This window comes from Phocoena sinus, chromosome 14 (genome assembly GCF_008692025.1).
Source record: "Phocoena sinus isolate mPhoSin1 chromosome 14, mPhoSin1.pri, whole genome shotgun sequence".
NCBI lineage: Eukaryota > Metazoa > Chordata > Mammalia > Artiodactyla > Phocoenidae > Phocoena > Phocoena sinus.
The window spans coordinates 12,985,078-13,129,256 of NC_045776.1; the positions used below are offsets into that span (position 1 = coordinate 12,985,078).

General features: G+C 43.4%; 1 protein-coding gene across 3 annotated transcripts; it reads right to left on the reverse strand.

The window, feature by feature from the left end:
- Positions 1–31,694: 31,694 nt before the first annotated feature.
- On the reverse strand, positions 31,695–87,197 carry ZCCHC2 (zinc finger CCHC-type containing 2). Of its 3 annotated transcripts, none has more exons than XM_032603076.1 (15): positions 85,857–86,801; positions 73,485–73,596; positions 70,818–70,894; positions 68,473–68,544; positions 65,375–65,487; positions 59,489–59,583; positions 56,606–56,689; positions 54,617–54,674; positions 52,398–52,533; positions 50,869–50,933; positions 50,386–50,480; positions 46,747–46,875; positions 40,721–42,205; positions 39,726–39,798; positions 31,695–34,530 (listed from the first exon to the last, which is right to left on the reverse strand). In XM_032603076.1, exons 1-14 carry the CDS (start codon positions 86,799–86,801, stop codon positions 39,731–39,733), a joined length of 3,534 nt encoding a protein of 1,177 aa, XP_032458967.1. In that variant the 3' UTR covers positions 31,695–34,530; positions 39,726–39,730. The 3 variants fall into 3 exon arrangements, with proteins under 3 accessions (XP_032458967.1, XP_032458968.1, XP_032458966.1); XM_032603077.1 differs by lacking the exon at positions 31,695–34,530 and adding an exon at positions 34,750–35,474; XM_032603075.1 differs by lacking the exon at positions 31,695–34,530 and having other exon boundaries at positions 37,720–39,798; positions 85,857–87,197.
- Between the last annotated feature and the right edge of the window lie 56,982 nt (positions 87,198–144,179).

The following is a 144,179-nucleotide window of genomic DNA, read 5'->3' on the forward strand; positions in this document are numbered from 1 at the left end:
CTGAGGCTCAGAGAATGATCCTTGCCTAAGGTCCCACTAAGTGGAATGTTGGCACTTGGAACTGAGCTTCCCATGTTCTAAATAGCATGACTCCTTATTGACAGAAATACTCACAGTGGATCCAAATATTAAAAAATGAATGCAAAAAATGATTAAAATATAATAAAAAAGCAATCAAAGCAAAAAACGCAAAAATAAGGGGGGGAAGTCTTAACAAAATAATAATGCATATGGCATTTGCTGCCCAGACCAGGTAATCATTCTGCTTAACACACTTATGCATCCATAAGATAAAGCACTCTCAAGCTGTCTATACATGTAGACCTCAAAAGGCACATTATATTCCCTTTTTCTCTGCAAAAATGACAAGCAGTTATAATCTTTTTCTCAGCAAGTGATGACCCTCCCTAGCACCCAGCATCATGAAAACTCAGGTAGATAAGTTTCACCTTTCACCTCTGTTTTTATCCCCAGAACAAAGGAAAATTATAAGGCATTGCACTAACAATGGAAACGTAACCTCTTCTTTTTTTTTTTTTTTCCTGTTTTTTTTGTTGCTAGGGTATAAGATCACGTGTGCCATAAAACTCTCTCCCGTCTGGCTGGTTTTGCAAACTTCTCTGGGACCTGGTTTTTACAGTTGAGCAATTAATTCTCTCTAACACTTGGGAGCTGCTGAAATAAAGATTTCAGAGAGAGCAGTTTATGACCTTATGCCTTTACGAGTTGTACTGAAAACTGACTTCCTGCATTACTGGGAGAGAAAAATCTATTTAAATCTCTTGGGTGAATACTTCAACAGCCTGATTTCATTTTGAAACTAATCATTTGTTATAGTTTAGAAGGCATGATGAATGATGCCACTTCAAATATTAATATTGTTATAACCCTAGATAACATGCTTTTTCCTCGATTCAGAGCTTTTTTACAACATGTCAACAATTCCATAAAGCCCCTCCTACAACATTTGAGGTCTGGTCCAATACAAGAAAACAAAATACCCCGTTGTTTGATACTGTTGAAAAAGCATGAAAAACTGTTAAATATCTATAAACCTAACCCCCCCAAATCACATGAAGTTATGGAAAAAACTTAAAACTCTAATAAAGGATATAAAAGACCACCTAAACAAGCTGACATATGTAGCATATTTATGAGTGGGCCGCAGAAGAGCACAGAATAGACGATCATTTTCCTTAAATTAATCTCTAAATTAATGCAATTTAAATCAAAATCTCAAGATGATTTTTTCCAGCTTTATTGAGATACAATTGACACATAATAGTATTTAAGCTTAAGGTGTGCAGTGTGATGACTTGATACACATATGTATATACTGTGAAATGATTATTGCTCTAAAAAATGAAGGTTATTAAAACAGAAAGACATTCTACAGCTCCTCCCATCAGGAGGTAGGTGGAGTCTTTTTTGCCACTTCTTGAATCTGGGCTTGGTCCTATGACTTGCTTTGGCCCACTGGGTACTAAAAATTTGAAGAAGCAGAGGCTTGAAAAGCATGTGTACGTGGGGGTGTGCCCCGCCCCCAGCTGCTGGAGGCCCCGAGACCATCACGTGAAGAGGCCTGGGCTATCCTCCTGGAGGATGAGAGGTCCAGCCACCCCAGCTGAGGTCCCCATGATGTGAGACCATACCTCGACCATCCATCCCCAGGAAGCAGGCCCAGTCCAGAAGGATCACCCTGCCAGCCCATCGTAATTCATCACTGTTGGATTAAGCCGCTATGCTTTGGATTGGGTCTGTTATTACAGCAAAAGGTAGCTGATTCAAGCAGGGGCACAAAAAGTAGAAACTGCAAAGGAAAAAAAAAGAAAACGATGAATTTAATGACATCAAAAGTAAAACTTTTTCTTCAAAATAAGACAACCCTAGACAAAGGTAACAGAGAGGAGATGTGCTGGAAGAAGATATTTTGCAAAACTAGGACAAAGGATTAAAATCCAGAACATCTAAGGAACTCCTGCAGTTTAGCAAGAAAAAAACAGAAAAATGGGCAAAAATATGAAAAAGGAATTCACAGAAGTAAATGCAGAATGGCCAATAAATAGATGAGGAGACTCTCAAACTCACTGGTAATCAGAGAAATGCAGATTGTGTTAAAAATGAGATACTACACGGAGGTGTCTCAAAAAACTAAAAACAGGACTACCATATGATCTAACAACTCCACTCCTGGGTATCTATCCAGAAAAACAAAAACGCTAATTCAAAAAGATACATGCACCCCAGTGTTTACAGCAGCACTATTCACAACAGCCAAGAAGACAAGGAAACAACCTAAATGTCCATCGACAGATGAATGGATAAAGAAGATGTGGTACATATATACAATCGAATATTACTCAGCCCTAAAAAGAGTGAAATAATGCCATTTGCAGCTACATGGATGGACTTGGAAGGTATTATGCTAAGTGAAATAACTCAGACAGAGAAAGACAAATGTTGTATGATATCACTTGTATGTGGAATCTAAAAAATATAACAAACTAGTGATTATAAAAAAAAAAGAAGCAGACTCACGGATACAGAGAACCAACTAGTGGTTACCAGTGGGGAAAGGGAAAGGGGAGGGTCATTATAGGGGTAAGGGATTCAGCGGTACAAACTGTTATGTATAAAATAAGCTACAAGGATATAACATACAACACAGGGAAAATAGCCAATATTTTACAATAACCATAAATGGAGTATAACCTTTAAAAATTGTGGATCATTATATTGTACACTTGTAACTTACATAATATTGTACATCAACTAAACTTCAATAAAAAATGAGATACTACCTTATAACCATTAGACTGGTAAAAAATATAATGTTGTGTAACAGCAAGTGCTGACAAGGATGTGGGGAAATGGAAGTCCTTATTGCACTACAGATGGGCGGGAGTCCCTTGCTGCTGCCATTTTTGGAGGTCAGTTGGGCAATATTAGTGAAAACATGTATATGTATATTCTCCATGTGACCCAGAAATACTGTTCCTGGGTGACAGCCCAGAGGAACTGAGACGTGCCGAAAGAGACTCATGTCAGTGTGTCTGCACTAGCGTTGTCAATGTAAATGGCTGTAAACAGTCTAACTGTCCTTCAGTGAAAGAGTGGACATGTCATCTGTGGTACATGCACAGGGTGGAAAAACTAGACAACAGTCATAAGCAGTAAATAAATTTGACTTATACCAACATGGTTACATCTCAGAAACATCATGACGAGTGAAAAAATAAGTACAATGAGACGTATGACACAAAACTGGTTATGTGAAGGAAAGTCTACTTTATATATATGAAGCTATGCAAGGTGAGTTAGAAGAACACGTGATAAAACCCAGAATGGATGTTTATAAGAGGAGAATAGTATGAGCGATTAAGGGACTATAACAAAATAAAATGAGAAATTTAGTTTTATACGTGTACCTACTGCTATGACAACATGAGTTTTACTGACAACGTTGTGATTTGGAAGACCAAGTAAAAATATATTTCTAAACCAAAAAAGAGCTTCGTTTATGTAAGTAGAAAAAAATGCAGAGTGATCTCCCCAACTTTGGCAACATTTTGCTGGTCCCACTAGCATCACTATTAGCCTATAACTCTAAATGGATGCCCAGTGGAAAACAAAACAGGACAAAAGGCATCTTTCCTCTTGTTAAAGGAAGAATCCATGTAGCTAACTCCCAGGTTTGTTGCTGAAATCATATATTAAAGGGCTAGTGGTCCCCTTCCCTCTCACCACAGACTGGCCTCCACAGTGCATTCTGTTCTACGGCTGTGCTTTGTAACAACTATTTCTTTAAATATGAATTCAGTATCTATGCAGGGCCTCCTACGCTATACCTCTCTTGAGTATAATTTCATTGAATTTACATCCAAAGGTGAAACCAAAATTATTTTATATTCCTACCTGAGAACAGCCACTCATGTAAAGAAATAAGGTGTTGTTTCTTGGGTTAGTTAAGAATTTGTCCTGGCTCTGGTCTTATTACTTTGGTTATACCTGGTTGAGATTTTCACAGCCATTTGAATTTGTGAAATACGCCCTCCTTTGCCTTCTTCCCCAGAGAGCAGTCCATGATGAGATCATAGGTGTTCGTGTAGTGGGTTGGGTGGGGTTAGGATGGGGGAGAGCGCTAAGCATGAGGAACAGACAAAAACCAATGTAATGACACATAATTAATATTATGTGTCAACGTGGCTGGGCCATGGTGCCCAGATATTTGGTAAAACATTATTCTTGATGTTTTGTGAGTGATTTTAGAGGAGATTAACATTTAAATCGGTGGCCTTTCATTGAACTGCCCTCCACACTGTGGGTGGGTCTCATCCAATCAGTCACAGGCCTGAATAGCATGGAGACTGACCTCTCTCCAGCCTGACGGCCTTTGGATATGAGCCTGACAGCTCATCCTACAGATTTTGGACTTGCCAGACAATTCTTTAAAATAATCTCTCTCTCTCTCTCTCTCTCTCTCTCCATATGTACATATCCTACTGTTCTGTTTCCCCGAAGAACTCTAATATACCAAGGAACTCCTGTAAGGAGCTGATCAAAAGAAGACAGAGTGTGTGCCATCAGCTTCTGACCTCAGGATTGGTGGTTTGGGATCAGTGATAAGGAACAATTTCAGAACAGCAGAGTGGAAAGATGCTCAGATTTTGTGTAGGTAGTGCTCAATTTCCAACAAACAGAACTGTTTACATAAGAGGGGGAAACATCCCTAAAACAACAAGCACCCACCACCCCCAACACCCTATCCATTTTAACCACAACGATTCACCAGATGCCTCAGCTTGATTTCCCAGAATGTGAAACAATTCTATGAAGGAAAATGAGCCGATTTTAAAAACTGGAAATAACATAGGATTTTTTTTTCATTTGTTTTGTTTTGCTTTTTACTCTCATCACTCAATACGATCCAGTTGCCGTAATGTACGAGTCCTATGTGGGTCAGGTTGGATGCCAGGTTAAACATGAAGAAGTCAGAGGGAAATGTCAGGCCACTGAGCGGAAAGGGAAGGTGGGTCACTCAGCCTGTCGGAGAAATAGGATCACAGGGAATTTTTCCCTGTTGTAAATCTCTAATATTGCCATCATGAAATTGTTTGACCAATAAATAACCTTGTCTAGATTTAAGCATTCCTTAGGAGAAACAAACAAACATGCTAACCTTTCCTCTCCATTGTGCTTTGGAGAAGCTCGACTGACTTCCCCACGAGACCACAATCACATCACTTTTTCCTGGTCATCGTTACGTTTAACTATGGGCAAAAGAGGACACGAATACTAATCAGAGTCATAATAGACGTGTGGACGGAAACAGAATCCTAGGGTCAGAAGGAAACTTGGAAAAGTGTTTGGTCTATCCCCACGGCTCTTAGGCTGCACCTAAACCCCCCCCCCCTTTTTTTTTTTTTAACATCTTCATTGGAGTATAACTACTTTACAATGGTGTGTTAATTTCTGCTTCATAACAAAGTGAATCAGTTATACATATACATACATCCCCATATCTCTTCTCTCTTGCGTCTCCCTCCCTCCCACCCTCCCTATCCCACCCCTCTAGGTGGTCACAAAGCACCGAGCTGATCTCCCTGTGCTATGCGGCTGCTTCCCATTAGCTATCTATTTTACGTTTGGTAGTGTATATATGTCCGTGCCTCTCTCTCGCTTTGTCACAGATTACCCTTCCCCCTCCCCATATCCTCAAGTCCATTCTCTAGTAGGTCTGCGTCTTTATTCCCGTCTTGCTCCTAGGTTCTTCATGACCATTTTTTTGTTGTTGTTTTTTAGATTCCATATATATGTGTTAACACACGGTATTTGTTTTTCTCTTTCTGACTTACTTCACTCTGTATGACAGACTCCAGGTCCATCCACCTCACTACAAATAACTCAATTTCGTTTCTTCTTATGGCTGAGTAATATTCCATTGTACATATGTGCCACATCTTCTTTATCCATTCATCTGTTGATGGGCACTTAAGTTGCTTCCATGTCCTGGCTATTGTAAATAGAGCTGCAGTGAACATTGTGGTACATGACTCTCTTTGAATTATGGTTTTCTCGGGGTATCTGCCCAGTAGTGGGATTGCTGGGTCATATGGTAGTTCTACTTTTAGTTTTTTAAGGAACCTCCATACTGTTTTTTCTCCATAGGGGCTCTATCAATTTATATTCCCACCAACAGTGCAAGAGGGCTCCCTTTTCTCCATACCCTCTCCAGCATTTATTGTTTCTAGATTTTTTGATGATGGCCATTCTGACTGGTGTGAGATGATATCTCATTGTAGTTTTGATTTGCATTTCTCTAATGATTAATGATGTTGAGCATTCTTTCGTGTATTTTTGGCAATCTGTATTATCTTCTTTGGAGAAATGTCTGTTTAGGTATTCTCCCCATTTCTGGATTGGGTTATTTTTTTCATATTGAGCTGCATCAGCTGCTTGTAAATTTTGGAGATTAATCCTTTGTCAGTTGCTTCATTTGCAAATATTTTCTCCCATTCTGAGGGCTGTCCTTTCGTCTTGTTTATGGTTTCCTTTGCTGTGCAAAAGCTTTTAAGTTTCATTAGGTCCCATTTGTTTATTTTTGTTTTTATTTCCATTTCTCTAGGAGATGGGTCAAAAAGGATCTTGCTGTGATTTAGGTCATAGAGTGTTCTGCCTATGTTTTCCTCTAAGAGTTTGATAGTTTCTGGCCTTTAGGTCTTTAATCCATTTTGAGCTTATTTTTGTGTATGGTGTTAGGGAGTGTTCTAATTTCATTCTTTTACATGTAGCTGTCCAGTTTTCCCAGCACCACTTATTGAAGAGGCTGTCTTTTCTCCACTGTATATTCTTGCCTCCTTTATCAAAGATAAGGTGAGCATATGGTGCCGCACATAAACTCTTAAAGCCCTCAGGAATTTACTGTGCTGAAGACCTCCAAGGACAATACCTCACGTGTCTTTGAAACTCATTCTAGTGTCTAAGAATACGTACTGTCAGGAAGTTCGGTGTTGTGAGTAAGTTTGGGCTCCGCTCACACCCACTTCCTCCAGCTCTGAGCTCCGGTGGAGATGGACAGCAGCTGTGCACACAGTCCAGCCCAGGACACATGTGACGGTCGTCACCGAAACAGCCCCTGCCCACCCCCGCCCCTAGCCTTCTCTTCTCTGGGTTAAATGACTGCAGCCCCTTTAATATCTTCTCATTGGTTTCATTCTCTGGATTTAGGCCTACCTGTGCTTAACCTTGGACAAGCTGTCCAGTGGAGCGTTGGTCACTATTGGCTCTCCGGTGACCAACTGTCCCAGTTTGCCAGGGCCTTCCAAGGACATGGGACTTTCAGAGCTGAAACCAGGACACGCTGGCTGAGTTGGCTCTGTAAGGGGGAGAAATGTCTCACCCCCAAATTTCAAGGACACTGCAAACATCACAGATTTGTACCTGTGCCTTGGCTCAAATCCTCAGAGTGTGTAGAAAGCCTGACTTCTCTCGCTCAAATTCATTGCCCAAAAGGTGTCCCTCTTCTTGGAAGGGTTACGGGCAATGAGCCGTCCTCCGGTGCTAAAACAGAACATCTCAATTAATGACGTGTCACTGTCTGGACACGGAAAGACCAGTCTTAAGGTTCTCTTTTGTTGTTCTGTCCTCAGCACAGACCTCCGTCTGGAGGGGACACGGCAGAGTGCTTGCCCTGCAGGGCACAGCACCTGGGTGTCCTCCACCAGTCACCTGGGGGAATGGACACGTGGGGATGCAGCACATGTGACTAGAAAAAAGAATCAGGAGCAAAAACAGGAACAGAAATGAAGTGTGTGAGGGGGAGGAGAAACAGAGCAGGGGGAATGAAAGAAAACAAAACAAAACATGGGGCATGGAAGGGGGAGAAAAGGGCCAAAAGTGTACAGAAGAGGAAACACTTAACTTTGTTTCCCTCTCCCCTCCTAGGTTCATTGGCTGGGGCCCTGTGAATTAGACTAACAAAAGACAGATTAAGGAGAAAAACAAACAAGTTTATTAACATGTGCATGGCACGTGCACAAGGGGGCACTCAGAGATGAGTGATTAACGGGGTGGTCAGAACTTGGGCTTGTATGGCGTCTTAACGAAAGTAAAATAAACGTCTAAGGAAGTGTCAAGACAAAGGAAAAGGCCTTTGAGTTTCTAGGGTGGCAAATCGTGTGAAGGTTAAGTATATGGGGAAATAACGGAAGATAAGGGTTCGTTTGGAAGTTTGTAACGTAGGTTACTAAGAGTATAGAGTTGTCACCAGTGCTGAACTTCTGTCCTTCGTGGCAAAGAGGGGAGGGGAGACATCTTTACAAATTTATGTCCTGCTTTTAGGTGAATACGGGGAGGGTGGAGTGCTCTTCTTGTATCTGCTTCTTCTCAATTGCCTTCAGCTCAAAATAATCCTTCTGCCAAAGTGGCATGTTCTGGGACGGCATATTCCGCTACCCTCCCAGGGTGGGAGCAAAAGCAATGGAGAAACTAAGGCTAGAAATATACTCAAAGGCAGGGAGAAATTGGCCAAGGACACAAAATGAATAAACAAGGAGGAAGAACCTGAGAAGCCTGTGTTGGTAGGAGAAGTGAGAGCCTCCCCCGACCCTCTCTGTGTTTACCTTACCTTTTAGAAGAATGGTTCCCATTCTTGGAATTTCATAGACCAGAAAAAAAAAAAAAAAAATCAAGGCTGCAAAGAACATGAAACTATAAGTACCTCCTACTATGCTCGTTATTTTCAAAAGCAAAGGGCTGTACATTCTGAGTAGAGGAAAAAAAACTGTCATCAGCAACCAAGTGCCAACATGCACACATAGGACACTGTCCTTATCCCTCCCACTTTGCCAAGGGATGCTGAAAACTCTGTCACAGGCTGGTGCCAGTCAGGTGTCAGCCCGGCATTTGGGAGGCCCTGCTTCAGTGAATCCGAGTTCAGCCCTGCACTTGTTTAGAAAAGTGCTAAGAGCTAAGGTTTATCGAGCACTTACGTGCCGGCCCCTGCCCTCAGTCATTGTCATCTCGTGAAATCGCATCAATGATCCAGTTCTCTTTACGGTCCTCATATTCCAAATAAGAAAACTGCGGCCTGGAAGTGTTAAGATACTTGTCCACAGTCAAGTGGTAGAGGAGGGATTTAACCCAAGTCACCTGACTCCACGGCCAGTGTTTTAAACCATGATGCTGCCCTTCGTAAACGTGCTCCTTGACTGAGGGAGCCTTCTGGACTTTCTGGACACCTCTGGAGGGTTTTCAGAAGCCCGACATCAGTTTTGCTTATGCCTCCAAGTGAAAAAATACGAGGGTCTCCCTACGGCTATCCTTCCTGGAGCACAACTACTTAAGAGACTTGAAAGCATCAACTGCAGCCTCTCCTTTGGTCCCACGTCCCTGCTCTGGCTGGACGTCAGCGCCTCACTTTCCTCCCAGGGTGGAGCCTGTCCTCGCCAGTCGCTATTCATATCTATGTTTGTTCAGGGCCTTCCTTCCTGCCTCCCTTTTTGCCTTAAGATCTTCCCTTTTCAGCTGTGCTGGCCTTGATGCCCAACTCCAGCTGCACCTCAAAATCAGGACCACAGAAAGATACCGTCAGGTAGAAGTTTCTTACTTTTCTGCATTGGAGACTTGGTGCCCACGGAATGAGTGCTCGGACAAAAGCTGTGGGTGCACAGGGGATTAAGTGACAGGACAACAAGAAACTGGACTATCCTCCTATTCAAACCCAGTCTTGTAAGTGCAGGAATATTTTATCTGTCCACCATTTGCTGACTGTTTTATTAACAATCTAATAATGAGGGGAGCTTTCATTATGGCTCTTCTGGAAGCTTGAGGGCAACAGTCTGTATTAGTTTACTATCCTGTTGTGTAAATCAGAACATCAGCAATGGGGCTGGAAGAGAGTTTAAACTATTCCCAACATGGTTCCAAACAGATGAGAAGTCCTCCTAGCTTTAGAAATTTCTGGAGAAGAATCTTCCAGGATCGTCTCTTTTAGCCCATCCCAATGTTTAATAATCCTCTTTGCTAAGAAATTTTTCTTCCTTTAATCCAAATCCTTTCTGCTGTAAACTTGCGTCTTATGGGTGCCCTTAGAGGTAAAAGTACCACCATCCCTACTACTTTTTAATGTAAATTTCTTATCTGAAGGAGAGAATTCTTTAATTTTTTCTCATTTTCCAACCTTTAGAAGTTAACTTCTCTATCCTCTTTTGTACAATTGGAAAGGGACAGCATTAGGTCTGGTTTAGCAATTCTCAGACCTAGAACTCCCAATTAACCTGCAATGCCAGAGTCCCACCTCAGCGATGCCAAACCACAAGGTTTGTGAGGGGACTCCAGAATGTAAACAACCCCAGGCCATTCTGATACTGACACTGTTCAGACAGGCACCTGGGAACCCCTGACCCAGTCTAGTTCATTCTTAGATTTCCTCACGGCATCCGGATGGAACACCTTCAGTGAGACTGCAATCACTGCATCCCAAGAAAACCCTTCCCAGAGGACGGCCAGAGCCCTCCAACCAGAAGAATGTTTTTCCTTTTACCAAGCCAAAACTTGCCTCCTTGAAGTTTCTATGAATCATGCTACATGCGGCCTTGGATGCCAGAGTATTTCTAATTCTCTTCATTAACTTTTCCAACCCTGGTAGTATACAGATCACATCTCCAGGTCAACATTAAAATAAATAAAAATAAACAGTCCCGTTTTCCAGGAATTGGTTACATGCACCGGGAAACTACGTATCCGATTGTCCAAGAGCCCTGGTTTCGTCATCAGCACATCAATGAAAAAGAAGCTGTCGAAAGATCTAGCTCACTGGTTCTGAGGTGTTAGTGTGAAGCATCCCAAGGGCTCCAGCAGATTGCTGGGCCCTACCCAGCTGTATCTGACTCGGCAGGTCTGGGGCCCGGCCTGAGAATGGGTTCTCTAACCAGTGCCCAGGTCTGCTGCTGCTGGCCCACAGGCCACACTTTGAGAACCACTGGGCTAATTCCTGCATTTACCACGCCATGGAATGAAAACCGACTGCATCAGAATCAGCTGGGGAAGCTTCAAAACATACACATATCTATATGGCTCAGGACTCTGGAAGTGCAACCAACATTCCACGGAAATCTTCTTGCGAAAATCTGAGAATCCCTGGTCTGTGGTTTTGACACTTTAAAGAGCTTTGGGTTTGAGGCCTGTGGTTCTCAAAATGTGTGGTCGCTGAATCAGCGGTGTCAGCATGACCTGGGAACTTGTTAGAGATGCAAACGTCATCTTGTTTTAACAAGCCCTCCAAGGGATTCTGAGGCACAAAACGTTTGAGCCATGCGCACAGGCTAAGCTCTCAGACAGGGTCAGTCTCTCGCTACTTCCCCTGCTTCTGCTTCTTCCCAGTCTTGTTTTGTTTTGTTCCGCTTCACTAGAGAACATGTTAGTTTATTCTTTGGGAGGTTCCCAAACGTCAAGGAGTTGACAGGCCAGGTGGGGAAGGTGGCCTGGGAAAGAATTTTGAGTTTGAAGGAAGCTTTACCTACTCTATTATGGGTTTTAAAAAATTTTTTTATTGTAAAATATACATAACATAAAGTTCACCATTCTGACCATTTTTAAGTGTTCAGTTCAGTGGCTTTAATTACATTCACATGGTTGTGTAACCATCACCACCACCCATCTCCAGAACTCTTTCAACCCCCTAAACTGAAACTTGGTCCCCATTAAGCACCAATTTTCCACTTGCCCTTTCCCCCAGCCCCTGGCAACCACCATCTTACTTCCTGTTTCTATGAATCTGACTGTTCCGGTTACTTCATATGAATGGAATCACACCGTACCCCTCCTTTTGTGGCTGATTTCAATCAGCGTAATGTCCTCAGGGTTCATTCATGCCGCCGCGTGTGTCAGAATTTCCTTCCTCTTTCAGGCTAATATTCCGTTGTATGTATAGGACACATTTTGTTTAGCCCTTCCTCCCCCCATCAGCGTGCAGTTGGGTTGTTTCCACCTGTGGCCACTGTGAATCGTGCCGCCATGAACACAGCTGTGCAGAATCCACCGGAGACGTCTGCCCAGTTTCCCCAGCTGGGTCCAAAGACGTTCTCCCACCTAGACAATCCCATCTTGTTCTGGAGCCAAATATGGTGAAGGCAGGAACTGATTAAGAATCTGGCAGGTTGAGAATGAAGTCACTAGCTTAGGTGGCGGTTCCGGGGCCCAGTTATAGCTGTTAAATTTTGCAGTGGAGCCCAACTCTCCCTCCTGAAAATCCTCCTTCACAGAACGTTTCTTCCACAAGGCCAGGAGCTGTGCCTTTCTTACTCACTGCTGTGTTCCCAGCTCCCAGGACACGGACCTGCCGTGGGAGGAGCTCAGAATAGATGCTGAATGAGTGAACCATACTAGGGCCAGTGTCTCCAATAGGGATTGCTGGGTCACAGAATCTCTCTCCTCTGCTGACGCTGATTGGCCATGCAGCCCAGCCCAGAAGCCGGTTCTCTCCAGAAGCCCTTCCTGCTCGAGGCCCACTCTTTTCTTGCTAATGTTAGACCCCTTCCCTGGTCCTGATGGCCAGCTGGGGTTCTGTGTGGACGGCTGCCCTGTGGGTGCTCTTGGGACTTCTGAGTGCACATCCCCCCCTCATCCTTTGACACTGGTGGGGTTCCTGACTTGCCATCTCTTCAGCCCCTGGGAGCAGTGACTCAGAGCCAACACGGCTGAGTCCCCCACCTGCTCCATCCTGCTAGGTGTAAGGTCTGGAGCTCAGGTCATGTAGAAAGTTGGGAGAAAAAAAAACAGATACTACTTGCCGGCTGACCTGAAGCTCCTTGGCCTTAGTGCAGGCAAGCCACAGTGGTCCAAGCATGACTTCTGAGCAGCAGAAGACAGCCGCGACATATAAAGCTGTCTGGACTTAGAAGGTCGCACCTGGGGCTGGTGCAGTAGAGTCAGGGGACGGGGGAAGATGTTTTGTACGACCCTAGATTCACTTCAGTCACTTAAGCTGATGTCTGAGGAGCCTACAAATGGGACAGATGATGTCTATCTTCCAAAGGATGCTTCTTCATTTGTCTTGAATTTGTGATTCAAGTTCTTTGGTGGGGAATTAAAAATTCTAGTGGACAGTGGAAGACAATTCCTGCCAGTTCAAGTTTACCATTTTATAAATGCTAAGCTACCTTCTTCACCCCTATTCACCCAACCCTTTAGATGTTTCTGTCCATTAGCAAAAGCTTGATTTTGAGCTGTAGGTTGGAGGATGGCCATGGTCTCCTGACATATTGAAGACTCTGCTAATTCAACCAGACTGCCTCCTGGAGACTTATACTAGGAGGAGGAATCCGGGAGAAAATGTTAAGTGCTGGGGTCTGTAATAAAGTCAGTGGAATGCAAAGCATTTAGACTCAAAGCATTTGCCAGAATTCTTCCCCTGATACCTTAGATGATTTGCGGTATGGGTATATGCTGCACTAGTACATAATTTCTAAGAGTGTTTATCATTTTCATCTTTACAATATTTATTGAAAGCTATGAATTAATAGCACTGCACTGAAAGCTCTTTATATGATTGACACCTATAGCGAATATCTTTCGCTGGCCATGCCAACTTTAATTTGTATACTAAGCAAAAGCAGTGAAATCTGTGACTTTCAAGTACCACTCAGTTGCCAACAGCACCGTCAAGTATTCAGAAGAATTAATTTGATAGGCAGTGCTTACTGGTTACATTATTGCCTTTAGCTTCTATGGTGCCGCATACAAAACGTTAAGGAAAATTACATCTTCTGAACCCATTTTGACACGCACAGCCCTTGGAAGAGAGAGAAGAGACCGATGCTATTTTAGGATCTGTATTTTCAAAGAACAGCAGCTCCCTAAGTGACGAGAGAGCAAGTAGAACCAATTTTAGAATGAAAGGATGGGTAGGTAGGAGGAAACGGATGATACAGGTTTGGAATGATGAATCAGACACAGTCTTTGCTCTTAATAGGCTCGCGTTCTAGTGGAGTGGGTGAGCCAGATATACCAAAATAGTAGTAACCATACCTTCCAAATTCAACTTGGGGACACATGATCTGAAAAGAGGGGTGCCCTTTATGGGGACAACTGGACCAAATGTTTGAAATGTTAGCAGATTTAGGACACGTGGTTGCCAGACTTAGAATGGAAGACAGGGGAAGGAAAGCTCTTTAGGAGCCCATATAGAGCCTACGTAGCTTCGGGCTGGAAAGGCCCAGGACACCGCACTCTCCTTACTCCTCCCACCTCCTGACTGGCTACCCTTTGCCATGTCCTGAATTAAGGGCTGTGGTGGACGCACCCTGGGTCAGCCATACACGTCCCTTCTAACCGGTCACATGCGTTCCTGAGCACGCCTGGGCTTGGGTCTTGAAGAGACTTCACTCTTTGGTTCAACACATGTATGCCATGAGGCTGTCAGGATGGAGAGGTGGCAACAGAAGCGCAGGCTATACCCTCATTTCAACTTCAGAAATACTAAAACAATTCTTTAATGTAATATTGCATATCTATTAAACAAAAAAGGAAAGGAAGAGGCAGAAGAAAGAAGTGGGGGTTGGACAGGGACAAAAAGAGAAAGAAAGAGAAAACTCTGTTAGGTCTGAAGAGAAACTGGTAATTTATAAATTGCTAGTGGTACCAAGAATAGGTTTATTCTTGCAGATGAGGAATCTGACAATATGTGATGCAGTGTCAAAGGCTTTACACACTTTTTCACCCAGTAGTTTCACTTTGGGAAACGGTACATCAAAATGGAAACAATTCTAGTAAAAAATCCATTGCAGCCCTATTTATAAAACAATAATGGGAAACAGCCCATACTCAGTAATAGGAAAATGTTAATCAATAAAATATTTTTAGCCACTAGATACTGTGAGAATATACCAATAAATGGAAATGTGTAAATGAAATATTTAGTGAAGAAAAGCAGAACCTGAAATTATAGTACATGTTGATTATAGCTTTGTAAGCTGATGTGTATATCACTATGTAGCCAAAGAGAATTTTTATGAAACAAATAGCTGTTTTGTTTTATCATGTTTTTCTGTAAATCGCCTGCATTAATTTTTTTTTTAAGGGAAGAGTGAGTACGCAAGGGAACTGGCTGAACTGTCACAGTTCTCGGCCTCACTAGGATTCTTACAGGTTCATGTACTGAGAGGGCTGTTGCAGGTAGTTTGTTACTAATAGTTAAAGTATCAGTCTTTGGTTTATTCCAATAGTTTAATAATAAGTTTAGAGGTGATTCAACCCTGTTGTCTGTATAGTAAAGTCACTACCACATGTGACTGTTTTGAGATGTGTATGTTTTGAGATGCTTTCTTTAGCGCGGACAGAAGGGACAGAGTCACATGTCACTCCCCAGCTAAGAGTTGGCTCCTGGATGTGTGTCACACATGTGAATGTCAGCTGTCACACGAGGGAGGTTGGAACTGATGAACTGTCGTGATATGTATGACAGCCCTGTTCCCAAAATACTAATATCTAGTGCCTCCTGATCGCTTCAGTCTTAAAAAAATTACATTTCCTCCTTCCTTGTCATTCAAATGCCTTCACTGGGTTCCCCCTGCTCCCATCTGCCTACGTCACACCTTCTTGGCCAAGATCCCCAAAGGAGCCGTGGCCAGCTGTCCTCTGCAGTCTCCGTCTCGGGGACTTCCTAGTTATGAGATGTGGTAAGTGCTCCCCTGAGCTCTCTGCAACGTTGAACGCTGGCGACCACTGGTCTCCCTGAAACCTTCCCCAGCTCAGGGTTCTGCCTGACTTGCTGGCACTGGGGAGAAGCTAGTCCAGAGGACCAGCCAGCCCAAGGCTCCCTGGAGGGGCTTCACCGGGCGAGGCCGCAGAGCCACCCCCATGGCTGGCTGAGAACAGAGGAGCGACTCAGTCCCCTGGGGGCTGCTTCCCTGCCAGCCCACCCCGGGACCCCACCCCCATCCCTGCTGGGCCATAGGCAGGTGACAGCGGTTCAGGAGACTTCTGACACCAGGAGGACCCAAGGGCAGGGAGCCTGTGGAAGCGTCAGCCCCGGCCACGGGTTTCCCTGCCACCTTCCTGCTCCTTTTTCCCTCCGAGATGATGGGATTGAGAGCTGGGCCTCAGAACAGTGCTCTGTGTACCTGCCGAGTAGCCAGGACTTTCTGAAGGAAGCGCTAGAAATTCCCCCTGGAATTGCTCAGCTTCTATCAGCTGTGTGTGACACGGATGGAAAGGCTTCCTACAACCCACCTCTCACCCCCCCAACTCCTGCAGAGTCGCAAGTGGCTGCCAGGAAGGGATGCAGCCAGGACAGCGGCGGGGACTCCGGACCCTGGGAGCCACGGGAGGGCGGCAGGCTCTCAGCTCACAGTCTGCAGGGAGGATGCAGCTGACCCCGACTGGCTCAGGGCCTCCCCAGCAACGAACACACCCGGGCTGTGGTTCTGCTCTGCGGTCAGAGGCTTGTTCCCAGCTGCCCTGGCTTAGTGGGAAAATCTGGGTTTGAACCGGCAAGCCCCGGCAGCTGTGGGCAGGAGGCCAAGGAGGGTGCCTCCTTCCTGATGTCCTGTGGCCGATGGCCCAGGCACACACCTTGGAGGGTGTCCACTCCTGCACCCGTGTCTGGCTCTACTTGCATGTAATAAAGGCTCCTCTCTGCATGTAATAAAGCAGACACCTGTCTCTGGGATTCCTGTTTTGACCCTTGAACCCCAGGCATGGAGCTAGGCCAGATTTCCCTGCACAGCCCTGGTCTCCGTGGGCCTTAGAGTAGGACTTGCTGCTGGTGGTGACAAGGACCACCCAGCACAGGAACCCGGAAACAGAAGGAGGGAGAGGGGAGGAGCGGGCTGTGGGGCGGGAGGGCCCTGAGCGGATCCCGGTGCCAGGTGGCCCCAGGCACCGACAGTCTCTAGGGAACGGCAACATCGTAGCCTTTCTGACCATTCGCCGGCTGCCTTGGGACCCTGAGAAAGAGCTAGAGAGTCACTTCTGCCATGTTTAGAGGTTGAGGATACCAGACGGGCAGCCCGCAGAGCAGGTCAGCTGGCGAATGGCTTCCTGCTTCTCACCTTCACTTGCTGATGGGAGCCTGGCCCGGCCGCTATGAGGGCGGGTGGTCGGCAGCAGGTGGGCCCTGTCCGCAGCCTCAAGGACAGCCTTGAGCCCTAAAGCCTCCCCTCTCCCTGTGCCAAGGCTGTTGTTGCCCCGTGATGCTGATCAGCACAAACGGCTGGAGAGCCGCCGGATCTTGGGAAAGAGCCTGCTCTGCACTGAATGCTTCTGTCCTCCTGAAATTCACACAGTGAGATCCTACCCACCAAGGTGATGCTATTAAGGGGTGGGGCCTTTGGGAGATGCTTAGTCCTGACGGTGGAGCCCGCGTGGATGGGATCAGCTGCCTCATTATGGACGCCCCACAGAGTTCCCTCCTTCCTCCCTGCGAGGACACAGCCAGGAGCCTGCTGTCCGTGGCAGAGGGCCTTCACCGGAAACCGACCAGGCTGGCCCCCTGACCTTGGACTTCCAGCCCCCAGAATGGTGAGAAATAAACTTCTCTTGTTTACACACCACCCAGTCTGTGGAGGTTTATTACAAATGGACCAGGACAAAGCCCACCTCCGGCAATCAGCCCCTCCACGCACCCAGCTCCCCGTTACCCACCCCCGTGTCTTCCCCTTCCTCCCCCCCCCGCCCCCCCGACCCCCTCACTCCGACTCCGCCTTTGGGGTGGTCTCTGCTGCTCTCCTCTCCTCTCGTCCCCCGTCTCTCGGCTCTTTCTCCTTCCCTCTTCCCTGGTGCTGGGAACTCCTGGTTCTAACGAGACAGAGCACACTGCTGTGGCCTAATGATATCCAGCCCGGGGAATTTGGCAACACACGAAACAGAGACAACTGCACACACACACTCCCACCCGCCAAACCCCATCCCAGCCACCCACAGCTGCGCCCAGGGGCAACCGCCGTGCAGACCAGCTGCTGCCCATCTGCTGTCATTCCCCCTCTTTTCCAAATGACATCTTCCAATATCAAAGACACTGCCAGCTGTCAAAATCAGGTTCACATTTTCATATATGGGACAATGACTGCCGAAGAGAGACTGATGCAAACACATAAACAAACGGAGGGGAGGAAGGGGAGGCCGCTGGGTTGCCTCCCTCCAGACTCATCGTTTCTACAGAAGCAGGGACTGAAATGACCTCTGAGTTGTTAAAACAGCAACTGACAAGCACAGCCTCGCAGCCATCGAGGCTCGCATCAAAGGAAACTAGAAAAAGGCATAAAAGAGTTTGATCTCTGGAGGAAAAAGGCTGGGAGGATGCAGAGTGCTGGGAACAAAGGGAGGCCAAGCCTGGGAGTGGATTATTCGTTTCTGCCGCCAACATAACGAACATGTGTCATGAGCATGGAAGAAAGCAAAGTGAATTTCTAACCAAGATAATGAGGAAGCCAAGACTGGGGAGCAGAGCCATTCAGGAGGGGGGTGACCTTCTTAATTAAGCATCTAAGGATGTCATCCTTTCTTTCTTGAGAACCAGCCCTCGTGGACACATCTCCCTGCTAAAAGTGTAAAGAGTTGCTCTCGCCAAGCTAAAGGTCCAGAATAGGGTTAGAAGTTAGGAAGTTAAAGTCCTTATTCGTGCCCTGTTACCTTGAACAAATCACTTAAATGTTCTCTGCCTCCGTTTCCCCATCTATAAGATGCAGAATCCTAAACGTAGACTCGAGGATGGTTTGGGGCACGGCTGGGGAAGCAGAGCGTACAACTCCAGGGGCCCTCAGAAGGGGCGGGGGGGTGGTACCGTGGATGGAAATGGCACCCCACTGACCGCTTGCCAAAGGGACATGTTTATTTTTAAAGGGCGTTCAAGTTCATAGAACATGATGACAGTCTGCAGTGTGTGTTCCCAGTGCCTGCCCCACTCACAGCTTCTATGATGAGGCTGTCCAGCCTACAATCATGCAACAAGGTCAAAGTCAGATCCAGGAGGAAAAGCACTTCAACTGATAGGCTCTTATGCCCTTCCCCACCTCCACTAAAATGGGGAGGCCAGCCCAGGTTGTTGGTAAGCAACAAAGGCCTTAGGGCAGTGGTCTTTTGGACCTAGTTGTGGCTATGACAGCTAGTGACTCCAAAGGGTGTGGTGATCCAAACGCCTGGAGAAGCAAAATCATTCATCTATAAGCCAAGAGATTCCAGAATGGGAACTGATGGGCAGCCCCCAGGGATTCTGCAGGGGCTGTAGCATCATAAAAGTCCTCAGCCTAATAAAAAGGGGTAGGTCTCACTCAAACATTGCAGGGAATCTTGGTCCCTCAATTTATCCTGAGACCTCAGAACAGAGCTGGAAAGCCAGGTAGCTCTCCCTGTGATGTAGTGGCACAACCCTGTCAACAGGAAGAAGCTCCGGAAGTCCCACTGAGCAACTGCAACTCACTGCAGTACAGAGAAGTGAGTTCACGTGGGGTCTCCCAAATTCTCCCACCACCCACAGGTGCTCAATCTGACAGCGGAGATCCCACACCATGAGGCTAGGATGGCGCCTGCAGGGCTCAGGGCAGTCTGGGGACAAGTCACAATGATGGTGCTGTCCCTGCCATCACTGGAATTTGTGGGTCCAGGAGCCAAGCGGAGGAGGTGGCTCCCTTTCTGCCCATGCAATGGCTTCATTTCTGTGCCACTGTCATATGGGATCTATATTGGCTGTGGTTACGTGAGCTCTTTAGTACATGGATTACAGAATGGAGAGGGATATCTAGAAGGGATCGCAACATAACCCAGGATGAAACTGACTCTGCTGAGCAGGTCGTTTCTGAAATGGCCCTGCCTAGTGATTCTAAGGCAATAACTAGATGCGGCTTTCGATGAGGTGTGTCTTGACAGCTGGATCACATTAGAAGGGAATATATTGAAACTACATAGTGGAAGGCGTGTCATGGGGCCTCAGATCCACACCTTTCCTGGGAGCAGCAAGCTGTCCCCACTTCTCACCATGCTGTATCACATAAGCCACACTTCTGCACAGCTGACTGGAACAGAAGTGGCCTGCGCCAAGGGCAGCCCCAGAAAACTATCACATGGGCCAGTCCACCTGCCTCTCTCTTTGGAACTGGAGCTAAGAGGCCGTTGGCCATGGAAGGGGAATCTGAGGTGTGATGCTGGGAGGTCGGGAGGGAGCGTGATGGGCCACCTCCTGAGGAAGTGGCTCTGAGGACGTTGAGGCAGTGGGGCGGAGGAGAGAGGAACACCCAGCAGAGGGAGAAGCAGAGGCTCACAGCAGGAGAGCAGGGTCCTGCCGGCCACCACGCAGAGCCCTCACAACCCCCGACAGTGACCCAAGCCAGTTCTCGCTGGTCATGGGTATCCTTAAAATAAACCCCTTTTTATAAAAATAAATAAGTAAATAAATATTTTATTTCATTTTTAGTAACTTAAGACTCTTGCTATGAAAAGAGCCTAACTAGAGCACATTTCCTACTGGACTAGGAAATGATCTATTCTACATGGGTGCTAGGAATCTGGTGACATAGTAACTGCCTAGAAATCAGGCTTTGGTTTTCTCATCAGAACACGAGCCCTGGTTTCTCAGCATATCCAGCCTGAGGACATCTTCACACCCTAAGGACCTGCTTTACTTTGGCATTCCTTATTCTTGTCATCATTGATAAGATTAAGGGCTGCTTTCACTGTAGTTACTCTATGGAGAGCTTTTACATTTTCTTAGGTGAAAAGGGGGGATAGGAGGGGACGGGGAGAAAGAAAAAGGATTGTTTCCTTTCCAGAGAAAGAATCCAGAGTGAGAAACAATGGCTGGGTCTCTCCAACATTAAATGAAAAGACAGAGAAATCCAGGGACTCCTGTGGGATCTCGAAGAACGAGGCACTTTTGGCCAGCAGGCTAATTCAAGGTTCTGCTAATTCCCGAGGGTATCTGCTGCAAACCTCTTCAGAAGCCTCAGACAGGCTGCCCTTCCTGCTGCCCTCACAGGTGTTAAGTAGTGGTTTCCAGGTGCAGATGGCTGTTACTTTGGAGACTAGACAAGGGCATAAGGCATCCTTGGAGGACCTCTGCCCTGGGGTTCAGGGAACAAAGAAATCCTAGCCACCCCCCAGCCAGGCCTAGCTTCTTGGAGTTGTGTCCACAGAGAGGGGTCCCTGGAAGCTTCCCAGACAGGGCTGGTCTGATGAGTGCTGACGCAGCCCCGAAGGGTTCGTGGGCAGGCCAGGGGACCTGCTCAGCACCTCTCGGGTGCAGCAGGACACACCGTGAAGAGCCCCGAGATGCGGCGGGTGGCAGTGGCACACCGCTGGCTCCCACTTCCATCCACTGTCTCCTCCTTTGTCCCGGTGTCCAGGCAACTGCAGGGAGATCCCGACAGGGCAGCAGGGTGCCCAAGTGGCAGCTTAGCCACCTGGCCTTAGTAACTGGGTGCTGGTCGCGGTCACATCAGGGCGGCTGGACCGTTTCGTTTCAGGATCGACGTCCAGCTCACCTCAGCTCCGCCTCCTGACAGAGGCCACAGGGCAGGATGTGTCAACCTGAGGGCTCTGGATGGGTCCTGAAGGGTCCACGACCCCTACAATGCACAGCCTTTGTGCACTGCACACTTTTCTGGGGAAAAGCCACAGACTTTATCCAGCATCTTGAAGAGATCTGGGAGCCCAGAGAGCAACATGGGCTCTCCATAGTAGAAAAGGAAAGGTGATTGGAGTCCTGGGGTTTTCTGGAACAGGAGGCAGACAAGCGATTTCTGTGTTTCTCACAGAAAAGTCTGGACTCAGAGGAAAGAGTCCAGGCTTTGGCATCAGGACCGCTTCCCTGTCACTGAGTAGTCTGGTGACCCTGGGTGAGTTTCTTATCCTCCCTGAGGAAGGACACTGCATTCATTAAACATCTACGATCCAAACCTCTTCCCCACTGCACGGAGCCTTCCGTGGGCCCTGCGACCCCAACTCCACCCTCCCCAATTCCCCAGCTCCTACATCTGCAACCTCTTCTCTGAATGTTCTCTTCACCTGCACACGCGAACCTCAGCCTGGCTCTGTCCAGCAGGTGCTGCGGCTCCGGAGCCTCTCAAGTGACACTCGTCCTCCCGCCTCCTTGCTCCTGCTTGGCGCCCAGGACTTTCCCCTCCTCCCTAAGCCGGCCACACACGCCCCCCCCCCATCACCTCCCCCAATACGCCTTGGATTAGTCAGTGTTCTCCAGGAAACAGAACGAAGAGGATGGATGCAGATATACACAAAGAGATCCATTATGAGGGCCTGGCTCATGCAATGGTGGAGGCTGAGAAGCCCCACGATCTGCCCTCCGCAAGCTGGGGGCCCAGGGAAGCCGGCGTGTAGTTCCAGTCCAAACCTAAGGCCTGAGAACCAGGGGAGCCGACGGCGGCAAAACCCCCAAACGCGGTTAAATCCAGCTCTGCGCGCTCCACGACCATGCCCACGAGGCTGCGCTCTGCCGAGGAGGCACAGCCACGACCGGGACGGGCCGGGGGCGTCCCTCCTTGAATGCATGACCACGGCCGCCAGGGGGGCCTTCCTGATGCTCGGCGCCACAGGTCCCGAGGCCACCCGCGCCCCGCTCTCCCGCCACTCCTGCGCGGCAGTTCCCTCTCTCCTCGGACACCCAAGACGCCTCTCCATGCTCACTCTCAGCTGCTGCCCAGGCTCTACTTTCACTCCGCACATTTCACTTGCCCGGGCTCTCGCTGCCCGGGCTCTCGCTGCCCCGTCTCCCGGCAGCTCCGGCCACATCCTCTGCCCCGTCTCAGGGCGGTTACCAGGGGCGAAGCGTCCCTGCTGCCCTTGCCCACCAGACCCCTGCCCACGTCCCCGCTCCCCTTCACAGCAAGACCACCCTGTCCGCAGTCACGTCCACTCATGTTCCCCTCCTGCTGTCGGCTGAGCCCACTTCAGTGGGACCGTCACTCCAGCGCTCCACAGGAACAGCTCTCGCCCAGGTCACCGACGACCACCTCAGGTGTCCACCCTCAGTCCTCACCCTACTGATCCCTCAGCACCACTGGGTTAGTTGAGGACACCCTCCTCCCTGAGACGTGTTCTTCTTTCTTAATTCTGAGACACCACACTCTTCTGGATTTTTACTTACCTCCCAGGCCGTCCTTTTCATCTCCCGGCTTGTGGCACGCACCCCTCGTCCCCACCTCTGGCCACTGGAGGGACCCAGGCTGAGTCTTTGGACCTCTTCTCTTCTGACTACATGTGCCAGCCTCCTGATAAATGCCAGCCAGATGGTGATGGCTCCCCACGTATCTCTCCAGCCTGGACTCCTCCCCGATGCCAGGCTCCTACATCCAGCTAGTCTACATCTGTGCAGGGATTTCCGGTCGGCATCTCAAATCTACCCTTCCCAGAGTTTTCCCTATTTCACTCAGCCCACTACCTTTCTGAGAAGATTATTGCCAGAGAGATCACAAAGTCACCCTGAAAATGTCTTTGACTATGCATATAGTAGACTTAAAACATCCCTTTGGGTTCCATGAGCAGGAAGAACGCTCCAAGAACCAGGTGAGGGAGCCAAGGAGAAGGGCTTACGCCCCAAGGAGAATTTCAGGTGTAGTCAGGGAAGATAATGAAATAGGAGAAACTCCTTTGAGATGAAGCTGGGGTGCCCTTTGGAGGCCAGATCAGAAACCTAAGGGAACGTTCCCCTTGTCAGGGCTGGGAACCCTCACAAAACCTGTCTCTCAGGAAAGAATCTGTCACTTCTGTGAACCAGGGGCTACTGCGCCCTCCCTTTGCTCAATGGGAATCTGTCACTTCTACTTCAGCTCTGTACGTTGGGTGTCAGGGCGGCAGGCAGACAACTCATCTCCCCTTAGTTCACTGGTCACCAGAACACAGGATCGGAACCTAGTCCTGCTGGAGAAGAATGTGTGACCCGGAGATCCTGGATGTAACTTTGGGTTGTCTCCTGAGAGAAGGGGATGAGACTGTGTGTGGAGGGGAAGAATGAGATGGCTGGTCACCAAAAGGATGTACTGGGGCAGAGACAACGCAATTTCCTTTCCTTCTGGGCACCCAGGAAGAGGATGTTTCCCAGTCTCCTCTGTAGTGGGTGAGGCTGAATCACAACTTTCGGTTGATGCGATACAGGCAAAGACTGGTCCCTAAAACGATGCCCTTGTGTAATCCTCCCTTTTATCCCATCCTTTGGTGACCTTGGAGGCCACGTGCTGAGGATGTCAAGTGCCACAGGATGGATGCAGCCGAGGTCCCTGAATGACTATGTCACTCAGAGTCCCCAAAGGACATAGTGTCCCTCCATAAGTCCTGCCCTTCCCTCACCTCCGCCTCAGACCACCATGGACTTGAAGTAAGCGAGCAACGTTTTTATTGTACTAGGTCACTTTTAGGGTTGTATGTTACAGTAGTTCCCTTACCCCAACGTATACAGCAGGCACTCAATAATTACGGTGACTGAGCATTCTAATTCCAGAGCCCAAAGCTTTTAACCACCACACTCTCTGTTAACTGGCTTTCTATATGCATTTTCCCCTTTTCTTCATAAAATAAAATTCTTTCCTGATTTTATAAGTAATATGTGCCCAGAACCCAACACCAACAACAGAAGCAAACAAGCTGATGAAAAATGGACACAGGCCTTGACTAGACATTTCTCCAAAGAAAATATACAAATAGCCAACAAACACATGCAAAGATGCTGTCGACATCATTTTTCATTAGGGAAATACAAATTAAAACCACAAAAAGATACCACCTCACATCCATAGGATATGGTTGCAATCAAAAAACCAAAAAATGTCAAGTGCTGGCGAGAATGTGGAGAAACTGGAACACTGGCGCACTGCTGCTGGGAATGTAAAATGATGCAGATGCTGTGGAAAACAGCATGGCAGTTCCTCAAAAAATTAAACAGAATTATCATATGATCCAACAATTCCACTTCTGGTTATTACCCAAAAGAACTGAAAGCAGGTTCTCAAACGTATACCTACATACCCATGTTCACAGCAGCATTATTTACAATAGCCAAAGGTTGCAAGCAACTCAAGTGTCCATCGACGGATGAATGGATAAACAAAATGTGGTTTAACATACAGTGGACTATTACTCAGCCAGAAAAAGGAAGGAAGTTCTCACACGTGCTATAACATGAATGAACCTTGAACACATTATGCTAAGTGAAATAAACCAGTCACTAGGACAAATACTGTATTACAGATTCTACTTACAGAAGGTTCCATAGTAGTCAAATTCATAGAGACATAAAGTAGAATGATGGTTGCCAAGGACGGGGAGAGAGGGGGACTTGTTTAATGGCTACAGAGTTTCAGTTTTGCAAGCTGAAAAGAGTTCTGGAGATGGGCTACGCAACAATGCGAAGGTACTTAGAACCACTAAACCGTATGTACACTTAAAATAATTTGTTAAGATGGTAAATTGCATGTTATGTGTATTTTATCACAATTAAAAAATTTTTTTAAGTATTATGTGCTCATTTTTAAAACATGACAAAATATACAGGAAGTTTTAAAAACATCATCCTCTATCACTCCAACAGAGTCTACCACTGTTGAGAGAGTCCTTTTATGTAGCCAAAGTGGAGTTGTTTTATAAAACATTGATTCAAAACTATAAAGCGAAAGCCCAGTCTTGGTGGAGAAGGCAATCCTGTTATAGAGGGGGAGATTTAGCCCACTTTTTGCTTCCAGGCAGACTGGAACAACTCCAGTATTTCTTTCTAAATCTTCACATTTGAATTGGGTGAATATTGCCTTTGTAACTAACAGCGCAGAGGCCTCTGGCGTGTTTGGATGACTATAATTAGCTTTGGATTCAGGACCATACAAACTGATACCTGGGGCATTTCTTCCCTTCATTCACACATGTATGCATTCATTGAATAAATATTTGTTGATTGTCTACATATGCTAGACGATGGGCTAGGGGTTCAGGAGACAGCAGTGAACAGGAGAGTTCAGGTAAGAGTTGGGGAGACAAACAGCAAACAAGTAAACAAATTGCAAACCCTGAAGGGCTCTGTAGGAAAGGCACAGGATACCGCTATGGATACCGCTATCGAAAAGAACAGGAGAGGAGATGACATCTGAGCTGAGACCTGGAGGATGGGAATGAGCTCCCAAAGAAAGTGCTGGAGACTCCGAAGGACGTTAGGACATTTATAGGAACAGACAAAAGGAATCTGCCGCGATGGAGGTCGGAACAGTGCTTACCTCTGGGGAGGGTACTGACTTTGGGAGGTACCGGGGCAGGTTTCGTGTGCTGGAGATGGTCTGCATCTGAATCTGGGTGAATATATATGCATAAAAGTATGTAAAAATTCATCCAGCTGCACACTTTAAGGTTTGTGCACTTATCCTACAAATAAAATTAAATACCCCTTCCCCCAAAAAAGGGAAACGAAAGTGGGGGTGGCTTTCCAGGTGGAGGGAATAATAAGTAAGAGCAAGAGCCTTGCAGGTGTACTGTCCCTCGTGGAGAACAGCCAGAAACCCGCAGCTGGAGCTGCACAGAGGTCAAGGAGTGCCGTGGGGTGAGGTTACACCTGGGGAGGGAATTAAGACTGGGGCTCTGGGGCCAGGGATTTTAACTGTTTACACTTTTCAGAAATACATTCTTTTTGAACATATCTTCATGTTTTACGTGTATCATTTTTAAAAGTAAATAAGGCCATTTGCTTTTGTTTTCAAAGCGTTGCTTTCCGCCTTTCCTATCTGCTTGTTCTAAGGAGGTTAACGGCTTTGAACATCCTTTTCTCGTCTCAAGGCGGCGGGGGGGGGAACCCCAGGAGTATAAAGTCCTCATAATTCTTTCTCATTAGGGCTGCGGTCCTAGAATGCCCACTCAGAATACACTCGTCATTTTCTGGTTCGTGGAAGAACAAAGGGAACCGTGCCGGCTGGGGGACAGTTCCTCACTTCATTCATTCCTGTAACATTTACCGAGAGTCTGTTAGATACAGACACCGCTTGTCTTCCAGGTATTCCCAGGTCCAAATCTCTCCCTGCTCATTTCAGGATAGAACCAAAGGCTGTGACGCTAAGTCTGAGGCATTAGGATCCGGGCTGCGGGCGGGCCGCGTGCACAGAGGGACAAACCCATCCAAGGGGAATGTGTCCTGGCCTCGCGGTCAGGACAGTTCCAGTTGCGGCGCCGGGAACCAGTTGAAGGGACGGGGAGCACTTTCTAGACCAACCCTGGGGAAACTGTGCTGAGCCTCTTGGAAAGGCCCCTTTCTCACCGTCTGCGAGACCCGCACACACTGATGCTCCGAAGGTCAGGTGGTGCCGGGTTGGGGCCCACCTGGTTGGGTCCCATCTCCCGAGCTCTTCGGCTCTTCCGGGCCGCTGCGCAGGCCGAGGGGGCGCGAGAGGGCGGGGCGAGGCGAGGCCTCCACGTGGACGCCGCGCGCGGGTGGGAGGGGCGAGGCCTACACTTGGACCCTGAGCGCCGGCGGGCGGGGCGAGGCCTCCTCCGGGGCCCGATCGCCTTTCCGGAGGGACCGTCCTTGGTGGTGCGGGCCTCTGTCAGGGCATTTAGCATCCTCAGCTCCGGCAGGACAACACCCCTGGGGGCGGCGCGCCAGGGGAAGATCCCCTGGGCGGCTCTCTCGGTCCTAAAATGGGTTAGGAGAAGCGCAGAGGGGCATCCACGCGGCCGGGGGGAGGGGGGCAGAGGCCGCGGGGGTCGCTGAGAAGGCCCCTCCTCGCCCGCCCTGCCGCCGCCCCCAGCCCTGCAGCCGGTCAGTCCCTGGGCGCCCGAGGTCAGCCGGCTGCACCTGCCGCGGCACCTTTGTCAAAAATCAGTTTTGGGCATATGTGTGGGCCTACATCCGGACTCTCTAGTCTCTTCCAGGGATCTATTGACTTAAATAACTATCTGTGGCTACTGGCTACCAGATTGGACAGCTCGGGTTTAGACTGAGCATCTCAGAAAGGATACTGTTTGTAAGGCTCGTCAGAGAAAACATTGTTCTGCCTTGGGCTCCACAATAATAATTATTTGAACATTCCATGCTTACCATGTGGTTGCTGAAGAGGAGTTAAACTTCCACTGTTTCCCAGGAAGTGGACTTCCATTTTTCTCTATCAGTTTACTGTCAGGTCTTTAAGGGCTAGAGGCCCAAGAAGAGAGCTCCAGGCTCCAGGTCCTGCATTCAAATGCGGACTTCGAAACTGAGTGGGCAAGTTCCTTAACCTGTCCTTGACTCGATTTCTCCATCTATAAAGTGGGTATCATAATTATACCTATTTTATAGGCTTGAGGGTTAATAATACGTGGAAGTGCTCAGGATAATGCCTGGTGCATGGTATGGACTCAAATAACAGCTAGTCATTATTACTTGGTGTAAAACAAACAAAACCCCACAGTAGAGGAGGGGGACAGCCTACACTTTCTGAAGCCCCCTTTCTTGTCTTCTGAGGACCTCTTGGGTGTATCAGTACATGTTTCAAGCACTTTAGCTTTGGTAGCTGTGCAGGCACTGGGGGGGTCTCCACGACCCCATTGCTATTATTCCCATTTTGCAGATAAGAGCGAAGCCATTTAAATATTTGTCCAAAGTCACACGGCTACTGGGTGACAGAGTCAAGATCTAAAGCCAGCTTTTTAGGCTTCTGAAGTTTGTGCTTTTAACTTAATGATTTTCAAAATTCTGTGCATCGGAATGGAGAGCTTGTGAAGGGCTCGCTCTTGCGCCCCCCGCCAGGCACCCTGTGCAGGGGGGGCCGGGGGGCGGTGGTGGTGGTGCTGGAGTCTGTATTTCACAGGCCTCCCAAGGGGCTCCCCAGGCGGCACTGGGAGAAACAATGCGCTCCACCAATTTCCCTCCACGTGACGGGCCTTTTCCAACTGTTTTCATTCAAGAGACCATCTTTGCTAGAGTAAACACACCTCCACTTTCCATTAGGTGGAAAGTCTGGCTTAAGAGGAAACTGGGATTCAGAACGAGCTGGGCACAATGATTTATTTCCGCTTGGATCACACGCACTCTAGAGTAGTTCACTTCCTCCTCACCAGGGTTTTCAATGTAGCCAGAAATATGCCTATTTCGATACTGAACTCCAGAGAAGATACTCAGCTATGTGGAAGCATTAAGGCATTGCATCAATTTATCACGAGATGGGTGGGTGGGAGGGGAGATCTGAAGACCCACAGGCAAAGCCCCTCTGTGGAGCTGAACTTCCCGTCTGCTGCGGGGTGACGACTTTCCATCCTGGGGGAAGCACTATTGTCTCTTGTTCCGCCGAGGCCCCACCAAGGTCTGTTTGCGTCTGGCAGAAAGGAAGCTCATCCACACCGAGGCGCACAGGCAACGCCGGCAGCCCTGCTTGAAGCCCGGCGTGGAAACGGCTTGCTTCCTTTGCCGTGCACGTCTCTGTAAACACACTGGGGAGGAACTCGGTCCTCTGTGTCCCAAGTAAGGTTGAAGAAGTTACGAAGGGATGTCGCTGTAGACCCACAATTTCTGTTCTCTGGGCAAGTAATAAAAGGGCCAGCGGTGGCCCAGCCGCTTAATCTTGCCGGTTGTCCCTTCAGAGGAGGTACTTGGAAGCCTCCAGGGTCCCACCCCAGTTGCCAAGTGCACCCCCAGCTCTGCATTGAGGACCTGGCAACCACTACAGGATCCCGCTTCTGACATGTTGCCGGACGCCCGCTGGAGATGTCTGGCGCTGCGTCTGAGAAGAGTAAAGACGCAGGGGGACCCTCTGGGCTCTGTCCCTTGGTGGCCTCACATTCCCGTTTCATCCCAATAAAAAGAAAAAAGCGTTAAAAGAATGCTTTTAAGGAGAAAATATTTGCAAAGCACAAAGGATTGGTGTCCAAAATATACAAAGAATGCTTAAAACTCAATAATAAGGAAATAAACAGCCCAATTTAAAAACATCAGCAAAAGATCTGGACACCTCACCAAAAATGACAAACACGTGAAAAATGCTCCACATCTTATGTCATTAGAGAATTGCAAGTTCACACAATAAGGTGCTACTACGTACTTATAACGGCTAAAATCCAAACAAGGACAACACCAAGTGTTGGTAAGGATGCAGAGCAACAAGGACTCCTGTTCACCGCCGATGGGAACGGAAACGGGGCACCACTTTGGAAGACAGTTTGGCAGGTTCTTACAAAACTAAACATAGCTTACCATATGATCCAGCAATCGCACTCTTTGGTATTTACCCAAGTAAGATGAACACTTACATCCACACAAAAACCTGCACAGGGATGTTTAGAGCAGCTTTATTTATAATTGCCAAAACCTGGAAGCAGACAAGATGTCCTTCGGTAGGTGAGTGGATAAACAAACTGGCACATCCAGACAGTGGATTATTCAGAGGAAAAAAAAAAAAAAAAGAGCTATTGAGCCATGAAAAGAGATAGAGGAAACTTACAAACTTACATGCATATTACTAAGTGAAAGAAGCCAATTTGAAAAGGCTACATACTGTGTGATTCCAACTATATGACCACCTGGAAAAGGCAGAACTATAGAGACAGTAGAAAGATCAGTGGATGCCAGGGGTGGGAGGGAGGGGTAAAAAGGCAGAGCATGGGATGTTTTGGGCAGTGAAACTATTCTGTATGATACTACAATGCTGGATACACGTCATCATACATTTGTCAAAACCCACCGAATGTTCAAGACCAAGAGTGAACCTTGATGTAAACTGTGGACTTTAGTTAGTAATAAAGTGTCGATATTGGCTTATCAGCTGTAAACAAACAAACAAAAAAGATATAAAATGCGTGTATAGGATGACTGCAATTATGTAAAACAAAAAGAGCTAACAGGAAAGAACAAAGCCCAGTCATAATCCAAAGGGAGGCATTCCTAATTCTGACAGGCCCTAAAATAGGAAGGCAGGTTCTGAATAAGAAAGTATTTTTAAAGGAAATATAATGTTGTGTTAGTGCTCCCTGTATGCCTGGCACCACGTTGGAACGTTTTAACCCTCACAAAAACCCCAGAAGGTTGACACTCTTGTAATCTTTGTTTACAGGTAAGGGAACTTGCTCAGAGGCCCCAGCTCAAGTGACAGCCTTGGGATTCAAAGCACTACATTATACTGCCTTTAAAAATAAGTAGCAACTAGAGTGAGGTTAGTTGTCCATCCTCACATCCTTCTGTCTTCCTCTGGCTCTCCTCTCAATCCCCCGCAACTGTCGTCTTAAAGTTACCAGTGACCTCGTGACTGTCAAGCTCGTGGCCATACCTCCTGACCTCTACTGTATGTGGCAATGACGACCATTTCATTCTCAAAGTTTATCTTCCGGTCTTCAGGGGACATTCTCCACTATCTGGATCCTCCTTCTCAGCCTTCTTTGACGGATCGGCTTTGCTCTCCCCTGCACCCACCAAAATAGACATTGCGAACTTCCATTCTCTAGGTGTGTGTTTGCAGGGAGGGAGAGTTGAGGAGTGTGTGTTTTAGTGACGCCCTTCAGGTGACTCTACTGCAGGTGACCCAGGGCCACGCTGTGAGACAAACACTGGATGACCAGGTGTCACTCAAGCACCACAAATTCAGCAAGAGTAAAATAATGCATGTTTTTTCCTTCCAAACCCTTGCCCGTCTGGCTCCCTCCCGTCTTCATACCCTGCTGCCCCGCACCTGCCCTTACCTGTTCCTCCCACCCTCTCACCTCCCTACCCAGCATTCCTGAAGTCGATGACATTTTCTTTGCCATCTCTTTACCTCTTCACTAAGAATATCTCACTTCTCCCTTTCTGGCCCAGCGGAAATGTTGTCCTTTGAAAACCCTTTCCCAGTTCTCAGCAGGCAGAGTTCACCTGTCCACCCACTGGGACCCCACGGCTTGTGACCAGGCTGTAGCTGGTTATGCCCCTCGTGACACTCAGCTCCCAGCCAAGAGATATTTGCTAAACAGCTGATGGAATGTGTGCACCAGAGGTGATCTCATTTTGCTAAGAAGACCCAGCAGCAAAAAGGAGAGTGAAATTCCTGCACTCGCACGTAGGACCTGAAAGACACCGGAGAGCGCACCTTTACTTAGAGAAGGTTGCTGTGTGTCAGGGGTCAGCAAGCTTTTTCCATAAAGGTACAGACAGTACCTCAGGCTCTGAGGGCCACATGGTCTCTGTCGTAACTGCTCAACTTGACCATTTCTGACGAAAGCAGCCACAACGAGACAAACGAGTGGCCGTGTTCCAAGAAACTTTATTTGTGCATACTGAAATGTGAATTTCATATAATTCTTTTATGCGTCATGAAAACGTATTCTTTTCAACCATTTAAAGATGTAAAAACCATTCTTAGCTGTGGACCGTAGTTTGTCCATCTCTACGTGTTGCTGACCTGTGAGCTATGGCTAACCCTGTGTCCTTCAGCACAGGACTCGGTACGCGAGCTTCGTTTTTTGACTGGAAGGCCCCCCCAGGTGAAAACTGTATCAGTACAAGTAGAGGAGAACCTAGAATCTTGAGGACAGGACAGAGCACCTGCTCCTCCGCTGGACCAGACACAGTCAGAAGCCGGTGCTGCCACCTAGTGCCCAGCCAGCCCCAATTGGGGTCTTTTCTCTTGCCGCTCCCTAAGGACCTGGAAACATTTCCTGTCCTGTTAGCACATGGTGACAGCTGGGGTTTGTGCTCCTGGCCACACCCAAAAAGGACTTCAAATCAGTTAAACAAAAGTGTAGAGGTAAAGAATTATAAAAACTTGATAAATCACTTAAAGTGAAAAAGTAAGCTTCAAGCCACAGAATTCTAAGGTCATTTAGCTCAGTTTCTACCACTCTTTTCCAAGCAACACTCAGCTTTCGGGTAAGAAAAATGAAGGTCCAGGAGGGCCAGGTGTTCAAGACGACAGAGTTTACGGCGGAGCTGGCCTGAGTGCTGCCTACCTTACCCCAGTGCGGGGTGCCCTGCACTGTCACACCATGCCTGTAGCATCCTGTGACCCAGGCACAAAGAATTGGAGGAGCCTGGGGGCTAAGAGCGGCAGGTTCCAGCCCCAGCCTTGCCACTGACCCGCTCTGTGCCCTCAGACACTTGGGCGGCCTTCATGCCTCAACCTCCCCAACGGTAAGATGGAGCGGAGTACCCACCTCATATGGCTGCGGTGAGGCTGACACGTGCCTGCCCCCCGCTGGGCATGAAGGCGTTCGCCACCATCACCAATGTCCTGAGCACCTACTGTGTGCCAGACACTGAGTGCTTTATGTATTTTGCCAGATTCAATCCTTATAACTATTCTAACAAAGTGGATGTTATCCCCATTCTGTAAATGAGCCTGAGAAAAGTCAGGCGTACTGTGGGTGGGTGCTGAAAATAAGGCTTTACCAGCGCCACCTCTTTGTACAAGTTCACCTGATGGAGGCTTCCAATGCAAAAGTGAGTTACCATGTCACAAATACCCAACCCTGATACGCTAGCAAGAATGAGCACCGAGTACTAGGTGACCGACCTGGTGGCATTCTTAACATCCAGAAAGGCTTTTGGGGCGGGTGTGACTGTCACCGTTCCTGCTTGAAGGTGACTTTGCCTCTGTCATTTTTGGTCTTTGGAGTGTCTTTGAGTAGCGGTGGCGGGTAGAGGGAGTGCTTGGGACAATCTATATATAACGGTCAGAGCTTTTCAAATAGCAGCAGTGAAGTATCTTTCCTGTGTGCCCTGCTACTGCACTTCTTAACTTCTGAAGTCTTAAAATTATGGACTAGCCACCAAATGCTCAAGAGTCACTGAGACATGTGGGGACAATAAAAACCTTTGCAGAGCAAGATTCAGTGTTCCAACAGAGCACATTGCTGCATGTTTCAAACCTTGGATGTAGGCAACAGCTGCTGCTCCTTGAATTCATCTGAGACAGGCAAACGCTGAAAGCCTAGTTCTAAAAGTACTGAGGTCTCCCAGCTCTGCAAACTTTCCCTCACCCCTTCAACAGAGATACAGAAAAGAGACATTCTGACTGACCAGGACCCAGCCCACTCCTCTCTCGGGAATCCAGAGGCCCCATGGTTCTTAAGACATGGGTGCCTATCGCTGTATACGGTTTAAAAGGTCACTGCCCTGCGGTCAGAGAAGAAGCAGTTGCAGGCCAGGAAGTGGGGCAGGAGGTAAGCACTAATCTGAAGTTGGGGCCTGGCCTTCATCACTGGTGGCATGTCTGTGGCACTTAACTCCTCCGAACCCTGAGTTCCTAATCTGTAAAACAGGGAGGAGGGAGACCCCATACCCTTCACAGTTGTGCAGGCCAATGAGCACAGAGAAAAGTGCAAAGGAAACTCTAAAGGACCATCAATGCGTTTAAGATGAGATTGCAATGTCTGAAAGAGGAGACCGCTCAGATTACTTTTATGGCCAGTTGCCTGCATTCTTTAAGGTTTTGAGCACAGGTTTACAATCTCAAATGTTTTCTGCCTTACGCTCAATTTTCTCTACATCAGGTCAAGTGGGCAATGACGTCCGCTTGCTTGCATTGTCCTCGTCCCCCACCAGGCGGCGCTGCTTCCCAATTAGCAATTTCTTTTGGTGAGAGGCTGGCCGAGCGAGACCTTTTACAGTGGATCAAGTCGGAGCTGCAAGAGGAAAAAGACAGACAATGAAGAACCACCCAGCCCCCCACCTCGCCCCACCCCCAAAGTTCAAGTAGCAAATCAGGATCTTAGAATTAAGAGCTCTGGAGACTTGAGGCCAACAGTCACTGAAGAAGAGGTGTGACTGCAGGCAGGCAGGATTTTTGATGCCTACACTTGTGATGTACCCCACTTTCCAGAGCAGGAACGAGGGAGCCTAAAGCCATCTTGCTTCCAAGATGGACAGACATTTGCATACACACAGAGTTCACGTCATATGTACCCATGCTCCAATGTAGGGGCTCACAGTTTTCAAAAGAGGACAGCATTTAAGAATTAGGTCAATTTTTCCTGAAACGTGGAAAAGTTATTTTTGCACATATGAGTACAACAGCTGTGATTCATAAGCAGTGGTATACTAAAATACTGATGTTCGATTGACCTTAGGTATACAAACCGTGCAAGCGGACGGGCGTGCTCTGGGAAAGGATGGTGCTGCCCTCTGCAGGCGGTCTAGGGCACTGCAGTGAGAACACGCCCTCATCTGAGTTTACACCTTGCCTCTCAAATCTGGGGCCCCAGAGCCCTTCATTCTCATAATAGAACCCAACTGCAGACTGTCTTCCATCCCCGAGGAAAGGTCCAGAGGTGCAGCCACCATGTTTATGGTCAGGGCACCTCTTTCGTCTTTCATCCCCCAGACCTCAACTCATTTCTCTGGACAGAAACGGGCCCTTTCTATGGGTGGGGTAGGCGGAGGGAGTCAGCATTTTTCTTTATCCTTTGAGAGGAAAGATGGAAGGGTTATCGGGTTAACTACTGTCACAGCTTGCCTCCATTTGGTTTCACTGCCTTAACCTTAAATGTTTTTGTAATCAGTATGTAGAACTGAAAAAAGGTGTCCTCCAAGCTCAAATGGATGGTGGTGCTCAAGTACTAGATGCTACCTGTTAAAAAAAAAAGAGAGAGAGAAATTATTTTACACTGTGCTTTAACCTTTTTGGAAACTTCTCAGAAAAATTAGATGTTTAGCACTTACATAAAAAATTAAATGTGGATTTGCCTTGTAAGACCTTGTTCTACTTTGGTACTGCAAGACTCAGCCCATGGATATAGAGCCCATAGCTACCTCCACATAGATTTAATTTTTGAGCACAAGAAATATTTTGTCTTTTATAAGTGGACAGAGCTGAAACAACTAAGCTTAATATAATGAAGAACTACAGTTACCAGGCTCCTTGCCACCCAGAGAACCACTGCCTTCACACAGACTTAACTCTCATCCACATTTTCCTCGTCTCTGAAAACAGAATCACAATTCTCCTGTGCGTTGAAACGGAATTCAACTAACATTTGGGTGCCTCCTTGGTGCTACTTCATCATGCTGGACCTTTCCCATGTATTATGTAATCCTCACAGCCGTAACTTAGACCAGCTCATCTTCTATCTGGGGAAAACATGGCTCTGAAGCCCGGCGTTCCTTCCATCCTCTTCCTTCCTGTCGCCTCATCCTAACCGGTCTCTCAACTTCCAAGCCTTCTTTCAAAAACTATCATCAATGTATTTTTTCTCTACTTAAAACTTGGCAACTTCCAATTTTTCACTCAATCAACTCCAAATTCTCCAGTCTGGCTCTATTTTACCTACTGAACCACAAATCTCATAACTCTTTCAAGATGTTCCCTCTATGACAGCTGCCTGTGTCACCTCCCGACCTCACAACCCATCACCTCGGGTCCTGTGCCTTTCCACACACCTTCTGCCTAGAGCGCGCCCCCTGGTCCACACTGGTCCAAACCTCGCCCGTGCTGTCATGTCAGGCTCTCCTCCACACTCACCTCCTCCATGAAGCCTCACACAAATCCCTCCAAGCCTACACTTATTTCTCCCTCCCCAAGCCGCCGCGGGCACTATCACAGCATTGGGATATGGACTGAGGGGCATGCATGCTGCTGGTGAGAGTGTAAACCACTTGGAAAACCACATGGCGAATCTGGGAAAACTGAATACTTGGCATGTCCTACAACCCAGCACTTGCATTCCTAGATGTATATCCCTGGGAACTCTCGCACATACAAGCCAGGAGACTGGTACAAAACTGCTCCTGTTACAAGAGCAAACGAGTGAAAACCACCCAACTGTCTGTTGACAGAACGGATAAGTGTGTGTGTGTGTGTGTGTGTATTGTTCTCCCCCAATGCAACATCAGGACTGTAAAACCAGATGAGTAGAGATAGTCACAGAAGACGAGGTAAAGGGTACCCTTTCTAAAAAGCTCAAGAAAAGTAGAAATACACTATATTTGGGGAAGGAGGATGTAAAATGTGAGGGGAAAAGAGGATAGTGAAATTGAGAGTAGTGGTGACGTTGCGCAGTGGGGGCAGGAAGGAGAAGGGTCGGTTAAGGGACACAGGTGATGACACTGGAGGTGTGTGAGTTAACTGGAGGCGGGTCCATAACTGCCGTGTGTTACGTGTAGGTGCCTGTTTGCTGGCTAACAGAAAAGCCATCAGGGGTCCTGTGATCTTTTCAAACCTACGGCCCAACTGGGTACAGAGGGAACGTGCGTTAGGTGGCTCAGGACAATCATTCTTAGTGTCCGTCACTGCACGGAACGTTGGGAACAACCGGAGGGGCTGGGCCGAGTGACATCCGTCGTCACCAGAGGACATGACTGATGCATGGATATGTGGAAAGCACCTCCCCACAATCTCTTATAAAATTACTGATTGTGTAAAGACTGACTTGAGACTGGGTTACACAAGATAGAACCAATGTAATTCAAAGGTACTGTATTGGGAGAGTTTCCTGGAAAACAAAATAGTATTAATAAATTTGAGGAAGTAAGTTAGGTCCTCTACGCTTTCGGTGAGGGAGGGCCTGAACCAGAAACACCGCTCTTGGGTGATAAGAACTCTGTCTGAGCCGCCACGGTGCCTCTGGCACACAGTGTGTGCTCAGGAAGCACAGAAGTGCAGACTCTTCTTTCAGCGGTCACACAGGTGCCCCATATATATAGTAAGGCTGCTTGTGGGAAACATTTCCAGATGGTAAGTAACTTGGGGATTCACTGCCCACATTGCAGGAAAATAACGGGTTGATTCTTTAAAAAGGGAAAAAACCCCAAACCCACGAGGTATGATGTCCTCCTATCTTTCACTTTTACAAAATTTGCAATAAAGCACAATTCTTAAGCCATTTTTCATTTTTTTATTGCTGTTAATTCAAGGAAAAAAGGTTGCATAAAATCCAATCTGTTCTAGAAATATAAGTGGCCTTTCCAGTACATAACATTTCAAATATCAAAGTATATGGTAAACATACAAATAAGGAGAAGGTAACATACCTCCTATGTACAGTACAGTCTTTTAAATCATAAAATAAGCTCCGTAAAGTACAACTGGCAATGGTTCACAATGCGGTCCAGATGGGGCTTATCAAAACTCTCACTTGAACAACTCAACTGCAGCTCAACAATTAATTTAATAATGTGGTCCAAAAATACCCAGATCAAACAAAATACATTTAATCAAAATAATTTCCTTTACTCGGACTTCTTCTCTTTTTAAATTAAAGCTTTCGCCTACCCCCCCTTCACACCCTCCCCTTCCTTCCCCTTTAACTCCCACCCCAGAAAGAAGGTTTCAAAATGTACATTGGTGCTATAAATATAAATTCTATCTGTGAAGCATTACACGAAGCTTCTTTCTTCAAGTGTTTCCTTTTGTCTGGCAATCTGTTAGGCTTCCGAACCGAGACCAGATATTCAAGTTCCTCTGCTGCACACCAACGTGACCCCACACAACAAACATCTGTCGATTCTGCCCTGTACTGAGGATGGGGAAACAAACCCAACCCCAAGCCCTCAACCTGCGACTCTACAGTGGTAGCTGCTCACTGCTGTTGAATGCAGCGGTCCAAACCTGCACCCCGTTCTTCCAGATAACCTCAGTGCACTTTAGGAAATCAAAAATTACCTGGAAGCAATTTAGTACATAGATTGGCTTTAAAAAAACTTTTGTTTTTAAACAGCAGCATTAAACTTAGTGATGTGACACTGACATGATTCATACCATCTTAACACACGCAGAATTCAGTCTTTCACATTATAATCAAGCATAGTGGTAAACTGTTATAAAAGTGACTTTGCTACGAGACAAGTTAGGGAACAAATACCTGACTTTTGTAGAAACGCAGAGCTTCTGTTCAGATTGCAATAAAGCATACACATTTTAAACACAATGGAACACTGTAACAGTTGGTGTAGGAAAAGAAATCTTGACTCAAGTGTCTCTTTTACATGACACAGTGGTAGACTACAGGTAAAATTGGCTGTTGATTTTCATGACAAACAAACACACAGAAGAACCACACTCACACTAGTTTGTTCACTTTATGTCTCTCTGAAGCAACAGGCTAAAAAAGTATGATGAAGTAAAAAGGTTTTGTTTTTTTTTTAAAGAAAAAGCTCTTTGTCCACTTCATATGTCATATTTTCTCAGTTTCATATGATTTTACTTCCTCCTCTCTCTTCCACTTGTTTTAATTTTTATTTGGACAACAAGCACTGCATATATGTATTTACGTGGTGCTGTTTATTACATATATACACACTATTTTGGGAATGTGATTCTCCCTTATGATTAAGGTGAAACATTCTACCCTCAATTTATATGCAGAGCAGTTTACAAAGTGTGGACAATGCAGTGCCAACCACTCCTGCGGCCACTGGAAAGAGTGAGGGTGGGGGAGAAAAGCGGAGTGTAGGACGAAAGTGAGAAAAACTGGGGAAGAAGCAAAGTTTTTTTCCAAAACCATAGGACTGTCACCAGTGTTATTAAAAAAGGTCAAATACACAGTTTTAAAGATTCAGTAAACATCGCACACAGCAAGTATTCAGTGTAAAAAAAAAAAAAAGCACGCATCAGCATTTTCCTTTTGGTAGTCTGTTTGGATGTTTAAATTACATGTATCATACAGATAAGCCTGTTGTTGTACCAGGAGACCAGAGGCTCAAAAGCAATGCATTCTTTTCTGTTTTGGACATTTTGGTATAAGAGAAATGAAAACTCCCAACTGCATAGAAATCTAGGAAATGTACAGACAAAGAAACACAAACAAAATACCTTTCCTTTCCTCCCCTCCACACCCCAACCATGACTCCCCACACTTCAGTGTATTAAGTAGGCAAGCTTTACTTGTTTCAGTCTGCAGAATCCAACGTATCATTAGAAGGGGGGAGGGGAGGTGCGTATCTCAGTCTGTAAGTGCCTAAAATGGGAAAGACAGAACTGCTAAGTCACTGCGTACAATGCAATGCATCACAAACCACTACAAGATATCAAATGGGCATGCTCCTCAGCCGCTGCTCCTTCGGCAATACTCGGACCGCAAAATGGTCCATAAAACGACTTTTAAAAAGTAATAATGAAGTTTGTGCTTTAAGTTCAACCTAAAGCTATCAAACTCAATTTTCCCTTAAAAATGTCAAGCACATACTCCCAAGTCAAGCCTTTTTTCTGTGTGAGATCTGGCAAAATGACAAAAGCCTAATGTGAGTGAAAGGTAACAGTTTCAGGTCTACACTGAACTGGGTATCTTACACGTACTTATTGAAGAACAATTTCTTTATTCTGGTGGTAATAATATTAAACTCAGTTTGAATCTCCTTACTCCAAAATCCAGTGCTTAAATATTTTGTGCCTTTTAAAATGTAATAGCACTGAAAAAAAAAGTGTCTGCTGGGAAGGAAGGGTGTAGCATGAGGCCAGTTGGTTATGCATAGATAGACCCAAACAACTAAAAATCTTCCATGTCAGATGACTATCACTTCCTAGTTTTTCAGCATTTAAAAATTTTGCTTACTCTATGACACAGGATTGTAGCTTTAAAAAAAAAAAGTGCTGCTAGCAAGAGATTCGCAAATCCCCATTATATTCCTTAAGAAGTGCCTTTATGGTTTATTCCTTAATTGGGAACTGAATTTCTCTGAGCTTCCTTGTGCTGTGTGTGTGTCCTGTGTGTGTCCACACTAGGTTTTGCCGTTTGCACTTTATGATTTGTCACGGAAAGCACAACATCCGTAAACAAACACACAACAGCTCTTTCTGCTTCAACAGGATCACCGTGATCACCAGGGGAGGGAGGGACGGGCACACTCAAAAACAAGTCCTCTGGGAGCTCTCATGATTACCTTGTTGACTGGCCTCCATGGACGACTGCTTACACTCCTGTGCATAGTGCCCGCTCACACCACAGTTGTAACATGAAACGTTCCCATTCTTCTTGGGCCCCGAACCGCTCGTGCTGGCGACTACATTAGGTGCTGGATACACAGGATAGAACCTCCCGAATCCTGCCATCTGCTGCATGCCATAGTTGGCTTGGACTGGGTCATGCACCAGTCCATTTGCATATGGAGTCTGAGGCAGAAAAAAAGGAAGTTGGTTTCCATTGCTCTGATGTGCTTGGTTGAGGTAGCTGCCATTGCAGATGGATGGCAGAGTAAAGAACGATGGGACTCGGTACATTGGTCCAGGCATTGGATTAGGATAATAGTAACTATTTAGCTGAAGGTTTCCATTGGTCCCACAGCTGCACCTTCGCCCACAAGAACCACAAGGACCTGAGCCCATCTGCTGTGGAGGCAACACTGTCCCGTTGGCGTTCGTGTTTCCCACAGCACTGATGTAAGACGTGCTGTCGCCCTGCGCAGTACTGTGTGTCAAAGCAGGGCTCGGGCTTGGGGCGGGACCGGGGGTGTGGGTAGGAACCGCGGGAGGAACACTCGACTGGGCCTGGCTGATGCCTGCTCCCGCGGACTGGGCAGACGGTGCCGCCGTGCTGAGGACCGTGGAATTCTGGCTGGGTAACACCCCGGCAGCAAGGGGAGAGCCTGGCAAGGGGTAGGAAGCTGGTGGCTGTACGGCCGAGAGGCCAGCTGCTGGAAGAACTACCTTCACATTGGTAGGCTGAGGGGCTGTCCCTGTGTTTCCCTCAATCTGAGGCACCATTTGATTTAGTCCTACCACTTGAGATGCAGATTTTGTGATGGGGTCTGTGGTAGCAACAGGAGATCCTGGAAAACTACCTGGATTATGAACAGGAATAAAGGCAGTGTTTGGTGATCCGACGCTCAGACTCCCGGTTGGTTGCTGGGAGAGGTTCACCGTGCAACTCTCGGAAGATCCCTGCGGCGGCGGCAGTTTTAGCCTCTGAATTGTGAGGTGCAAAGCGGGAGTACTACTATGTGGAAGGAATGTTGATGGAACAGGTAAAGGGGACGCCAGTAATTCAAGGTGCTTTTCTGATTCTGCAGTAGAAGCTGTTGACCCTAGTATTCCGACGGGGGTTGAGTTCGTGGACTCCCTTATTGCAGAGAGAGCAACAGGGCTAGGAACAAGCATCCCTATTGTTTTACCATCAGCAGATTTGGGTGGAGGAACGACCACCTCAGACTTCTGGGCACCATTGTGCATGACACAGTGTAAAGTTGGCATAAAAGAAATATGCTGATACTTGGGTGAGCTTAAGGGATCTTCTAAAAGGTTTGCATCGTCGTTTCCTAATGAAGCAATCTGAACAGGTGGCTTGACAGTGACAGTCTGGTTGACAGAACCATAACCTGTAAACCTGGTTGTGGATGGATTTCCAGAATCCTCAGAATTGCTGTCTGTGTCTGAGGGAAACAAACATAACTAGATGTTAACACAAGCATAATCTCCCAACCTTCTTGCTAGAAATAAACTTTAAGTATATCTAAAGTAAACACTGAAGTTTGGACTAATAAATGTATCCCTAAGCTTCCTGACTACCAAGCTGAACTTCTTTTAATTTTTGGCTTTCTGTGGCCTTCACTGTAAACATATGGAGATTCTGGAAAAGAGGCAAGACTATGGAAACAATAAAAGCTTGGTGGCTGCCAGGGGTGGGGGCTCCGGAGAAGGATGAACAGGCAGAGCCCGGGGTGTTTTCAGGGCAGTGGAAATACTCTGTGTGATGCTGTAATGATGGATATGTATCATTATACATTTGTCCAAAGCCACTGAAGGTGAACCCTTAGATAAACCATGGACTTTGGGTGATAATGATGCATCAAAGTAGATTGGTTCATCCTTGGTAAAACATGTGTCATTCTAGGGAGCAATTGTTGATAACAGGGCAGACTATATATGTGTGAGAGCACGGAATATTTCTGTATCTTTCTCTCAATTTTATAGTAAACCCAAAACTGCTCTAAAAAAATTAAATCTTAAATTAAAAAAAATCCATGGAGAGGTAAGAAACAAAAGGTTAATGGAGACTGAATGAAGCACAGTATAAAATACAGACCTTTATTACAGAGAAAGGGATCAGATATTTTTAACCTTAATCAATTTTAGGCAATTCACTTGATTTATATTCTGTACTACTAAACCCGAGGTCTTCACATTTGTCTCACATAAATAATACAATTTAAAGGAGTTCAATCAAGACTATATTTAACTCGGGACTTCCCTGGTGGCGCATTGGTTAAGAATCCGCCTGCCAATGCATGGGGACACAGGTTCGAGCCCCGGTCCGGGAAGATCCCACATGCCACGGAGCAGCTAAGCCCGTGCACCACAACTATTGAGCCCACGTGCTGTAACTACTGAATCCCGCATGCCTAGAGCCCATGCTCCGCAACGAGAGGACACCGCAAGGAGAAACCCGCACACCACAACCAGAGAAAGCCCGCGTGCAGCAACGAAGACCCAACACAGCTGAAAATAAATAAATAAATTTATTAAAAAAAAAAAAAAAAGACTATATTTAACTCAAATATCCAGAGATAGGGAAGGGAACAGAGTTTTCTTAGAATGGAATAAATATTCTTACTTTTAAATATTTCAGTGGGGGAAAGAAAATTTAAAGCTACCATTATGGTCATAAAACAAGTGTGCTAGAGCACAAGAAGCAGTGCCATTTCTCCTAAAACAAAACAGCAAAGTGGCAGATACAAAATTGTACTGCATTTGTTTTTATTACTGCATCACTCTTCTGCTTGTAAACAGAAATAACTTCAATCTAGACTTCCCCTGGATTTCTTGACTTTTGGTATAAAGGGGACAAAAGACAAAATCTAACTCACAATGTTTAAATATCGTAAACCCAGATACTGCAGTACTATGTATAGAGACCATTCAGTTAAATGTAGTGCCTAATTTAACATCTTTCTGCCCATAAATATAAGCAGAATGGCACTGTGTACTTAAAATGTTTATATTTGTTAAGGTAATAATTAGTTATATTCAGTTAAGATGCTACAATTTTTTGAAACAATACTAAAAACAAATCATACTAGTCTTCCTGGAGAAAGGTTAAATAGAACCTTCCTGGAGAAAGGTTAAACCTGAACCAACCTACAGAATGTCAACAATGTTATTAATTCAACAATAATAATTTATATTAGAAGAGATTCAACTTATGAGTAAGTGGTTCTAACATATACTCTCCTTAATAGCTGAGGAGTTTCTGGTTAAACTTTGCAAAACAAAAAGTATCCAAAAATTAGTAACTTATTTAAGGCACTGTATTTATATCTGTACCTTCATACAAGTATAGAGTTAAAAATAAACATCTAAGTTCAAAAGAAGCTGTAATATTTTTCAGATGATCAATTAAATTTCTATAGGAATTGGGCTTTGTTTAAATCTTCTTAAGTCACAGCAAATGGCCCCATGACCCCAAATGGTTTTCTAAGCATTATAAGGACTCACCCAGCTATTTAGAGAGAGGTCCTCCTTTTTTGCGCTGACTCTGAAAAGTATAAAGTCTTACAACAAAACCCCTTTATGACCAACAAGAACAACAAAGCCACATGCTTTTCAAAGCAACCTTTTCATGCACTCGAAATTCTAAAGATGATCAACACTTGTTATCACAGTGGACATTTTCCCCCCTGGTTGGTTTCAGAGAGCCCTTAATGATCCTTCATTTAGGGAAGGCTCATTTAGTCACGCGATAACAGAGCCTATCTGAAAAAGGGCAAGCTCCTCTGTACAGGCCCACCAACTCACCCTATCTGATGACAGGAAAGGACTGCTGCAAAGTCATCTAGGCATGCAGATGTACCCTTAATTCTGACAAAGAGGCAAATCTGCATTGTTAGCTTAAGAGCCATGGATTATTGGTACATCCTACAGAATCGGGCATAGCATATTGAAAGCTTCTCTATTCTGGATAAGGCATAAAAATTAGCTCGTTTAACCTTCATAAGAGCTCTGGGCAGTTAGTTTCATTTTTCTTCTTTCATGAGCAAACTGCAGATCAGAAGTGCAGTGTTGCCTCAGATTAGCAGAACTGGCAGTAGTCACTGCATGCTACATTTGTCATGACTTCAAAGTAAAAGCTGGCTTTAACTGTATGTGATGCAGCAGAATCACTGTCATAGCTCCCTAAGATGTGACCTGACGGTATAACACAAAGGCTAAGGTCTCGAAGAGCTGTGGACTGTGCAGGAAAAAGCCACGTCTGAAATGCTGTTGTTAAAGGATCTTTATGATCTTTAAGTGGCCCAAGAGAAACCATTTATTACTGCCCACCAGCATGGACACACCTTATAACCAAGACACTATTACTAAGACGTTTATAGCCAAGATGTTATCAGATAACATTATCACTGTAAAGAATGACATCCTCATTCAGCATATACATTTTTTTGTGTGTTTGTGGACCATTTTTAAAGTCTTTATTGAATTTGTTACAATATTGCTTCCGTTTTTTTATGTTTCTGTTTTTTTTTTGGCTGCAAGGCATGGGGGATCTTAGCTCCCCGATCAGGGATCAAACCCCGCACCCCCTGCATTGGAAGGGGGAGTCTTAATCACTGGACCACCAGGGAAGTCCCAACATATACATTTGTGATACCTCATTTCTGGAATGGCAGGGTAAGAGCCTCTGACACTCCATTCCTCCATAAAAGCAACAAAAATCCTGGCAAAAACTATCAAAATCAACTTTTTCAGAACTCTGGAAATCAATTAAAGGCTCGCAGCAATGTGAAGAGTGTTTATTAAAGAAAAACAGCTGAATCTTGTAAGAATAGCAACCACTGCGGTATTTCACCTTGCCCGAATTCTTGCTCACATTCTCCACCTCTGAAGTAGCTTTGTAAACTAATAGTCTTGCAACTACAGTAGCTACGAAAACAAGCAGCCTAGCAGCCGCTCTAAGAAACATGGATTTGGAACTCTATAAAAGCACCTTCCTAAGGAACCGTCACTATCTGTCTGGCAACTTGAGTTCACTCTGTGTTAACAGCAGCTTACCCACAGGGCATGTGTCACAATCAATCTGCGGCAACCGTTTAACAACTTGGCTGCCTGGGCTGGCATGGCCAGTTGAGGCTAACAATAGTCTGACCAAAAAACTTAAAAGGAAAAACTGAAGAAGCGGATGTTCACAGGGAGCTCTGAAAAGCTTCAATATATTCCTGGGAATCTAAAAGGCCATGCTCATATCTAGGGCTATATATGCATGCCCAGGAGAGACCTAAGAAGGCTCTATACTCTTATTTCTGGCTGACTCTGAGCCTCCATTTAAGGAGGAATTGAAGACATAGTACATACAGAAAACAAAGCGCAAAAGAGCAGATGTAAATCCTACCTTATCAGTAATTACAGTAAATTTCAATAGGTTAAACACTCCAATCAAATGGCAGAGATGGGCAGAATTGCTAAAAAACCATAATCCAACTATAAGGTGTCTTTAAGAGATACTTTAGAGTCAAAGACACAAATAGGCTTAAAGTAAAAGGATGGAAAAAGAGGTACCCTGCAAACACCCAAAAGAGAGCTAAAGTAGCTATATTATTATCAGACAAAATAGATTTTAAGAAAAAAATTGTCATTAGAGACAAAGAAGGATATTTATAATGATAAAAAGGGTCAATCCATCAGGAAGACATAAACGTTATAAATATATGTGCATCTAACAATATGCAAGCTTTCAATCTTTCTACATTAACTCTACATTTTGTTGTGACTGTCTTCTTTCTCTTTAATTTCATATGCAGTGAAATAGGTTTAAAAAAAATCAACATCACTAGGAACTGCTAAGTCAGTGGTCTACACGACACCCTTTATGCCAATTAAAGTCAATAATGACATTTACAGTACCATAAAAATACTTATGTTTGACTGATTTTAAGAGCACACATTTTCCTCTGACACCCCCAAATCCCTCCAAAGAGCAAACCTCTGTCTTTTTCTTCTTCACTTTCAAAACTTTCTCTTCCATCATGTCTTGGGCTAGACGGAGAACTGTAACTCTCTGAAGATGTTTCTCCACACGTGTCATGTCCAGATCCAATGTCCAAATTCACATCTAAAAATAAGGTGATTTTTAAAAAATAGAATTGTTTAGTTAAATAAATTTCTGAATTGAACCATCAGAAATTAGTTACACCCTTAAATTTTTTTTTCCAAGTTTTTCTATAATTACCTAAAAAAGCTGGCCTCTGACCTAGGTAAAAATTCATTACTGAAGCACAATTTTATTTGAAAATAATTGACGACTTTTTTGCGGGGGACAAATGCATTCTTAGGCAGAGGCAGAGGAAAAAATCAATATAACCGACTTTAAAAAATCAGAATTAAGATTCTCTGCAGGATGTCCAATATTAGCACATTGAGCCGCTTTTTAAGTCTATACATTTTAACTCCTCAGAGCATGTTGTAAAATTCTTTCTTTAAAAGAACTCAAAAATAGAACTGACTGCCAAAAATGCCTATTCAGTTAAAATTTGTATGCCTGAATATTTAAAAAGAGTAAATTGCTTCCCATCAAGTAGACTGAGTAACCCCTGAGTTCTAACCAGAAATGATGGACTGGGAACAAAACAAAACAAAACAAAAAAAGCCCTAAAGAGCTTTAAGTTTCAGAAACGTAAAAAGAAAAAAGAAAAAGGCAGCTATTTCTCAAAATGAATTTATGAAATGATTTTGTTTAGATTATATAGCCAGCAAATATTCTAACCACCAAATGTCATATACTAATTTGCAATTTTCAAAGAACTAAATACATAAATGTAAATCTATGCTGAACATAATTTTCCCTTTCTGACAATCCAGGTGCTTCAGAATTGTGTAGAGTGTCATTGGAATTTTTATAATAAAAAAATATGTGATCCTTTGGAGTCAGAGGTGTGGCTGCAAAGTGAGGATGAAATAACTATGCCAAAGGCTATTCCACAAATTGCCCTTTTAAACAGAGAGATAAACTGTTTTATCTATCATGTCTCAAAGAGATTTTAAAAGCAAACACACTGCAAAAACACAGATGATGAACAGCACTGACTGTTTTGGGGAGAAGACAACATGGAGGGACACAGTGAGGGATTTATTTTGTTCCCTTTTGTACCTTCAGAATTTTGAACTACATAAATGTATTTTACTCAAAATAGAAGTTAAATTTTAAATTAAAAATAAATAAGGGCTTTCCTGGTGGCACAGTGGTTGAGAGTCCGCCTGCCGATGCAGGGGACACGGGTTTGCGCCCCGGTCCGGGAAGATCCCACAGGCCGCGGAGCGGCTGGGCCCGTGAGCCATGGCCGCTGAGCCTGCGCATCCGGAGCCTGTGCTCTGCAACGGGGGACGCCACAACAGTGAGAGGCCCGTGTACCGCAAAAAAGAAAAAATAATAATAAAATTAAATAAATAAATAATACTTATCTTTAACTGAGTTATTTAAAATTTTCAGCTTCAGTATAGTATCTACATTTATGATATGCGTGATTGTTCTATTAAAAAAATCTTAAATATATCTTAAGTTTACTGAATGCTTAAAGGTAATCACCTTCTTAAAGGTAATTCCTTAGTATTTCAAAGGGGAATTAATAAACAAAGGGTTTTCCCTTTAAGTTGGAGCCAGCAAACATCTGAGCTATACTAGACAATAAGACAAGTTGTACAAAGTATTGATATATATATTTATAGTCGTACTCTATAAATGTAAATATATATGAATCAGTGACATATAGAGAGAACAAAATAGACAGAAAAGGTTAATCTTGAATCAAAAATCTTGAGATTGTACTTCCATAATATTTGAAAATAAAGAAATAAAGGAATTAGAGCCTGAGATGTTATCAAAAGTTCTTATAGATAGCTAGTAGGAAGCAGCCACATAGCACAGGGAGATCAGCTCGGTGCTTTGCGACCACCTAGAGGGGTGGGATAGGGAGGGTGGGAGGGAGACGCAAGAGGGAGGGGATATGGGGATATATTTTTATGTATAGCTGATTGACTTTGTTATAAACAGAAACACACCACTGTAAAGCAATTATACTCCAACAAAGATGTTTAAAAAAAAAGTTCTTAATAACCTATACAGCATATGTTTTCTTCTAACTTATTAGAATAGGGAAAAGGAACCACATTACTGAACACCTCTGTGCTTGATACTAGCTAAATGCTTTTCTTGTTATCACATTTAAGTTTTACAGTCTGGTGAGGTAGATATTCTTCTTCTTTTACAAACTTAAGAAAATGGTGGAGTAAGGATTCAAACCCACATCTGTCTGAGATCAAAGTCCACACACTTCTCTGAAAATATGAAGCTAAAAGGGAAAGAACTGTTACAAGCTTTTTTGGCATAGTTCCCAAATCATGTGAAAGGCGAGAGAGTGATGTCATAAGGGTGGTATACATTTGACAGGAATTTCAACTATAGAATGACCTGATTTAGTGTGTGCTTTAGAAGACAGTGCAGAAAATGAACCAGAAGGAGGAAACAGACAGGGAGGCCTGGCAGAAGCTATTTCTAATCATCCACTAACAGAGAACTCTTGTCTTCCTTATTTTAGCTTCTCCCCCTCCTTTTAGCTGCCATCACCACAGGAAACCTCAAAGATACTGAAGTGTTACAATATACTCATAAACATGGTTTTTTTCCCATGTCATTATCCCCCCAAAGACAGCTCAGTTAATTAATTCAATGAGTGGGCCAGATGATTTTAGAGTCAAAATGCAACTATATTTCCTTATCAATATTAAATCTCTCTAAACAAATAGCTAGCTTAAAAATGTACTCCATTAAGAAAATGGATATATTCTGGTTATTTATGTTGCATCACAACTGAAGGTACTAACATTTGAATAAAATTTAAATTAAACAAATCTTATTTGTAGGGTCAGCTGTCAACATATGTGTTAGAAACAGACACGGACAAACACTTTCCTAGAGGTCTGTGAGCTTTTATTCTTTCTTTAAAAATCTTTACTATTAGTGCTGAAGGTAAATGTAACACAGAAAAGTTACCAATGAACCAGCACAAGGGACATTTCTCAGTCAAATGAACACAAAATCTTTCACTTAAAAATAAAAGGACCTTAAAATAATGGTGGGTAGATGGAGACCACACAAACTGAGTACAACGAAAATCTGAGGGTCTGAATTCCCCTGAAGTCCCATAAAACTCCACAAAGGACAGTCATTAAAACATGAAAAAGTCAACAAGATTTTTAAAAGTGACTTTACACAAGAACGGGTACAGGCTTCCACGAGGGTGGAAAGACCCCGCAGGTCCTGCGGCCTCTGCTCTGGAGCAGGGATTGGCTGAGAAGGAAACAATCGAGGAGACTGCTGCTACCAGGGGAAGGAAGAGGTGCCAGAGTGTCACTGTAGCAAAGGAGAAATTTACCTCCGTGGCCAGATCAAATTTCCTGCATTAAACAATTCTGAAGTATTAATGGAGTTAATTCAGAAATCACTATTCACATCAACGCAGGAAAAAAAGTGTTACCAGGCTTTGACACAACAGCCTGATACCTCCTGCAATAGGTACCCTGCTAAATATATTTAGGTGACGTGTATTTGAAAGAAAAACACCCTTACCTTTCACAGAACCACCGTGGGTGTGCTGAGGAGCAGATATTCGAATACCATTTATTCTACTATTCAATCTGTTGTCAGTTTTCTTAATTTTCTCCCTAAGCCGAAAGTATACATGTTACCCACATTGTTTATGAGTCCCTAGAGAACAACACTAAGTACAGTATTAATAAAATTCCCCTCAAATTTTTTTTATAATTAAAAAAAATGTTTAGTAAGGTACAATGTAAATCCAAGATTCACCCTTTAGTTTACAGGGCTGAGAATTTTGCCCCTCCAAACTGAATATAATATTTGACAATAGCTTTATTTTTATCAACTGCATGTGTTGATTATTTAGAACTGAAAAAATTTAAGTCCAGAGTAAAAATATAAAGAAAACGAATGGAAAAATACTATTTATACTACATAAATTAAACATGCCCGTCATCAAATGTTGTCTCTTCTTACCAATTCCTATTACTGGAAAGATTAAATTGCACCTACTTTTCTATTTGTGACTTTCCTTTTTTCTTACTTATTGAAGATAAACTTCGTTTTTCAGTTGAATGCTAGGGAAAAGAATAAAAAAAAAAATCTGACTAAAGCGAGACCATACTCGTGTAGGTATCCTCTTATTCTGATAAAAAACATTAAAATAATGCAGTCCCAGTTGTATATTCTAACACGTTTTTATTTCCAACCTCTTTTTTGAAGTTACCTACTTGACTCACTAAAATCTGCATATTCTGACAAATACTTAATATTAATTATGAGTATAGTATTTATTTCGTAGTTTGCTTTTAAAATGGATGTGTATTTTTTCTTCTCATCACAAAATAAAGCACAATCAAGTAACCGGTATTTGCTATATGTTTACTAATATTCTCGTAAAGTTCAGGTTGGTAAAACTGCAACACAGAATTGCGTCAACTCTAAGAATAAAAGGTGCTAGCGCTGAAGTAGAGGGGGAAAAAGTATAATCACAGAGACCTAAAACTCGGCCATTAAGTAAGCATGACCCCGATAACACACAATTCCTCAAAGTATGCTTTAATGCTTTAGTTCGTAAAAACACATTCCAGGAAAGGTTAACATTTGGATCTGAGTGTTGGCCAGTAATCAAAATCAATTTTCTAGAGAGAAGGTGGTTCTCTCCATAGCTGTACCAGTAAGTATCTCTCATGTATCTGTAGTGTCATGTTACCTAAACACACTTGAGAGCATTCTGTTCTCTGATTACACCAACTCCTAAAAACCAAGTATTTCCTAAGTACATTCAGGATTTGCTGGTAAACTGGCCCAACAACTCATGAGGGAAGGTCCGTTTCAAAATTCACATCACCAATAAATAGCAAGACAGTGACTGAAATGTGAATAATTCAAAAGCAAAAAACCTGGCATAACAATGCATCCCTAGTGAAACACTTTAGGCATCACAATAAAATGTACTAATATTTTAGAGCAATAAAAGTAATACAGGGCTTCCCTCGTGGCGCAGTGGTTAAGAATCTGCCTGCCAGTGCAGGGGACACGTTCGAGCCCTGGTCCAGGAAGATCCCACATGCCATGGAGCAGCTAAGCCCACGTGCCACAACTATTGAATCTGCGCTCTAGAACCCACGAGCCACAACGACTGAGCACGCGTGCCACGACTACTGAAGCCCGTACGCCTAGAGCCCGAGCTCTGCAACGAGAAGCCACCACAACGAGAAACCCGCGCACCGCAACGAAGAGTAGCTCCCGCTCGCCTCAGCTAGAGAAAGCCCGCGCGCAGCAACGAAGACCCAACGCAGCCAAATATAAATTAATTAATTAAATTAAAAAAAAACCAAAGTAATACATATACACTTCTTCAGGTCACAGAGGAGCTTAGATCATGTACACCAATTAACTTTGAAGTCTTACATTCAAACATTCCTTCATTTCTTCTTACCAGATACACTATCTGACATAATAATGCTTAAAGAACTCGACTCTCATGCAGCGACAATGCTTGAACAGTATGGCACGAAGACAAAACAAAGCCCCCGTACCTGGTCAGCTAAGGCCACACAGTGCTCCGGGTGCTGAATGGTGGTGCAGGTTTGCTTCCTCCAATCCATGATTCCATTCTGTTCAGAATACTGCATGGTGAGCCCATCCAACGGAGAACAACTTGTACCAATAGTGCTATCAAAAGAAGAGTTCACGCAAGTATGAAACTCTGTCTTCAATCAGCTAACCTTCTCATCTCATAATGAAGAAGCTATACTAATCCTTTCTTCAGTATATTAGTTTTTTATAGAATGCCTAGCAACAGCTCTAAGGAAAAAAGTCTACTATAAGAATAAACCAGTTCATACCTCTCTTACCTATTTAATAATTAATACCTGCCTCTGAGGAGGCTGACAACAGAGGCACAGTCTGTCTTTAGACTCATCCTGCACCACTCACAGCTGGGGTAACCCCAATCTCAAGAGAACCACTATGTACTGTGTGTGTCTAAGGCAAGTGAAGGGACAGGATAATGTGACTGAAAACCAAGAGAAACACACAACAGAAACAGACTCAGACAGAATCCAGAGAATGAAGTGACTGGACACGGACTCTGAATTAACAGTGTTTCACAACGGTCAAGGACTACAAGATGACAGAATTTTGGAAGAATACCGGAATATATAAAAAAAGAACCAAATTTAAATTCTAGAACTGTACAATAAACTGAAATTAAGAACTCAATGGATGGAAACAGATGAAAAAAATCACTGAAGAGGAAATTTGATCATGAGAAAATAGACTGGAACACAGAGGAAAAAAATGTGGAAAACAAAAAAAATCTGAGAGAACACCTAGGACATGGTGAAAAGTCTAACCTGTAAGCATCCCGAGCCTCAGAAGAGGGAACAAGAGAACAGGCAGACGCAATACGTGAAGAGAGAATGGCCTGGGCTTCTCTAAAACAGAACTGTATCAAACTTCAGACTTAGGAAGCAGAACTCATTCAAAGAAAGCTACAAATATATCATAGGAAACTGCCGAAAACCAGACAATGGGAAAATTCAAAAACACAGTCAGTTTGGAAAAGCACACTAACTTTCAAAGAGCAGCAATAAGATTGAAGAACAATGGATACCCACTGTCCACTGTTGCCCCTAAAAGCAGAATCTGGGGATGACACAGTTGATTTGGGAGGTGATCCAGAAGTGGGAGCAAGGAGTGGGGAGAACAAAACAGGAAAGGAGGAAAAACCAGCGTGTGGGTCCATTAGTGAGGCTGCCGCTATGAGCGACAGAGGCTCAAACCAGCTGGGACCTCCCAGAATTATCTCCCCAAAGGGCAGGAAGCGGGAGCTCCCCACCAGTTGAGGACTGACCCCTGGGGCAAATTAACGTGCAGCTCTGAACTGGGCTGGTTCAAGGGCTAAGCAGGCTCATAGGATCAGCGCGGGCCCTGAGGCAGGAGGTGGACAGTCACGAGGCAGGGCCTGCGGAGGGACAGTCGCAGTGTGAGGGGGGGTTAGAAGTCACATAAATGATTTTATGTGGCTTGCAGCAGAAATCAAACTGGGCTGAGAGGATATGATGTGAAGGACCAAGGGCACTAGACTGGAGACAGCGACACTGGAGCTTCCGAGCACTCACAGAAAGTAACTACTAGCCTGGAGTCCTATGTCGTATGAGCAAAAATGTCTTTCAAAACTGAAGGCAAAATAGACATTTTTTCCAGATAAAAACAAAGTGACTTCATTACTGGCAGATATGATGACAGGGAATCCTCAAGTGTTCTTCAGTTAGCAGGATGCTCAGGTACACTGGAAGGAATGAAGAACAGTGGAATGGTAGAAACCTAAATGGTTAATGCAAAAAGGTTTCATGAGGTTTAAAACAGAATTAAGATGCATGACAGCTACAGTTTATAAGCTGGGAGGAGGTAAGTGAAGTTACAGTGATCCAAGGTCCTCACGTGGGAAATGGTACAAGCACAAATATCAGACCTTCCTAAGTCAAAGATGTAGAATAAAACCTCTAGGTAACCATCAGAAGAATCGAAAAACAACATATGGAAAACTATCAAGGCTAATAGAAGAGAAAAACAGAATTTTAAAAAAACGCCCAAAAGCAAGAAAGGAGAGAAAGGAAAACACAGAAAAGGTGAGACAAATAACAAGCAAACAGTAAACCGGCAGAATTATAGCCAAATACATCAGTAAGTAAATGTGATGCTGATTTAAAAACACACAAAGTCATTCATGTTTTAGGAACTAGATACCTACTTCACAAGGGGATTTTTCCCGGTATGTTTCTTGTGGATTATGGTGTGCTGTAACACATCTAGAGTGGAGGAAAAAAACAATTTATTATACCATATGCTTCTACAAAATCCAAAAGGAAGACACAACTAATGTATGTGACCATAACAGTGTTGACAGACCACGTAGAGCACTTCCAAGCATTTTTCACAGAAAATTCCTTAAAGAAACAATTTTTCAAAGGCACAGTAATTTCCTTAAATACCCTGTCAAATATGTTCCACCTAATAGCAAAATCAATTTTGTCCAAGACTACGAAATTTGACATGAGCATTACGCTGCAAAACCACACATTCAATTTCAGGCTCTTTTTTAACCATTAGAAAAAAAAAGAAGTGTCTCAAATATCAAAACACCACATGTTAATAAAACCAACACCCATGTACCCACCTCCCAGATATCTCTGTATTTGCCTCTTTTTATTAGGAAAGGAAATATCCCAGAAACAACGGAAGGCCTCCCTCCATTCCATTCAGCTCCCTCCCTCTACAGAGGTTAACTAGTTGAAATAATCTAGTGCATGTTTTTATTTTAACTACCCCTGTGTGTATTCAAACACACAGTGGTGCGACATGTTTGAATATACTATAAATATGCTTTATTTTAATTGCCACCTAGCATGAATGTACCACAATCTATTTATAACTTTATTAACATTTGAAACATTTGGGTTAACATCCAAGTACTTGCTGTTACCCATAAGCTGCTGGGAGAGCCTGAATCCCTGTCCCCTGAACACACGGACGACAATTTTCATAGAAGCAGAACTGCTGGGTAGTAGCATTAATCACCTCCAACTTCACAAGAGTGTCAAATTTTTGTCCAAAATAGTTGCACCAAGAGTTGTATCAATTTAAATTCCCATCAACAGTAGATGAGGATTCCCATTACTTCATATCTTTGATAATGTCAGACTTGAAAATGGTTTGCCAATCTGATGAGTGTGAACTAATCTCTCATTGTTTTTTTGTTTCTTAATTATTTTATTTATTTATTTTTGGCCGCTTTGGGTATTCGTTGCTGCGCGCGGGCTTTCTTTAGTTGCAGCGAGCGGGGGGCTACTCTTCGTTGCGTGCACGGGCTTCTCATTGCAGTGGCTTCTCTTGTTGCAGAGCACGGGCTCTAGGCACATGGGCTTAAGTAGTTGTGGCACACAGGCTCAGTGGTTGTGGCTCGCGGGCTCTAGAGCACAGGCTCAGTAGTTGTGGTGCACGGGCTTAGCTGCTCCGTTGGCATGTGGGGTCTTCGTGGACCAGGGCTCGAACCCGTGTCCCCTGCATTGGCAGGCGGATTCTTAACCACTGCGCCACCAGCGAAGCCCCTCTCATTGTTGTTGTTTTTTTTTTTTTCTCATTGTTTTTAGTTTGCATTTTCTGGACTACTCGTGAGGCTGAACCATTCAAGTTTCTTCTGTGAGAACTGCCTATGTTTATCTTTCCCCATATTGTTGACCAGACTGATTTTCTCAATGATTTTTAGAAGAATCTATAGTCTTGGACGTATAGTCTTTACACCTGTAAATATCCTGCAAATGTCCTCTGAATGGTAACCTCTTGTCACTTGTTAAGCTTTCATTTAGATTAGAAAGATCTCCACTATGGTCATGCTCTGGCCTGTCAAGAAAGCCTTCTCATCCCAGACTATTAACATTTAAAAATTTAAGTTTTACATATTACATTAAGTTTATATATGTTGCAAATAATTTGTTATTCATTTGAAATTTTCTGTGCCCAAAGAAGTAGGGATCTAATTATATAACTTTTTTTTTGACTGGAAAGCCAGCCAATACCATTTATTGCATATTCTTTCCCCACTTTTCTGTAAGGCCACCTGTCACATTCCAAGTTCCCATATGTCTGTTTCTCAGTTCCTTAACCTGTTCTAACGGTTTGTCTACCTATCCCTGTGACAATATCACGCAGAAAGACTTTATTCCAGTGAATCAGCGTTTACCTTCTTCTTGACTTGAAGCTTCTGAGCTGTCTTCTTTTAAGTGTTCTAATATCTTAGAGGTCTTCAGAGAGGATTGTAAGTTATCTGCGGGAAGTATTAAATACCATTAACTTTTAGGGAAAATTATAATAGTGAGAAAAACAAATATAATAATTACTCTTCTCCCTCGGAGGATGAGAGTGGAGAGTTAATGGTAAAGAGAACATGTCTAGTAGTTAAGACTTTGAAGAAAGCTAGAGGACATAGCACAAAACCCTGGACTGGGAGTGGGGACCCTGAAGCATGGAGCCAGCTCTCCCCATAAAAGCCACGGGAGTGAAGCAAGCTGCTTCACATCTGCCTGCCCCCGCGTGCTCTTGTGCAAAATGAGGAGATGGACTAGATTAGTGCTTCTCAACTATCTGTGCTGTGTAAGGTTTTGCAGAATTTCCAGTTTGTGTGGATCGCTCCTTTTATGAAAGACAGTATAACGTGGCAATGTCAGATTACTCCCAGCGTCTCCTCTCTGTTCCTGTTCTTCTACCATAGACCAGTGACCAGCAGTCACGGACCAGCACTGACCCATGGAACCCACTCTGATGCACTGGATTACGTCTCCATTAAAATACAGACCAGTAGGCTTCTGGAGGTCAACATTTTAAGTCATTCAGGAGTTTAACATTTGTTCTCTCAGCTGTCAGATACGGAATATTGCTCTCTATTGCGGGGGCAGGGGAAGTTAGAGCTGTCATTTCTTAAAAGAGTAAGTGCAAATGAACTTTGCCAATGATGTGTTCTTTGGAGAAATAATTTGAACATCCTGACCAGATTTTCCACAATCTCAAAACATGTCCTTTACTTTATTTATTTATTTATTTATTTTTTGCGGCACGCGGGCCTCTCACTGCTGTGGCCTCTCCTGTCGCGGAGCATAGGCCCTGGACGCGCAGGGCCAGCAGCCACGGCCCACGGGTCCAGCCGCTCCGTGGCACGCGGGATCCTCCCAGACCAGGGCACGAACCCACGTCCCCTGCATCAGCAGGCAGACTCCCAACCACCACGCCACCAGGGAAGCCCTCAAAACATGTCCTTTAATACACTATTTTGATTTCACAACGATCTGATATCTTAAAATCTACCAGCCTCTTTAGCATTGCTCATGTAATTTAGATACTGCCAAACTCTCCAGCCAGGTTTTCTGTTATTTATGTGTGTACTACTCACTTGGGTACATTTTCCTAGGCAGCCTGCTAAAATCCGAATTAAAAGCTTAAGTTCATGCTTCAATGCTTTTTTAGAATTAGACAGACGCTATTTATAGATATTCATTAAAAACCACACTTGGTTCAAGTGGAAAGCCCTGACTGTTAAATCTGTTATGACTCTAGAATGATCAGGATTCTCTTTTCAAAAAGCTACTGCCACTATTCAGACATGAATTTAAACATGGAGTTGTTCATCTCGTCTTAGTCATGAAGAGTCATTAATTCTAGTTGCTACTTTTTGTTTAAATTGTTTAAGGGATATATACATACACACAAATGATTAGAAAAACTAAAACTATGTTACAATAAATATCCAATCATACTATTTTTTTTTTTTTACCTCTTTTTTTTCTCCCACTTCGAACTGAGGAAAAATGCATTTTCTTTCCCCTCTAGGTACAGGGAGACATGGCTTTGTTGAAAGCAGAAGGAAAGATTCGAAAAACAAGAAAAATACACAGCGACTTGCCATAGTGGCTGTGCTTAAAGTTAGCAGAAATTCTCCTAAAGCACACATCGATGTTACTGGCAAAATATTTGTTAAAAAAGGCAGCTAAGATAGACGTGTATAAAACTAAACTCAAGGCAGACCATGATGAATGCTGAAACACGTGGGCAAAACCAAACCACAGGAACATAAGAGAAATCTAGGGAATCCTCACGAGGTGTTATTTCAGTTGGGTCCTGAAACAGGTGTGATTTTAACAGACTGTAACAAAAGATGGGGTGCAGAACAAGCCAAGACCCTGGGACAGGAAAAGGCAGGGAGGGTGTCCTGAGTGGCTGCCAAGCCTGTGAGCCCGAGAGAGGTTGAGAGGCGGCTCAAGGGGCTCACGGCAGGGCTTGAATTTCACAGCAAACGTTTAAGGTTCTAAATAGAGGATTAACAAATTGATCCCCAAGACAAGCCCAGGACAGGTTATAGTACAGTAAGAAACTAGAATCTGAGACAAGTGAGGCTTTGCACAGTCTGTGCATGAAAAGAAGACCTAACTAACAATGGGATTGGTGAGGAGGGGTAAAAAGGATGATGTCCTTTGTCTGGTGTGACTTGGCCTTTAAATGACTGAATACAAAGAGGAAAAGTGAAAAGAGTAAGGCCAGCGTTTCCAGCCTAGGAGGCCGGGGAGGTCATTATGGGAACAGGGGCACATCATGAGAGGTTATCCATCATGCAAGCAGCACTGAAGCATCTCTACAACCTGTAAGCCAGATCTCCCAAGGAACTTGAGGATCCAGTATGCCCACGAGTTTGAGATACTTGGCCCTTGCCTTGGAATCAGTCTGTTTTGTGACATTAGCTTTTTTTTTTTTAATTTTTTACTTTTTACTAGAGTATAGCTGATTTAGTTTCTGCTGTATAGCAAAGTGAATCAGTCATATATATACATACATACACTCTTTTTTATATTCTTTTTGCATATACGTCATTACTGTTTTGTCACATTAGCTGTTGTAAGTTATTTTCTTTAAAACTGCAGTGTAAAATTCACTAAAAACTACAAATGTTTCTAATTTTGTATGCCACTATTCCTTGACCTTAACTAAAGTGACAATCCCATACAAGATGGCATGGTAAAGCAAGAAATCCAAGCAAGGAAAAGGCCAAATTTCTACAGAGAAGCAGAGGGACACTTACTGAGGCTGTGTAGAGGGTCTGATGATATGGACTGAAAAAAGCTGTGTACTTTCTGATTCTGTAGAAAAGCTCGTGATGAAGTTGAAAATAGCTGCCTGCATATAAAAAGAAAAGACATTCATTAATTTCATGTACTATAAATCCATGAGATAGTTTAGATTGTAAACAAACCCAGTGGCAGTTTAATTCAGGTATAAAAAACTGTTTTCCTAAGGAAAAGAATTATTATTTGCTAATGTACTTCCCATAGGAGGAAGTGAATAAAAGACTTATTTACAAGAATCTAATAAACAGGCTTATTTTTAATTTTATATAATCTAGTGGTAACACTTCAATTCTAACCAACTATGTATTACTTCAGCCTTTTACCCAAGTGGTCCAATAGTCGCCTTTCTGCTCAGAAAAACAGCTTCAGTTTCTTTACCCTTCTTCATAGGTGTTACTTTTCATCATTTGGGTGTACCACGAAGGCACCTTCCCACAGTCTGAAAGTAAGAGGTTGGGAAGTTCGGGATGCAGGAGTTCTGGAAACTACAAACGGAACGCAGCCGCCAAGTTAGTTACAAGTATTACTACAGACTAAGGTATGACTGATGACGCACCTCAATATGTATCATACCACAATTCTAAGCTGTTATCTTTAAAAAACGGCTTTCCTCATGCTTTGCTAATGTCATTAAAAGATTCCAACTGGAGGTCTTCCCTACAAAAGGGACTCTGCAAAAAGGGGCATAGTTACAGCACAGTCTAATGCAAAGTTTACTTGGGATCTGAATACCAGCTCAATCGCTTAAAAGCTGAATCACCCTAAACAAGCTATCTGGCCTTTCAGTTCCGATTTCTTCTTAGGGAATATACTAACATTCTTCAAGATTATGACACTCAAATAGTATACGCATATTAAACTGTCATCCTGCTCAACATCCAAACCCCCTTCCATTACTTTTGAACATTTTAAATGCTCATTTAAAAATTTAATTCTTAATGTCTCCCCAAGGTTTTGGATCTATCATTCAGATTAGTTATAAAATCATCAAAATACCATATCAAGAGATGACCCTTATAGACCAAAGTTGCCTTGTGCATTAGACAAAATTGCTTCTTTGTTCTCAAATGTGGAGGTAAATATTCAATAGGAAGACAAAGGGAGGAAATGAAGAGATGGAAGAGAAACTGAGATACAAAGTGTGGAGCTAATCTAAATTTGCAGGTCTGAACACATTACCTAAGGCTGAGGATTAAAATCCAAAGGCATCTACTGCCCAGTTACATTTACAAACCAAATTAACTGGTCAAAAGTACAGGCATATCCAGTATAGGAAAACCACACCTGAGATAAAGGCAGGGGCTTGGTTGGAATCAGCATACAGACTCAAGTCAGGGTTCATTGCTGCATAACCACAAGATGGCAGTTATACCCAACTAGAACCCGAAGTGGCCATAAACTACTCAAGCAATCAAATAAGAAAAACTGGATTATATTTTTTTGTTTGTTTGTTTGTTTGTTTGTTTTTGTGGTACATGGGCCTCTCACTGTTGTGGCCTCTCCCGTTGCAGAGCACAGGCTCCGGACGCGCAGGCTCAGTGGCCATGGCTCACGGGCCCAGCCGCTCCGCGGCATGTGGGATCTTCCCGGACCGGGGCACAAACCCGTGTCCCCTGAATCGGCAGGCGGACTCTCAACCACTGTGCCACCAGGGAAGCCCAGGATTACATTTTGACATAACAGAAGTCATCCAACCCCAAATGTACATTTCAGTGCCATATCTTCATTTTCCTAATTTACAGTGTACTTGGAAGTAAATGCAGTATGTCCTGTACCAATCCAATCTCCACTTCACTTATAAATTCACTACCTACCTCTCGTTTTCATTTCTCCCCCTCCTTTATAATTGCTACATTTCTTAAATGAATTATAGCGATACTAATCTAAAATTCACAAACTGAGAATAACTGTCCTAAAATCCAATTAATGGTGTTGAGACCACAGGCTAGCCATACAAAAGAATCAAAGATGTTTTTAAAAGGAAGTATTACGAAGAAAACATTTTAAAAATATAATTTTTGAAGAGAAAATGTCTTTTCAAGCTGGACACAAAACCCTGAACCCGTAAGAGAAAAGACTGATAAATCCAACTACATAAAAATTTAAACCTTCTGCATGGTCAAGAAATAATGACAAACAGTGCTCCTTTCTTTCATCTAACAAATAACTCTTATAAATTAGTAATCAATAAAAAAGTGAAAGGGACTGAAAAATTCATTCACAGGAAAGTACAAATGGCCACTCAAATACAGATTAAAATGAGATACAGTCTTCCTTTTTGAGAGACTGGCAAAGATGAGAAGTTGAGAGTATTTATGTCTGCTGAGGTGTGGAGGAGATGCAAAAACAAGGCTTCTAAGGGTATAAAGTGCTACTGCCTCCTCAGAAGTAATCTGGAAGTACCGCATATTAAAAAATGCACACTGTACTTCTGACCAAAAATTCCAATTCCAGACATTTCTCTTACAGAGAAGTGTGTTAAGAAACATATGTGGACAGTCACTGTAATATTCTTGTAGCTTTAAAATATTTAGGAAGAACCAAAACAGCCATAAAATACACTGATTAGTTTAATTATGGTACAACTAAAAATGGAACATTACGTAGCAAATAAAAAATGAGGCAGCAATCTTTTTTACATGTACTGATGCTTTACCATGTCCAATACATTTAATGAAAAGACTAAGTGGCAAAAAAGTGTGCAAAGGAGATTCATTTGCGCAAAGGAAATACACACAAATACACAAATTCAGGGATGTGTACGTGCACTGAAAATTTTTGGAAAGGTATGTAAGTTTTTAATGAAGGCCACTTCTAGTGAGTAGACTTGAAGAAAGGGATATTAGGGACTTTTCACATTACACCTTCCTTTGCATTCTCCACAAATAGCTTGAATAACATCTTTATAGTAAAAAGGCTATACACACACACACACACACAAGATCATATGAGGAGAATCCTAAAAGCTATAACAAGGAGTCCAACACATACGTCTTAATTGTGGTGTTGGCCAAGAGCCAAATTTCTGAAAGTGGCTCCTTGTGGAAGTATTTTTTTTCCCTCTGAAAACCTCAAACTTACAGAGAAGTTGCAAATAAAGAGAATTTTCTTTCTAAACCATAAATAACTGACCTCTGCTGCCCCAACACCGGGTGAAACATGAGTATTCCTACAAAGACATTCTCCTACAATCAAAATCAGGATGCTAACACTGATAAATCGTGACCTCCTAACCCCCAGATGCCAGTTAAATTTTGCCAATTGATCCCAAAGTATCCTTTTTACCACAAAGACCCAGTCCAGATCCTGTGCTGCATCCAGCTAGCCGTGCTATCTTCTCAGCCCTCCCTCGACTGTCCTGGCTTTAAGAGGACAGCGCAGATATTTTGTGGAATGATCACAATTTGGGTTTGTCTGCTGTTTCCTCGAGATTAGGTTCACAGCAGGAATATCACAGGAGTGAGGCAGTGCTCCTTTGTTGCTGCCTACTGTGTAGTAGGCGATCCTGATTCAAGTTCACTCTCCTGGATCCAAGTAGCATCTGTCAGACTTCTCCACCCAGGGTTACTCTCCCTTCTTTAGAAGTAAGAAGCTCTGGGGAATGACTTTGACAATGTAAATGTCCTAGTCCTCAAACGTTCAATCTATTCGTTTATTATTTATCTCAACATGGACCCATGGTTTCCTATTTTATTCAATGATACTGTTCTTATTTATTTTGATGTTCAATTTGCTCCAGATTTGACCACTAGGAGCCCCTTCAAGCTAGCCTTTGTCCTGTGACCAAGCCAAACATTCCCTGAGGGCTTCCTTGCTCTCTGGCACGATGGGCTCATCTTGTATTTTTCCTCCTCCAGACCTACAATCAGCTTCTCCTCCAAGGAGCCCTAGCTCTGTTCAGTGGAGAACGGAGTTACAAGTCAAGCTCTGGATACCAGGGATGCTCACCGCTACTGGGGTATGGCTGCTTCCAGACCCTTTCAGTGACCAGAGCCAGGGAACACACGTGTACACACACAACCACATTTATTTCTGTATCTACCTATATATACTGCAAATCATGAGTCTGCACCGGTATCTTCAATTCCAATGAGACACTCCAGGGTTCATTCTGGTTTTCTCCTTTCCATACCATAACTCTCTTCTCCAACAGAGAAACTTGGTTCTCATGATTCTTAATATATACCCTAACTAGGCCCATCCCCCTGTAGTAAGCTTATCTGTCTCCCACTGTCACTGCTTCTCCCTTCGGAGCCCTGAGCATACGCCCTCCTGACCCCGTCTGGGCCCCACACCCGGCCGGGCCACCTGTCATGTGTGCACCCTCTGGAACATTAGGCCACGCCTCCCACCACCATCACGGGGGGGCGGGGGGGGGGGCGCCGAATGATTTCCCTCCCCAGAGGCTGTCACCCAGCGCAGACACCAGGCTCGCGCTGCCACCCCCCACCCCCGTATCACAGCTGCACAAGCCCCTCCTGAGCCACCTGTACGTGCGGGGGGGCCTGAGAGCGCACCACCCTCTAAGGCGTGCTCTGCGAACCACGTGCCTCCAGCAGCCTAAAATCCCAGCACTGCGCTCACCCCAGTACTGTGCGGCATGACTCTGCCCTTTAACAGGATCCCCAGGGATGCACAAAGGGGACTCGAGTTCAGCCAACTCTTCCTCACCCAACCCCACCCCATCTCAGCCCTGGAATGCTCTCTGTGCCCACCCCCAAGAGACTCAGCCCCTCCCACTTCTCTGGACCCTCCCACTGTGCCCTCTGGGATGCCCGCCCTTCAGTGAATGGGCTGGTGCCTTCTGACTCTAAAATCCCGCCGGCCCGGCCCGCTTTCCTCACAGCCCATCGTGCGCCCGTCTGCGCGGGACGGGCGCTCCCCTGAGGCTGCTCCCCGGCCACTCCACGTCTGGCTCCAGCCCCCAGGTCGCTCTTCAGTCCCTCCACGCCTTCCATCATGCTCGTGCCCGTAGGGGGGCTTCGAATTGTACCCTCCAGCTCTCTGCTCCGCTGCCTTTTCCCAGTCACTCCCTCCATCTCCTCTCTGGTTTCCCTCATTTGCTTCCAAATCACACCCTAAATCTTGTCATACAATGGAAATACCCTCCCTCCCGGATTTCTGCTTCTGTCCCCAGCCCCACCCCATCCTGAGAATACTCAGGGGGCCTGGGGTCAGCAGGAGGGTCACTGCATGAAAAGGCTCGCACCTCTGCCTCAGCAAGTCTTCCTCCCAGGCTGGGCCAGCTTAGCTTCAGAGGGCAGATCAGTCTCACCTAAGCCCCGACTCTAAGCCACATATGTGCCAACACGGCTTTCACTTATTTTACTTATTAATAACTGCAAGTTTCCAGTATAACAGCATTTGTTTCCTTGGCCGTTATTCCTTAGTTTCTCTCTCCTAAAGGGGGGCCTTCAGAGAGGGATGAGTGCCAACAATGACCAAACCACACTGCAAACCTCGGCTGCCCTTCACTTTCCCACCCATTAGCCTAATCTTACTCAGCAACTTAAATCCAAAACCATCTCCAAAGTTGAGCTCTTGGACAAGGGCCTCTTCCAATAAATATTATATGGTGAAAATAAGAGGTTTCACTGAATATCTGTATACTTTAGAAACGATTTTTATGATAACAGACAGCTGAAAAGTACAAGGATATGAGAAATTCGTTTGGTGTCTACTACTAGCCTAGATCTAAATAACACAAGGATAAAAAGTCCATTCTGACAAGTACTCCAGAGGAAGAATCTCTGTGATCTCCCCTAGAACTCCATCCTCAACCCCGGGACAGCCACGGCCCAGCCTGTGAGGCTGCCAGGGAGGTGCCAGTAAACCGTTACCTCAGGATGGGCTCCAGGTCAGGGTGCCGCCATTCTTCCCTCTTCAATGAGCCCTGATTCAGGGCTCTTAAGATGGTCTTGTCAAAAGTCTCCGAGGACAACTCCTTTGGAAGCTAGGAAAGAAAAACCACACGACCAACGTTAAGTTTCTCACTTACTGACAAATATGTCACACACCAGAGGCACAAAAGGAAGATGAATGCCTCCTACTCAGAAATCATCCCAAAGCAGTTCCTTTTCTAAATCTTCCCGAAAAGCGGCACTGCACAGGGCACCGCGGGGTCCCGAGGGACGGGGAGGGGCCGAGGGTGCCGGCAGCGCTAAGCCTGCTCTGGGCCTGCCGGCACTCCCCTCCCATCCCAGGACACCACACCAAGGTTCTTTAGTGAAATGGAGCCTTTCGCAGGGCACAGGGAGTATTATTTTTATCCTCAAATAGTATTCTGAAAACTGCGATCTCCGCCTTTGTAGTTATCACTTTTGTGCCTTCTGTATCACGTGTGAACCTCAGGCCATGTCAGACTGTCAACGCTACACACCAAATAAAGACCTGGGTGTGAAAGATGCGGTGAACACTCAGAATCTTACATAAAAAGATTAATTGAAGGTTTAGTAACCTTTTCCTCAGTGTGATGGAGGTGGCCTCAGAGCCATGTACAAGAAATCACAAAAAAATCATCAGTTGACCAAGAAAAATTTTTAATTAAATAAAATGACTTAAAACTTTGTTTTTATTAACTAGTTTACCTATTAAAATGCCTAATAAATTGATCCCTTATAAAACTAATTTTCCAAGTCTTTCAAGAACTCAAAGTTTTAAATTGGACTTTTGATAACTAGTCTTTGCAATTAACTTGTGAACTGCAGTCACTTTCACTAAAATTAAGAATAGAACCATTAACACATTTATCTAAGGTGCCACAGGAATATAACAATCTATACAAATTTGTCAGTTTACATATTAATGTTTAATTGGAGAACCCAAAGTAAGTATTCTTCTGACAAATAAGCATTTTGAGTCAACAATTCAGAAATGGAAAATTTAACAAAGGTAGCGGAAGTATTACTATTTTAGGCACAGTAAGACTATGGAATCAAGATGTTACCACAGAATGAAGCTCTTCTTGGCCCTTTTATTAACGTAGTAAGGTCAAACACTCTGCTGGCATTCCACACACCCACTGTGTAAATCACATCCTCAGACCACTAACAGGAAGAAACACGTTCTGGATCTACACATTTTTCCAAACAAGGAAATGACCATTCATTTCAGTATTTATACTTTGATGTTATCATTTTAATACAGATTTAGAACATTAGGCATATATCACATTACCCATTTTAAACACAATTTCTCCTGAATATCTGTACACAGCCAAAACCAGCTTCAGTGGAGAAGCTTATTTCAACTACCAAATGACTGATCGCTCTTCTAAACACAGGAAGGTGAGAATATATTCATTTTCACCTGGTCAGTGACTGCTCACGTGACTGGGCAGAGTGCGGATATGCAGCCAGCAGTATTTGCAAACTGATTTATTTTCAAGTGCTTTTATCTTCAATATCCAGGGACTACTTCCAGTCCTAGAGGAAGGCATATTCGCTAAAAATACATGTCTCTTCTATACCAGTCACTCGAACTTTCTCACCTCCCTGGTCTTTGTTCCAGCATACCCAGTCCCCCACCTCCGGGGCCCCGGCTCAGCCACAGCACAAGCTCAGCATGCTGGAAGGCATTCACACCTCGGTACAAGTTTTTCTTTAAAAACACTGAGGCCTGATGGATAACCATCTACAAAATCTCATTACAATTTAGTTTTTGCAACTCTCCTCATTAATCCATTCATTCATTGACTCAACATACAGTTCAAACTCTGACCCTCTCCTAAGTACAGTTTCTGGCACTGTAGATACAGCAGTGAGGATGCAACAAGAACCCTGCCTTCATGGAGCTTCCTTTCTGGCAAGGAGAAACAACACAGGTGCCAGACACAGCCGTCAAGGAGCAGCAGGGGAAGGAGGCCAGGATGTGGAGGACAGAGAGGCTACTATTGATATGGAAGAAAGGATTGGAAAGCACTGACCTCAAACTCACTACAGAAAACTCACTGACCTTTCTCACTATAGCAAACTTTAGGTGCAGTTCAACAGCCTCCACAGAAGTTAAAGACTGTTAGTATGTACAGGTTGTCAAGCGGACAGCTTATGCTCTTACCTTTTGTAGATGATTTTAAAAGGAAGAGGAAAAGGAAAAGAGACATATGGTAAACTTGAAAGGATATTTCATAATCAGCAATTCATTCCTAAAAGTATGCTAGTTGCCAATTATTTCATATAACCTGATAAGGCATTGGTCCTATGAAAAAAACACTATATTCAGATGTTGGCTAAGCAGGGGGACCATTAATTACTGTGATTCTGAAGAGCAAATTATTTATTTCGGGCTGCATTTTTTTTAAAAAAACACCTAAGCCTTTAGAGAAATTCTGTGACTGAAAAATGAAATCTGTCAAGACAAACAGTAGATAAAGTTTAGGGAAACCCGGAGGAGAGACCCTGTCGGGCGCCAGGCAGAGCCACCAACAATATACATCTCAGCAAGAAACCAGGAATAAGGTTCCCCCCCCCTTTTATTTTTTAATGTGGAAAACCATCAATTCCTTATATTGGTAATGTAAGGTAACAAAATCTATGTTTAGAATAACATGACATTTTCTACATCAATGTTCATGAAGAGTTGTAAGCCAGCCTCTATATACACGCTTTAATTTTCCTGGTGTTTGTTTTGGTACTAAGGTTTTTGGATTCTGTATACCAGCAGTCCCCAACCTTTTTGGCACCAAGGACCGGTTTCGTGGAAGACAATTCTTCCATGGACCGGGGCGAGGGGTCGTGGGATGGGATGGTTCAGGCAGTGATGCCAGCGATGGGGCGCAATGGGGAGCAGCAGGGGAAGCTTCGCTCACCGCCACTCACCTCCTGCTGCGTGGCCAGCTCCTAACAGGCCAAGGACCGCTACCTGCCCGCTGCCCGGGGCTTGGGGACCCCTGCTGTATATCACATAAAAATCGTTTTAACAAAAAAATCTATACTTTTACCTTCAGCAGAAATTCCTGTAGTTCTTGGTGGGTTTTTGTTACTGTTGTGACTGAAAGATCAGACCAATTTACCTGATTTAAAAAAAAAAAACACGTTATACAGTTATTTCTTAGGCAGGAACTGACTGGAAAAAAGCCATGTGTAAAACAAATGACCTTACTTTAACTTTATCAAGATTAACAATTAGAAATATAAAAATCTGGTATTGTCATAATTTCTTCAAAACTGTTAAAATTAACTGTATATTGACATTCTACTTTAAAAAATTTTAATAACTCCTTTCAAAGTGCATGGTTTTCAAAACAAGCTGTCTTCTAAAAATGTGACTATACTTTAGTAATTTTTCAGAAAGGGAAATGTCTTACGTTCCTCTTGGTGACATTGTAGGGACTCTAAAATGACACTTCGACAGCACAGATCTATGCCCCAAGAAAAAAGAAAAACTCGATCTCCTGGAACTTTAATTAAATATACATTCTTAAGAGAAATACCAAGTTTACTGCCCTTCTTTGGTAGTACTGTATTGCATTTTTATGGGGACTTATGGTTTATGAAAAGATTTCATCTTTATCTTAATGCTTTACAATCCTATTAACGTAGATGGGGCAGACATGACTACCTCTGTTTTCAGATGGAGAAACTAAAACTCAAAAAGGTTAACTTACTTAGATTCAACTCTAGGTAAGCAGAAGAGCCAGAACTAAAATCTATTACCCACCTCCTTCTTGGATACCTTTAACTCAGTGGACTCGATGGTAACCCACTAATAATTTCTACTTCACAATTATTTGAGCTGAGTGAATACTTGAACTATGCTAATATATAAGCCTTACCAACCAATCATGCCACAATTAACCATATACTTAAGAATACATACAAAATTTTATCTAGCAACCCTCAAACAAATATCCTTATTAAGTGACACATCTTTTAAACGATTTTAATTATTCAAATGTTTGTTGAGCAGCTACTTGTGTCAGACACTGTTCTTATGAAAGGATACAGGAGTGGACAAGACAGTGAAGCCTCTGCTGGCTGAGGTCAGAGTCTAGTGCAGGAGTCAGATTAGAGCCAATGAATGTACAAGGAGTTCCATCAATGATCAGTGCTCCAAAGAAAACGAGCTGGGCATGCAGCAGGAGCTGGGAGAAGCACGTCAGAGGGGTGCCAAGAAAAGTCTCAGAGTAGGGGCCGTCGAGCCTGTGTGTGACCTGAAGGGACGCCAGCTGTGCCAGGGTCTGGGGGAATATCGTTCCAGAGCCAGAGGACAACGAAGGCCTTAAGGAAGGAATGCGCTTAGAGCTCCAGCAACAAAAGGAGAGCTGGTCTAACTGAATGACGAGAGCAGGGGGACTTGTGTTAAACGTTACAAAACGTAGGTGAAACATGGAGATAAGGACTTCAAATTTGAAAACTGAGGATATTTCTCACAGAAGAAGGCAGAAGCCAGTGTCCTGAAACTCCAACTAATGTACTAAGCAAGTCAGATATGGCGAGATGCAGAGGATGAAGATTCCTGCTCTCTTTGACATGACAGCCTACTGGAAAGAAAAATCATGTAACCCAAATTAAGAATCTGGGAAAGGGATGATGGTGGTGCACCTGGGATGAATGAAAAAACATTCTGCTGGAGGATCAGAAATGACTTTGTGAGGCAAGTACAGCTAACGCTGGGCAAGCAACACCTTTGGGTAGGAAGCGAAGTGAGGATGCACAGAAACACAGCGTCCTTCCATGTGGCTTCAAGGCGTGGGCAGTCCCACGTCAGAAGAAAGTGCTTGACAGCAAAGCCCAAGCAGGGAGGAAGGAAGATGCCAACACGGAATGCACATCACAGTCAACAGGCAAAAAGGAGCCGCGGGGACTGACAGAGCTGGGCTCTGCAGTTAATCAGAAAGCTGTATGAAGGACAGAATGACAGCAGAGCAATTAGAGATAAGAAAAGCCAACAAAGGCCAGAAAATAAAAGCCTTGGAGAAAGAAGAGGAGGAGAAAAATACCAGGAAAAGACAATGCCTGTGATCTTGATTTTTAAAAATACTGGTGAATGTTTACTTTCACTTTTAAAAGATATATCTTACACCTTAAATCTAAGGCTCTTATTTCTTTTTAATAAAACTGTCAGAGTAACTTTAATGTGATACAATTTTTAACACTTGGCAAACCATGCAGTATATACTGAAAACAGTACATTCCCTTAATTCAGACAAACACAGACATGGGTATAGCTTCCCTTAAATTGGCAAACCTGCCATTAAGTTGTTCCAAAGATCAATTTTCATTCTTTCCAAAAGATCATTTAACATAGTATGAGATATCTTTTTGGGTGATGAGAGTAGCTTACTTTGAAGGTGTACTCCCAATATTTGTCAGCCCTTTTTCTCTGGACTCCTTTCAACATTATCTTCTCAATGTGTACAGCTGAAAGAAAGAAAACATGCTGACTTGTTCTACAGAGACTAGATACATATTTCAGTTACCCAACCTGACAAAGCCAAACGATTAAGCTATTTATCTTCATCTTTACTACTAGCCTTAATCATGAAATAAAACAAAAAAAAACCCAGAAGCACAGCAGTGTGCTGTCCATCCATGAAGTAATTTGTTTCTATACCCACTAAGCATGCTGAATGGCTGAAGTCATTTCAGGCACTCTGCTAAGCACCAAAGACAAATAATAAAAGGCGCCTGCAGTGAAGATTATTTTTCTAGATGAAATCTTCAGAACTGTTAATTCAGATTACCACAAATACAGCACTTTGGAGTCGTTCAGTTATTTATGCATATTAGCTGTAAATTAGAAAATGTTTATTGGGTTTTTTTAAATTGGGGGGAGGGAACCCTTCAAAAGTAATATGAACTAGTAAAAATTTCCTTCCAATTGAGAATTTAAAAATTCTTTTTCTCGAATGTGACCCTTAATATCATATAACAGTAACACAAACTTAACATTGTAACAAACTATGATGGTTCACTGTAGCAACATTTTTCACAATTTATTATACAGATAAAATAGTGATTATAAATTACATTAATGGCTTAAGAACAATTACTCTGAATTGAACTAGGTAAGATGGTCAGCTTACTCGTGAAGTAATAAGCAAAAGTGCAAATCCCCAAACTACTCATTTCATACATCCTTCAGTAAAAGTTATCACCTTAGCAAGTAAATCTCTTTACAAATTGAAAAGAGCCGGTCTACTAAGCATAATATAAGGACTTAAGGGAAAAAAAAAAAAAAGATTGTTGCTCACAGTGTAAGTAGAAGAAATAGTCATGAAGATGATAAAGGTCACAGGGAAGAAGTTAGGAAAGTGACTCAACAGAAGGTCACTGTTGGATTCAGGGGACAGGAGATGGAGAAGAAAAGGGAAGGACTCACTCTGCCTTAAAAGAAGTTGTTAAAATAGGCGAAGTAGAATATACAAAGTAATAAAAGTATACAGGAAGAATTGAGATTGCTGTAGATCACAGAAGGTGGGCACTGAGAAAGCAGGAAACATAAGATTACAGAAATTTGCTGGTAAACAGGTAAAATAAACTAAGGAGATACCATTACCAGTATTTTGTGTTAACTTTCCAAATGTATAATGTTTGGTGGCCTGCTTCTGGACCAATTTCCCTTGGTGGGTGAGAAATGTTGAGAATGGGACAAAAGAAAATCTCAGAAGCCAGGTGAGAAGCTTTCAACTGCTCACAACTGCTGCAGTATGATAAAAGCCAAAGTGGGGAAGTGAGAGAGTCTGCTGTTTCCAAAAGCTATTCTATTAAATTATGTGAAGGATGATGCTATTAAATAAAAACCACCTGAACTAATCAATGTTCCAAAATATGAAGCAGCTTTACTTCTAGGGAAGGGGACCACTGGGGCAGTGTGGGTACGGGAACACGGCTATGGCTTCAGCCTTGATTTCAAGTTATACCTGCTGTGATCTATCAGAATCAAGATGAGGAAAACAAAGGAGTATGTGGTGAGGAATGGCTGATAACGGGAGATCCCCTAACCCTCATAAATTAAAACTGAAAAGCATGGACTGTGTACATTTGTTTACAAATTAAGAATAAAGGAAAAACCATCTATGAGTACATTACAGTTAATTGTTACCTTTTTGATGTAGTCTTTATGTTTTTTTTTTAATATCTTTACTTTTTTTAAAAAAAGGACCTTCATGGCAAAACCAAACTCTGCTCTAGGTTACTGGTAGGCTCACTGAGCCTGGCTGAAGCAGTGTATTTATGATTCGAGTAGTTTAATAGTCTTGAATAGAAGTTGTAATTCTGTAAACATTTTCTAAACATTAAACATTCACAACTATTTTTCCTCCGTGAGGAAAAATTCATTACACGAAAGGATTATTACTGGAATTAAAAGGAAGCAAAACGACATCAATTCAAAGCTGTTATAACTGAGTGTGATGCTAACTGTACATCCTTCACCTTTCCAAGACCACCCAGGTGGCAGTCTACATTTGCCATTTCAAATTTCCCTCAATACAGGTAAATGGACTCCCCAGATGTGAGGAGAAGAGAATATCTGAACTCATTTCTTTTCAGGTGGCAATGTCCTTTCACTCCTCCACCCAGTCCCCCTGAAAACTGCATTACTGCAGGAAGAACGGGCTTGTTAGGAATTTCTTCACTCTCTTGCAGTGAACTTCTGTAAAATTAATTTCCTCAATAGACACTGAGCACGTTCTACAGATAAAGCACTATGCTAATACTCTGGGAGTACGTTAAGGTCTTTGTCCTCCAGAAGTATGCAATCAGATTTAAGACAAGGGACTACAAGGCAGAACCATGTAAGCATGGGCTGGGACAGGCCAGGGGCTGCAGAGCCAGAGCCCAGACACAGAGTCAAGAAGTGGGAGGGCTGGCATTTGAGCTAAACCCAGGACCTGTAGGATTTCTCTACTTCAAAAAGGAGAAAGAGGAGTGAGTTAACCAATGTCAGTAGCGCTCTGCAATCTTTTCGTGTACAGATGTTTTAAAGTTTAGGAAAAATACAGCATACCTTCTCGCTGGGTTCTATGAGGTGCCACAGTAAGTCCATCATGAGGTATCGGGGCTTGTTCCATTAAACTGGCCTCATTACTTTGCATATAATCACCATGAGCGGAGTCATTCTAGAGGAGAAAGAGCGGCACATGTTAATCTATATCAGAGACTAAGAATAGTGAATGCCACAAAAATAAACCAGATTAAAGTCCTACTTTTAATAGCAATAATTTTAATAGCAATTTTTAGAGATAAAATAGGTGATTACACATTAAGAGCAGAAAGGTACAGTGTCAGAGCAGTGGGGAAAGAAGTATCAATATTTATCTTCATTTAATGGCAATATTCTATCCATTATTTACTGTCCCAGTTTCCTGGGACACCTTGCAAACTGCTATTCAGAACTGCCAATGATGTCAATTCTTTACCTAAGTGAACCAGGATCGAAGAAATAAATATAAAAAGATGGTACCCTTTATGCTATTCGCCAGATGTAAGGGTATTTGTATTTTTTATATAATTGTGCAATTTTTATTCATTACTTGGTCTTAGTGACAGTCTAACAAGACACTTTGTTAGGAAAAAGTATCATCAATACACAATTCTAAACAAGAATGTGTGTGGACAATGACCTTACTATTAATGTTAAACCATCTAATAGCAACCGGGTGCTCTAAATCTGAATTTGCTCAGCCAATCGCTACCATTAGTGAACTAGAGGTAAGTTTCACCCCAGAACTGCTACTTGGAGTAATGAAGAGCATGCTAATCTTACACACAGCTCTCAGAATTCAAGTATTGTCTTGTATATATTGTTACTCTAACCCACTGGGTAAGCCAAAAATTAAAACAGCTTTAACACAGTTCTTTATCACAACTCACACCTTATCCTCCCCTTTATGTTCAGAATCTCAAAACACTACTCAGACCCAAATTATCTCAGTTACAGGAACCAATTACAATTTTGCAAATCTGCAATAAATAATATACATTAATTTTTTGAACTGTATAGAGAAATGAAGTAAACAGAAGACCCTAAACTTTCCAAGAATCCTAATTTAAAGACACAGACATAGAGAATGGACTTGAGGACACGGGGAAACAGAAGGGTAAGCTGGGACGAAGTGAGAGAGTGGCATGGACATATATACACTACCAAATGTAAAACAGATAGCTAGTGGGAAGCAGCCGCATAGCACAGGGAGATCAGCTCGGTGCTTTGTGACAACCTAGAGGGGTGGGATAGGGAGGGTGGGAGGGAGACGCAAGAGGGAGGGGATATGGGGATATATGTATATGTATAGCTGATTCACTTTGTTATACAGCAGAAACTAACACGCCATTGTAAAGCAATTATACTCCAATAAAGAAGTTAAAAAAATATATTTTGTTCTATAGTCTCATCATTCATTCTGGCCTGTCAATGAGTGTAGGTTGCCAGTTGACACCTCTATTTCTAGGAACAAGGCATCATAATAGATACTCTTGGGAGCGAAGCTTCAGCCTTATAGTATGTCTTGTTCTAGAAACCCAAGGAAATAAAGACTGTCTACACAGAAACACTTAAGAAGGAGAGCACCGACCTCTTAAGTCAACATCCAACTTTCGAATGGCATTCACCAACTTTCAATATTACTGAATAAAAAAAAAAGTGGATACAGGAATTCTTCTAACAATAACAAAATCATGTATTTCCTAACCCAAACCATATAATCATTTACTACAAAGCAATACAACCACATTGGCCTAAAATTGCTGTAAATACTTCAAAAATCAATATAAATAAAGCACTGTAATCCTCTCAAATACTTGTGTAAACTGGAAGTTTAGCTTAATAGGTCAACCATTTTATAGAGAGTATTTTCCACACTGTTCATATGTAGTTCATGAATTAAAAATAACACCTTTAAATATAAATGAATGCAAAATATAAAAGAAACAACAGTTTTCATTAGGGAAATGCGAAGCAAAACTACAATGCGATACCACTTCATACCCATCAGAATGGCTATTATCCAAAAAATGGACAAGCAGTGGTGAAGATGTGGAGAAATCGGAGCCCTTGTGCATTGCTGGTGGGAGTGTAAAACAGTGCAGCTGCTGTGGAAGACAGTACAGCAGTTCCTCAAAAAAATAAAATTATCATATGATCCAGCAATTCCACTCCTAGGTATATACCCAAAAGAACTGAAAGCAGAGGCTCAAGCAGATAATCAGTACTCCAATGTTCATAGCAGCATTATGAACAATAGCCAAAAGGTGGAAACAATTCAAATGTCCACTGATGAACAGATAAACAAAATGTGGTATATATACAACTGAACATTACTCAGCCTTAAAAAGGAACAAAATTGACACATGGATGAATCTTGAGGGCATTATGCTAAGTGAAATAAGCAAGACACAAAAAGACAAATACTATATGATTCTACTTATATGGGGTACCTTAGAGTAGTCAAATGCGTGGAGAAGGTAGAATGGTGGCTACCAGGGGCTTCAGAGAGAGGGGAACGAGGGGTAGCTGCTTAATGGATACAGAGGTTCAGTGCGGGATAAAAGAAAAGTTCTGGAGATGGATGGTGGTGATGGTTGCACAACGGTGTGAACGTACTTACTGCCACTGAACTGTACGCTCAAAAAAGGTTAAAACAGCAAATTTTGTTATTATATTTTACCACAATAAAAAATTAAGAAGAATAATTTTATCATGTTGTCTCCACAAATTTTATATTGAAGGAATTGTGTGAAAGTAGTTTGCTTCACAATCAAAATCACATTTTTAAAGCCTGAAGTTACTTTAAAGAACACAACTTAACAACCAAGTAAAAAGCCTCCTAGTTTAATAAGATAGGCAGAAAAACGGTATTTGACCAAGGACTGAAGTTCGTCAGCCCATGAAATATCTACTAATTAAGTTTTCTGCCCCCTCCCAACACCAAGTCTCAGCATGTACCAAAGCTATAAAATCATTTAGACTAAATTTAGAAACTATAAAATTTTAAATTTTATTAATTTAACAAAAATTTAATGCCTCATGAGCTACAGAGATCAGAATCACGGTGTTTATTGGTCCCAGCGTGAACGGTGGTCAGTTCTGCCGTTTCCCCTCTCCTTGTCACGTGTGCTTTGCTCTGCGTAGAGGAAGGTGCCATAAAATCTGAGAACTACTGGTTCAATGGAATCGTACAGGAAGGAATTATGCCCACTTTTTCTATTAAGTTCAGATTCCCATGCAAATGCAATATAGATGACATGCCAGAATTGGCATTTTACAAAAAGAATCAGGACCAAGTGGAAAGTGGGAGAATTTTCTCTGCTTGGATTAAGAAGACGAAGTTTAAAAATTCTAAGCCGGCAAAAGAATGCACAGGAACAAAAAGAGCATTGGTATGTGTGTGCCCTTCTCCTTTCTATAACTCATTTGAGTGTGTAAAGCTTTTTCTGACCTATGGCGTGCTCCTGGTTAGCTCAAATCCACATGTCACGTAATATATCTCGTTCATTCTAGAGATTGCTCAGATTTCAATTTTACGCATGTAGAGCCATCACAATTACATACTTGAGATCTCTTAAATGTAGAGAAAGTTTGTGAAATAGTCAAGTGACTGGACAGTCCTAAAAAGATTCTTCTATGAAAATACATCATTAGAACAAAGATCACACTGGTCTCATTTTACTTTAACAAAGGTCAAACTGTAGGTTTATTTTAGCTCATCTACCAATGTTCTACACATTCCCTCTCGTCCTTTGATGCGGACTGTACATTTTAAAATACCAAGACATTCTTTCTAAGAAGAAAACAAAAGCAGAAAATGAATTTCTTAGTTTTTTTTTTTTTTTTTACTAATTTTACTAACTTCAGAAGTTTTTACACTCATCAAATCAGACTTAGAATTTAACACTAGTATATATAACAACACCACCTTATTAAGCTTTTGTGGTAGATGAAAGATAGCCAAAAATACTTTTGATACTCCTCCCACTGAAAGGTGGGTCTAATTACCAACCAGTGGATCTGGGCTGACTTTAGAGATCTGACTGACCAGTAGGATGGGATGGAAGGGATGTTCTTGGATGGCTATAGATAGGTCATAAGAAGCCTTGCAGCTGGGCCTCTGGGAACACTTGCTCTTGGAGTCCTGAGCCAGCCTGTGAGGAGTGCAATTCCCCTGAGGCTGCCATGCCAGAGACCATGCAGAGAGAGGAGAGGGGTAGAGATGCCCCCAGTCCCCAGCTGTGTCTCCAGACATCCTGGAGTAGAGACAAGTCGCCCCTGCTGTTAGTTACCTGTCTAAATTCCTGGGCCAAAGAATTATGAGAAATAATAATAAAATGGCTGTTGCTTTAAGCCACTAAGTTTTGGGGTAATCTGTTACAGTTCTAGGTTTTAGATTCTCTTCTCTAAATAACCAGGATTGTACCTAAAGCATATGCTATTATTTAAGCAAGATTCATAGAAAGTCTTCCTTTGAATGTCAGAAAATGATTCATTATTAGAAACATTACTGAGATGTCAAATTTCATCTCTTTTGGTAGAAGAAGAGGGAAGAAGCTGAGGCGAATTTAAGAATTATTGTCTGTCTCTTTAATTGAGAGGATGTGGTAGAAAAGCAGATATCTGTCTCATCTTTACTCAATGAAACAGTATAACCCAACCCAAAGAAATGCCTTGAATCAATCTATAGCATCTGATAAAAGGCAAGTTCTGGTGTGAGAAGAAACATGGATGGTAAATGTATTAAAGTTATGCCGCAAAGAACAAAACTGACCCCACAGTGCAGAAAGGAGGGAGCAGTGAATCAGCAGCTTAGAAACAGTATGCCATTTGGATTTCTGCTATGGATTTCAGTATGGATTTCTGCTATGGATCTCAGTATGGATTTCTGCTATGGATCTCAGTATGGATTTCTGCTATGGATTTCAGTATGGATTTCTGCTATGGATTTCAGTATGGATTTCTGCTATGGATCTCAGTATGGATTTCTGCTATGATCATGGACTCACTTCCTATGTAATTTACTGTTTAACTAGAAATATGCGAATAAGGTGATTCAGCAAGACGAGTGTGGTAGAATTCACTATGTTAAAGCACGGGTAAGCGCACTCTAGTTATTGAAATTGGGAGGAAGTACTAAACTATGTACTGAATCCGTGTATACACTTTGCCATCACAGCCCACAGACCAGACCTGGCTCTGTTAAATTCTTCCTAACACGACATCTCTAAACTGACAGTGGCTACCTGTGTAGAGCAGGAGTGGCCTGGAACTGGGTGCATCAAACAAAGATGGGAGTGGGAAACTTGATTCACTGTAACTTTCTATGTATTCTGGGGAACTCTGAATTTATTACAAATAAAAAACATTAAAATTGTCGATGTCATCGTCTTTTCTAGGATGCACTCTTGTAGGATGCACAATTAGGGAAGATCTAGCAGAAGAACACTGATACAAAAGCCTACTGGGGATGAGGGGAGTATAGAATGAAAGAAGTGGGGGCAGCAGTTTTTACCCGAGAACCAGCCTGGATGTGATGTTTACGAAACTCCCTTTGTGTTTCTGCTCTTTGAACCTCAATGGCGCCATCTGTAGCTGATAGGTGGACTGGTGAAAAAATATAAACTGTATTGGACTACAAAGGTATAGAATGCAGGGAGTAGTGGTAATGGCTTCTGGCCTAGACCAAAGCTGGGGTGCCCCTCTCTTTAACATCAGCGACTGTTTCCTTTACCAACCTTCTGCTCTCCTACCACAGAAGGGGAAAGATCTCTTCTTTTACCCTGGAATTAGGAGGCTGAACAAGAGCTGCTACATCCCTGGGCTAGCAGCCCCCAGATTTTTAAATCCCCACTTTGCCAGAATGTTTCTTGGGTGAGTTGAAAAGAACGCACCCATGAGCATGCGTACAAAAGGATCTAACGAGGATGTGTCTCTCCTCCCTAGCCTGTATATGACCGAACTGCCCTCTCCTACACAGCCCCACCCCACAGGAGACACCAAAGGATCTTGGTAGGAGGTGAGCCTGGGCTCAGGAGCCTGACCACCAAATGGCACTGCACGGACTTCTAGCTGAAGCACAGCCTTCACCCCCAGCGGAGAAATGTTCCTGGGACCATGTGGAAATTGTAGCTTATAAAGCTTATGAAGCATCCTTGACAGAAAGTGACTTATAGGTCGGTAATTATTAGTGTTGGGAAACACTGCATTAGGACTTGTGTTCAATACCAACTGGGAGAACAGGCACCTTCCCCAAACTAACAAAACCACTCAACATCACCCTCTCTGTAAGTGTTTGATCTCTTTCCTGAGGAAGTCTTCTCCAAACACCACAGCACTGTGGCTGACACACGACCATGCTGTTCCTTCCAGGACCACTAGAGAATTTCAAGCATTTGATACCCAAAACAAAAATCAGTTATACTGAGGGAACATTATGCTTTCTAACGCTCCCAATTTAAACGTTCCTAACAAGAAACATAAAAACCCCACAATTCTTAGATTATAAACTGCTCACTTGAGTGACCAGTTTTTAACTTTCAGATCATAAGCAAGGTACTATCTCAATTCCACATCTGGCTCCCACCACCCCTCAAGCAAATCACGGATCAGAGATCAACACTGGGCGACAGTAACTACGATTACCCAAACAATAATACAGTTTGTAAGTTGTGACTTTCTCCATCCTATCAAAACATCACCCATAGGTTTGCACCAATATGCACCCCTACACACAAAAGCTTAATTTAGGGAGTGCTGTACATAACACACGACCTGATTTTGAAAGAATAATTAATAAGCACAACTATTCAGCATTCACTCATTGAAGCTTCAGTTCAAATCTATACTGTTCCATGCTTTCTACCTAAAGGAACAATTCCTTCTATTACTTCCAAAACAACTGTGCCTATACTACATGGCTGCAAGTAACCATAAAGTAGCTGATAATTCACCAAACCCCCCCACCAAAAAAAAATCACTTCCTGATGCACTTTGTCTTACAGCAATTAATCATAATGGTATTTTTCAGAGCTATATTTGAAATATCCTAAGCATAGGAAATTTTGACTGAACACTTACAATATATGCAATGTTGACAAAAAAATGAGACGTGATGCCTGAGTCTTTGGGGAACTTATAAAATTGACCTTCCCTCCTGGATTTTAAGTTAAAAATAACTCAAAGTAAAAGAAGAAAAAAAAAAGAATCATAGGATATGTAGCGAAATTGTAACACAGAATATACACGCTACTGGAATGAATAGGCAGCGAAGAGTCTTAGGAGAAGATTACCACACGGACAATTCCAGAGAACAACATGCAAGAGGTGATGGCATGAGTCAGCCTTGAATAAAAGAACAGACGTAAGAGGAAGGAGCAGAAGAAAGATTTTGAGTCCAAAGACCTAGTAGAGACCACGTCCCATCAGTCACTGTAAGAAAACATGGTATGATTAAATATTGCTTTAGGAAGATGTATCTGGCAGTGGTATCCAACAGGTAAGAAGTGGGAAGGCTGAAAGCAAGGGAATCAGAGGTAAAAGTCCCAAAACAGAATGGTGTCAGCAAGGATGAGAAAAGGGGGGATTCAGCATATGAGGGGTGGAGAGGATTAAGATTATCAAGCAAATCAGAGTGACTAGGAATATGATGGTACCATTGAGAAAACTGGATGAGTCTGGAAGATCTTTTTTTTTTTTACAAATCAGTGATGCATTCTTTTCATACATATGAATTTAAAGTGACAGTGAACATTTCAGGGAGACACACAAATTTCCACCTGCTCCCACTGCAAACAGTTTCTTTCATCTGACCTTCAAGGCCCTCTGTAACCCAACCCCTATCATCTCTTCAGGCTTCTGTATTTCTGTTCATCCACTGCAACCAAACTGTGCTATCCACTCTTGGAACCATCAACAGACAGATGGGTTGACCTATCTCACTCATGTTTACCAAGCATTTTCATGTACATTATCACGTTCATCTTCACAGCAGTTACATGCAATAAATGGTGATGAGATCCCTATTCAATACTAGGCAGTCTGAAACTTGAAAGGCCAAATAACTTGCAAAAATGACCTCTTCAAAACCTAAACCTGACCTCAAATGATTTCTTGAATGAGCATTAAACAGGCCTAACGAACTAAGACATTTAGAAGGGCATTAAAGCCAAATGTTCCCTGGAGCATAGGAAGAACAGAAGGAAACGGACTACCGAGCACCCAGCAGCTCTGCCACCTGTAACATAAACACCCGATTAGGCACTTCCCTTCTGGAGTGACTGTTTACACAGCCTGGATGAAGGCGGCTTCTGTAACAAAGCGCTCTCTGTGAAGAAAAGGAGTGCTGTGACAACACAGTCCTCCATAATGGAAAACACGGTTGATAAAAGTGAAACTCAGTCTGCTTTGAGGGTAGTTCAGGCTTTTTCTGCTTTTCTTAAAAAAAGAAAAAAATTAAGCTTAATATTTCTCAAGAATAACAAAAATAGTAAATATGCTTAAACATCAGCCAATTTAATAGCTTCTATTAAAAAAAGGCATAAAAATGTTTAGTTATCCATGGATTCCAGGCTGCACTCTGAAATAAATGAAAAATTACATAACTTAACAAAACTGCAAAAGAGCTTTACATTATCCTAACTAAATGTGAAAAAGATTTAAGCAGATTATGGTTGCACGGGAGTTCATGATAATCCAAATTCAAAATATGTATTTTCTCTATTCCCATCCCCAAATCCAATATGGTGAAAATACATATTTTAATGATTTGTGACCCAGAGAAATGCTTCCTTTGGGCTTATCTGTAGCATACCAGATCTTTACAATGTAAGAATTAACAAAACTGCCCCAAATGTGTCTCATACACCAGCTTAATTACTTAACCTTCCTGAACACCAATCAATTTAGAGGTATGGTAATAGAGAATACAGAAAATACTATTATGTATAGACTTCTATTAGGTTAAAAAAAAGAAAAGAAAAGAAAACCTACTCCTGAAAACAACTGATGTAACAATCTGGATGGCTGCATCTTAGTGGAAAAGAAAACGCACTGAACATCATTCTCAAAGAATTTGTGCTCAAGACAATGTGAATTATTTTGCATCATATCTCCTTAATTCAATCACCATAACCTTAAAAATAAGTTATTATTCCCATTTTACAGATCAGAGTGAGGCTCACGGATTTAAGTGGCCTGGTTAATATTACAAAGTAAGTGGCAGAGCTGGAATTTAAGCCTCCAAGTCTAGTGCTATACTAAACATGGCTATCACTCTTCAAGGCTTTGATAGCCTCTACAACACACTTCCTGTCCCCTATCCCATAAAAAAACCCCACAAAAGGTAATTAAAAACAAACGATATATATTACATTAGTTAATTTGCAGAAAAATTAATGGTATATTAACTTACGGTATAAGTGAGATTTTCCCTGAGTTCTCCTTACCTGAGAAAACCACTGCAGAGAAAAATGTAAGTAACTGGAGGAGGATACCCAATAGCTCCCATTTGCTACTAAAATAATCACTGCTTAACTGTGATCTTCTAAAAGCCTCTCCCCAAAGGCATTTATTAAATGAGCTGTTTGTATTCTTTGCTGCAGCCAAAGCAACCTAAAACTTCCCGTAAAAGTCATGGCTAGTATACCCTTACTCTAATAGAGAATTAAAAGACGATTAGCTCTGCTTCATCCATTTAATATATCTGATGCTTAAGACACTAGTGAAGAAATACAATTATTCCTAAGCAATGAAGAAGTTACAAGTATGGGTCTGAAAGGTTACTTCCGGGGCCAAAAAAGGCTGCCACAAGAACTCCCCTTTGCCATTCCCAGAGTGCACCATGCAATCCACAGGGTTCTTCGCTCGATCCTGCAACTCCGCCTCGTCCAGCGAAGGCCTAAGGGACACCCCCAGGAAGCGCGGCCCGTCCTCAGCCCGCTCCCTCGGGGGCGGGCCCAGCGCCAGTCACGTGGGAGGCGCGCGGCCGCCATCTTGCAGGGCGGGCGAGGAGAGGAGCCCCGTAGGACCGGCCCCCAGTCACCGTCCGCCGGTCCGCGGCGGCGCGTGACCGCGCGGCCCTCGGGCGCGAGCCTCGGGCACCTCCCTGCAGACTCGGAGGTGGGCCCTCCCTTCCCCTAGTGCATCGACGGTGCAAGGCCGCGGTACAGCTGGGTTGGACTGCAGTGAACAGGGATTGAAATCAATCCACCCCCATCTGCCGCCTCTAGAGAGAGAGCCTGGGAGCAATAAGATCCGCGGAAATGTCTTCAAGCCCAGAACAAGCCACAGCTGAGGGCCTCAGAGTCCACGCCAACAAGCAGAAAGTGTGGGGCAGTAACAATTTAGTGAGACGTAAGTGACTTGTTACGGTAACCCTAAACAGCTACTGGAGAAAAAAAGTTCATCACAACACCAACGTCTAGAAATAGCTTTCAGTGTCACCTGTAGTGTGTGTATCCCCTATTATTTATTCCCCCACTTCTACTGATAGCCACAGCACAAGGCACTGCCTGAGAAGTAATGATGTGCTGAAATTAATGGCAGGATGCCCAGCCTCACTCTGTCCACTCTTCCCAGCACTCACTGGTTGCCAGAAAAGGCCACACACTGCAGTCACGATAAAAATTTCATTACTGTGGTTTTCGTGCTTCTCTCTCCTTGTCTAGTCACCTTCCAACACATTATCAGCAAATATTAAAGGGGAAAAAAAAAAAAGACTCAGCTTTAAAACCAGAAATCGGTTACCCTTGTTGGAATGATACGAATGGAATAATATAAACTGCTCCACTGTGGGACATTTTGATTATATCTACACTCTAAGGTTATCTTTACAATATATACTATTACAAGAAAACAATTTTTTTAAAGATATATAAGTACTGCTTCTGAGTTCAGACTTGCTTCTCTAAATTTAATGATGGGTGCAGGATTTTTTTGGAATTATTTTAGTGAGTAGGCTGAAGAGTGGTAAGGGCTTATACCATCAGTATACACAGTTGCATGCTAGTAGTAGACATTGGAAAATATTTCAAGCTCACCAAGAAAATTCTGGATACTAGCGTTACTACATCTGAGTTTGATAAAGTATGTCCTAAAATGTGAGTTAGTCACTTCACAGAAGCCTCGTTATAAAAAGGAGGGTTCAGCCTAGATTATCCCTAAATCCCTTCCAGCCCCCAAATTCCTTTGATTCTATGGGTGCTGGGTCCACACAGCCATTAGAGAAATACAATGCCCAGTTTAAATTCCAAGGTATTGAACGTCAGCAGATATATAAGTTTAATTAACTTTCAAGCAAGGAGTGAAAAAACTCCCCCTTTCCATCCTGCAGATCACCTAAGTTAACACAGCATCCAAATAAATACTTTTTAAATAGTTGTGAACCACGAAAATAAACTTACTGTACAGGTTTTACTCTAAATAAAAGCTACTACTCCATAAGATTGTGACGCTCAAGGACTTTATATTGGGCCTAGATTATTATTAAATTGCTTTCGTGGCCAAATAAAATTATTTTCTTTAATGTTTGCAACAAATGACTTATCTTAATTCTCGTCTTCTACACTTCGGCGTTTAATAACTTTTTAGAAAACACTTATGCCTCAGTAAAGGACCAACAAACATCCCCGTACTCAAATGTGTAAGCACGACTCAAACCCGTTAGAAACTAGGACACGCCAGAGGCAAAGAGCATAACCAACCGCCCCAGGAGGGGTTTCTTTACCCAGACAACCAGCGCTACGACTTATCTAATTTGAGACATTTCGCGGGTTTCCACATCTGACGTTTTTCTGGGAACATCAAGTTCTCTGAGCAGGAGCCAAAGACCCTACGACTCCCTCTAACTCAGGCATACACTGAGCAAAAAGAGCCCCTCTGTATCAAAGACAGGGCCACACGCCGGGAGCGCACCTTTAGGACGCCTCAACGAGGGGCAAGGCAGAGCTTTACAACGTGTGACCAGAGCGCCAGGAGGCAGGAAAGGCAAAGCTCAGCCCAGGGCTGACTGCGGCCAACACACAGGCTCCCCTAGCGCTTCGCCTTTCCCAGCACGTCGAGATGCTCAAAGCCAGAAAGGTCCCGAGACCCTTCATCCGAGAGGGGGACGGGGCTGAGAGCTCCATGTTTTCCGTGGCAACTCCGGCACGGAAGAGACTTCTAGAGCATTCTGTTATGGCGGGTACCCGTGTGTGTAGGGGCGGGGGGGTGGGGAGTGCAACTGAGCGGCCCAGCAAAACGCAGATTAGTGCTCTGGGGCTGGGAGCCTGGGCTGGGGATGCCGAGCCACCTGCGCCGGGGTGAGGCTCGGTCAAGGGGCGTCCGAAAGGCAGGCGGGGAAGGCCGCCGGGGCAGTGACCGCCCCGCGGGCGTAGGGAGGCTGACGCGCCTTACCTGGGCCCTGGGGCCGGCAAAGTTACACAGCTCCGCCTCCCCGTCTTCGGGGCTCCCGCGGAGCGCGGCGCGGAGCCTCTCCAGGTGCTCCCTCAGGGTGACCCGCTGGTGGAAGGAGAACGCCGGGTGCAGCGAGGCCATGGTGAAGAGCAGCAGCAGTTCCTCCTGGGCCCTGAAGCCCAGCCCGCCGCAGGGCTGGGGCTCGGCGCCACCGCCTTCCGGGCCGGAGCCGTCCTTCTCGGCGTCCTCCTCGTTGTCGCCGTCCTCGCCGGGCTCGTCCTCCGCGCCGCCCCGCGAGCCGTCGCCCCGGGCCGCGCGCAGGCTCTTAAGCACCGAGTCCACCTGGGGCAGGAGGCGGTGCAGGCGGCCGGCGGCCTCACGGTTCTCAGAACCCAGCAGCGCCAGGTAGACGATGAGGCGCGAGCGCACTGCGGGCTCTCGGAAGTCGGCCAGCGGCCCCGGGTCCGAGAGACCGTTGGCCTTGGCCTCCGAGTCGCGCAGGTAGTGGTAGTCCTTGCGCGCCAGGTCCTCCAGGCACGAGCCGAGGAAGCGCAGCTCCAGCGGGTTGCACAGGTCCAGCAGCCCGCACATGAACTCCAGGCGCTGCGCCGAGCCCAGCACCAGCCCGAACCACTCATACACCCGCTCCTGCTCGCGCAGCGCCGCCGTGGGCCCGCCGCCGCCGCTCGGCATGCCCGCCCCCGCCACCGATCCACCAGCAACAGGCTGCCCGAGCCCCCCGGGTGGCGGCGGCGGTGGCGGCGGCGGCAGCGGGGGGCCCCGCGGCGGGCCCGAGAGCGGCGGCGGCGGCGGCGGGGGTCGGCAGTCGCGGCGGCGGCGCGGCGGCGCCTTCGCGCCTGGCCGCGCGTCCGCCTCAGGCTCCTCCGCCTCGGGCGGCGGCTCCGCGGGGTGCGTCGGCTTCAGCGGCAGCTTCATCCTCAGCATCCTCGGCTAAGGCGGCGCGGACATGCGAGCGGGGGCGGGAGGGCGGGGCCAGGAGGAGGGGCGGGGGCCGAGGCGGCGGCGCGGCCGTCAGGAGCTGGTCCCCTCCATGCCGCCGAGGGAGGGCCGGGGGCGGGTCTCGGCCGGCAAGGGGGGCGGTGGCCAGCCGGCGGGGTCGCTGGTGTAGTCTTCCCGGGCCGGAGGCGGGGCGTGCCCGCAGTGGCTCCTCCCCCTGGGCTCCGCGCCGGCTCTAGGAGCCCGGGTGCGGGTGGGAGCGAGCAAGCGAGCGAGCGTGTCCTCCTTCTGCCTCCCTCTCCCGTCGTCCGCACTGGGCTGTGGCGGCGGAACCTGAGCGGTTCCCTCGCGAACCGGTGCGGACCGATCGGCTGGGAGAAGAGGAGGAGCGGCTAGTCGGGGCGGAGACGTTTGCGGGCTCCACTCAGGCACTTCAGCCAATCAGCAGCCCGAACCAATGGTTGCGTAGATCTCCCCGCCCCCGGGGCCCGCCTCTCTGCGAGAAGCCACGCCCAACTGGCCTCTAGGCGCCTTCCCTCTGGACGGCTTCCGCGCGGTCCTAATGTCTGGTGGTTGCCTGCGGGTGGGGGGGAAGACGCTGTGGGACCGTGGGTGGCGGCTAGATGGGCAGGAGCACGGCGAGGAGGATGCAAACCCCACGTGTGAGGAGGGAAGTGGGAAATTGCACCTTTTCCAGGGGCCCGAGCACGGCTTGTGACTACCGACTCTGCCCTACCTCCTCACGGGGGCCGCCGCCCCGGAGCGCCGCCGGGTTCCCTTCGCGGCCGCGTGGTACGCGTCCCAGGAACCGGGCTTCCTCCGGAGGGAGCGCGCTAACCCGCACTTCTTCGGTTCACAGCCCGGCCGACTGTCTGGAAGTCAGCGATAGGACAGTTCCCACCGCAGCTTTACCGGGATCTCTGTGTCGGCTCTCCGGATTGCGGATCGGGGAATAGGGTGGGGAAGCTGGGCTGCGGCTGGGGGTTGGGGGGCCAGGACACCTCGATCCCGGGCGAGCGATCACCCGGGGCGCGGGCGGCAGGGGTCGACGCTGGGGGCGCAGGGGCGACCCGACCCACGGGAGTTCCACGGCCTCTGGACCGAGGCGGGACGCCCTGGTGTGGACGCCTCTGGCCTAACAGTTACCTCTGGTCTGTAACGCTCTTTGGAAATTATTTCCACGACAGTTAGCAAAAGCCCTCCAAAGCCCCCATCTTTGGGGGATTATTTTATTTTCTACAAAACGTAATATTTTGAATTCCCATGCCGGGAACAGGCTTTCAACTTTTTATTTTACGTTTTCATTTTTAAGGTTTAAAGACCTCCAAAATCTCTTCCCTCTCTCTCTCTGTTTGCTTTTTTTTTTTTTAATTTATTTATTTTTGTTTGTGTTGGGTCTTCGTTTCTGTGCGAGGGCTTTCTCTAGTTACGGCAAGTGGGGGCCACTCTTCATCGCGGTGCGCGGGCCTCTCACTAACGCGGCCTCTCTTGTTGCGGAGCACAGGCTCCAGACGCGCAGGCTCAGTAATTGTGGCTCACGGGCCTAGTTGCTCCACGGCACGTGGGATCCTCCCAGACCAGGGCTCAGAACCCGTGTCCCCTGCCTCGGCAGGCAGATTCTCAACCACTGCGCCACTAGGGAAGCCACTGTTTGTTACTTTTTAAAAACCAATGGAGCCTAAGTTTTTACGGTCCCACTGGATCTTTTGAGGGTTAACTTTAAAAAGGTGGGTTTAAAAAAAAATCCTTAATGTTTTAAATTAGGAAGTCCTATTATAGCTATATTGTGGCAGTATGTAAAAAAAGAATCACTTTTTACGAAAGTCTTTCTGAAACTATTTGGACATCTGTTGGGAGAGCATATGCTGAGCCCTCTTTACCCCACAGCTTTATGCCCTAAGAAGCTAATTTATAATTCAGTAAAAGGCTGAACTAAAGCCTAAATCAGTTTCAGTGAAAAAATAGGGAGACAATTGTTTTCAACACACTTGAGATTAGTAAAATATATGAAAGCCATTCTTTCCTGTAATTTGCTATTTCCTTGTGTTCTTTTGGTGTGATGTAGAAATCATTACAATCAGGAGAAAACTTTACAAGGACTTTTATTATTACAGTCCTTGCCCCTGTTTGCTGTCAACCTCACCTGCCCTGGAATCTTCTATCCTATCTCATCTGTTCCCACATTTTTGAAGCTTAGGGTGAAATACTTTAGGCAACCAATAATAATCTTGCTAGATACTCACAGGTCCACAGTGAGTCACCCTGTCTAGATGAGGATCGAGGTGATCCAGGCATATGGTCTTCACCTCTTCCTTGGCAACAAGAAGCCATTTGGTATGAACTCCCCACAATACTTGATCCATAAATTTTGGGTCTGAATTCAGATTTGTAATCAATGATGATTACTTTTGTCCTTCTATCTTTCATCCATATTAGAAAATGCAGTGATCAAAGCTCCTACACATACATGACACACAGTGATTTAATGATTCTGGTCATCATCCATCAGCTGGATAATTTGCTATTTATGCCCCAGTACATGGTTTCAGAGGTCCCTCTCCATACCGCTACTCATTAGACCAGGCCTCTGTTTTTTTCCACCCCACCCTAAGTGAGAGAGAACACCTTCAGTTAAGACTAATGTACTACAACAGGGAGGGGCCCAGATGGAAATCCCAAGATGAGGTGTAGGCGTGTTTACTGGAAAAACAACTATCCAGATGATTCTAATAAGACATCCTAGCAAGGTATTCCTCCCACCGGACCTACCTATTGGGAACACCTGCTCTAGATTCCCTGGTATTTTATATATTTTCTATATAATCATTCAGATGGGCCAAATAGTATTGCTATGGTAATGGTGTGTGTGTGTTTGTATCCAGATCTTTCAGAGGAATATATCCTGTAAAAGACATCTTTAAGGACACAAAGTGCTGTTGTGTCTTGTCCCTAGATGATACTTATGCATATTCAATATACTTTGTTTTATTTGCCTCTTTAACAATGAAAGATGGTATACCCAGAAGAAGACTGGTTTCAAGTTAAGATTATACTTTGGATTAAGAACCAGCCAGTGTTTGAAGATTGAGGAGACTTTGTAAGCCTTTTGCAGTTGGGTTACTGCAAGAAATTTCACTGAAACCACAATTAATTGGATGGTTCAAGGCAGATTGGTAATGACATCTACTCCATATGGATGCCTAGATACAGCCACGTCTACCTCAGATGATATCCTGCAACAGCTAACCTGATCCGTACCAAGAATTTGTTCTCTTAGTCTTTGTGAATGTTGACCTATCTGCCCCCTTCCCCATTATACCTCCCTGTTTCCTCCATTACAATATAAATATCTTAACATCAACGACCATGTTTTATTCACTTTTATATTTTCACATCTGGAACACAGTAGTTGTTACTAAATGTTTGTTAAATAATGAATGAATAATGCTCCAGGGACCAAAAGTAACTGCTAACAGCTCCTGGGATCACCTGAACCCTTTTCACCTCTAGCAGGGAAGAGAAAACATCGGCTCCCAACCTTGCCAGGCTAGTTCTGAGATTTATTCTAACTGAATTGGCTTCGGTTACATGCCTGTTCCTGATCAATCCTGGAGCCAGAGAAGTGGAGGCAGCTTCTTCAGAACTGTGTGGATCCCCCAAAAGAAATCCAGGGCTTTTGGAAGGAAGGGAAACCTGGATGCTGGGGAAGCACCCAACATGTGTCCAGTGTCATTGTACTTACAATCTATAGTTTTGATCACTTAAGTTGTCATGGGTTTAAGGTACCTCAGAAACAATTTTTTGTTTAGGTCACATATTTTCCTTTTGTTACATCATATTTATTTTAAGAGATTAAATATTAAATTGTCTTTAGAGATTACAGTTAAAAATCTGGTCTAAAGGTCTTGCAAACAACACAGGTAAATTATTCATTGACATATAACTTAAGGGAAAAATATTGCATATTTAAAATTAAAAGGATAAGTTTTTGTAAGGTTTACAAAAACACCCAATATGACAGATTTGAGATAAAAAGAAATCCTCAGTATTTATGCTGTGACAGTATTCTCATTGATCAGCTGGCAGTCCATGCCCAATACTGTGGTATATGGCACCTTTTCTGGAAGACTACCATTGGGTAAAATTCGGAGTCTCCCTGGAGTTATGGTTCCACTTGTCAGAAAGGTTCTTAGGGACTTAGATTGACCAGGCTGCCTGAGTATTCCCACTTGTAAATCAAAACTTTTAGAGAAACCCTGAAATCCACCAATCTTTGAGCCCTGTCCGGAAATAAACTTTATTCTGAAGTGGTTTGGTTTGCAAAATCCTCAGGCTTCTGATTTGTGTTAGAAATTAAGGAGCTGGATGACCTTAGGCACTTGTGTGGTTCTTTGGTAGCTTTGCAAATAGACCTTGTACCCAATCGCTCAAAAAGGCAAGGGCTGTCTCTCCCCCACCACCACCCCCGCCCCCAAAAAAATCACACTGCCTTCTAGGGACCTGTAGAAAGGTAGAATTGAAGTTCTGGAAGGCTGACTTGCTAGATAGAAAAATAACCTCTGCTCCAGCAGCGTCTCTGGAATAGAATTTGCTGAATTCATGTACTTCTTTAAACATATGGTAACATCATATTATTGGTGAGCTGCTGATTGTCAACCCACCTTAAACCCACCATCTCTTACCCTTTCATCTTCATAAAAGAAACCTCATTTTTTTTTTCTTCAAGTATCCAGCCTTCTCCCAAAGACTCTGTGTGGCTTGGGGGATACCTTTGCCAGCTCCGTGGATTGAGCAGTAACCCAATCAGGAAAGCCCATACTTCTCTCCAATTGGTTCAGAAACCCAGAATGACTGGGATATATCAAATGGACATATGAGCCAAGAAACTCTATAAAATTGGTACGTGAAGGGGCTCCCACTGGCCAAATCTAGCAGAATTTGAATATCAAAAAGAATAAGATGGAGCCAGTGAATAAAAAAGAATCCAAGTTCATAGGGATTCTCAAAGAAAAAGGGGTGGAGAAGGGTGCATGGAAAGCGCTTCTTTATAGAAGAATGCCAGCTGAAAATTTTAGAAGGAAAGTATCATTTTGCAACCACCAAATGCAATAATTGATCCAGGCATTTTCACCACTGGGTGCAAAGTTGTTGGGAAGCAAAACATTCACAGGTCCTCAAAATAACACCTCACTTAGTTAAAAGGGAGGGATGGTACTTTTACATTAATAAATCTGATGGATACCACCTTAACCATGTGGTCGCGATTAGCATCACCAATAATGAGACAGTCTAACATTCCTCCTCCTATCATGGATGTCATTGGAAGCACACACTATTTGCAGTATTCTTGCCAAAATGTCTACACTGAATCTAGTCATGGGGAAAGAGACAAAATCTGGACTGGGGACATTATACGGGACACAGGCCTGAATCAACCAAAATATCAATGTCATAAAAGCAAACACAGGCAGGGGACTGCTGTAGCTTAAAGAAAACTAAAGAGACATGACAACCAAATGCAATTCATGATCTATGATTGGATCCTGGGTTTAAAAAACTCTAAAAGACATTTTGGGAATAATTAGGTAAATTTGAATATGGACTTCTTATTTGATATGGTTACTGTATCAATGCTAACTTTCTTGGGTGAGAATGACATCATGGTTGTATAGAAAAATGTTTTCAGTTGGTTCATGCCAAAGTACTGAATGTTGAAATGTCATGATAACTACAATTTTGTCTTTTAATTTAAAAATTATATAGAGAGAAATAAAGCAAATGTGACAAAATATTAACAGTAGACAAATCTAGATGAAGGGTATATGGGTGAACATTGTACAATTTCACTTTTCTTTAGGTGCGATTTTTTTTTTCACAATAAAGTGGGAAAAAATGGCGATTGCAAATACACATCCACAGGATTAGTAAAAAAATAAAACTTGTTAATTTATGAATGGAGTTTAGCACATTTAAAGTCGCTTTTTAAAAACTATTTATTTGGCTGTGCCAGGTCTTAGTTGTAGCACACAGGATCTTCATTGCCGCGTGCAGGATCTTCACTGCTGCATGCGGGATCTTTTAGTTGTGGCACGTGGGGTCTAGTTCCCTGACCAGGGATTGAACCTGGGCCCCCTGCATTGGGAGCTCGGAGTCTTAACCACTGCACCAGCAGGGAAGTCCCTAAAGTTGCTTAATTAACTGGTTTTGTCAATGGGACAAAACATTAATCAAAGTCCCCTTAAAATTATATATAAAATAGAATAATAAGATTTGTAAAAGGAACACAAGCCTAATGGAGAATGGGTTTTCTGAATTTGTTACCTCAATATATTGACCTTTCAAAATATTAGAGAGTAAAGCTGGTTAGAATCAACTTGAAATGGCTTGCAGAGTTATAAGGTGTCCCAAGAGTCAGTTTGTCAATGCATTCTGAAGGAAACCTGGGCCACAGCCAAATGCAAGCAAGCAAGGTCATCCTCAGACGGAAATGTTCCTAAAGAAGAGTGCAAAATCAGACTTCCCTGGTGGTGCAGTGGTTAAGAATCCACCTGCCAATTAATCTTCGTAACATTCTATAAAATGGTATATGCCATTTTATAGATGAGAAAAGCGAGACTAAAAGGTTAAGCTGTTTTCCCAAGGTCTCATGCTAGAAGGTGACGGATACATGTTTCAAACCCTGATTGGCCACCCTACACTGTTTTCAACCATTATACCATCTAGATAATGAATAATTTATCACGTGTTTCCTGACTATAAAAGCCACACACAGTCACTATTAAAATTTTGATTAATAAAAAAAATTTGATTAAAATTAAAATTTTTAAGCAAGCCATAATTCCACTGCCTAAAGGTAGCTTATACAATTTATTTCCAATATTTTCCTGTGATGGTATGTGTTTGAGTATGCACACATATAGGTGTGTATATTTGTGCAGGGTATATATATTATACACTGTAGTTTTGTGGGTGCTACATTTTTAACTTAAGACTATGTTGATTTCTTAATTTTAATTTTGGATTGTTTATTGCTAGTATACGGAAATACAATTGATTTTTGTATGGTGATCTTGCAGTTTGCACCTTGCTGACTTGTTCATTCTACTAGCTGTGTGAGTGTTTGTGTATGTGTGTGTTTTAAGATCTTTTACGTACAGGATCATGAGTCTGAATAAAGACAAGTTTTATTTTTCCTTTCTGATCAGTATGCCTTTTTTTTCTTCCCTGTCTGCACTGGCTAGAATTTCTAGCACAATGTTGAATAGAAGTGGTGAGACTAGACATCCTTACCTTATTCCCAACTTAGTGGGGAAAAAATTCAGACTTTCGTTGCTGAGTATGATGTTAGTTGTACATTTTTCATAAATGCCCTTTAATAGACTGCAGAGGTCCCTTTCTAGTCCTCGTTTGCTGAGAGTTTTTATCATGAATAGGTATTGGACTTTGTCCTATACTTTTTCTGGGTCCTTTGAGGTGATCATGTGGTGTATGCACTTTGTTGTATTATATTAAATGATATTTAGATGTTGAACCAACCTTACATTCCTGGGATAAACCCCACTTGGTCATAATGCACCATTCTTTTTATATGTTACTGGATGCTGGCCTGCTCTGGCAGCTGTCTCTCATCATGCCTCTCCATGAAGCTGAGGAAAGGGGTGTCTGGGAGCAGCCCCAGGTTAAAATGCCACAAACTTCCACTGATCTCACTGAAGTTCAATAGTTGTCTCAGATAAATTCTTCTCAACTTTTTGTATTTACAGAGTACTGAGATGGTTGTTTTTGATAATTTTGTCCAATTTTATTGTTGCTGTTTGGGGAAAAGATTTGCTGTGCTTCTCCCTCAGTCATTTGGGTAATCCTGTCCCTGCCCCCCCAGTTCTTTCTATAGGGATACAATACACATCCCTAACTTTTCATTCCACTTTATTTAATGTTTCTACTTCATACAAAATGTAGAAACCTTGTTATATATAGGTTGATTTACTACTGCTTAGGTTCCTGTATAGGTTCCTTTGTTGTGGAATATGTAGGTTCATTTACCACTTAGAGACTGTAAACATCCCTACCTCCTGTCCTTTACACTGTGTTATCATATATCTACACACATGTACAAACAACTTTCAGGATTTAGATTAAATAACCAGTAAGCCTCCTTTCACTCAAAATAAGACAAATGCTTTTAGCAGAGAAAAAAAGTTATAACAAAAACTCTTTACATGTGTCCTGCATCTATAAATAGCACGTCTTTGCCTATAGTTTAAAATTCTTCAAAGAGGAAAGAATGCCTTTATATTTTAGGAACTAGTGCCTAGAATAGTAGCTCTAATTCTTTCACTGTATAAAAGGTGCAGCAGGTTATTTGGGGCAAAAGTATTGTGTGCAGAGTGAGTGATCTGTGTATATTTGTAACACCTTTGCCCTCATGCAATCTCACAGAACTGAACTGACATACCTTTTACACCAGGAGAGAATCAGCATCCACCAGTATTTTGCAACTATGTGATCACTAATCATTAATATCCCTTAGGCTGTTCAGGAAATGGTATATTTTCTATTCCAGACTATTCTAGTTTATAGCAACACAATTGAGGAAAAGTTTTCAGGGTGTGTTTTTTGCTTTGTTGTGTTTATTTTTTTGAGGACAAACAGTTTATTTTTCAGTTCTATCTTTTAGAATGTATTTTTCCCCTAGCCCTAAAAATCACCTCTTGGTGAGGTGTACTGTTAATTTTATCCTGTGTGTATGTTCGCATGCCTCTGTGTATGCCACAGTTATCTGTTCAAGAAAGTTAATTTTTAGTGATCAGAGAGCACGTTTATCTAACTTGCCAAAAATAGGCACATTAGACTTCCATTTCATTCCTTGTCTGTAATGTTTCTTACATCCTCCGAATTCTTCTAAAACTTAACCACTCTCAAGGACCAATGTCAAATCTTCACTCTTTCAGGAACTCTCCCATTGCTATCCCACCTGGAAATGGTCTTTTTTTCCTTCCTTCATTTATTTGTTTAGCAAATATGTATAGAGTACCTACTCTTTGTAAGACACTGATTATGTGACAGAAGATAGGTAAAAGTTATCTGTATCAAAGTTATGTGTATCTGTATGCACATTGTAGATATATGTTTCTAAATCTTATTTTCTCAGTTAAATTGTGAGTTGCCTGGGGCTACACCCTCCATCTTATTATTTATTGCATTCCTCATAAAATTTAGCAGAGTGACTTCTATTAAGACTTAAAGGAAAAGTTTAATTTGTATGATGATTATATTTGCACTCTTTCTTTAAATATACTTAAGTATGCAAGACACAAATAGCTCTAATATTTAGTTACACCATTTAATCATTCCACAAAAAATATTCTAATACGGGTATGAAACTAAACTTTAAAGTTGATGAAAACTCAGTCCCCTCTTCACATCTATATAATCACTCCTATCTGGCACCCCCCTCCCCCCAATTATTTTCCCAGACTCTGTAAGAATGTTGTGTGTGTGTGTTTAAACATATAAATATAAGGCATTAAATAAACCTGGTCTCTGTCAGATTCCCATCTGGTGTGCCGGAGTGTAGGACCCCATAGAAAAAGCACTGTCCTAGGAATTAGAACATAGAGCTTCTAATCCTTCACTCTTTTCTACTTCCTCCTTTGAAAAATATAGAATACGGGAGACACTGGGCTGAGCTAAGATCTCTTCTAGCTCTAAAATCAGATGAGCTTATGTGGACTGACTTCTTTGAGTACAAATCAGGAGATGGAACATCAGAATTTAGTGTACAAATGTAGGTTACATCACTTGTAAATTTTAGCCTACTGTCTCCTCATTTCCTTTTATGGCAAACCTTCTTTGTAAATCCTGTTTTCCCAGTCTCGAAGGCCCTCCTCATCTCATCTGTGTTTATCTAGGTCTTACCATCCTTCAGTGTCAGATTCCACCACTGCCAGAGGAATAGAACTCACCTGTCTCCCCAGGCATTCCAGTCCCCACGAGTCTCATCTCCCTCTGAACTGTGGGGGCCCTTACCACCCAGTTCAGCAATGCTGTTTTCCCCCAATTATTTCTATATGTAATTCTTGTCTATCCTATGGGACACAGACCACATTCTATACTCCTCTTTAGGCCTCCATGTCACACAAATAAACTGATTAAAGCTTGATTTTTAAATTCAAATATGGTCACAGTAGTTAACTGCTAAATACCTTTCAGAGGCATAGGTAAAATAAAGGACATTTTGGTATAAATTAGATGTGTGGGAAACTTATTTTAAGGGAATATTTGCTTCAAACAACTTTAAGTAACTGATTTTGCTAGGAACCTTGATGCTAAATAGGTTAGAGTGTAAATTGCTACAATCATTTCGTAAAGCAACGTGACACTATGTGTCAAGAATCTTAAAACTTTTTGTACCATTTAGTATAGGTTCCAGAACCCCCTTGGATACTAAATCTGAGGATGCTCAGGTCCCTTATATACAATGGCACAGTATTTGCCTATAACCCATGCATATCCTCTCGTATACTTTAAGTCATCTCTAGATTACTTATAATACCTAATGCAATGTAAATACCGTGTAAATAATTGTCAGCCTATGGGAAATTCAAGTTCTGCTTTTTGGAACTTTCTGAAATTTATTTCTTCCAAATATTTTTGATCCGAGGTTAGTTGAATTGTGTATGCAGAACACACAGATATGGAATGCCTGACTATATACCTATTTCTGGGAATGATTCCTAAGGAAATAATTCTAAAAAACAAACAAACAAACAAAAACACAAACTTTATATGCAAACATGTTCATAACAGGATAATTTATAATATTAATGTCCAAAAATAAGTGAATGGCAAATGCATTATATTCAAATGAGAGAGTATTACATAACCATTACAAAAATGGGGTTGGTAAAATTTGTACCAACAGGGAAATGCTATAATATAATGTTAAGTGAAAAAAAATCAGGGTATAAAATTTTACAAGTAGCATGGTCAAGATAATACGCCAAAAATATGAGTAGAAAAAAGAAATGGAGAAGAATACCTGAAAATGTTAAGAGGAGTTATCTTTAATGGTGAAATTACAATTTGAATTTTTTTCTCCTTCTACTTTCATCTGTTTTCCAAATTGTCAAAATGGGGCATATATTAATTTTGGAAAGGAAAACCATGTACTTTCAACTACAGGGTCATCGGATTTCCCAGGTGGCACAGTGGTTAAGAATCTGCCTGCCAATGCAGGGAACACGGGTTCGAGCCCTGGTCCGGGAAGATCCCACATGCCTTGGAGCAACTAAGCCCGAGCGCCGCAACTACTGAGCCTGAACCCGCGAACCACAGCTACTGAAGCCCGCGCGGCAAGAGCTCGTGCTCTGCAGCAAGAGAAGCCACCGCAATGAGAAGCCCGCGCACGATAACAAAGAGTAGCCCCCGCTTGCCGCAACTAGAGAAAGCCCGTGCACAGCAATGAAGACCCAACGCAACCAAAAAACATAATAATTAATTAATTAATTTAAAAAATACAGGGTCATCAACGATTCAAGTTTCAAGCAGAAATTTTTTAGAGTTTAAATATCTTAATGATTTAGTGTCTGAAGTATGTGTTGGTTATCTAAATAGAAGTTCAATCTTTCTTTTCCCTAAGGGCTGTCAAGTCTGAAGAGCTTTCTAACCACTTGGTCACTATTTCGAGTCCTTTCCTCACACTTTGCAGTTCATGTTGTCCCATGGAGTCCTTGGCCTGTTCGGCTTTGACAGATTTGAGAATAAGCTGTGAATGACGAGGCTCACAGGCTCCTTCCCTCCACTTTACGGCCAGACTATCAGCAAGTTCAGGAAGTTCTCAATCAGTCCTTTTTCTGGCAAAGGCAGAAATCCTGGATATGGTTCATTCACAATAGGCTGATTAGGGTGTCAGAGATTCCTGGTGGCCTTTTCATATCAAGCAATGTATAGATGGGGTAAGTTAAGCCATGGATGCATAGATACCGAAGCAGCTACTGGGAAACTTTATGGTAATAATAAAGTAGATGCATTTTGCTTAATGCTAGAATAAATACACATGATGCTAACCTTTAAATCTGTTTAAACTTCTTGTTTAGGAATATCTGCCATAGAATAACTTGTGTATCTTAATCAGGTTCAAGGGCACAAATGAACAATTATAATAAACAGGATCAGATAAAACCACTAAAAAGGGAAAGAGAATATCCTGAGAACAGAAATGAAACTTAAATGATAGAAAAAAAATGAAATGAAACTGAAACTTAGCCAGCAAAGCTATTTGAAAAAAAAAAGTCCTGATCTTAACAGAGTTCTAACAGGTAACTATATATTATCCAGTATTACCAAGAGTAAAGATGTCTTAAGTTTTCCTAAGTTACATTTAGACTCAAAATGAAACATGTATCCAGCTGTGTGATCTTGCTGAAGTTACTTAACCTCCGAGTCTCAGTTTACTCATCTGTGAAAATAGGGATAACAGTACACGTCGGCCTAGATTCAATATAGACTCTCAGGGTTTTAAGGGGACTTAGAGACCACCAGGCCTGACCCCCTCCATTGATTCAGGGCCTCAGTCTTGCCATGCTTCCTCCCAGCCCCCTCACATTCAGGGCCCATCTCTCCTGGTCCTATAGTGAGTTCTAGAGGCAGCCGAGGTTTCTGTTGGGCCCACCGAAGTTCTCAGGCAAACTGAATGCCAAGCAATGTGAGGGAGGAGGTGAGAGGGGAAAGGCTGGGAGGACATTAAACTGATCTGCCTTCGGAAGGTGGCTCTGGGGGGACAGCTGAGTGGTCCCAGGCAGCTTGGACAGGATACAACATTCATTGTTGTCAGAGAGGGGGTCTATATAGTGCTATAAAGTGACGACAGAGCCAGAAACAGGAGACAGGGGTGGGGTACCACCAGGGCACATGACCTGGGCAGACAGGACACCATGCTCAGAAATGAAGAGCCCTATGCTTCTTTGGATGCTCTGCTATCCCCATCTTGAAATTCTTAATCTTTTCACAGAGGGCCTGGCAATTTCACTTTGCACTGGGTTCCCCAAATTGTGTAGCCAGTCCTGATACAACGTCCAAGATTTCCTTAGCAGAGGGCTGGTGGGGAGATGAAGAGGGGGGACACAGGGAGACCAGGAACTGCCCTGGTGTGTGTGATTTTTTCCCTAAATTCCAGTAAATGGTAGGACAGGGCTGCACTGTGCTTCCTGCCCCCTGAGGATGGGCTGAGCACCTGAAGGAGTTTGTGGAGGCTGAGGCTCGTTCCCATAGAAGCAGCTCCACAGAGGTACCTGGGAGAGGGGCAAGGAAGGGTCTGGTTGTTGTCTTTTTTTCTCTTTATTTTGTTGAAGTAAAATTCACATAACATAAAAGTAACCATTTAAAGTATAGCATTCAGGGAATTCCCTGGCAGCCAGTGGTTAGGACTCTGCGCTTCCGCTGCTGAGTGCCCCAGCACTCAGTTCGATCCCCGGTGAGGGAACAAAGATCTCACAAGCTGCGCAGCGGGGCCAAAAAATAAATAAATAAAAGAAAAGTATAGAGTTTAGTGGTATTTCGTACACTTACAATGTTGTGCAACAATCACGCCTATCTAGTTGCATCACCTCAAAAGGAAACCCTGTACCCATTAAGCAGTCACTCCCTATTCCCCCTCCCCATACCCACTGGCAACCACTAATTTTCTTTTCTGTCTCTATGGATTTACCTATTCTGGACGTATTGTATAAATGGAAGCATACATGATATGACCTTTTGTGACTGGCTTCATTCACTTAGCATGATGTTTTGGGGGCTCATCCACGTTGTAGGATACAGCGGATAGCACTGTAGTATTATGGCTGAGTTAGATACCCTTGTGTGGACATACCTCATTTTGTTCATCCATTTATCCATTGAGGGACATATGGTTGTTTCCACCATTTGGCTATTGTGCATAGTGTGGTAATGAGCATTCATGTACATGTATTTATTGGAGTATCTATTTTCAGTCTAGGATCATATGGTAATTCTATTTTTAACTTTTTGAGGAACTGCCCAACTGTTTTCCACAGCAACTGAACCATTTTACATTCTCACCAGCAATGAATGAGGGTTCCAATTTCTCCACATCTTTGCCCACACTTGTTATTTTTTTGTTTATTTTATTTTTGTAATTGTAGTCATCCTCCTGGGTGTGAAGTATATCTCATTGTGGTTTTGATTTACATTTCCTTAATGACTAATGATGTTGAGCATCTTTTCATGTGCCTGTCGGTCATTTATATATTTTTGGAGAAATATCAGGCTCTTTGCCCATTTTTAAATTTAGTTGTTTGTCTTTCTGTTGTTGAGTTCCAAGAGTTCTTTATATGTTCTGGATGCAAGTCTCTTATCTGATACAGGTTTTTTCAAGTATTTTCTCCCATTGTGTACATTGTCTTTTCACTTTCTTGATAGCCCTTTAATACACAAAAGTTTTTAATTTTTATGAAGCCCAATTTGTTTGTTCTTTTGTTGCTTGTACTTTTAATGTAATTTCTAAGAATCCAGTGCCAAATCTGAAGTCAGGAAGATTTACCCCTATATTTCCTTCTAAGAATTTTATAATTTTAGTTTCTAAATTTAGGTCTTTGATTTATTTTTTAAAATAAATTTACTTATTTATTTTTGTCTGCGTTGGGTCTTAGTTGTTGCACGCGGGCTTTCTCTAGTTGCGGCGAGCGGGGGCTACTCTTAGTTGCGGTGGGCGGGCTTCCCATTGGGGTGGCTTCTCCTGTTGCGGAGCACGGGCTCTAGGGTGCGTGGGCTTCAGTAGTTGTGGCTCACGGGCTCTAGATCACAGGCTCAGTAGTTGTGGCGCCCGGGCTTAGTCGCTCTGCAGCACGTGGGATCTTCCCAGACCAGGGCTCAAACCCGTGTCCCCTGCATTGGCAGGCGGATTCTTAACCACTGCGCCACCAGGGAATCCCTGATCTATTTTTTAGTTAATTTTTGTATATGCTATAAAAGAGGTCCAGCTCATTCTTTTGCTTGTGGATATCCAGCTGTCCCAACACCATTTGTTGAAAGACTGTTCTTTCCCCATTTTATTGTCTTGACATCCTTGTCAATTAACTATAGATATATGGGTTTATTCCTGGACTCTCATTTCTATTCCATTGATCTCTACATCTTATCATTTTTAATTAGTGTGGATAAATATGCATAAGAATGCCTTGCACAGAGTCATGGTAATGTATCAATAAATTCTGGCTGAAGATCAGATACATAGCACTTGGTAAATTTGATAAAATAGTAGAGCTGTACATGCCCACTACTGGTTGGGAATAATTCAGTTTCAATTTATAGAATTGCATCATGTATTTTAGGGCTGGAGAGAAACTTGATAGGTCCTCTATTGAACGTAAATAAGAATGCATTGCAGTAAGGTGCTCATTCAAAAATCAAATAATGATGTGAATAATGCTGATCATCTCTATTGGAGGAAAAAAATGCTACACATTAAACACATTACTCATTATATATTTATTTAACAATCTTGGACTTTATTAATAAAATGTTTTGTAGCAAAAAAAAAAGAGTAGAGCTGTTAACATTAAGCATAAATACTGCAAACACGTATACTGAGACAGCAATTTAGGGACCTTTGCAAGAGCCTGAAATAAATATATAAAGAGACAACCTGAGGAGCCTTACTTGGAAGGCCTGGCCTAGAAGCAATGGTGTTTATCTTGGTGGTTGAACTTGTTCTACAAATTCAAGCAAACATCTTACGGACGGGCACATCCATCAAGGACACTGCAAACAACTCAGAACACAGTGCTCCGTATGCTAAAACCAGGAAGGAATTATGATGCATTTGCTTCCAGCTATTTTAAATCACCCCCTCTTTTCAGTTTGGTAACATGATTTGCTTTTCTCTCTCTTTAGATGAAGTGGTGAAGCTTTCTAGGAGTGAATTTAGTTTAAATAAATTCAATGAAATGGTCTAAATAAATTGTTTACTATTTAAATTTTAACTAAATTAACAATTAATTATTAATTATATTTTAATTTTATTACCATGTATGCATATTATTTATATAATTATAATATATTTACAGGTAACATTAATATTTTTTGTTAATCACAGTTATTAGTACTATTTAATTAATTAAAATGCTTGAGAATAATTCTTTAACTCAACAATTTATTGAGTGTTTACTTGGTGTAGCAGGCTAGATGAGGACATTTGTTCGTTCATTGAACAAACATTGTCTGAGCACACACACGCCCTGGGCACGGGGGTGGGACAGGAACAGACCCTGCTTTCCTGAAGCTGCTGTAGGTAGCAGAGGTCACAAAATGTTTCCAGGGCTCCACCTGCCCTGGCTACTGCCTCTGTCCTCGTCCCAGGGCGCTGACCTCACCACTTACTCAAGCCCACAAGGGCACCTCCCCCTTAGCCTCTCAGCTTAGCCAAGACATATAGGAGTTTTTCATATGAAATCTTACTTGGATGCTAAGGGAAATCCCAAAAGAACAAGAACAAAAGAAACAACCAAAGCAGAGAAAAAGACATGGATCACTTATCTTGCGGGAACAAGAGTTCTTCATTTCAGTTTTACCGAGAGAATCTTTCCCCAAACCCCAGTTTTCCACACACCATCCCCAATACTCCTAGCAAACTCCTTCCCTGCCTGCCGGGCTCTTAGAAGGCTCTCCAAGGGAGGGATAGGATGTTTTCTGGGACCCAACAGGCTACTCTAGATAGGTTTCAGAACCTTCAAACTATCTCTAGGGGTAATTGACTTAGGAATAAACTCCCCTCCAGCCCTAGGTTCACCCCTAACCTTTGCAGGGGTGCAGGGGAAAGGTACAAAGGGAGGCCCGCATGCCATAGGTCTACAAATCCAGATATAAATCAAACTAACAAACTGTTAAATGGTATTCATATGCTCCTTCCTTGACAAGTATAACTTCGCAATGACATGGCAAGCATGTTCCAATTTAGAATCCCCTGCCTCTGCCCGGGGCCAACCCTGTCACTCTTCTCGTCTTACCCCAGGAAGGACCTTTCATGTATGTAGGTGGACACTCCAGCCAACATGTCCAAGTTCTGCATTAATTGCTTACAACTGCATTTGAATCTACGATTATCTCAATAAAACTTTTAATTAAAAGAAAGAGAGTGTGTGTGAGTGTGTGTGTGTGTATGTTTGCAGCATGGCCCATATACTCAAACTAGATGTGCCGCTGTGCTGGGCTGTCTGCTCTCAAGAGCCCCCTCTGGTCATTTTCAACCTGGCCCCTCCTCAGAGGACAAGAAGCCCACAGGCTACGGGGTCTTGCCTAGGGCTGCTGGGTGCTTCCCCTTCCAAACCAAGGCCTTGAAATTCCCTGAGGAAATAGCCTCCAGCCCACTTCCGGGGGCCTGCGTGGTCTTTCCCTTTTGCCGTCCTCCTGAGTGACTTGTCCTGCACTGCCGGTGTGTTTGCACTTCTAGGCCCAAGGGTAGCCTGAGGGGTGGCTGTTTGTGGAGCGTATGAACAAAGCTTGATTTGGAAAATGAAGGCTTAGAACGTTGGTAACAACTCATGGCCGTGACCAGTGAGGGGAAGGGGAGACAGGCACATGGTTTCTTTCCCTTTAAGATTCTGGAAAGGAAAGTGAGAAGACAAAGCCAACCTTAACACACACTCTCTGACCTCTAGTGAGTGGGACATGGTTCATAAAACACAGAGACAAAGATCAACTGTTCTGCTCCAATCAACCACAAACTATTGTGACATCCAGCAAAATGTCAGGCACCAATGCAAAGAGTAAAATACTGAAACCTGAAATTGAACGAAGGATGCTTCATTATTTCAACCTTCAAATCACAAGCTGATTGCACTTCTCTGGAAAGAAGGGCTGTTGATTTTGGCATCCAACGCCCCACAGTTCAAAGCACAGTAAACCTTTCTACGTCTTTCTGGCCCCGCCAGGACATTTGACCAGGAGGCCCACAGTGGAGAGCTGTTTCTTATGTTAAATCCTGTCAGACACGAGGATTTCCTGGAGCATACAACAACCCCATTCTCTGAGGAAAACGCAAATCTGAGACCTGACTGTCGTGGCACAGAAGGAAGTAGGACATACGGGAGAGCTGATCTCGGAGTACAGTTTAGAAGTTTCTGGAGGTTTAATATTAGTAACGGAATCATCTGTCAATCACCAAGTGCCGAATGTTTTAGAGTTTGGAGCATTTCTTTTTCTATTCCAGACTAATTTATACTTCACAGTGGAGTTTTGGAATTACCATCTTAGGTATTTATACACTGCCTCATTCCCCTCCCAAAAGGATTCGAAACAGCTTATCTCCCTTTAAGATTAATGTGTTTGCATCCTAGAATTCTACAAAATGCATTTGGTTTTATATTAGTCAGCCAGAAATTCTCTTGGGAAATTGTCAGAGAAAATAAATAACGGCACGGGGAAAGACAGAGTTAAAGCAGAGGACACTTGGGTATGAGTGTACCGGAAACATGTTTCTGCTGTGTCTGTTCTGGGGGAAAGGGCAGCACACTTCAAAAACTAATTTCTAGGGGATCGTTCTGGAGAACACAGCCTGACACACAGACAGTGCTCAATAAATATTTGTTGAATGGAGCAGAGTCTCCCAATCAGCCTGCTACAGCCTGTGGAAGGGATGGGGTGGCCGGTGCCCTCTGCCACAAAGATTACGATTTCCTATGTGAGCCATGCTGGAAATCCATCACCTGGTCCAGCCCCGTCATACTCTCCTCGCTCTGATAGTACCATGCGCTCCTCCAGGGCAGGGAAGAGAGCTCGTCTGTATTTATGTCTTAAGAACAAGGCATCATGCCTGGCATCTGGTAGGTACTAAATAAACGCTGAGCAGAATTTGCAAGCATGCTTTTTATAACTTCCTCCAAGTCATCTATTAGAATGTTGAGCAGTAAAAGATCAAGAACAGAACTATTGATCCTCCAGGTGCCAGGCTGACAATAATATATTAATCCATACTGGAGGGAGGTGAGGTCTAAAAAGGAGGAGACTTTGTTGGGACATGACGGTTTTGTTCAAACACTAGAACGGCTGTCCCAGGGGCAAGCTGGGCACAAATGAGTGAAAACTAGAAAAAAGGTAAAGTTCTCCCAAGAAGAGTATTGGGGGTAAGTCCTGGGGAAAGGGGCATTCTCATAACTGCTGGAATTAAGGTAGATGTTCAGTTTTTCTGGGACAGAATTTGGTGATTTACATGAAAAGCCTTAAATATGTGCCAAACCTTTGACCCAGGCATTTCACTTCTAAATTTTGATCGCTGAAATTAAATCAACTTCACAAAGATATATGTACAAGGATGTTTAATGGTGTATTGGTTATAATGGTGAAACATTTAGAATAATGTAAACTTTCAACAACAAGACCTTAAATAACTCATTGAATATAGTTAGTGAATATAATATTACACAGCTATTAAAATGATGATGGAGAGGGAATTCCCTGGTGGTCCAGTGGTTAGGACTCGGCGCTCTCAATGCCAGGGGCCTGGGTTTGATCCCTGGTTGGGGGACGAAGATCCTGCAAGCCATGTGGCGTGACCAAGAAAAAAAAATGGTGACGGAGAGTTATACTTATTTGAATGAAAATGCATTTGTACGATATGGTTAAGTAAAAAAAAAAGTGAGATACAAATGGTGCCATTTTGGTTCGATAGAAATATATATATATTATATACATTTTATATATATAATATATATGTGGGAAAGAGAGAGTGAAAAAGAGAGAGAGAGAAATTCTTGAAGAATACATATCAAAACGCTTCCGGTGATTCTCTCTCCGGGTATCAGGAATACAACTAATTTAATATTTTCATTTTTACCTGTTGTTTCTCAACTTCTAACTACAGATATGTAATACTGTAGTAATAATAATAATAATAAAAGTTAGGACTGATGAAAATGTGTCCCTGCTGTTCATTAAATTGGTGAGCTTTCTGCTATCCAAAGTACCCAGCTAGGGCTGAAATGGTTACCTGGCTGGATGTTCTGGGAGGGAAGCTGGAACAGAAGAGGCTAAAACCACTTCTAGCTGTCTATACGCTGATCCCATGAAGGAAGACGGTGACATTGGAAAATGTGCCTAAGTCCCTGGCACGCTTTGTCAGGCAAATGGGGTTTTTCAGGACTAGTATTTTAAAATTTTTGGCAAGGCTGTTTTGTTTTTGATGATGAGAATGTCCTTTAAAATCAGAAGTTAGATTCTTAGTATTTGCCTCTTTCTATGCTTTCTTAATGAGCAACGGCATGAGAATTGGAATCTTCTCACTTTGTTCCCTGCTTTGGCACATAATACTCTATACAGATACTTGTGTCTGGACCTGGAAACAGAGATAATATTTGCCTCTCATCCCACAGGGTACACCGTAAGCTCCAGGAGGCCAGGGATTTTGTTCATTTCGTTTCAGAGCCCAGAAGGGTACCTGGCACACAGAAGGCACTAGGTAAATATCTTTCGAATGAGTCAGTGAACGTCGGCAGAGTGAAATAGGCAACTTGGAAGAAGCTGGTCTGCAAATACATGCTTTTGCTGTATTCACTTTACTTAAGTTTAAAAACATGAGTTTGTAAACAGAACTCCAAAAACTCATTTTTTGAATGTAATGAATTTTTCAAATTACTAACATTCTTTAAAAAGCAGGTATGATCATCATACAGCCATCTATTAAAAAATGAGAGCTACAGGTTGTGTTCTAGATAACCACTGTTCAATAGAACTTGCTGTGACAAAAGAAATATTCTACATCTGCATTCTCCAGTATGGTAGCCACTAGCCATATGAGGTCTTGAGCACTTGAAATGTGGCTGGTTGAGAATGAGGAGGTGAGTTTTACATTTTATTTAAATCTAATTAATTTACTTTTAACTTTGAATAGCCACAGACGGTTGGTAGCTGCGATATTGGGCAGTACAGTTCAAGACTGAACTTCTCATCCTAGTGTACGTGACATGGTAAATACCACGTGTTTGCCAAGACACTGTGTATAAACATGATTGGGTCTTGCACTGAAAGAAGAGGATGGAAATAACCCCAGGAAACCAGTATGCATGACAGTAGAGTATTTTTCATAAATTTAAAAAGTGCCTTGACCACACAGCCTTCCTAATCTCCAGTGGTCCTGCTACCTTCTCGACATGCCACAGATTTATTTGTATCCAAGATAAGGTTTAGAAGAGTTACAAAATCCAGAGCAAAGATCTGTGCAGTGCACACTGTCAGCATTAGAATGAAAAGTGCAATTTGTATGAAAAGTCTTATTTTTACTCTAGATTAGTTGATGATTCCACAATACTGCTTTGGTAATGTTAGTGATAAAGGTTTTTGCTTGCTTTCACTTAAAAATCCCCACACTACCTTCAAAGCAGATAACAGCATTGAGGAATTAAATGAATGTAGAACTCAGGCAACCAATCAGAAGAACACCCCCCACCCCCCACACTGCCTTCCTCAGAAACCTTCATAAAACATTCACGCAAAGTGTTCTCCTTTAAATTAACTATTCATCTTAATTCTTCATCTTCTTGATGTATGACTGTCCTATGGCCTTTCTTAGTGATTTAGATATTACTGTAGGTCAAAGAACAGAAGGCAATTTCAGAGAAAAGCAAAAATGGAGGAAGAACACAAAGTGAATATATTTTTGTGGAATTAAACTGAAAAAAATTGCTATAACTTTATGATGAATTATAACCAGCGGTTAAATGAGTGCAATCACTTCATTATCACTAAGCTGCTATAACAAAAATACCGTAGACTGGGTGGCTTATGAACAGCAGAAATTTATTTCTACAGTTCTAGAAGCTGGGAAGTCCGAGTTCAAGGCCCTGTCAGATTCAGTGTTTGATGAGAGCCTCGTACACAGACTTTTTACCATGTCCTCAGGTGGCAGAAGGGGTGAGGGAACTCTCTGGGGTCTCTTTTATCAGAGCACTAATCCCATTCATGAGGACAGGATCACCTATCAAATCACCTCCCAAGGTCCCCTTCCTAATACCATCACACTGGGCATTAGGCTCCAGTGTTTGAATTGCGGAGGTGGGGGAACACATGCACTTTGAATGGATATTCTGTCCATACCCCTGCATAATTTTATAACATCATGCATTGACTATTTGGAAACTATTGGTTCCCTGAGTTGTGGACTTCTTCCAAATGTTGACCCATTTCATTACACAATATCAAAAAACCACATTCATTATTACCCACACCAAACTCATCTGAAAAGTCTTTAAGTATTGGGATGCTGTCAAGCTTATGATGCCTGATACGAGATTTTTAAAAATCGAATTTTTGCTTAAAAGCTCAAAGAAACAAGTATTATCGGTTGCTTTTCCTTGGTGTGACAAGCTCACTTGGTGCATTTTCAAGAAAATGCCCACCAAGCAGGCAAGTCTGAATAACCCTAGTTGCCAGCTGTTCTTTCAAGTAAAAAGGATATTCCATGAAGAAAGCAGTTGGTTCAGCTCACCACTTAAATGGTGGTACAAGTGCTTTTTCTGGAGATAACCATGATGGTTGGATACACGGCAGAGTGCTTTATGCATACTTTCTATTCCATCTTCTGTGACTTTCAAAGTGGGCAACTGTACCCTATAGATGCACAAGGAACCCTACTGGGGTACTGGAAGGAAATAACAGAACTTCTACTTTTATATATTTTTAATCTCATCCTTTTGTCACTTCTATTTTTGTGTATGGTTTATAACACACATACCATACAGGAGCTTATGTTTATAATTCATTTATTAATAAATAAATGCACACTGGGGTGCATGCTCAAATTTTTTATTGGTGGAGTCCGCAATCAAGAAAGTTTGGGGACACCATTATGAACAGCCAGGGTAAAAACACCTCATTGAAACAGGCTGGATGAAATCCTGTGGATGTCAGAACACAAGCAGCAGGTCACTTTGCCTTTCCTGGCCCGGAGGAGCGTGAAGTCGGTGGTGTAGTGTGAGAACGTTGCCCATCCGCCCTTAGGGCCTGTGCTGCCTTCGCTGTGGAGTGAGTGATGGAAAGTCCCTCCTTGGGAGCTACTGTCAGGTCTCCTGGACTGTCTGTCGCATTGAAGGACTTCCTGGTGCTTCACTTGAATGTCCACCTGAAGTCACTGCCCTCCACTGTAGCTTTCAGGGCAGTACCTGCCCTGCTGTTTCCACTGCTCGGGGGCCCTTGAACCTTCTGCCCTCCCACCTTCCAACCCCACCCCACTGAGCCTGGCCCTGAAGCAGTGACATCTGGTTGCAGTCACAGAACAAAGGCTTCCCAGAGCCTGCGGGATCTTGTGGCTTCCGGTCCCACAGGGCCTCACCCGCTGGTACCCTTGGGGGCTTGCGGGGAGACTGTGGAGCGCCCCAGGGCTGACCACACAGCTGAGCCCCGCCAGCTGTGCGGCCACTTGGCACAGGCAAAGCGTCTCGACCTTCCGCAGTCTCTAGCCAGCATCCCTAATCCCCTACTCATGCCCCCAAGTGTGGGCTGTTGGCCCCAATGGACAGACAGCTTGTTGTGTCCAGACTCACCCATTGCCTCTGACAACTGACTTTAAAAATTACTGAAGCTTACTGACTCTTTCCCTGAGACTTGTCACCAGGTTGCCTTAAACACCAGTCAGTGCAAAGAATCCTTCTCAAGATGGACACCCCTCAGGTACAGTGGGGCAACTAGAACTCTACATCTCACTCTGAGGGTGGATGCTGTAGTTGGTCAAGGCCTTAAATGCTTTCCAGAAAATTCTTTCTAGTATTCATTTCATTTCATTCCCTTTCCCTCACAATGAGCTGTTAATGATTCCAGTTATGCAAGAATGTGATTACCTTTTCAAGATAAGAAGAGCTTTTCTGTTCTCTAATCTTTCTCAGGTAATATACTTCTGTATTTTCTTCCCTGGCTCCATCCCCTGGCCCAGACAAAGGCCTTACACATGTGTTTACATTTCGTTCTAAGACACTGGTTTTAGCCTCCCCATGGGGTTAGGGACCTGATAGGAAGGAACAGTGTATTGAATAGCTTTCACTTGCTTTTCATCTTAGTTCTTAAAAATGCTTCACCTTGACAATGATGCAGTTAGTGAATTGTTTATATGGGAGTGTGTCCTGTTGTTCTCCTGAAAGACACATGACTGGAATCCCTCTAGCCTTCCAAGCTTTCTTTTTCCTCTTCTCTCTTTATGGCTAGAGGGGAGGTTTCCCTCTCGGGCATTCTGACTCATTCTGTTGTGCCTTTCCCTAAGAGCCTGAAGCATGTTTATTGGAGGGTGTGGGACACAACTGCATATTCTGTTTCATATCTCAGCAACGCCAGCAAGACTTTCTACCCGCGTTACCACTCCTTCCAAATCTTTCTCTTTACCTGCTTTCTAGATCCCAAATAAAAATCCTATTTATCTGTATCTACAAAAGGTAGAGTGTTATAATAAAAGGTGAAAAACATAAGCCTTGAAGACACAGAGATTTTAAAGGTATAAAATAAAATAATAATGAAATAATAAAAGAAAAATAAATTCACCATCAAATACTAGAAACCCATACATGGTTGAAGAAAAAACAAGAGCAGGGCATGAGGCTCTTGTTTCACTGTGTTCGATTTTGGTTACTCAGGGATTAAAAACCAGGTTTTGTTTATCTCTGTGTCTCCAGTACCCAGCACTGTGCTTAGGAAACAGTGGATGCTCAATTAAGGTTTATTAATGGGAAGAAGAAAAGTGTTTCTGAGAGAAGAATGGAGAAAGCCTATTGAGAGAGAAAATCGGAGTCTAGCACATTAACTAAAAGAAACTCAGTGACTTTCTGCACCACAGAAAAGGTTATTTTATGCAGCTACAGTGCCATGTTTTCCCTCCAGCTTATTGGAAATGCACCAAGGATTACCTACCCAACTGAGAGGGGAGGGGTGACAGAGTGGGGAATGGCATCAGACTCATTGCAGTTCGTGAATTTCAGAATTAAATTAATCGCCAAGTGTAAAATGGCTTTGAATTCACCAGGAATAATTTGGGGATATTTTGAAAAGTTAAGATGAGCAAAAGAGTCAGCCCAAAATAGTAGGTAATTTAATGGTCTTTAATAGGAGCTGGAGGAAAGAGAACTTTTACCATCATTACCATCATGATTACTGTCCTCAACACCATCATTAAACAAGCAGAAAACAATGTCACTGTTAGTACACAGGCAAACATCCTCATTAGGAGATGCATTTCAGAGTCAGACGCCCTTTTCATCACTACATTCAAGAGGCAAATGAGGTAGAGAGGTAATGAGATGTAGCCTAGTGCTTGTTTTACACTGTGATTTTAGGAGAGTCATTACTGAGAACCTCCACTGATATAAGATTCCCCAAGGGGTTATTATGCTGTTAATATGGAAGGAGATGGAATTCAGGATTTTTATATCTTCTGAAACAGACGGTTATAATTTAAACTTCATGAAATACCGGAAAGAGGAAATGCAATCAAAACCCTTAAAGTCCTAGTTTCTTATTTTCCAGGCCAAAGCCTGCTGTATAGTTGTATAAATAGTTCTGAGATTCTCTTCTATTTTTCTTCCTTCCTGAAGATAATCCACAATGTGTCTGCCTGGACACATCTAATGGTTAGGCAGATGGCATTCCAACATCCCTTTTCTAAAAGTTTGAGCTCTTGTCAGATACATTGGGATGATCTTGAGCTGGTGAAGCAGAAGCAGCATTAAGTGTAGAAGCTTTGGAATGAAAGGAAGGGAAAAGCATAAAAGAATGCCTTGGGAGGGATATTTCCTTTAAAAGGCAGAAAGAACATTTAAGGGTGAGATGAGTAAAACCCCATACGTATTAAATCTGTCATGATCCTTATGACGCAGTGTTGCCCTGAGCCAGTCTCAACATTATCAACATATCTTAACAGCAGTGTAAATGCTATATTAGGGTTTATAAATATTTCACAATCAGGCTTGTTAACTGCATGACTTTCCTAACTGAAGTCAAACAGGTTTGAAAGCAAATTATAATGGTTTAAGCAAAGCTAACGAGCCTTCCCTTTAGGAACTGCCAGATGCTATTCCAGGAGACCCCAAACCTCACTTCAGACTCATGATTTAAGGTGGGAAATTAACCCAGAGCTTTAGTATTTTTTTTATAAAGCATTTTATTTTATTTTTTAAATTTTATTTATTTATTTTTGGCTGTGTTGGGTCTTCATTTCTGTGCGAGGGCTTTCTCTAGTTGCGTTGAGCGGGGGCCACTCTTCATCGCGGTGCGCGGGCCTCTCACTATCGTGGCCTCTCTTGTTGCGGAGCACAGGCTCCAGACGCGCAGGCTCAGTAGTTGTGGCTCACGGGCCTAGTTGCTCCGCGGCATGTGGGATCTTCCCAGACCAGGGTTCGAACCTGTGTCCCCTGCATTAGCAGGCAGATTCTCAACCACTGGGCCACCAGGGAAGCCCGAGCTTTAGTATTTTAATTTACGGCTCTACTGTCTGTTAAAACACACCCTTCTTATAACTACTTTTTATTCATATCCTCCCAGAGACAGTACAAAATAAGCTATAGACTGATCACTTAGAGGTTAGTGAATCACTCAGCACTTCAGGTTTGGTCCTGAGTATAAGTTTTTTAAGTGTATACTTCAATGATTTTAATACATTCACGGATTTGTGCAACCAAACTCTTTTTTTATGGCTGAATAATATTCCATTGCGTGGCTATACCACATTTGGTTTATCCATTCACTCACTGGCAGACATTTGGGTGTTTCTGCCTATTGTAAATACTGCTGCTACGAACACTCATGTACAAATAGTTGTTTTCAGTTCTTTTGAGTATATACCTAAGAGTGGAATTGCTGGATCATATGGTAATTCTATGTTTACATTTTAGAGGAACTGTCAAACTGTTTTTCACAGTGGCTGTACCATCTTACACTTCTACCAGCAATGTACAGGGGTCCCAATTTCTCCTTATCCTAACCAACACTTGTTATTTTCTGGTTCTATTTTTGTTTTGCTTTATTTATAATGGCCATCGTAGTTTGGTATGAAGTGGTATCTCACTGTGGTTTTGATTTGCATTTCTATAATGACTAATGATGTTGAGCATATTTTAAGGTGCTTGCTGTCTGTATATCTTCTTTGGAGACATGTCTATTCAAGTCTTTGGCCACTTACGGAATACACTACAAATATTTTCTCCCATTAGCACAGATCACTATTATCTCGGATGAAAAGGAGACACTGCTAAAGATCTTACAGACTTGAAAAAGATACTACAGGGACTTCCCTGGTGGTCCAGTGGCTAGGACTCCACGCTCCCAATGCAGGGGTCCGGCGTTTGGTTCCTGGTCCGGGAGCTGGATCCCACATGCCGCAGCTGAAGGATCCTGCATGCTGCAGTGAGGATCCCGCGAGTCGCAACTGAGACCCAGCACAGCCAAATAAATAAATATTTAAAAAAAGAGATATTATAATTCTAAGATAATATGTGTGCACTAAAAGACATGTTCCAGAATGGTCATAGTAGCATTTTTCATAATGGCCATAAATTGGAAACAATCCCAAATATCCATCAACAGTAAGAGGGATAGTTCTATACTCACGCAACAGAACATTGTGATGTCCATGACAATGAACTATTGCACCCAGAGTAACACTGACATATCTCACAAGCATAATATTGAGCCAAAGAAGCCAGATCGTAAAAAGTATTTATGGTACCATCTCAGTTAATTTACATGTAAATGTAATACCAGGTTCAAAAACAAACAGGCAAAACTAATCCATTATGTAGAAGCTAGGCTAGTAATTATTTTTTGAGGTGTCATTACTGGGTGGAGGATAGGAAACGAACTGGGAGATTTGGGGGTACTAAGAATGCCCTATTTCCTGTCCTGGGTAGCGGTTCCACTAATGTGTTTACTTTGTGAAAACTCGTCAATTTGTGCATTTATGACCTGTTCACTTTTCCATATGTTATGCTACCATAAGAAAAATATTCAAACAAACAAATCTTCACTTTAGCCCTCTGTACATGGGCTCCCGGGACCTGAGTTCTGGGCAAATTAGCTGTTACCTAACTTGAATCTCTCTTCATCTGTTTCCACTTTATTTTCCTTTTGCCCTGAGCAGCTGACAGACAGACAGTCCAGCTCTCACTTCAGAATGTGTGGAAGCTTCTCGTTCCCAGTATGTCTCCGTCTCTTTCTGTCTCTGTCTCTTCGGAAACTCCCAATCTGCTTCTGTCTCCTCCTTTGCCCTCTCTACTTCCTGCTCTTCTGCTCATGCCCTGCTCTCCCCTGCCTTTTTGTCTCCATCCTGCTCCCCTTTCTTTCTCTTCTTTCCCCATTTCTCTTCTCTTCTTCACTCTCTTCATAAATGACGTATGTGCAGGGCAGGGTAGGAAGTCTGCTGCTTTCACTGCAGAAAAATTTACACTCTATACTCTTCTGTTTAAAAGCAGTTAAGTTGAGACTTCCCTGGTGGTTCAGTGATTAAGAATCCGCCTGCCAATGCAGGGAACAGGGGTTCAAGCCCTGGTCCAGGAAGATCCCACACGCCACAGAGCAACTTAAGCCTGTGCGCCACAACTACTGAGCCTGTGCTCTAGAGCCCACGAGCCACAATTATTGAGCCTGTGTGCCACAACTACTGAAGCCCATGTGACTAGAGCCTGTGCTCCGCAACAAGAGAAGCCACCGCAATGAGAAGCCCGCGCACCGTAATGAAGAGTAGCCCCTGCTCGCCTCAACTAGAAAAGCCCACCAGCACCAACGAAGACCCAACGAGGCCAAAAATAAATAAATAAAATAAATTAATTTTTTTTAAAAAGCCAAATTAAAAAAAAAAAGCAGGTAAGTTGAAAGTACTCATTCCCTAAGAAACACTCTGGCATTTAGGTTGTTCCATTTTAACTTTCCAAATTGAATGCTGCTAAAATACAAATTGTAAGGAAATGCCCCGCATATTAACAATGATTGCCTCTGGGTGGCAAGATTATAGGTGTTTTTTATTTTCCATATATATATTTCATATAAATATATTTCTGATTTTTAAAAATTTCTACATTCTTTTTAAATATTTTCATTAAGATGTAACAAATTGCCATGTTTGTTATTAATTCTTTTAGGCTTTACATTTTTTTAATTTTGGAAATTGAATCTTTTAGAAAAAATAAAATTCTTAGCCAGTTCTAGTGTTCCTCTTTGGTGCTATGGAACATTCTAGACAGAGAAAACAGCTTGCACCAAATCATGAAGATGGGGAAATAGGAGATATGTACAGGGAAAAGCAAATGACTTTCTTTGAAGAAAAGCAAGACTAAGGAGGTGTGTCAGGTGACCTATGAGTCTGGACTTAATTTCACAACCATGGGGCACTGGTGTCTTAGCAGCACCATGACAAGATGAGGATACTTAAAAGATTACTCTGCAGCGATGCATCGAAAGGACTGAAAGGGAGATTTCCTGGTGGTCTGGGGTGTGGGTACTGAGTTCAGGATCCACTGGAATAAGGCTGATCTCATGATTCTTCTGCTTAAAACTCTTTTGTGGCTTCCCACTGCCCACGGGATCAAGTCCAAATGCTTCAGGTGGTGTAAAAGCCCTGCACGTTTTGGCTCCTACCTGCTCCTCTCACTGGCTGTCCGGTATCTCTGCGCTCTGGCCATGTGAGCTGTCCCACTTTTCCGCTTTCACATCTCCTGTTCCCCCTTCTCTCAGCACGTGGCCCAGGCCACCCCTGCTCATCATTCAGATCGCAGCTTCATTGACCCTCCCACGGAAACCGTCTCTGAACTTCCGATGGGTTTAGGCCCTCCTGTTATACGCTCCCAGAGCACCCTACAGCTCTCCTGCGCACACTTGTCATTATTCACATATTTGTAATGGTTTCCTGACGGCCTGTAACCCTAGGAGGGCAGGAACATGGGGGCTGGGGGGTGCTCCCTTAACGTGTTCTAGGCGCAAATGTATAGCCATAGGCTCTCAGTAAATGTTGACCATTGAACATGGAGAACAGTGATGAGAGTCTTCCGTTAGGATGATGGCAATGGAAATGTCAAGGGCAGGAGGGGAAATACGAATTTATAAGTCCATGCTTGCCCCTCTCCAGACTGAACGCTCTAGAATAGGGAGTCGGCAAACTGTGGACGGGACCAAATCAGGGGTGCTGCCTGTTTCTGTAAACGCAGTTTTGTGGGAACAGAGCCACGCTCGTTCATTTAGGTGTTGTGTACATCTTCTCTCCCACTAACCAGAGGTGGGTCGTTGCCTGTACGGCTTAAAATATTTATTATCTGGCCCTGTGCCAAAAAAGCTTGCCAACCCCTGCTCTAGAAGAAAGGTTGCATACAGGCTCACCATAATAATAACAGTGGTTATCTTTACTCCTGTGCCAGGGTTACAGATGAGCTTTATATTCTTCTTAATTTTCTGCATTCTTCATATTTTCTACAAAGAACATATATTATTTTTATAATTGGTAAAACAATAAAAGTCATTAAAAACCAGATTGAGTACCCCACTAATTATTTTTAATTCCTACATGTTTTATACATCTTTCAGGGAAAAACTTTGTTAATCAGAGCAATTTTCCTTGCTGGCTTTGGAGAACATAGGAAGATAGCCCTAAGAGCTAGAGGAAATCTCTGTTACCCTCATTTCCTGCAGCAGTGGGCCAATGTCTTTCTGCTATTTTGAGCCTAGCTTTTGATTCTGAGTTCAGAGAATCAAGCTGAACATTTCTGTGAAACTTGGATTCCAGTAAATGTATACCTGTCACACACTGTACATGTCCATGGTCAGTATCTTGATGAGAACACTGGTTACTCTCTGGCAATATTCTGACTGGAACTTATTTTGTATATTTTAGTAACAATTATTAAGTAAAACTGCAAAACATAGACACAACTCCTAGGAGTGATTGCAGTTTTTTAAAAGTGCTAGCAAATGACTTTAAAACAGAAAACGAAAAACCCAGATCTTTAAACATCTGGTGAAAAAACAAGGTCCAATTTCCCATTTATTTAGATACCGCTCTCCTTCCTTTCCTTCCAAGAAGTCTCAAAATGATTGACGTAAGTGATTATTATGGAAACTTTCCGCTTATAATTTTCCATTAGATGTAAGCTCTATGAGAACAGGAACATTATTGTCTGTATTGTTCACAACTGTGCTCTGGTGTGTAGAACCATAAGAAGCACATAGAAAGTGCTCAATAATAAACATTTCTTGAAGAAATAACTATAAAAGAAGTAGATAAGAAAAAAATGGGTTCCCAAGGAAAGTGGTCTTTTGCAAAAGTTTTGTTAATTATAAGAATGATGCACCCACAACACCGTAAAGCAACTACACTCCAATAAATAAAATAAAATAATCTCCAAAAAAAAGAATGACACGCACTTTAAAAACACCTAGAAAGGGACTTCCCTGGTGGCACTGTGGTTAAGAATCCGTCTGCCAATGAAGGGGACATGGGTTCCATCCCTGGTCCGGGAAGATCCCACATGCCGTGGAGCAACTAAGCCCGTGTGCCACAACTACTGAGCCTGTGCTCTAGAGCCCATGAGCCACAACTACTGAGCCCACGTGCCACAACTACTGAAGCCCGTGCGCCTACCCCGTGCTCTGCAACAAGCCATCGCAATGAGAAGCCCGCACACCGCAATGAAGAGTAGTCCCTGCTCACCGCGACAAGAGAAAGCCCGCATGAAGCAACGAAGACCCAACACAGCCAAAAATAAATAAAAAATGAACTAAATTTATAAAAAACAAACAAAAAAGATACTTAAAAAATTAAGAAGAGTAGAAAAAAGGACAAAACTCAACTCTGTTCTCTCAGATTTAAAGCTACTGTTATTTTGTTGCATTGCTTTTATTTATTTTCCATATGTATAAATTTTAATGTAATGTTAACCATGTTTTTATGTATCTATATCTATATTGTCTTCCCTTTAAAGTTAATCTTACACTATAAGAATTCTCCATGTAATTTCAAGGTCTATATAAACATTCATTTTAATGATTATATAATAAATTGAGTGGAATTGCATCCTCTACTTAATAATTTCCAGTTTCTTTTATTTTGCAACTATAAACAATGATGCAATACCTTTGTACATTTAGCCATTTTTCATAGAAAGCACACGACAAGTGGTATATCAGCCCAGAGTGTCTTGGTTATGCTCAGTAACAAAAACCCCCCAGATCTCTGTGCTTACAACAACAGTGGTCTATTTCTTGCTCACGCTATATGTCCACTGCAAAAATCAGAAAAATTTTAAATTATAAAAATTCAGTTCCCTTCAATTCAGTTCAACAAATATTTGTTGAGTGCCTGTTTTTATAAGGCCCACTGCTGGCTCTGAACATAGTTGAAAAGATTTTCTGATGAGTCACAGGTAAATGAAAGCTGGGAACTCTATTTTCATAACATGTTGTACAATAGCAGAAAACAAAAATCAATGAAGGCAAAAGATCCTTTTGCTAGTCTAGTCATTTGTATGCCATGTCTGTATTGTTTTAGATGTGAGTCTCTTTTTCTGTCTGCCTCCTAAAAACCCTCCTTTGTGTGTAAAGGTCAGCCTGGTATGTCCTTACGCCAGTGATATAGCTTGAGCAGACTCAACGCCAGCCACTAGGATCACCAGCCTTGGGTTTTGCAACACCCTCGTGCCCCCACGACCTCAAAAGCTGTTGTGAAATTTTCCAAACAAAACACATTTTAATTTACCAAAAATAATAAAATAATATTGAAAAGACCCTTTAGACCAATCATCCTAATTGTAGAAATTTTCCTAAGGAAATATTCCACCAAAGGAAAAAATGGTACACACGTTAAGATCTTGATTGCAGATATTTATAACAGCAAATAATGGTAGGTAAATTATGGCATATTTACTAGATTGAATATTATGAATCAGTAAACATTCATAAGCATGAAGTTTATATAGATGCTTATGATTTAAGGTAAAAATGGGAGAAAGACAATAAAATTCCATCTATGTTGTGCAGTTATGTATAAAATAGAAATACATTAAAAAGAGACTAGTAGGAAATATGGCAAATGAAATGGTTGGTTTCTTAGGTCATGGGAATTTTGTATTATTTTTAAAGATTAAATATTTCGGTTATGGTTATTTTTAATATTTGACACAATAAAGCATTTTTAACAAATACATAAAATCCATTCCTGGGAGGGACCCTGTATCAAATTAATGTTTTTAAAAATTGGAAATAAAGCCTTAGGGAGATAACTAATATTGTGCTGTGATGTTGGTTTGCTAGCTCTTCTGGAAGCATCTTATCAATTCCTCCTTTTTCTGATATGTTCTTATTTTTCATTACTCAGGAATTGAATGATTTAGATAATTTTTAGAAATAGGGCTGTTTGGAGACAGAACACCCTTTGAGAACTAACTTCTTGCTATCACTTTCCAAAACTCAGGAAGTGAATAGAGTTGAATACTGAGGGATGCTTCTATATGAAATACATGGACCTACGTAACATAAGACATTTTCCAGAACTGAGTATACCTAAGTCTTTCCTTTTGCTTTGGACTGGACACACAGCAGACACCCAACAAACTGCTGACAGAATGCAAAGGAGAAGAAACTCTATCACGCACCCCAAACCTGAGGGACGGACTGTGTCTTCCAGGGCAGCAGGCATCCCAAAGTGGGAGGCAGGAAGGCCAATAGGGAGGCGTAGGAGCCCCGTGGAGAGCACAGCTCATCATGCCATCTCCACACAGATCTTTTGGAGAAACCAGTGAGCAAAAGCGGCCCCAGCGTTGATGGAGGTGACATGCAATGTTCTGGGGCCTGTCCACCCATTTTGACACCCCGTTGACAAAAGGTGGAAGAAGTTGTCCAATGAAAGTTAGCAAAGAGCGGCAAGATTCGTGTAACTCATGTCAGCCTATTAGATTCTTTATTGGAAGCTCTCCCGGGCCTGGACGCTGAAGGGACAGACTCCTGGAACCACTATTTATCCTTGAATCAAAAACCCTTTGGAAACACTCTTGTGCTTTGCCATTTGAATCCATAATGCACCAACAAGGCTGGAGACGTTTGCTTTCAGTAGCTTTAACGACTCCCCTTGTTGTTGGTTGGTTAGTTTGGGGGTTTTAGGTTTGCCTGGAGCAGATCCAATCTCCTCACTTGGTAAGCTGGCGACTTATCATAGCAGCAGGAGCCTTCCACGTAATACCGGTGGCATCAGTCTCTGCAGCCAGTGGCCGCTTTGCCACAATGTCACCTTGGCTGTGCTCCTGAAGACAGTGTGGTGGCTCTTGACAGTGGCGTCTGTTGGGCTGCTTCCCTGTGCTGAGCCTGAGCAGTGCAAGGACCAGCCTGGGTTTGTCGGGGACCAGGACAAGCCTCAAAGAGACGGCGTATTCTCAGGGTAGTGATATTTGATATACTTGCACGGAGCGACCGTGGTGTGATTGTTCAGGCCGGGCTGCCTTGGGAAGGTGCTGGAGCAGGGGCCCGGCCAATCTGGATAGCCCAACTGGCTGACCTGGCCCTGTCTCCTATGCTTTTTGCCCTACTTTGTTGCAAATTTAGCTGAACTATGTCTATCCCTTGGGTCACTGTGAAGTTTCGATTCCCTTTGCAAAATATTCTGAGGTCCTCATTAGAGATGAGAAGAGTATTTGTTAAATATGGGTAATGAATTAGACTTGGGCCTTCTCTTCTGGGTAGCTAGCAGAAGGTAATTTATTCTCTTTTCACACTGCAGTGAAGTCCCGAAATGCTGACAGCTGCAGAACGACCAACTCACCTGCACCCCGTTTTCAGTTTGTTTCTTAGGACCCTTGGTGAGGAAGCTTGAAAATGAAAAACAGACAAAAGAACCCCAAAACTTTGTTATTTAAATTATCTGATGTTTCCTTGGCCAAAGATTTAAAAGATGCAAAGATTTCAGAAAACTGTGGGAATGAGCCTTCCGCTGCCAAGTTTCAGGAAGGAGAGAACACTCTTTCTGAGTGGTTTTCAATTGTCTGCTGTGATAAATGATTCATTTCCCCATTACATTACATTAAAGGGATTAAAAATGACACTACCCTCCTTTGCATCCAATTTTTATGAGTCACTTGTATGATGGTGTGTCATGAGTAATAAAGATGGACCAGACAGTTAAATAAACTATGCCCCTGCAGAAGGCTGGACGTGTGGTGTAGAACTTGCAATATCCTTTTACAACGAATCCAAGTTCACTTTCAAGTAACACTACACCACTTCACAGGCATCACGAGTACCTTATAAGAACACAATAATCCTAATTCTTTCCTCCTGTCCCTTGTATCGTTGGTGTCATTCATTCCACTTATATATAAGTATATATGTATATAAATATATATATATACACATGCACACAAGCATATATAATTGAATACATTGTTGCTATTATTTTCTTGAACAAAATGTTAACTGTTAGAGCAATTAAAAATAAGAATAAAAGTTTATGTTATCTTCACTTATTCTTCCTTCAATGTTGATGTTTGTCCTTTCTTTATGCAGATCCAAGTTTCTGACCTGGATTACTTTCCCTCTCTCTAAAGAACTTCTTTCAACATTTCTTGCACAGTAGGTTTACTAGGAACAAATTCTCAGTTTTTGTTTGTCTGAGAAGGTATTTGTTTCTCCTTCACTTTTTTTTTTAAAAATAAATTTATTTATTTTTGGCTGTGTTGGGTCTTTCTTGCTGCATGCGGGCTTTCTCTAGTTGCGGTGAGCGGGGGCTACTCTTCATTGCAGTGCGCGGGCTTCTCATTGCGGTGGCTTCTCTTGTTGCGGAGCACGGGCTCTAGGCGTGCAGGCTTCAGTAGTTGTGGCACAAAGGCTCCATAGTTGTGGCTCACAGGCTCTAGAATGTAGGCTTAGTAGTTGTGGCGCATGGGCTTAGTTGCTACACGGCATGTGGGACCTTCCCGGACCAGGGATCGAACCCGTGTCCCCCGCATTGGCAGGCGGATTCTTAACCACTGCGCCACCAGGGAAGCCCGGGAATTTTTCCTTAATTTCTGACTTTCTGTAATTTGAAAATGATATGCCTAGATGTAGTTTGGGGGTGGCATTTACCCTCCTTGGTTTTCTGACCTTCCTAAATCTATGGTTTGGTGTCTGATATTAATTTGAGGAAACAATGTCAATATATTTGGTAAAGAAAGTCGTTGTTTCAAATATTTCTCCTCTACCTTTTTTCCTCCCCTTCTGATATTCTCATTATGCTATACCTTTTGTAGTTGTCCTACAGTCCTTGAATATTGTTTTTTTTTAAAGTCTTTGTTTTCTTTTCAGTTTTAGAGGATTCTATTGACGTATCCTCCAGCTCTGAGATTCTTTCCTCAGCCATATCCAGTTTACTAATAAGATCACCAAAAGCATTCATTTCTGTTAGTGATTTTTTAATCTCTAGCATTTCTTTTTGGCTCTTTCTTAGGATTTCCATCTCTCTGTGGACATTGCCCACTTGCTCTTACGTGCTGTCCACTTTATCCGCTAGAACCCTTAGCACATTCATCATAGCTGTTTACAATTTCCAGTCTGATTACCCCAACATACCTATCACGTCTGGTTCTGATACTTGTTCTGTCTCTTCAACTTGTGTGGGGTTTTGTTTTTTTTTTGTTTTGTTTTTGCCTTTTGGCATATCTTACAGTTTTTTCTTGATAGCCAGACATGAAATACTGGGTCAAAGGAATTGATGTAAACAAGCCTTTGGTTTTTTGGGGGGCCGCACTGCACAGCTTGTGGAATCTTAGCCCCTCAACCCGGGATGGAACCTGGGGCCCCAGCAGTGAGAGCGATGAGTCCTAACCACTGGCCGCCATGGAAGTCCCCGAACAGGACTTTTGTAATGTGGTGGTGAGGTGCAGGGGGAGGGGAGGCTATGGTCAATGGCCCTACAATTAGGTCTCAGTCTTCAGGGGCCTGTGCCTCTGGACTGTGAACTTCACAAGTGTATCTCACTTTTTTTTCTCCCCCCTTAAGTGGGATAGGATGACTAGAGTGGCCTGGAGTTGGGTATTTCCCTTCCCCAGGTCAGTTGGTTAGGCTCTGGTTAACTAGTTTCCCCTGAAGGCAGAAGCTCTGTTAAGAACAGAATGCTCTGGTGTGTTTCAGAATGGTCCCTTTTTCCCTCCCCGGGGCTGGAAGCAGGAGGAAGCTGATTAAGCTCCTGGAGGTAAAACTCACCGTATTTTGGGGACCGCCCCCCCCCGGCCGCCCCAACCATGAATGGATCTCTCTGGAGTTTATACTCTCAAAGTTGTCCACACTGAGTCTCCAGCATCTTTTCAAATACAGTTCAGGCTTCCCTACCAGGGCAAGGAAGGGATGTTAAGGTCTCTGCTTACAGCCTGGAACAAGGAGATCCAGAAGAGAATTGTGGAAGAGCACCTCGTTTACCTGTTTCTCAATCCAATGTGCTTTTCTTTTAATAACTTTTCCCCTAATTTTTAAAGTAATACATAGGCATTGTATAAAACTTTGGCAAAACCATTACAGTATGTTTTAAAATTTCTATGATCCCTTTCTTTACCCAGAGATCACTACTGCTAACAGTCCTATATATTTTATTTCTGATTTTCTCCTACGTATCTGCGCAGACAGACAGATGGTAGATAAATGTATAGAATAGAGTTGATATTGTAGTTATAGTTTCATATCCTGCTTCTTACAATTAAACTGTTGTTATATCTCCTCTGTCACTCTTATGCATATCATATTCAATGGCTGCTTAATTGTACATTACTTGGATTTTCTATAATATTTTTAACTGGCCCTTGTTTGGGAACTTTAGGTTTGTTTTGTAATTTGGGGGCACAAATATTTGATAACATTTGACTGTTTCCTTTGGTTGGTGTTCTAAAAGTGGAATTGCTGGGTTAAAGGGCATGGGCATTTCAAAGGATTTGATAAAGAGCAATTCACTTCCAGAGAGTTTGTACTTGTGTCCTTTCCACATCCTAGTGTTGTCTTACCCTTAAGTTACAACTGCCCAACCTATGGATGGACTCTTCATGGAGAAAGAGGCCATTGTCCTGATATGGATGGGCTATGGAACTTTCCTTTTTTTTTTTTTTTGCGGTACACAGGCCTCTCACTGTTGTGGCCTCTCCCGTTGCAGAGCACAGGCTCCGGACGTGCAGGCTCAGCGGCCATGGCTCACGGGCCCAGTCGCTCCGCGGCATGTGGGATCTTCCCGGACCGGGGCACGAACCCGTGTCCTCTGCATCGGCAGGCGGACTCCCAACCACTGCGCCACCAGGGAAGCCCCCCATCATTTTTGTTACAGGACAATGATGTCGATAAGCCCGCAATAGCAGCCTACCTCCTCTTTTATTCAAATGCTTTGTTTCTTCCACTGCTGCTGGAGAAGGCTAGTGAGCACAAGACCAAGAACTCAGAAAGAAGAAAACATTGCCAGAAATCAGTTACCTATTTTTTTTTCTCCAAAACAAATCCAATCCATAACAGGAAAGAGATGGAAAGGAGAAGATGAAATGAACCAAAGTGATTGTTAGCTGCTCACATTTCCTCTCAACAAATCATGTAATTTAAGCTGCAGGAGGCAGATTTCGTATCAATAGAATCATTAGTTCATGAAACAGGAAACGGGGTGATGTTGGTGGAAATGTTGGCCAAATTAATCCCGAGGCAACTTCTAGAAAAATCACTGTTTGCAAAACCCGTAGCTGCCCCTGAATGACCTGAGAAACCCTCTCTGGCTGACCCCTTCTTCCTAATCCCTTTGTTTCATTAAGTTTTTACTATGAAATAGTTCAGATATGTGAAAAAGGTGAACCCACAACCCAACTTGTTCAACATAAAAGCCTTCTGCTCATTACTATACCTCCTCTTTCCACATTCACACCCCTGTACCCAGAAATTACAATTATTCATAATTTAGTGTCCATCATGCCCATGTATCTTATACTTTACTATGCACGTTTGTATCCCTAAACAAGATGTAGCATTTCTTCCCTTTTTTTTAAACTTTTACAAGGATACTGAATGCTTCTTTCTGTATCTTGTTTCGTTCCACATACTGTCTGTGAAACTTATTCACGTTGAACACGTAGCTCAAGTTCATTGATTTTTGCTGCTGTTAATACTCCTTTGTATGTATATACCATTCACCCTCTCTCTAAGGATGAATACTTAGGTGGTTTCTAGTTTGTCATCATTAAAAACAACGATGCTACATATATTCTTGCACAAGTTCCTTCGGGTTTCTATACAGCTGCGGTCAAAAGATCTGCACAGCACTAACTTTTCTAATTACTGCCCATTTGCTGTTCAAGAGAGCTGTATCTTCTAGTTCCCCTTGCCCCACGCCTCATCAGCTCAGTAGTACCAGACTTAGTTTTGTTAATCTGATGGGTTTTAATATGCATGTCCCTAATTACTAATTTTACTATCTTTGCATGTGTTTATTGGCCATTGGTGCTGCTTCTATGAACCCCTCCTGTTCGTATCATTTGCTCACTTTAATTTTTAGGTTGTTTGCCCCATTTTTGAATGGCCAAATCTAGACAGAATGAACATGGTCAATCCTGAAATGGAGGAAGAGAGGCACCATTGGGAAGAGAGGCTGGTTTGTCTTGATGGTGGTAACAGGCCATTCTTCAGCCCTCAGCAGATGGAACTACAATGCTACTCCACCCCTCCGGGTGGTGCGGAGCCTGGAGGAATCCCCCAAATCATTGTATTCCAGGAATGACTCCACAGAACCAAGTCAGTCTAGCTCCCCCAATGAATCAGTTCAGGGCTCTTTACTACAAACATCAGAAACCAGCTCTAGCTAATGTAATCCCAAATGGAATTTATTAAAAGGATGCTGACATCTTTCAGGAGGTTAGAGAACCAGGCCTGGACAATGGCTTCTGAAACAGGAAAGATGCCCCAAAACATTTCCCAGAACTGGCCTGGTAGAGATACCACCCTCAACTCAGACACTGGATACTGCATGGACTTTGGCGTTGGGGACCATACTGTGACCTAGACAAGAGTGGTTGACTGTTGTAATGAGAACAAAAGGCTGGTTTAAGTGGGTTTAGCAGAAAATGGGAAGAAAGGAGGTGAAGGGCAAGCAGAGTAGTGAGACTGTGGCTGGAAGGGGACGTGGGGTCAGGAGGGTTTTTTAAAAGAGGAAATATGACAGCACATTTGTATGCTCGTGAGAAGGACCCAGTGCTCAAAAGAGAGCAGAGACTCATGGAAGCAAAGATTTGAGTAGATAGGAGAGGATGGGATACCTTGTATGGGGAGGAAGGACAGGTCATCAGAGTAATGGAAGGAAACTGAAGCAAGAGGGGACCAATGCAGGCAGCCTAATAGATTAGGGGAGGCGGACATAGAAGGAATCAGAAACGAACTTCTGTTTTCTAGGTGGAGCAGTAAGATCAATTGCTGATAATTAAAAGGGGGAGCAGAATATTGAAGGCTTGGGAACAGGAGAGAAACAGGTAATGTTAATCAAATTTCAAAGGTTTTGGTTTTTTATTCCTGATTTTTTCATATTCTATGATAAAAATCAAATGAAATACATCCCTTAAAATGGTTCACCAATGAATAAAAATTACGTATCAGGTTTCACCTTTGGAATGAGCTGCTGGTCTACAAGAACAGCTTTTCTACCAAAGAACATCGTCAAGTTCTGGAGAACCTCTCACAAACCACAATCTATTTACTTTTCTCCAGAAAGGAAAATGATGGGATAGTTAACCTCTGGTTGTTCTAAGCTTAAAGTCCAAATTGTAATATTTATTCTGACTAATCTTGTGAGAACGTGGAGGGAATCTTTCAGAGCAAAGGGAAAACTGACCAATTACAATGCACCGAGACAAGTGCTGCACTGAAGAGAAAAAGAAGACAGTTTTGCTCTTCTAGAACTGGAATAGTCTTCTCCTAGTGGCAGAATCCAAACAATCTTCCCTGGGTGTTAAACAGCACCGATCATTCTGTCTGCCACAGAGCCTGTGATGCTAGGCACCGTGGGTGTTTCAAAACGAATGTTTTGAAACTTGCCGCCCACACTGGCCACCTCTCTGCACCCTCTGAATTTCAACACTGGGCTAGTGGAGCAATGTCAATATTCCCCTGGCAGGAACTCCTTCCCAGAGGCTAGAGGATGAAGCAGCTCTCCTCATAGCAGCGTCCCTGCATTGTGATTTGATAGTGTGGGGCAGACTTGCAAATTAATTTGATTTGAAATTTTATTTTCAGCACAGAATTTTGCCAAGGCATGCATTCTCTCTACTGGTCCTTTCCCCAGTGTCATATCTTTGATGCTGCTTGCTGCGGGCACCAACAAGAGTATGGGTTTGACCGTCAATGGTCTGTTCCGTTTCGTTTAAAATGATTATCGACCCTCCCCTCCCCCCAGCCTGGTTTCTTTCAGAGCTGATCTAATTTCTTGAGCGATCTGTGCCTGTAGACTCGTGTTAATTTGTTAATTGAGTTCGATTGCTGCCAGACATCCGAGGACCTTCGCTTGGGTTTATCCTGTGTCTAACTGTGAAACGCTGACTGTAATGAAGCTGTACTGGTTGGGAGAAAATGAGGGCTGATGAATTAAAGCCAGAATGTGACATTGATGAGCCTCGATCATTCCGGGTGGTGAGGGGGGAGGGGGGGAGCGGGGAGGGGATGCACGTGGGTCTCAGAACTGTAGAGCTCATGGAGCAGGCCTGGGATGGGGGAGACTGGTGGCTTCTAAACAGTGTCTCCTTCTGGAAGCTTTGACAGTTTAACAAAGAGCAGGTAACACTGGGCTGAGAGGCGTGACTCAGCACTCTAGCTCCACTCCTGGGAGACACTCTCCTTTCCCCAGGACGGCAGTTTAAATGCTATTTTATTCTCCGTGACTCAGCTGACACAACCTCTTTGGATAAGTTCCACTGTATGTTTCATGGGCCAGAGCTCTTAATCTAAATGCAAAGGCCCTATCGGCCGAGCAGATGGACGGAGCAGCTGCCACTTCCCAGGGAAGCCAGGAGATCCCCCTGGGCCAGGGGTAGGGGTTTCCTGCGAGGATACCACGTGTGAAGTCCTCGGGGAGGCAAGGCATTCTGAGGATGTGAGTTACCACGGCAAAGCTCACCAAGGCTTCCCTGATTTGATATAAATAACTCTGCACTGGCAGCCAGTGGGAGGAGAGCCAAGTAGTAATGAATACTAGGACAAACAAACAGGCCTCCGGGATGCAGGCCCAGCCACTCCAAACCACGGCTGGCAGCAGGCTCGGAGGTGGCGGGTGAGATTGTACCAACCATATTGCATTAATCCTTGTGAGTGAAGGGAGGAAGCTCTTTAGAATAATTAACCTCAAACAATTAGGGAAGGCCATGCCACATGGAACTAGAGCACTGACATAAAGGAGCACAACTGAAGCATGCTGATTTGCCCGATTTGATGTTTAACGTTAGCCGACACGCCAGGAGTTATAAATGGGACACTTCCTATTTATGAAGCACTGTGTTAGGTAACCAAGAGGCGTGAGACAGTCTCAGCACCACCCCAACTAGAGCTTAGAATTCAATGGAAGTGCCTGGGAGAAGGACAAACGAGATGTAGTCTAGCAGTATTGTATCCTACCCAACACCTAACTCCTGTATACAACAGAGTTTTTATTGCATCGTGGGGCTCATGTTAAGGGGGAGTAAAAGTGAGACGAACCCGGAGTGGGAACACTGGGGAACAAGCCAATGAGGAAGGCAGAGTTGTCTTGAGCTCGGCCACCAGGGTTAGCCCCGCCATGATCAGGCTAAGCCAAGGCCGCAGTGAAAGGGGATGGGGGGAAGGGAAACGGAGATTCGAGTTAGTTTGGGATGCTTGAGTCCCCTCTGGATAAAAGCGTCCCCATCTTAGGCCCTGGGGAGTCCCCCAGATTAAGATCAACCAATGAGCTCAGAATCAACCAACATGAAAAATACAAGCAAACAGGCCACCATGCATGAGAATCAGCAGAAACTATGAACCACAGAATCAAACTCCCTTCCTTCAGGTTAATGAATTAATCGGACACAAAAATATAAAATAACGATGTATCAATGTCTAAAGGTGGAACAAAGGAATCACAAAATAAGTAAGCAATAAGACTATAAAATGACCGGGAAGATTATGGGAAAAAAAGTAAATTTGAAAATTGAAAAAATATAAAAGTTAACAAAACACACCTCAATTGAGTAGGTAAAAGAGAAAATTAGTATAGCTGAAGAGATTATTTTTATTTAATCCTTGAATATTTATTGAATCTTTACCACAAGTCAATTACTGTTCTAGGCCAGGGGAGTATAGCAGTGAACAAAACAGACAAAAGTCCTTGCCCACACACAGGTTACAAAATAGATAACAAATAAAATACATAGCATAATACTTTGAAAACCATAAATCAGGGGAAAAGGATAGAGAATGCCAGGTGTGAGTAGAGCTGTATTTTAAATAGGAAGGACAGAAAAGTCCCTGCCAAGAAATTGACATTTGTGTAAAGATTTGAAAGAGATGAAGGAACAGCCCATGAAAATACTGGGGTTGGGGAGAGGCATTTCAGGCCAAAGGAACAGTGAGTATCGTGGCCCAGAGGTAGGGGTGGGGATGCACTGGATAAATCTGACCTCCTGGAAAAGGGGTCTGTATGGGTGGAAAGACGGGGCGGGGGTCCAAGAGGTAGCGGGGGGCGGGTCCTGGGGCCTTGCAGGATAGCAAGGGATGATGCCAGGTGGCAATCACACCTTAAATGTCCATATGCGGTCAGTGCTTATGAATTTAAATTTGAATTTAACTGTAAAATGCAGCTCGCAAGTGACCCTAAAGCTCCTTCCATCCCGGCTTGTCTGGCATTCCTTCTCTTGTATCTGGAATCCTCTCCTTCCCCTAGTCCTTCGTCTTTGATGTTTTCCCTGACTTTTTCTGTCTGATTTATTTGCAACCCCGTCCCTGTTTCTATCTCAGTCTGTACTTAAAGAACGGCCATTATATCATGTTTACTGTTTTCTGCCTTCAACCAGGAGCTCCTTAAGGATGAGGATGAACCACGGCCGGCAAAGGCAATGCTCAGTATATTGAAATGTGCTCTACAAAATCCCAGATTATTGCAGGAAAGGGCTAAATGGTGACTGTTTGCAATAAGATTCTGTTACCAGATTTGGTTTGCCTCTAATCTAAGTGTACTGTTGAATGTGCAATCAAGATTTTAGTAATTATGTACAAATAGTTCTTGTTATAAATCAAAGTTGTTATTACTGCATTAAGCTCTGGCTTTGGTAACAAGTCTTTTCTTGGAGACCGTGCTGTTCTCCCTGCGTCAGCTGCTTCCCTCGACTCCCAGGACCATTCTCCTAGAAAGCTGCACGTTGGGGTCAGCTGGTTATACGGGGCAGATACTACTTTTTCAGCACAGTCGGAGTAAATCTTAAGCAGCTCCCTCACCAAGGAGAGAATCAGGCCTCTAGTCCTGAAGGCTGGGATGTTTTGTCCAGGCCACCATGACCTCCTGCACAAAGCTCTCCAAGGAATGATTGGGCTCTAGTTCATTCAACTTGAAGAAGGCTCTGGAATACAAGCCGCAGGGCAGAGCTGTGCCATCTTGATGGAAGGGGACCGGCTTTTTGTACCCCTGACACTGTGCCCTGGCAGTTCATCAGGCTGCTGCTGGCAAGGGCAGCATGATCCTGGGAGTAGGGGGTAGCCTCTGAGGCAAGGCGGCTCCCGCCTGCCCTGAGCAGTTGGGGGACAGGTGCGCGGGCCAGGTAAAGAACACCTGGGTGGCATCCACAGCCACCAATGCACACTTTCAGAAGATTCAAACTGGGACTAGATGGCTTCGTCAACAAAGGTGAAGAAAGCACAAAAACCTATATATTTTTCCTTCTTCTCCCATGAGGAACTAAGCTTAGTAACAAACCAGGAGGAAGGGGTTCTTTAAGGAGTGTTGTCCTATGATGAGGTAATCCTCCCGTAGCTCAAGATTTCCATGGAAGTTCTTCCCTGTCACCATCAAATGGCTCAGCTTTATCTAAATTTGTCTAAAGCATGACAACATATACTTTTCCATCTTCACCAAGGGACCCCGTCTCTGCGTTCTCCAGCATCTCTCTGCCAGAGTCTCCACAGCCCCCCACTGGGCTAGGACAGACAGGTCTCTACTATTTTTTAGCCCCAAGTCCCCATTATCAGCCCCATTTCCAGCCATGGCAATTTAAATTCCCTAAACCTGTACCAGCTGGGCAAGAAGACCCAGATGTGGTCATGACCAAGAGCAACTCCAGAGTAGGAAACCTTACATCGGAGGCCAGCGCCCCCAGAGGACAATCAATTCCTTCATTTTTTAATTAGAGAGAGCTGTGGTTTAAACCAACAGCTGAATCGACATCAACCACACACACAGGCTTTGATTTGACTTATAATCGAAAGGGAAAAATACTGCTTACCTCTCCACTTCCTCTTGACATTGCATCTGCTATTATTGTCCACAAAGCCTTCGTTTTCAGCCCAGCAGAGACATTATAAAAGGGCTTCGAACTACTCTTTAAATAACAAACCAGTGTGTCTGAAGCTCTATTGTCTGCCTCCCTTCTTGTTCCAGGCACATTCATGTACTTCCCTGGTTCCTTGTGAGCTGGACCCAGGGAAACCCCACTGGGTTTGCATCTCTTCTACAAAACACACCCAGTTCTCACCTAGGTCACACTGAGAAACCTGTATGTTCCCCTCCATTGTGGCCTTTGGTTCAAAATAAATTAAAAACCCCAAACAAAAATTCTAATAAGAGATGAAAACAAAAACCTAATGTATCAAAAGGACTAGTCATTTACCCACTGGAGGTATGAATAGCTCAGGCCTTGCCCTGCATCAAGGCGCTGAATAGGAAAACACATATGTTAAATATATATTTAAGCCTTACCTCAGACAGATGACTAATGCGTGTTATGCTGTGTTGTGTTTTTTTGTTCAACCCACAGAGATAATTATTTACTCAATAAAATTTAAACAGTTATCATAGCATAATTGGAAGCCGAGGGTAGCATTTTTCTCTTCCCTCCCCTTCCCAGCTGCAGTTGACAGAATCATGCCATAGACAACATGATTATTAGTTTGCTGCTCTAGTTTTGTGACAGTTTATGAAGAGGAAATCCACAGGCCTCATCTTCTTTCACAGCCCTGCTGAAGCTGTCCTTGCAAGTTCTTTCCTGACCTGAACTGTCACCCCTTATTTCTAACTGATTTGTTTTCTCCACTCCTCAGGAAGGTGGCTATTCAGGCTTAATATTTAGGAGGGGGCGGCCAGCCAGCTATACAGTTCTTTTCTTTTTCATGTATGAGCTTTCCAGGGCTAGGAAGGTTTTGAACCATCCAAGAGAACCACTGGGCCTCTATCCAGTGGTCTGAAGGTAACCTGGATACTTAAAGGGTTTCAAGATCAGGAAATATTAGGAATAGCTGACACCTGGGGACTCACAGGACGGCTTGCCCATCCAGCAGGCGAGCTAACCAGAGCCCAAGGGAGGGATGTTTCCGCAGCTGACAGCTAGTTAGTAGTTAATGGCTAGTTAGTAGGAGAGCCGGGTCAAGATTCAGACTAGGTCACGGTCATTCCCCCATGGGGCTCCTGTCCCCTCCCCCCACCCTATACGATGGCAGTTTCCTGGGCAGCTCCGGGAGTCTCTCTTGACTTTTTGGGAGATACCATCCTTCTGGAGTGACTGAATTTCCACTCTGCATCCTAGGCAGTATGAAACCCAGGGTGGGGCAAATTAACCTCTATTTGGAATGTAACCAATAAATCACTCCAGTTCATCAAAATATGGTTCAGAAATCATGAAAATAAAGGACTTCCCTGGTGGCACAGTGGTTAAGAATCCACCTGCCAATGTAGGGGACATGGGTTCGAGACCTGGTCCAGGAAGATCCCACATGCCGCAGAGCAACTAAGCCCGTGCACCACAACTACTGAGCCTGTGCCCTAGACCCCGTGAGCCACAACTACTGAGCCCACGTGCCACAACTACTGAAGCCCGCATGCCTAGAGCCTGTGCTCTGCAACAGAGGAAAGCCACTGCGATGAGAAGCCCGCGTGCCGCAACAAAGGGTAGCCCCCGCTCGCCTCAACTAGAGAAAGCCCGCATGCAGCAACGAAGACCCAACACAGCCAAAAATAAATTAATAAATTAATTAAAAAATAAAGAAATCATGAAAATAAAGCATACGTTTGGTGCATATCTTGAGAATACACAATGGCCCTTCCTGAACCCACTTTAGCGGGTGGCAATAATTCAGCCGTTTTCTGTGCTTTCCTGTAGCTCTTCTGTTAGTGGGATGGGCAGTGGATCCTGCTGGAAAGGAAGTGCAAGCAGCCCCAAGATTTCAATCTGTCTTTCGTTTGGCATGATATCACCTGCTGCCTTTCTTGGAAAGGCCAGAGGCCTCACTGCCTTCTCTTCCCACTCAGTCAGGCCTTCCTCTACCTGCATATCATGGCTACAGAGTTCGAATGGCTGCCATGCCAGCCTGCAGAAAGTCCTCAGCTCACCAGTGCCTCTGAGTCATCCTTACAGAGGCACTAGGAGCAAATAGGCAGATGAGCAGATATAGGTGGGCTTTGTTCCAGGGAAGAAGGTGGATGAAAATGCAGCAACCCAAGGACACAGAGACTCTGCTGGCAGATGTCCTGTCCTCCTTTTCCTGTGCTTCTGTTGATCCCTCCATTCCTGATGTCTTCAGACACCAGCCCCGGCTGGCTGGGAGCACAGGACACCAGGTGACTGTCCTGTCTAGAATCTACCAGTACTCTGAAAATGGCCTCTCTCCCATCCACCAGAGGGGAATAAACAGTGCCATGGAGATGTAAATCATCATTCATGGGGACACTGCTTTATTGGAAAAGGTATTTTTCTTTTCCAAAGGGGATGAAGGAGTATTGGCCAACTGGTTATTTGAGCTTATGGAAACATACAGCATAAGTCGCTAATGTTTTCCAATTATTTTCAGTGATAATTGTAAATTAAGGAAAAGGCAAGACGGCTTGAGGATTTTTCCCCCTAAAGATAAAATACTGGTTGCACCCAGGAGCTCTCAAACAATAGTAAGAAATGTTACCTTGAAAAATATATCAAACAAGAGAAAGAAAAGTACCTTTGTGTTGCGTTCTGAGCTATTAATTGTTATAGCAGTTTTCTCGGACAAAACGCTCTGATTAACTGTATCCTCACAACCAACGACCATACACGTGAAATAGAGCACCTGGTGATTAAGCCTGTTAAAGATCTGTTTAGGCAAGGTATAAGATATTAAGCCCCACGTCCCCACAGTCCTTCTCACTGCAACCATTGCTTACAAGAAGGAGCCTACGTTTTTGTTTTTGATTTTTTTTTTTTTTTTCGGTACGCGGGCCTCTCACTGTTGTGGCTTCTCCCGTCGCGGAGCACAGGCTCCGGACGCGCAGGCTCAGCGGCCATGGCTCACAGGCCCAGCCGCTCCGCGGCATGTGGGATCTTCCCGGACCGGGGCACGAACCCGCGCCCCCTGCATCGGCAGGCAGACTCTCAACCACTGCGCCACCAGGGAAGCCCAAGGAGCCTATGTTTTTACGTTTCTATGACCCTATTTCCAGCACCCAGTAGCCCACGGTTGCCCCCATCTTTCTCAAGTCATTGGCCGAGCTCCTAAAGCTGCTGTGGGCCTTCAGCTTACATCCAGCCTCCCTGATGCTCTAGAGAAGGCCGCTTAGGGGATGGGCTATAGCTCTGGAAGGCTACAGCGAAACGGCTAGGTGCTGGCACCCACAGCTGCTTCGTGAGCAGAACTGTGCCCCAGTCTGTAATCTCAGGATATTTATACCTACTGACTTGGTTTGGATTTCCTCTTTCCCAAGAGCAGAGGCCGAGTAAAGAATTGGGAGCAGATAGAGCATTTGGAAAACATAATCACTTCCTAAGGCTGCTGAAACAAATTAGTACAAACTGGGTGGCTTAAAATAACACAAATGTATTTTCTCACAGTTTTAGAGGCCAGAAGTCCAAACTCAAGATGTTTGCAGGGCCACGCTCCCTCTGAAGGTTCTAGGGGAAAATACTTCCATCGCCTCTTCCAGGCTCCCGGCAGTTGCTCACAACCCTTGGCATTCCCTGGCTTGTAACCGCATCACGTGGCCTTGCGCTGTGTTTCTCTTATAAGGACACACTCGTTGGATTTAGGGCCCACCTGAACCCAATCATCTCCATCCTTACCTTAATTACATTCTGAGGTTCTGGGGGAATGTGAAATTTCAACCCAGCACAGGGCTCAAGGATCCTTAACTCTGGAGTTACCTAATGTTGACAGTGAGACTAAGCTGAAAGGGTAGGGAGAGAGGATGTCGTGGAAGGGGATACATAGCTGGTACCTCCCTCACCGCTTATTCCTATGGCTGAAATTTTCCCATGAACAATTTCTAAGCAACCTGACTCAGTATTCAAGATGCAGTCCTCTGAGAAATGGCAGATACCTCTGAGAAATAATTTCTCAAGCTACTATTCTCAAAGGGATGGGGCAATTAGAATCATGTGACAGGGAGTCTTATCTGGCCCGGGGCCTGGGGTGGGAGGAAGGAGTACCTTGCAAATTAATCATTTCCATAGTGAAATGCTGGCACTCCTGCAAATTTTTTCTACATCTCAGGTGTGTAACTTCTGTTTCAAACCATGATTATGCACTTCCTTGCAATCCGTTGACTCCAGCACTTGTCTGGGGCATGGGAGGAGGTGTGAGTGGGAAAAGAGAAGGTAAGGTAGACTAGGGAGTAGCCGCCTGAAAGGGCCAACCATCCACACTTCCTCATTTCATATTTCCTAGAATAATAAACCTAAAATTTGTAGCAGGGATGGCAAATCCAGTTGAAATGTGGTGAGAAAACGTGTGACTGAGCAGAGTGCTGTGTTCGGAAAGATTCTGAGGCTGCATCTGTGTGCTAAGTGGGAAGAGAGTCACGATAAAGTCACCATCTGCCACAAACACCCCCAGGGACTCTCGGGGCACGTGCCGCAAATCTGTCATCCCTGGTGTATAGCTTTGTTTGGACCATTTCCTAAATATGTTGTTGCCATACATAGGTAACAGATTTTTATGTCCTGATATAAAAACATACAAAGTCATAGAAACAAGTTATTTCTATGCTATCGCTACTTTTTCTTATTTCTAAAGACATCTTGATACTCAATGTACAAGTTGACTTTTGAATCGTAAATTCTTAGAGGCAAGGCACTGTGTCTGTTTATACTCTCCAGCTGAGTACATGCTAGGTATCACGTGTGACCAGGATTACTGGGCTTAGGCCAGGCCTGAGCTAAGCTCGTTGAAGTGGGGTGGATGAATGAATAAGAAATTGGGGATGGGAGTGTTTTAGTCCCAGTTCTGTCCCTAAGGGCAGCTGCATGCACCCCCATGGGTAATTTCAACCCTTGGCATCTCAGTTTCCCCTTCTCTAAAATGCAAATAAACCCCTATCTTCCGACAAGGGTTGGTGTGAGGCATATATGGAGCAGTCGTGTAGCCTAGGAACAGAGTGGGAGTTATCTTTTAGAAATCATTCCTGCACAACCTGAGGGCAGTGCCGTGACAAATAAGAACGTTTGCATGAGGAGGGCACTGCCCAGGAAATCCGGCTCTGATTGTTCAAGAGAGACATCTGGAAGTCTCCAGGGCCCAACCGTTCTGAGGATGCCAAACAAGGAAACGCAATAATCTGAAAAGTCAGCAGTGCCCCCGGGACGGGGAACACTCCGAGAGAGACGGTGCCGGGAGCTGACCTTTCCCCACGTGGGCACCGTCTGCAGGCGCCCTGGACAGGGGGCCAAGGTCATCTGACCGCACGGCCAGCCCCAGAGGACACTATCAGGGGCTTTAGAAATTACTCAGTTAAACGTCTGCATGTGAGGAAGAAGTAGAAAAAGTCGTTTTTGCCAGGTTCCCAAATGAGTGGCTAAAAGGGGACAAGAACCTTACTTTCCAGATGCCAGGAAAAAAGAGAATGTCCAGGGAGCTGGAGGGAAAGCCCATCTTCCCTGTGAAGAGCTGGCTTTGGGAGATGAGCCTTGAGACGAGAGGGTTGCCAGCTGGACTTTGATACCCATGGGTTCCTTCCCAGGGAAAGGGTGGTAGCTTGAGCAGGAAAAAATCCACGTGTGAGGGCTTCCCTGGTGGCGCAGTGGTAGCGAGTCCGCCTGCTGATGCAGTGGACGCGGGTTCGTGCCCTGGTGAAGATCCCACATGCCGCGGAGCAGCTAGGCCCGTGAGCCATGGCCGCTGAGCCTGCGCGTCCAGAGCCTGTGCTCCGCAACGGGAGAGGCCACAACAGTGAGAGGCCCGTGTACCGCAAAAAAAAAAAAAAAAAAAAATCCACGTGTAGGATTTCCGTTGTTTAAATCTGTTGAATCCTGTGCAGTGAAACTAGCTTGACGGTAAGAAGTCACGGGGTTGTGGGAGCAGAAGGGGTTGGTCCTGAGATCCAAACCCCAGGGGTGAGGCCACTGAATTTTCTGGTGAAAGGTTGTCAGTTAAAGGCAGGCAAGTGGGAAGAGCCTGCCTGGTGCAGGGGGAAGGGGACGGAGCACTGTCTGTAGAACAGGGGTTCCCAACCCCCAGGCCGTGGACCAGTATCAGCCCTTGGCCTGTTAGGAACCGGCCGTGCAACAGGAGGCGAGGGTGGCTGAGCGAGCAGAGCTTCATCTGCTGTTCCCCATCGCTCCCCATCACTCCCCATCACTCCCATTTCGCCTGAACCATCCCCCAGCCCCCGTGGAAAAACTGTCTTCCATGAAACCGGTCTCTTGTGCCAAAAAGGTTGGGGACCCCTGCTGTAGAGAATTTTAAAACGCTGGTAAAACCATCTAAAAGTTGGTCTGCCTTTCATTACCACCATGCACTGGCAATTCTAAATGTTAATGATACAGATTCCTCCCCAAATCATCTTTTGTTGGTCTATGTTCTAAACAACTGTGGTTAGTTACTGTGGAGTTTAATATTATATACTTAAGCCTCAATTAGCACATTTGTGTTGTTTATCCTTTAATAATTATTCCACGTGGAAGTTAATTTGGCTGTCACCTGGAGAGGACTCAGCTACATGCGTTTGTTCCCAAACAGGGCATGAGACGTTAACAGTGGGGGTGATGGAAGACAGAGGTGCGAACTTGAGTGGCTTTAATTCTGCTGTTCTGTGTAAGCATACAAAAATATTTGCAAACTGTCAGAATCCACTTTGAACAAGGCATACAATGCTTCAAAATTGTTCCTGGAAGATCAGTGTGAAGAAACTGGAAAGAGGCTGCTACTTCTGCCAAAAAAAAAAAAAAAAAAAAGGTGAAGAAATGGACAGTTATATAGAAAACTATATATGTTGTTTATATAGAAAAGAAGATCAAATTCAAAGAAAATCATAAAGAAGAAATGTTAGGAGAAATGACTGAAGATGTCAATCTTCCATTTGCCAGATGAAAGGGCAGCGTTTGAAGCCCGAGTCACTGTGGGCAGAAACTGGACAAGTACTTGGTGGTTCAAATAAATCCAGTTTGCTGTCATTCTGACACTTTCCCTGATTTTTGCAGAAGAGAAACTTGAGAACCAAATACAACAGAAATTTGTGATGTTTCCTGGTGATGGGTTTTAGTGAAAAACTTTCAACTGCAGAGACCTTTGAAAGCTGCTAGAATCGATCCTGAAGAAGGAGGTTGTATTGTCAATTCTGGAATTTGCTGTGACATGAGATTGAGCTGGGTCTTTGTCAAAATTATCTTTATGCTTCAGACTTTCCCCAACTACTTATATGTCCCTTGTTACAGGTGAGAGAAAACTTCAGGAATTAAAATGAGTGAAAAATATTCCTCTATGAACTAGATTGACAAGTCTGGCTATGTTGTGTACTGAATGTGAATATTCACGATTAATTTTGATGAAATCGTTGACAAATCTGCGGAAGTCTCAAAAACAAAAACTGTAATGTTCTGTTTGTTACCAGCATGGAGGCAAAGGGTTTTTCACCTTTTCTTTGAAAAAAAAAAAGGGATTTCCCTGGTGGTCCAGTGGTTGAGACTTCGCCTTCCAATGCAGGGGGTGCGGGTTCAACCCCCTGGTCGGGGAGCTATACCCCACATGCCTCGTGGCCAAAAAACCAAAACATAAAACAGAAGCAATGTTGTACAAATTCAATAAAGACTTTAAAAAATGGTCCCCATCAAAAAGAAAAAAAATCTTCAAAAAAATCTTCAAAAAAAAAGAATAAAGTAGTTGGCATTTTAAAAAAAAGAGACTAATTTTAAAGTATTTACTTTTTCCCTTTTGGGGGTAATGTACTATTTATTTACTTATTTATTCAGTTATTTATTTAACTACCATGATTATTTATGTGAAGTTTAACAAAAGAAAAATGTCATTGCCTGCATTTCTTTCTCTGCTGTTATAGATACTTTAATTTCATGATTATTACTAAAAATAACTTTGTTGTATGATAGGGGAGTTGTTAAAAAGAATCCACTCCAGGTGTGAAATACATAAGGTCCACCACTGGCACAAGCATAACATTCTAGGAGTTTCTGCCCATTAAATGTGACATTCACTCGTACCAAGAGAATAATAATAATATATAATTTTGTAGTAACAACAGCACATTTCTATGGTTACCCTTTACCACACAGCAGATATTTGCCATCTGCTTCTCTTCTGGGCTGCCTAAAGGAAAAGTCTGCTGCATCCTGTTGGATGCAGGTGCCTTGATTCTGGGGGAAATGTCAGCTTCCACTCTGAGGTTCTCTTATTTCAAACCAAGACCAGCCCAAGGTAGGACGGTGAAATCTGGGTGGTTTATCTCTGGCCCTGCAGCCTGCCTCCTGTTCTCTTCTGTCTCAGGAATTTAATTCCTCTGCCTCGCATGCTTTCTTCACCTGCCTTCTCAAATCCTCACCTACTGAAGGCCGTGTGATGGATACAGTGGAGAAAGTGAAGGGTCTTAAGGGATAAAATATACCTAGTTTGTTGCTTTTTAAAATTTTTATTGCAGTATCGTTGATTTTCAATGTTGTATTAGTTTCAGGGGTACAGCAAAGTGAACCAGTTATACATATACATATATCCACTATTTTTTTAGATTCTTTTCCCATATAGGCCATTAAAGAGTATTGAATAGAGTTCCCTGTTCTATACAGTAGGTTCTTATTAGTTATCTATTTTATATCTACTAGCGTGTAGACCTAGTTTTTGATATTTTCATAAACAAATCAATGTAAGGACTGAAGTGTAATTTAATAAAGTTAATTTGTTTATTTTTAAAGTTAATTTGTTTATTTTTTATTAAAATATGTTTTAATAATGTTTAAATATGTTAAAATAATGTTTAATATGTTTTGATATCCTGGCTCTGTCCCTTACTGGCTGTATGACCTTGGGCAATTCATTCTCTGAGCCTCAATTTGTTTTAATCTGTAAAAAATTTTAGGCATCAAGACAACATGGAGTTGGGAGGAATTTTAGAGGCAACCAGTAGTTTCTTTTGAGAGACCTGCTCTGCACTGTCTTAGAGAATTTAACAATTGGAATACGGCTTTGGCCCTCTCACGAGGGACCACCTGAAGCTCTAATTGGAAGGCTGAGGTGGATTAGTAACCCCTGCTATGGAAAAGGAAGCAGAGAATGCGGGCACATGGAGCTCCATACTTGCCATTCCTGTCCTTGCTTCTCAGCTGTCAAAGCCAAGCATGTGTCCTTCATCCTTTCCTGACGGGCTCAACATGGCAGTGGAATAAAATCTGGAGATTTAAGCAAGCAGAAATATACATTTGGCTTGTTTGAATTCAGGTGGTGTTTTCCTTGAGCTGGTCTCATCATTGCAGAGGCGGGGCCAGGTCAAATCTTAAAGAGCCACTTGGCAACTCTAACGATTGGCAAAGAGGAAAGAAATTGGTAAACAGTGTTTTTAAAATATGCTAAATGCCAAGCACGTGTGTTTCATTTCTAATGTTTATTTATGGATATTTGCTGCTAGTTTTCAGGAATTCTAGTAGCAATTATCCAACTATTCCAAACCTCCACCTGTTACTGGGGAAGGGCTTCTGAACAGCCTACGTAGAGTGAAGGGCAGACATGTCCTTCAGGGGTGATTTCAGGGACACCAGAAGGTCCCTGTCTTCCAAAACACTCCTACCACCTTCTTGGTGGTGAATAAATGAGGAAAACCTCATCTAGTGAAGAGCAGTGTACAAATGTCCATTGACATAAGGTTACTGATAATCAATTTTTTTCCTGAGACCAAGTGTTAATAGAGGAGAAAAGGGAAGGGGATGGGGGCCTGCAATTTCAATGAGAGAGTAAAGAAAGGGGTACATAAAAAGAAATTGAAGGTACCCAATATCAGATTTGTCTATTTCACCATGTCCCTGGGATGGTGCAGACTGAGCCCTTGCCATGAGCCTCCAGTGCTCAGATGATTCTAAGGAAGTCAGCACACCTGCTTTGTCTCTTTGGCTCTGTCCCCAGAGCCATTCTGCGGGCAAATTGGAAGGCAACAGGGAGCCCCCTGCGTCCCTCTCCACTGTTCATAAACCAACAACCAACATTGAAGCTGGTGAAGGTGGGGATGACAGGATTTGCTCTAGTTGTAAGTAGGGCAAAAATCTGTACCGGAGTATTGGCGGCTTTGCTTTGGTGATTGGTGTGTACTGATTATGTCAACCTCTTGTGTTTATAAAGCCTCCAAACTTCTCAGAAGAGCAGCAGGGAGAGAAGGAGCGAGTTATTTCTTGAGGACCTCCTAGGGAGTTTCATGTTTTACTTCCTGGCCTCATCACAGCACCACAAGAAAAGAACTATTTTTGGCAACTCACGGCCTTGGAAATTGGGGATCGGAAGGATGTCAGGAAGCTGGTGTCGGACAGAACCTCTGTTGCTTAGGAAATGCAAACTCTTCTATAATCGATACAAGGGGAAGCCTCTTTCAAGGTACACGGTGGTGTTAGCCAGAGAACTCAGAGTTTTTTGCTTTGTTTTGTTTTGTTAAACTTTTTAGTCCTTTTTATTTTTAGCCTGACCCCATCTGACTTCCATGTTTAAATACTTCGGATGAAAGAACTTGGCTCAGAGCCAACAGGAAATGCACTTAATCCCGTCATATGAACACATCCCAGCTTTCTCAGTTGGTCCCTCTCTGAACGATCCAGAGGGTGTTAATGGGCACAAAGGGTTCTCACCGGCTCACCAGCACCGGGGGGCATCCACCCATGAGATGCTGACATTAGCCTTCTCTGCCCGCCCAATCACTTCCACCGGGCACCAGGCTAAGCCGGATGGAGAATCACCTCCTATGTTAGCCCCGCAGCCCCATTCACTTGTTTCCACCTGCCCTTATGCTTTGGTTGTGTGTTGATCCGGAGCCCTTCAAGGGACGGAGGTAGAAGGAACTTGATCACAGAGGAGGCTATCATTGAGGGAAGCAGTCAGAGGTTCTGTCTAATCTGAAGATTAAGGGTAAGTAACGTCGTCTTCTACATCTGTCAGAGCAATTTAGGACTGCCTTCTGGACGTCCTCATTCATTCCGGGATTGCTTCCATTACCTGCCGACACCGAGAGGGAAGCACCAGGATCCTGGGCCCAACCTTCAATGGAGCGCCACCTAGCGGAACTGCTTTCAAATACCAGCAGTATGCTGCCAAGGGAGTCCCTTTTGTGTAAGGGGCTTGGCGTTTGCTTATTTCAGGCGCTGTGTCAGCAGGATGATTGGGCACTTCCTAAATCCAAATAAGCTGAATTAACATATTATGGATTTAAACAAGTTGGACGTTAATTGAGCGAGGCTCTTCACAGCCTAGTAGCTTGAGTTCCATTTACCCTTGACTAGGGGAGCAGAGTGGACCTGTTTACACTGGGATGGAGTCCCAGGCAGCTGGGAAAGTAGCAGGGAAGGAGAGGAGAGAACAAGGCAATGTCCTGGAAATTTTCGTAAAAGATCAGGCATGGGAAGATTAAGTGAGCATTATCCTCATGAAAACAGAAGCAGACAGGTGACCCGGCATCCCAGGCTTCAGAAGCTGGCTCTCAGCCATCAAGAGAGGAAAATCCCTGTCTCTTCCCCACACAGGTGGGCTGGCGTTGTTCAAAGATCCTAAATGTTTAGATTCTTTGCACATCACCTGTTGCTTAATGTGGTCTGAACACAAATGATTTCAATCCTCTCATCTCTCTTGTTTAGCGGCAGCTCACTATACTTTTATAAGGTTAGAATTGCAGCAGGGAGGGGCTTCCCTGGTGGCGCAGTGGTTAAGAATCTACCTGCCAATGCAGGGGACACGGTTCGATCCCTGGTCCGGGAAGGTCCCACATGCCGCAGAGCAACTAGGCCCGGGTGC

Excerpts from the sequence above, each read along its gene's own strand:
- ZCCHC2 (XM_032603076.1), bottom strand. The coding sequence starts at position 86,801 with ATGCTGAGGATGAAGCTGCCGCTGAAGCCGACGCACCCCGCGGAGCCG. Across the intron at positions 50,934-52,397 it reads GTGTGGCCTTAGCTGACCAG|CATTCAACTGAAAAACGAAG; the intron begins GTACGGGGGCTT and ends TCTTTTCCCTAG. Across the intron at positions 39,799-40,720 it reads CATGGAGGCCAGTCAACAAG|GCACTTACAGACTGAGATAC; the intron begins GTAATCATGAGA and ends TTCCCATTTTAG.